General features: G+C 39.1%; 9 protein-coding genes, 1 long non-coding RNA gene, 1 other non-coding gene and 2 pseudogenes across 11 annotated transcripts in view; 4 read left to right on the top strand and 9 right to left on the bottom strand.

Annotated features, from left to right (window-relative positions):
• Positions 1-11,349: 11,349 nt before the first annotated feature.
• Positions 11,350-15,262, bottom strand: LOC103699436 (receptor kinase-like protein Xa21). Its single transcript, XM_008781455.4, has 2 exons — positions 12,318-15,262; positions 11,350-12,041 (listed from the first exon to the last, which is right to left on the bottom strand). Exons 1-2 carry the CDS (start codon positions 15,220-15,222, stop codon positions 11,665-11,667), a joined length of 3,282 nt encoding a protein of 1,093 aa, XP_008779677.2. The 5' UTR covers positions 15,223-15,262; the 3' UTR covers positions 11,350-11,664.
• A 9,805-nt stretch (positions 15,263-25,067) lies between these two features.
• Positions 25,068-33,097, bottom strand: LOC103724158 (receptor kinase-like protein Xa21). Its single transcript, XM_039115277.1, has 4 exons — positions 31,348-33,097; positions 30,769-31,297; positions 25,901-26,391; positions 25,068-25,650 (listed from the first exon to the last, which is right to left on the bottom strand). Exons 1-4 carry the CDS (start codon positions 33,095-33,097, stop codon positions 25,274-25,276), a joined length of 3,147 nt encoding a protein of 1,048 aa, XP_038971205.1. The 3' UTR covers positions 25,068-25,273.
• A 4,996-nt stretch (positions 33,098-38,093) lies between these two features.
• On the bottom strand, positions 38,094-45,879 carry LOC103720863 (actin-2). The gene is made up of 5 exons (XM_008810805.4): positions 45,726-45,879; positions 40,586-40,670; positions 40,079-40,472; positions 38,578-39,191; positions 38,094-38,468 (listed from the first exon to the last, which is right to left on the bottom strand). Exons 2-5 carry the CDS (start codon positions 40,643-40,645, stop codon positions 38,403-38,405), a joined length of 1,134 nt encoding a protein of 377 aa, XP_008809027.1. The 5' UTR covers positions 40,646-40,670; positions 45,726-45,879; the 3' UTR covers positions 38,094-38,402.
• A 4,845-nt stretch (positions 45,880-50,724) lies between these two features.
• Positions 50,725-50,869, bottom strand: LOC113463632. The gene has a single exon (XR_003388254.1). It is a non-coding gene; the product is annotated as a small nucleolar RNA snoR77 (small nucleolar RNA).
• A 6,115-nt stretch (positions 50,870-56,984) lies between these two features.
• LOC103720864 (protein RESPONSE TO LOW SULFUR 3-like) lies at positions 56,985-57,693 on the top strand. Its single transcript, XM_008810806.4, has one exon. It carries the CDS (start codon positions 57,064-57,066, stop codon positions 57,469-57,471), a length of 408 nt encoding a protein of 135 aa, XP_008809028.2. The 5' UTR covers positions 56,985-57,063; the 3' UTR covers positions 57,472-57,693.
• A 3,026-nt stretch (positions 57,694-60,719) lies between these two features.
• Positions 60,720-61,428, top strand: LOC103720865 (protein RESPONSE TO LOW SULFUR 3). Its single transcript, XM_008810808.4, has one exon. The coding sequence runs from the start codon at positions 60,824-60,826 to the stop codon at positions 61,202-61,204; it is 381 nt and encodes a 126-aa protein (XP_008809030.2). The 5' UTR covers positions 60,720-60,823; the 3' UTR covers positions 61,205-61,428.
• Positions 61,429-63,053: 1,625 nt separating this feature from the next.
• Positions 63,054-66,950, bottom strand: LOC103720866 (annotated as a pseudogene).
• Positions 66,951-72,087: 5,137 nt separating this feature from the next.
• LOC103720873 lies at positions 72,088-72,936 on the bottom strand (annotated as a pseudogene).
• A 17,090-nt stretch (positions 72,937-90,026) lies between these two features.
• Positions 90,027-91,160, bottom strand: LOC120104316. The gene is made up of 2 exons (XR_005506765.1): positions 90,988-91,160; positions 90,027-90,435 (listed from the first exon to the last, which is right to left on the bottom strand). It is a non-coding gene; the product is annotated as an uncharacterized LOC120104316 (long non-coding RNA).
• Positions 91,161-91,880: 720 nt separating this feature from the next.
• LOC113463631 (auxin-responsive protein SAUR36-like) lies at positions 91,881-93,463 on the bottom strand. The gene has a single exon (XM_026809913.2). The coding sequence runs from the start codon at positions 93,038-93,040 to the stop codon at positions 92,483-92,485; it is 558 nt and encodes a 185-aa protein (XP_026665714.1). The 5' UTR covers positions 93,041-93,463; the 3' UTR covers positions 91,881-92,482.
• Positions 93,464-101,982: 8,519 nt separating this feature from the next.
• Positions 101,983-109,609, top strand: LOC103720867 (NAC domain-containing protein 7-like). The gene is given in 5 exon segments (XM_039114825.1): positions 101,983-102,653; positions 105,196-105,377; positions 105,471-105,742; positions 107,875-108,051; positions 108,054-109,609. Coding segments are annotated over 4 exon segments (1,002 nt in total). The 5' UTR covers positions 101,983-102,653; positions 105,196-105,217; the 3' UTR covers positions 108,447-109,609.
• Positions 109,610-122,672: 13,063 nt separating this feature from the next.
• LOC103720868 (Golgi SNAP receptor complex member 1-2-like) lies at positions 122,673-132,522 on the top strand. The gene is made up of 6 exons (XM_008810811.4): positions 122,673-123,063; positions 124,430-124,623; positions 130,194-130,283; positions 130,368-130,439; positions 131,903-132,032; positions 132,115-132,522. The coding sequence occupies exons 1-6, from the start codon at positions 122,928-122,930 to the stop codon at positions 132,210-132,212; spliced, it is 720 nt and encodes a 239-aa protein (XP_008809033.1). The 5' UTR covers positions 122,673-122,927; the 3' UTR covers positions 132,213-132,522.
• Positions 132,523-134,551: 2,029 nt separating this feature from the next.
• The window catches only part of LOC103720869 (monocopper oxidase-like protein SKU5), a 13,278-nt gene continuing 3,650 nt past the window's right edge, over positions 134,552-144,179 (bottom strand). The window contains exons 7-9 of the mRNA XM_008810812.3: positions 144,092-144,170; positions 135,030-135,229; positions 134,552-134,924 (exon numbers count right to left, since the gene is read on the bottom strand). Of these exons, the coding sequence (XP_008809034.2) occupies positions 134,813-134,924; positions 135,030-135,229; positions 144,092-144,170 (391 nt within the window). The 3' untranslated portion in view covers positions 134,552-134,812. The remainder of the gene's footprint in view (positions 134,925-135,029; positions 135,230-144,091; positions 144,171-144,179) is intronic.

Consider the following 144,179-nt stretch of genomic DNA (forward strand, 5'->3'; position numbering starts at 1 on the left):
ATACATTCAAGATATAAACTCTACGGTTTCTGATTTAAAAGTTCAAATGTAGGATAGATCTAATCATGGAATATATTGTTTGAACACACGAACTCAATTTCTAAGCATTCATCGTGCCGGTTATGTCTACGACAAATCAAATAATAAAGTAATCCATGCATCAATAGATATAAACCATTAAAGAACTATCTACAACATATGCAAGCAAGAAACCAAAACATATCAAAAGATCTAAATTGAATAGAACAATAGTTTAGAGTTTACTCCAAGAAAGTAACAAGTCAAGGGTTCTCCCATCACCCTAGACCAAAGGGATTAGCCGGCCATCAACATGAAAATTCTCCCCTGTTCCTGTTCTCTTTTTTTTCTTTTTATTTTCGGAAACAGGGCCTCCCCTGTTTCTCTCCTCCTCTATTTTTTTCTTTGTTTTCAAATGAGAGCCCCCCTTTTCTTCCCAGCCGAGAGGTCCCTCCTATATCTCCCGATGGATCCCCTGATCATGCGGGATGCTGACTCCAGAAGGATCGTGATCACGGGAGCTGGGAAATCGGGAGAGCTGGCTCACGGACGCTGGGAGGTGCTTGCGAACGGCTGGATGAACGCGTGGACGGCTGGATGGTATGAATTCGGAAACTGGCTGCAGGATGAGATTCGGACGAGATGTGCGTTCGTGAGGAACATCCTAGCCAGCTGCGAGATACCCGGACGCGGATCACCGGGATGCGGATGCTGGAAAGCTTCGCAATCTCGGAAGGAATCTGAGGATGCTGAAATGTGGAGATGCTTGGGATCGGTTGATATGCCTGGGAGCTGAACCGTGGACGGCTGGATCGCATGGGATGAGACTTGGATGATGCCTCGCAAGATGCTGGGAAAGGCTGGATGAGGCTGTGGATGCGGGATCTTCGCGGGATGCACGCGGATGCTGGGAGCTGATCACAGAAGCTGGGATCTCGGGAGAGCTGGAACGAGGACGCTCGGTGGTAGCTTGGGAGATCTGAACCGTGGATGGCTCGCGGAAGAACGCGTGTGACCTTTGGTGGGAGCTGAGATGCAGATCTGGAAGACGCCCGGATGCTAGCTGATCAAAGATGCGGAAATCACGAGATGCTGGGGCTCGGGAGATTCGCAAACGGATGCTAAATGGACTGGGAGAAGTTGGATCGCACGCGGACGGATCGCTGATGTTGGCTGCACGCGGACGCTTGGAGAAGCTGGATGCGGGAGATTATATCACGCACGCTGGGACGCAGTGCCTGAGATGCGGGTGGACGGCTGGTGATGTGATGTGAACGTAGACGGTGAAGATGGAAAACAACTGATGCCGGCGCTTGGGATGCATCACGGAATATGCAAAGTTGCTCGGGTGCGCGGAAGAAGAATCATGGACTCTGTTCTGCAGTTAGAAAGATGCATTCTTTTAAGATGAATTTATATAAAATACTGATAAAAATTATAATAAGTGCTAAGGATAAAATATTTAATCATGCAAATGTTAACACCTATTATTTATCATTATTTTGCTAGCATTAGGCTAAGTTAATTGGTACTTAGATCGCACTTTTGTGCTCTCATCAGTACTCGGTCGGGAGAGCTCGCCGGTCACTCGGGAGTCAAGAACAGAGGGAGGAGAGGAAGAGGAAGAGGAGAGGGAGGAGAGGGGCTCGACGGTGAACTGGGAAGGGGAAGAGGGGTTTTTTATCATCCCCTCGTAACGACTCTCCGCCATGAAAATCGCGGAGGTCGAGCGTGATCCGTGGCCGTGATTGGCCGCGGTTTGATCGGAGGGGGGGTGCCGCGGGATACCCGCAGTGCCCTTGCCCCATTTGTCCCCGGAGGAGCTAGAGAGGATCGCCATCGCGATCCTCTATTCCGGCTCTTCCCAAAAGAAGAGTCGGGCTGAAGTCGGCTGGGACTGCCGACTTCAGTCCGTATCTCACATTCTCTCCCCCTTAGAAAAATTTCGTCCTCGAAATTTAACATACCTTAGTTTGCAAAAAGGTTCGGATATTTTTCCTTCATCTTGTCCTCCAGTTCCCACGTAGCCTCACGTTCAGAGTGATTGTTCCACTGGATCTTAACATAAGAAATCGTGCGCCTTCTCAACACTTGTTCCCTTCTATCAACCACACGTGCAGGCTGCTCAGGATATGTCAAATCTTCTCTAAGCTGCAAGGGAGCCACTTCTACCACATGGTTTATATCTGGAATATACTTCCTTAACATAGAAACATGAAAAACATTGTGAACTCCGGACAGTGAAGGTGGGAGTGCCAATTTGTATGCCACAGCTCCTACTCTTTCCAGAATCTCAAAGGAGCCCACATAGCGTGGACTGAGTTTTTCGCGTATTCCAAATCGCATCACCTCTTTAGTAGGCGACACTCTCAGAAACACATGATCTCCGATCTGAAATTCCAATTCCCTTCTCCTATTATCTGCATAACTTTTTTGTCTGCTCTGAGCTATCCGGAGGCGTTCCCTGATCAGCTGGATCTTCTCTATTGTTTGTTGCACAATCTCGGGGCCCATAATTTTTCTTTCACCAACATCATCCCAATAGATAGGTGATCTACACTTTCTTCCATATAGAGCCTCATAAGGTGCCATTTGAATACTTGCCTGGTAACTGTTATTATATGCAAACTCAACTAAAGGCAAGTGACGATCCCAAGAACCTTTCATATCCATTACGCAAGCTCTTAGCATATCTTCCAAGGTATGAACGGTTCTTTCTGATTGGCCATCAGTCTGAGGGTGGAAAGCTGTGCTGAAGCTCAGAGTGGTCCCCAAAGCTTTATGCAAACTACCCCAAAAGTGAGATACAAACCGCGAGTCCCTATCGGAAACGATGGATACGGGTACTCCATGCAACCTCACTATTTGTTCAATGTAGAGCTCTGCAAACTTTTTCAAGGTTATTCCTACTTTGAATGCCAAAAAGTGTGCCAATTTTGTCAATCTGTCCACAATCACCCATATAGCATCATAACCTCTAGGAGTGCGAGGCAACCCGGAGACGAAGTCCATAGTGATGTGTTCCCACTTCCATTCAGGAAGTGGTAGGGGCTGCAACAACCCTGCCGGTCTTTGATGCTCTGCTTTAACTTGCTGACATGTCAAACACTGAGCCACAAATTGTGCAATTTCTCTCTTCATATTATTCCACCAAAATATACCTTTCAAATTCTTATACATCTTAGTACCCCCAGGATGCACTGTATATCCAGTATTATGAGCTTCTCTCATAATTTCATTCTTTAAATCGGAGTCATTTGGAATACAAATTCTGCTCCTGTATCTCAATGATCCATCCTCATGAAGTCTGAACTCTGACTGAGAACCTGATTCAATATCACTTCTAAGCTTTTGCAACTGAGGGTCATCTGCTTGAGCAATCCTGATCCTTTCTATCAAGGTAGGTTGGACACGTAGGTTTGCCAATTGTGCATCAGGGTCATGCCAACATACCTCAATTTCTGCTCTCCTCAGATCTTCCAGAATTCTTGTCTGAGAGGTGAGTAAGGCAGCAATACTACCAGTGGATTTTCTGCTCAGTGCATCTGCTACAACATTAGCTTTTCCCGGATGGTAATAAATATACAAATCATAATCCTTCAGTAACTCTAACCATCTTCTCTGTCTCACGTTTAATTCCTTCTGAGTAAAAAGGTATTTCAAATTTTTGTGATTAGTGTACACCTTACAAGATTCACCATATAAATAATGTCTCCAAATTTTTAATGCAAACACAACAGCAGCAAGTTCAAGATCATGAACGGGATAGTTCTCCTCATATGACTTTAATTGTCATGAAGCATAAGCAATCACCTTATCATTCTGCATCAGCACACAACCCAATCCTTTCTTTGAGGCATCACTGTAGATGGTATAACCTTCACCACTAGAAGGGAGGGTAAGGATGGGAGCTGACACCAAACATTGCTTAAGCTCCTGGAAGCTCTGTTCATATTTATCTGACCACTCAAACTTAACTCCTTTACGAGTTAGTCGAGTTAAAGATGCAGCAATAGAGGAAAAATCCTCAACAAATCGTCTGTAATATCCTGCTAGGCCCAAGAAACTGCGAATCTCAGTAACACTATTAGGCCTGCTCCAGTTGACCACTGCCTCGATCTTCTTTGGATCCACATAGATACCTTCTTTAGATATTACATGCCCTAGGAACATTACACTGTCTAGCCAGAATTTACTTTTCTTCAACTTACCATACAACTGCTCTTGTCTTAGGGTTTTCAGTACTAACCTCAAATGCTGCTTGTGCTCGGCCTGACTCCCATAATAGATCAAGATATCATCAATAAAGACCACTACAAATTTATCCAGAAAGGGTCTGAACACCCTGTTCATCAGATCCATAAAAGCTGCAGGGGCATTTGTCAGTCCAAAAAGCATGACCAAAAATTTATAATGTCCATAATGAGTACGAAAAGCAATTTTAGGCACATCTTCAACTTTTATTTTTAACTGATGGTACCCAGAACGAAGATCAATTTTGGAAAATACCTGAGCACCCTTTAACTGATCAAATAAGTTATCAATTCTTGGTAGAGGATACTTGTTCTTTATTGTTACTTTATTTATCTCTCGATAATCAATACATAATCTCATACTACCATCCTTCTTCTTTACAAATAAGACTGGAGCTCTCCAAGGTGAAACACTAGGTCTGATGAAACCCTTATCAAGAAGATCCTGCAACTGCTCCTTTAGTTCTTTCATTTCAGCTGAAGCCATTCTATAGGGAGTCTTAGAGATTGGTGTGGTACCAGGAATCAAATCAATTGTAAATTCAATTTCTCTATCTGGTGGCAAGCCAGGGAGGTCTTCTGGAAAGACATCAGGGTATTCATTTACTACTGAAATATCTTCCAATTTTTGATCTGACTGTCTAGTGTCAACCACTGTGGCAATATATGCCATACTCTCCTTTCTAAGTAGTCGTTTGATTTGCATAGCAGAAACAATTTGAGGGGAGGTATATGCACCACTATCGATAAAGCTGAATTCAGTATCTCCTGGAATCCGAAAGTTTACCCATTTTTCATGGCAGTTAATAGTGGCAAAATGTGATGCTAACCAGTTCATACCGAGGATTATGTCAAAGTCATGCATATCTATAACTATCAAGTCAGCAGGCAAGTCTCTACCTACTATCTGAACTGGACAAGTCTTGCAGACCTGATTACCAATCATCCCGCTCCCGACAGGAGTGCTAACATGCAAATCATACTCTAATTGCACACAAGGCAGGTCATGTTTTTGCACAAATGTAGATGACACAAAGGAATGCGTAGCACCAGAATCAAATAATGTATGAGCATAAACAGAAGCAACTAGCAATGTACCTGACACCATAGTGTTGGATGCCTGAGCATCCTGCTGAGTCAGTGCATAAATAGGACCTTGTGTGCGTGGTCTCCCCCCTTTCTGCTGCTTAGGAGAAGAAGGCTGAGCTGACTGAGCCAAAGCAGGAGAAGGTTCCACTTGCTGGGTTCTTGTAGTTTGAGGCCTCTGAACTGATCGAAGGTCCTGTTGAGGACATTCAGCTATCTTATGACCCTGCTGAACGCATCGGAAACAAGCACCGGATAATCGTCTACAGTGTTCAGTCTTATGCATACCCCACATGCATCACACTTTTGCTTCTCTTGCTGAATAGTTTTTCCATAAGATCCTTGCTTCCCTGATTGCCAAGATTGATTATAAGATTTTGCAGTCTTGCTAGAACTCTGTCCACTGCGAGCATCATAATCTCTGCTTCTCTTCTTTTGTTTCTTATCTTTGGTATCATATGTTTCTTTCCAAACAATTTCCAGATTCTTAGCCCTGTCTACCAGATCATCATAGTTTGTCGAGTGTATTGCGGCCAAACTCTGACGTAAGTGAGGCTTCAATCCTTCTTCAAATCTCCTTATCCGGGACTCTGCATCCATGACGAGGATGGGAGCAAACCGAGATAGCCTGTCAAACTCTGCCTCATACTCATCCACAGTCATAGTTCCTTGATTCAAATTGAGAAATTCCCTCTCTAGCTCCCTCAGACGACTGGAGGAAAAATACTTGGAGTAGAATGTTGTGCGGAATCTCTGCCAGGTAAGTGCCTCCTGCTCGGGTGCCAATATGCGCTCCACAGACATCCACCAATGATGAGCTCGGTCCTGAAGCATATAGGTGGCAAATCTGACCTTCTCTTCATCGGTGCACTCCATTGCCCTGAAGGCTTTCTACATTTCATCTATCCAGATTTCGACCTCTTGAGGACTAGTGGTGCCTTTAAAAGCCGAAGGTGTCATTCTCTTGAATTCTGCTATACTCCTTCTTTGCTCAGGAGGAGCAACATCCTACTGGACTGGTTGCTGAGGTTGTTGCCTCTATTGGCGTACTAACCCGACGACCTCCTCGATCAGTTCGAGCATCCGAGTTTGATTTTCAGCGATAGCTTCCGGAGTCATTGTTGATTGACCCTGGGCCCCTGAGCTTTGCGAAGCCTCGTCCGCTTGGTTAGCAGGGACCCATCCCCGAGAGCCCCTAACCATCCGATTCAGGCTACGGACACGACGAGGCGGCATTCTGATTTAGTAAAAATATAAATGTCATAAAATCATCCAAACAGAATAATACGAAATAGTTAATAAAACAAATGAACATTATCCCCTTATCTAGTTCCTACCCATCTCTCAACCTTTCTGACGAATCCCAGAAATCCTAAAACTTAGGCTCAATATAATTGTTTCAGTTACAATCCCTAGTGATCTTAAACCTGAGCTCTGATACCACCAAATCTGCCACGCCCCAAGCCCGGAGCGTGGCAGACGCCGCACGCCCGCACGGTGGGCCGCACAGGCGTGCAAGGCATCGGATCATATCAAAACAAATACAGATGTTCAAAACTGACATAATTATTTAAATTGTTCAGAAGCAGTCTTACAAAATTTCAAAATAGCATATGCCAACATAATTCAAATGTTCAAACTAATCTAACTAAAATGCCAATAATCGAAAAAATCGTCGGAAAATCTAACGCACTCTCCAATCCCGTGCGATTAAGCCTCTAGATCTGAAAAACAGAGAAAATAAAATAATGAGCTACACTAGCCCAGTAAGCAACAAAATACCCCAAAGTGGGGTCAGAGCATATCAGATCAAAATACAGGATAATATCTAAAATAATCATAAATATCATTGTTTTGCTGTTTTCAAAACTTATTATCATTTTTCCGAAAACTCTGATACCAGAATCTCAACATGATAGGCTACGGCCACGTAACCCAGTGGCATGCGTTGCACAGAGTGCCAGAAACCACTATTGTTAGTCACCGGTGGCAACGGTGTCCAGAAACCACTATTCTAATCACCGGTGGCACGGTGTCCAAACCGGTTCTTCATAAATTACAAGTCGACAGGTCCAACGTATAATCCCCATTGGCGGGGCCAAAACAGAACAGAACAGATCATAGCCATACTGAGAATGTATAAATATAAAAATAGATTTCATAAATTGTACAATCATATTTCACGAATTTTAGAGCATATAATATGATTCTCAAATAAAATTTAACATGCCAGACCCTTTTTACTAAATACAAAACATATTTCAAAATTTAATCTAGTAATAATTACTTTACCAAATAATTTAGAAAAATGCACTTTGAAGCATTAAGTTACTTACATCTTCTCGCTTAATTCCTACTTCAGGTAGACGGATCAGGTTTACCTGTTCAAATTTAATTAATTCCTTGTTAATTTCAGAGCTAAGCAAAATCCAAAAATAATACTATTGGGCACAGCACAACAGGGCCCAGAGTTGGTCCATAGTGGGCATGGCCCGATAGGGCGAATATCAGACACGACCCAATGGGCCCGCATAGACCCGACCAAATAGGGCCCCCAAAGTTGGTCTCTAATGGATTATTTATGTAATAGTCTTTCTTATAGGGACCAAACATAAATTACAGAATACTCTATTGTGAAATAATATATTGTCAAGGGCTTATCTGCAAAATTCTATTTATTGGCCAAATGGATTCGGATTTCGGGTTCTGGATTTCAAGTTTCGGGTTTCAGGTTTCGGATTTTAAGTCTGAACTGAGTTTCGGATTTCGGGTTCTCGGTTTCGGGTTTCGGATTTTCTTTTTCTTTTTTTTTCTTTTTTGTTTCTTCTAACCAGACCCAAGTTGGGCCCATAGTGAACCGGGCCCAGGTTGGGCCCACGATGAACAGGGCCCATGCTTGGCCCTGTTCGGCCCGCAAGGGCCTTCTTCCTCCCCAACCCCCGCCCCACGGTAGGGGAAAACCGAGAGGGAGAGCGGAAGAGGAAGGGGGCGGCGGGGTGGCCGGAGGCCACCCTCGGTCGACGGCCAGCCAGCTGCCATGGCAGCCGGCGGCGTTGGGGTGGCTGACAGGGAAGAAGAGATCGAGAGGGGTCTCGGTTTGGGATCAAAATAGAGAGGGAAAACATGCTATTTGGCATGGAATCAAGGGCAAAAGAGGAGGGAGGCTCACCGACGGTCGAGGGAGGCTCGGTCCGGTGTCAAGTGGCGGCGGCGGCGGTGCTTGAAACCGAGAGGATGGATCTCGGAACAGGGAATGGCCGCGAGGGGGATCCGGACGGTACTCGGTCGGGAGAGCTCGTCGGTCACTCGGGATGCAAGAACAGAGGGAGGAGAGGAAGAGAAGAGGGAGGAGAGGGGCTCGGCGGTGAACTGGGAAGGGGAAGAGGGGTTTTTTATCATCCTCTCGTAACAGCTCTCCGCCGCGAAAATCGCGGCGGTCGAGCATGATCCGCGGCCGTGATTGGCCGCGGTTTGACCGGAGGGGGGGTGCCGCTGGATACCCGCGGCGCCCTTGCCCCATTTGTCCCCGGAGGAGCCGGAGAGGATCACCATCGCGATCCTCTGTTCCGGCTCTTCCCAAAAGAAGAGTCGGACTGAAGTCGGCTGGGACTGCCGACTTCAGTCCATATCTCACACTAAACACACGCCCGCATGAGTTCTTACATACTTCCTCCGTTCAAGCCCTGACGTCCTCGTCAGGTTAAGGGTTCTCATATCTATTGAAATCTAATCACAAACACTACAATTGGCTCGTGGTCAGCCTCAATAGATCCGTGCTGTAGTGTCTCCTAGTCCACATAGGTTATGGGCTGGATCCGCTCTGATACCATTTGTAACAATTCAGGATCTCACCCAAAATAGCTAGCCGGGAGTTACTATTTGTTTGTAACAACCTAGGACCTCACCCAAAATGGCTAGCCAGAAGGTATTGTTTAGATTTCTTGATCCTGTATAAGTACCCAAGATCTACCCAGCGAATAACCGATGTGGGACTAAACACGGCCGCACGGGTCCTCACATACTCCCCCCATTCAAGCCCTGACGTCCTCGTCAGGCTAAGGGTTCAAATCCATTCAAATCTAATCACAAATACCACGATCGGTCCGTGGTCAACCCCAATAGATCCGTGCTGCAGTGTTCCCTAGTCCACATAAGTTATGGGCCGGGTCTGCTCTGATACCATTTGTAACAACCCAGGACCTCACCCAAAATGGCTAGCCGGAAGGTATTATTTGGATTTCTTGATCCTGTATAAGTACCCAAGATCTACCCAGGTAATAAGCGATGTGGGACTAAACACACGCCCGCACGGGTCCTCACAACTACTCTGTTGATGTTTGTTCTCGAAGTCATGGGCATTGGAAAGTCCTCCTGCATAGGAACATCCGTTTTTACAACCATGACAAGTATAATTGCATCATAGTTCAATAGGGACATGCCCATGCCATTCAGAACACATCACAGAGGTAACTACAAGTCTCTTTTCTTTCTTCTATCTTTCTATTTTTTTATTTTATTATGAGTTGGACTCCTACTTAATGACGTAGTCTTACTTAATGTTACCTTTCAGTCTCTCATATTTAATTATACGTGTGCCTTACTTTATATATGCTTATATTGATTTCGTACACAGTTAACAGACTTTTTATTATTGAGAAAGATTAAACAAAAGTAATCACGTTAATTAACACTAAACATTTCCATTAATCACAACACATTTTATACCCACATGTTTCTTTTTATCCACCTAGTCGAAGGATTAAAAGATAGATAGTATCATAATAAGAGGTAGAAATATACAAATGGCAAGCAAGATGAAGGTAGAAAGGGACCTCTCCGATGCGTCAAGGAAAACACAAGACTTGTTCAACCATAACAAGACTCATTTCAAATCCATGGAACATTTCATCCCGATATCTCTTGGCCTTGTGATAGTAGAGCATCCAAAGAGGCCCCCTCAAACAATAGCAGGCAAAGACAAAAGACAAACCGGAAAATTATTTTACCAATCACTTAATATAGTGGTCATGCAGAAGCATAGGGGTTACGCGACGCAAAAGCGGGGAAAAAAGGAATACGAGCGTGAAAAGGAAAAGAAAATGGACATAATCAAGAGAAGTATTTAGGTCTGTGTGCTTAGAGTGGTGCAGAGAACATCGCTTAGTTTCTTTTTTTAGGTGGAAGAAAGCTCCACTTGTTTGAAACCCTCTAGAGTCAAGACTTTGGAAGATCGTTGGTAGCAAAGTGAGAAGATTAATGTGTTGGGACCAGCCAGGAAATTAAGATTCTGGTTAGAGGAAATAAAAAAAATGCCAAAACATATGAACAGAGACCAAATAATTGTATATTAAAATATAGATTATAAATATAAAATTAAATAAAAATATGGATTAGATGTAAAAATTATTGATATATTCACGTATGACATTCTGGGCTGGGGATGGATATTGCAAATAACATACTGAATTTGTAATTCATTGAGATGTTTGAATTAAGAAATAAATAATTTATAAATACATTGTGAAATTAATGAATTTTTAAATCGTATGGAAAAATAATTCAAAGGCATATTTGGCCAATGAAGAAATCGATGTGGATAGAATATTTCATATCCTTTTCATTTACATAATTTTCAAAATGTTGTCATTCTACCCTCATTAATCTTCCGGTCCCACCAAGATGGGAGGTTGGCAAGGTGTCAACGGCAATATCAAATATGCATTAACTTTGAAAGATATTTATACGTTGCCATTAAATATTTCTCCAGAAAGTGCTGAAATCTGCTTGCATGTGGACTTTTATGGTTACATCATTTATAATGGTTATTGGGAGCTTGCGGTTGACTGCCTTCCTAAATTGTAATTTAATTTTGAGGTCACACACAAGAAAAATTGCAATAAATATATTAAATAAAAAGCTATGGTATACAAGTCGGGCAAGAAAATTAGTAACAAAAGCCAACGGTGAGTGAGGTTTGAACCGCCATGAATTAGGTTTCTACCTCAGTATATTAATACAAGACTCATTTCAAATCCAAAAAGTGCCTCCTCAAACAATAGCTGGATGTGTTCAATCTTGATTTATTGAAAATAAAATGCTGTTTTGACCAAAATAATAATAATAATAATAATAATAACGCCCAGACAAATAGCAAAAACCAAAAAATGAAATCAGGTCGAAGGGAATGAGCCCAGGAATCAACAGCAAAAACAAGCGGCCTAGGGATGTAGCAGCAGCTACATATAATGTATGTTTACGTAAGCCTTTATAATATCTTACTACTATTTGTGGGCCATTCTCTCTGACTTTAGACCCTGCCAAGTATCTGCCTCGCTGCAGTCATTTTTTTAACAATATCTCCCGGATGCATTCGTTCTTTGGGTAATTTGCTGGAACATTGTAGCCCAATGTTGATCACTGAAATTAAGCACTCTTGTATCCTGACTTGTTTAGCGCACCTTTGTTGTATGTCATCGATACTTTCATACTCTTCCTCTCGTATCAACTGCGGATCTACGATGTTCATAATTTGAGTAGGAAAAGCCATCTCAACAAATCGATGAAGATCTAGGCTCTCATTGAAGGCTTCATCAGTGGGTCTCCTTCCCGTAAACATCTCCAAGAGAAGTATTCCATAGCTGTACATATCTCCTTGAGTCGATACTTGGCTTCCCAAACCGTACTCTGATATATGTTTGCACAAAGACAGCGGCAAAAACATAGTTAAACATTCAAGATAAATCGCTCCACAAACAAAACAAAATCAAAGAAGTGGATCATTTCTCCATGCCACCGAAACATTATATTAGAAGCATAAATTCAAATCAAAAGGTAGAAATATGTTGTACTATAATGAATGAATCAGATTAGCCTATCTGTCTTTAGCTGTTCATTATTAGTCTATATTAGCCTACATAGGAAGAAAATGAGAAGTAGAAAAATTTGTGCATGGAGTCTCACCTGGAGCGATGTATCCAACCGATCCTTTTATCGCCGCCAAGCTAGCAGATACGGAGAATGAATTAGTAGATTCAGAAAGAAACTTCGCCAGCCCGAAATCACTTACACGGGCAGTCATGTCGCCGTCCAGAAGAATATTGCTCGGCTTGAGATCACAATGCACGATTGGCACTGGGATGTGATGATGAACGTAATCCAGTGCAGAAGCCACGTCGATGGCTATGCTCACTCTCTGTTCTAAATTCAAATTCCTCATCGGGCATTGCTCATTCGCTTCCGGATGCAGCCATCGTTCCAAGCTTCCATTCTCCATAAATTCAAGAACCAATGCTTTGAAATCATTACCTCTAAAATCAACACTAGAGCATGCAGTTATGATTTTGACCAGGTTCCGGTGTCGGATGCTTCTCAAGGCCTCACATTCAGCTATGAAACTCCTTGAAGCCCCCTGCTGCTGAAGGTTCAGTATCTTTACAGCAACCATCTTTATATCATCCCAATCCATGACCCCTTTATATACAGAACCGAAACTCCCAACACCAATCAGATTTGCTGAAGAGAACCCATCAGTTGCTCTGACCAATTCGGCGTATGAGACTCTAACATGTTCTGTTCTTATGGCTGCCATTGATGAACGTCTCATTCTTGTCTTTCGAGTTCGGTAAAGTAACACAAAGAAGAGAATCAAAGTGACACCTAGAACACCACTGGCAACTGCGATGATCACCACCAAGATAGCAGCTTTGTGTTTTTTCCCATGGGGTTGGGTAGAGAGGCAGGGTGACAGGTGCAGTTCATGGATTCCACCACAGATATTTCGATTTCCAATAAGTGAAAATGTGCTCATATTTGCGAAGACCCCACCTAGCGGAACCTCGCCTTCAAGGTTGTTGAAAGAGAGATTCAGAAACTGGAGTGAGTGAAACTTTTGGAGATATTCTGGTATACGCCCGGACAGGTTGTTGCTTGAGAGGTCCAGAAATTGAAGGCCTTTTAGATTGCCCAACGATGTCGGGATGACCCCCTCAAAAAAATTACCGCCCATATTAAGGTTTGCGAGGACCACGCATTCGCCGATGCTATCAGGGATTTTGCCATACAGTCTGTTCTCGGAAACATTGAGGTTATTGACATTTGTCAAGTTGCCAATTTTTGAAGGTAAGAACCCATGTAATACGTTGTGTGATAGGTCTAGGAGTTCAGATAGGGAAGATAGGCCAAGAATCTGTATGGGTATAGGGCCTGTAAGCTGATTGTGGGAGAGATCTAGTGACTGCAAGTTCTTGCAGTTTCCAAGGTGGGTTGGAATGGTTCCATTCAATATGTTTCCTTCCAGATAGAGTTGATTCAACTGACTAATGTTTCCCAGTGAAGGTGGAATTTGGCCGGAGAAAGAGTTTAGAGACATATCGAGCTGATGCAGTGCTTTAAGATATCCAAGAGAGGCAGGAATATTACCTGTGAGAAGGTTTGCATCCATGTAAAGTACAGCCAGGTTTTTCAGATTCCCTATATCTGAAGGCAGGCTTCCAGATATCTGGTTATTCTCAAACAAAAGTAGCCGCATATCTGTGGAGAGGTTGGATATGGAGTTGGGTAAGACACCAGCGAGGTAATTTTCGCCGATATGTAGTACTGTCATTTTGCTGCAGTTGGTTAGAGCAGTGAGGAAGCTCCAATCATCGGCATCCTTGGCTACTAGTTGGTTCCACCAAAGTGCCAGGACTGACAAGTTCTGTAAGGTTCCAAGGTTATGAGGGATTTTTCCATGGAAATTGTTCATTTGGAACTGAATGCTGTACAGTCCAGAAGCATTAGATAATGAAGAAGGGATAATTCCAGTGAGCTGATTGTAGAGCATGTAGAGCTTTTCGAGGTGGGGAAGAGTACTACCTATGTCAGATGGGATGGTCCCACTGAGATTGTTCAACCCCACATCGAAGACACGGATGCTCGAGAGATTGTAGAGACAGGGAGGAATCATGCCTGATAACTGGTTGGCTACTACTTCGAGTATAGAAAGAGAGGATGGACGGCATAATGAAGATGGAATGCCTCCTGACAGAGGGTTGAATCCAAGAAAAAGCATGGTGACAGAGGACAGGTTCCCTAGCCAAGGTGGGATGCCGCCCGTAATACTGTTGTGCGACAAGTCGAGGTTGTCCAAAGAGGAGAGGTTGGCCAAAGATGTTGGCATGGCTCCCGTAAGATTATTCGATCGGAGGATCAAGCCGATGAGCTGAGGAAGTAATCCCAACTCATGGGGCACTTGTCCGTTGAGATTGTTGCCGAGTAAGTCGATCCAACTCAGATGTCTGCAGTAGCCAAGACTGGATGGAATTTGTCCTTCTAGAGAATTCACGCTTAGGTTGAGAAGTCGCAGTCGATGCAAATGGCCAAGCTCTTGAGGGATGGATCCTTCGAGTTTGTTCTCTTGGAGACTCAGTCTTCTGAGGAAGGTGAGGTTGGCTATGGATGGTGATAAGGTGCCGGACAGGCCCAGGGAGGGTAAGTCCAGAGCAATGACCCTTTCAGGGTGATGACCACCACAGGTGACGCCTTGCCACTGGCAGAAATGAAGCGACTTGTTGTCCCAAGAGGACAGAGCCCCATATGGATCATCATATATATTGGACTTGAATGAAATGAGAGCCAAGTGGTCGCTTACGTTTTTGCTGTTGTTCCCCACCAAAGAGGTTGCAGTGCTGGTGGTAATAGCAGGAGATTGGGGAGATGAGAGCACAAAAGGACACAAGAGTAGAAGAGTTGCACGCATGAGAGAGGACCACCAAGAGCATGCCCTCTGTGAGTTGGAGAGATATCCCATGTGCGCAACTTGGAGGTCGAAAGGAAAACAATGAACAATATAGCTTGGTGGAGGCTTTGGATGACCTTCCAAGAGCATGCAGGCTTTATAGCTAGTGGGATTTCTTGGCTGGGTGATATTTGGAGGAGTCTCCATTTAGTGCCGGCTTATCTTGGGTGTTGGGTCTCCAGAGAAGAAACTTAAGATTCATTTGGTTGGGGTACGTCAGACTATGAGATAGTCTGATAATTTTTGAAAATTATTTATCTAGAAAAATAATTACAAAGAAAAGTAAATTTCATCGTATTGGCTTTCAAGGCTTGTTACCGACTCACCTTGTATCAACATCTGGTTGAGCTGTATTGACTGGAAAGTTGCAGCACCCGATCGAAACAAGCGTGTGGAAGGCGTTGCACTTTTTTTTGTTCCGACGATGAACAAGACATGGTATCTGTCTTCCAGGGCACATCGCGCGAAACTTCTTGGACCACTGTTTGCTGACGCCAGTGCAAACAAGTGTGGAAATCTCTAATCTCCTTGACTAATATATGCTTGTCTTCCACGGAAGACTACCTCATAGCAGTGCAACATGAGTGCAAATCTCAGTCATAGCAGAAAAGATAAAAGGAAGACTAAAACAAGTGGAGAATGATCTGAATGCGGACTTGATTAAGCCTGAGAAGGACATTAGCGTTGTCGTCTTGGACACGCGTCGGAGTCAGATATGTCGCTTTCAACAATTTCACCGGCTGATATTTTATTGTTTTAACGTTATATACGCTGTGAACCTCAAAGGACGCTACCCCCTTCCCTACGTTTCAACGATTTGAGCCGTTGATATCGGTCTCCCACAACGACGACTGCCCGCACGAAATTCAAAATGAAGGTAGCATAGCTATTAACACAGCCATCATCATCATGTGGTGTATCTTGATCGAGGATCTAGATCAGCTAAGAGTAGGTTTGCTACAGGTGCAGAAACAATACTCGTAATGCTTTCCCAATATGAATTCTGTAAGTGAATTGTGCATTACAGAGTATAGATATTTCTACACTGCTCACAATTAAACCATGATAGAGGAGCTAGTTATTGGAAGCTAGCACTCGATCTCCCTATCAAGATAATTTGCAAGATCCAAATAATACGAGAATTTCCTATTGGTGCAGCTTTCCAAAAATCAAAAGCAAATTCAACTTCAATCCTACTACTAAAGGCTTTTCTACAGGTGAGATTCCCACTAAAAGGGTTCGCCATTGATATCTAGTGGTACTTTCTTCTACAACTCAAATTGCAATGATCATTTTGGGCAAGAATTTCCTGTCCAGTTATATTACACTTAAAACCATTAGACGCATATCTTGCATTTGAGAACTTTGTATAAGCCTCTAAGTGCGTGGAACAAAGCAACATAATGAATTGCGCAAGTTTCTCTTCTATATGCCTTGTTACGACAAATGCAAGCTTGCCTTCTATGTGCCTTGTTATGAGACACTCCAAACTCTAGTAGATATCATAAAATTGCCTTGGGACCTTGGCTTCAAAGATTCTAACAGCAATTCAATTATATCGGGACATGAATCTACAGGACTGTTTAATATGCTGCAATACTTCCATCCAATACTATATCCTGATGGAAATTTTTGTAGATGGAATAAGCATGGAATTTTCATTGTCAAGGACACATATACTATTTTGATACATGGGGGCAACTGATCTCTTGTTCCATCTTTTGCCTGGAAAACATATCTACCTGAAAGGTTAAAAATTGTGTTATCCTACGGAAAACTATGTACAGTTGATAAACTTTGAAACAAAAAATTGATTGGTCTTTCCATCTGTGTGCGCTGCAAAAAATGATGATGAATCTTTGGATCATTTATTCCTTAATTGCCCTTTTTCAGCCAGCATCTGGAAACAGTTTTAATGTTGGCTCAACCTACCCAGTTTACCATGCAAGGTTTTAGCCTATGGACAACTTGGAGGCAGCAAATTATCAAGAAAAAGATGGGCGAATTAGTTGGGATACCTGAGGATCCCCGGCTAGTGTGGAAGGAGAAAATTGTAGAGAAGTCTCCAAATTAGCTTATCTGAGGATCTCACGGCCACCACTTTCTCTACAGTAGAATACTGATATGTTACCTGATTTGGTGCGACGTGCCTTAACTGTTAAGTAACGGTTGGCAGCACTTTAACAACATGGTAACCGTCCCGCGTGAGCAACATGCGATGGCAATTACGTTGATCATGCATTGGATGCATTATCGCTATAACTGCTAGTATTTATTAGCACGAGCAAAATGGCACATCGTTTTTCTCCGAGGTTGTTCACCTCGGTTAATACTGTGGTCAAGGAGGTTGGTTCAGGTTGAGGTCAAGATGTTCCATATTTTCCCTATTACATTGGATCAAAGCATCCAGCCCAATGATTTTTTTCTCTCCTTTTTCATCTTATCTATGCATGCATTGCTTCCTTTTTCTCTCTCATTTTCTTTTTGTCCATTTCTATTTCTGTGCATGTTGGCTCATGGTTGCATTGATCCATCCGCTCAGTGGTGGATCACATGGCGCTAACACACCGTGTAAATTTTTGGGGGAAAATTTTAAGCCGCCGAGGTATTTTTGATTAAGATATATAAGTTTTACACGGACGACCTCGTAGCAGGGAAGATAAAAGAAGGCTAATAAACAGACAACATCCAGAAATTGACTTAACTTCAACTCTTTCCTTTTTTTTTCCGCTACAGATTAATGATTTAGTCATATTTAATTTAAATATCATCTCTCTCTCTCTCTCTCTCTCTCTCTCACTCACTCAGTCGCTCTCACACACACGTGTGCATATATATATATACATATATGCATACTTTATATATATATATATATATATATATATTTACTCTTACCTTTTCTACTCGAAGAATAATGGTTGTAAGAGGTCGATCCACAGGAAGACGGTTGGAGTTGCATAAAAATTAGAACGTTCACTCGGATTCAAAATCGACTTTTGAATGATGGAAGAAAAACATTATTTTGAGGATGTGGAATGATTCTCTAGTCTATTAGAGAATTATTTTTAATTGAAATTAACTAGAAGACATGTACTTAAATTTAAAGAGCATTTATATTTTTAACTAATCAAAGAAAAGCTTTGGCATAAATTAAACGGGATGAAAAACAGTGCTGAGAAGATCAAAAGCCTAGAACATAAATTTCATAAAGAAAAATTAGATGTATTGCATAAAAAGAAAAATTAAATGATTGCATAAAGAAAACAGAAATTTAACTAAACCTAGAACAAGGATTGCATGAAAGAGAAATGATAGATTTGCTTAAAAGAAAATTCATTACAAATAAAAATGGAGATTGGAAACCTAATGTTTCTTCTCTTTTGCAAATAACATAAAAAAAATAAAACAAAAAGCCTCTTCCTCCCGTTAGAACATAAAATATTTTTTTACTCTTTTCTTTCCCAAAAACAGAGGATTGCTCTGTTCTTCTTTTCCCCACCGAGCTCTCTCCTTCCTTCTTCTTCTTCCTTGGACCCGCCGGCCACCACCTCCTTGGACCCGCCGGCTACCCCTCACCTCCCAAGCTCCCCACCCTCCTCTTATAGATCGCCAAAGAACGATGGATCCCGGGAGAGGAGGAGGGCGCGTTCTGCAGTCGTGTGCGGGATCATGGCTGCATCACGGTGGAAGCAGGGGCGGAGGAGGCTGGATCGGGAGCTGATGCACGCGGGATCGCTGGAAATCTGGGAGGATGACGTGGATCTGCCGTGGAGGAAGGCTTGGAGGTGTCATGGACGGCGAGATGAGGTGTTTCACGGGCGGCTGGGACGTTGATCATGGACTTGGGGCCGCGGGATCGACGGAATGGAGCTGGAACTCGGAAGGATTTGCTGGGATGGATCGCGGAGGCTTGATCCGTGGAGCTGGATACGGATGGGAGAAGAGGCGGATGTTGTGGGACCGCTGGGAAGAGAAACGGGCGTGGAGAGGGCGGACGCCGGATGCTGCGATCACGGGAAGGAGATGGTGCTGCATCACAGGCTGAAGAAAAGGTGCTTGATGGACGGGAGGAAGAAGACGTGGTTGAGGCTGGGATTGGGTCGCAGACGGCTGGAGACGCGTTGGGAGGATGGCAGCTGCTCTCGGGATGTGCTGAGGCGGGGTCGTGATCGACGGGAGGAAGAAGCTGGGGCTCGGGGGCGCTGTGGACTTCCTTCTTTGGCCCAAGTGGGAGACGCGATGCAGGGGGGAACGAGCTGGCCGTACGGGCTGTTGATTGGCTGGGGTGTGTTCTCAACGGATGGAGATGAACCTGATGAAACAGGTTTGGGAAGTGGGATGCTTGGTTTGATTGCGTTGATGGCGTGGACGGCCGGAATTTCATGCATGCATGGCAGCTGGGGAATTTGTTGAGCTCGGGCTGCCGGGCATTGGGCTCAAACCCAATGTTATTGGGTCTCTTGATTCCCTTGCACTCAAACACAAATACAACGTTAATTAATTAATTTTATCATTATAGATTAACTATAATACTAATTACAATGGTACGACGATTGCACTTTTGTGCTCTCATCACACCCCCCAACTAGCTTATTGCTAGTCTCTAGCAATTTCGTGCGAAAATGATAAAATAAAATAAGAGTGCAAAAGTGTTATTTATTATATAAATATACTAAGATAAATACTCACTTTCGTAGAGCATTACGATTGCACTTAGCACGTGCAACAAGCCGTTAAACCCCTAGGTTACCCTAGTGGACGAGTGTTGTCTCGTGAGGGTTTGCAGTGAAGTTACCCACAAACTTCATCAGTCAGGGATTTTCAATTTTTAACTCGAAATTTGAACAAGTATTACTGTATGAACTTAGAATTTCAAGGACAATAAAGACTTATTGCTATCATAATTAAGCAGACTCTAACTCAAGTTCCATTATACCCCATCTATCTGCTAACAAGTCAAGAATGTAGTGAGGTGCAAGATAGTATCATATAAATGAGTGGCTTTCACTTACTTCCAACATGATCACTCCAATTTTCAAGACTTTCTAGAGTTAAATAGTAATGAACACCCCTGATTCTTTTTTTTTTAATTTATATATATATATATTATATTTTTTTTTACTGAATACTAAGAAGAATGACTTGTGCAATATCTAGCCTTATTAAGCTTTCTAGCTAACCCATGTAGCGAGTGTTAGGCCAATGACTCCCGATCCAGATGGCTCAGGGCACTAGGTGTAAAGACACCCTAACAGGCTTAATAACTCAAGTTAACTAGGCTTCAAGGCCAAATTAGCCACTCAGAGTTTAATCTCAATCATCCTCACCTTTTTACGCGAACACTCGCTGCTTGCCAGGCAAGAGGCCCGGTTACTCAGTGAGAAGACTTAAAATAAACTCATTATATTAATTTATTTTATCTTTTTTTTTGATTAGGGTGTTCATCACGCATATAACTTTAAATTATCTCAAAGATTATAAGTATTCATATTAGTTGTAAGTTTACATACCCCACTATTCATGTGCTTACGTGTAGGTGCTAAATCATCTTGTATCATGTTAGCAGAAGATAGGTGGGACGAAAACTCAAGCTAGAACTGCTATCATATTCCTTAACTCAAAGCTATTGTCAAAGCAATTCCTAGTTTGTACAGCCAAAAAGATTAGATCTTGAGTTAAAAATTTGAAATCCCTTCTCTTTTTTTTTAAAAAAAATCTTTTTTTAAAAAAAATCAAAAATATCTCAATTTTAAATCTCTTTTTTTTATTTTAGGTAGAAAAATCAAAAATATTCTCATCACCCCCCAACCTAAATCTAACATTGTCCTCAATGTTAAAAAAAAATTTAAAGCAATAATAGGACAGAGGAGAAGTTACCTGATATAGGTGGGTAAAGTGACAATTGGGGCCAAATATATATATATATATATATATATATATATATATAAAATACTATATGCTTGCTTTTTTTATACTTATACCTATTTTATATGCACTTAAATGCACTTGCTCTTCTTTATTATTAAGAAAGATTAGGCGAAGCCTAGTTAGTTTTGTTAGGCCTAATAATCTTCACTAGTCATACTTTCTCATCTCATATATGCTCGTGTCTTGTTCTCTGCATAGTTCAAGGATTAAAAAAATAAGGTGCATCCCAACAAGAGATCTGAAAATAAGTTTCTATCCCACAAATCTTCAATCCAGACAAAAGTAGGAAGAGATTTTTCCTAGGAAAATAAAGAGTTCAAGTACGCTAGGACCCATTTCAAATATATGGCTGGCTTGTGGCTAGGGTACTGGTCGGTCACTCCAACCTGCAAACTTGATTTCTGAGACAGCCTTGACCCAACCTTGATATGAACGCAACATTGACCCATCGTGAATGGGTTGGTATGGATCTGAAGCCGAATTCATTGAAAATTTCGGGTGAGATCTAGTTTTGAGATTTTTAGACCCAATATGAAACTTAATACTACAGCTCAATAAAGTATAAAGGATCAAACTAATCACATTAAACATGTTATGGTGTTTGTACTTAACTTTGGATTAAGTGTATTTGAATTTTTTTTTGCCAATTTCTGTCATATAATGAACTATCAAGTGCTTCTTATAATTTAATTTTTGAAGTATTGGATGTTTTATTAATAATTTTTTATTAAAGTACAGAATTCAGATCCTCTCCATTCCATTGATGGACTAGAGAGGGCCTATTTACTAATTACAACCGTCCTTGTATGCCACAACAACCGTGAGTGAGGGGGGGACCCACCATAGCAAAAAATGCCACCTCTCCAGTCCAACAGCGAGAATCCCAGCTCAAAGTGCGAATGCTACCGAACTCGACTTGAAAACTTTGATAGGACCCAACATGATCCTTGGGCAGGGTGAGGAAAAAAACCTGGGTCTAGGGTTAGTCCTAGATTTTTCCAAACTTGGACCTCGCCCTACTTGTGACCGAGCAACTTGTGTGGAATGGGTATAATAAAACTATAAGTTGTCCGACTCCCAAATCCTACAGCCTCCACCACTACGCCTGTAAATTGTCCGACCGCACCGACTTTGTTATAGAGGTGTTTTAATAATCAAAATTGCATCCATCACGACACTTGCATTATAGAGGTGTTTAATAATGTATCGAATAACACAAAGTTGGAGAATTAAAACTATGGTGCTTCCAAAGAACCAAACCAAAATAAAGTACTCCAATTTTCTCAAACTCTCTTGTATCATAAAACCAAAATAAAAGCCCTCCAAGTTTCTCAACCTCTCCTGTATCCTAAAAGTATTCCATCTAATCATGTTTTAGATATTTATTGCCACAAAGCCAACTATAGCCCCCATGACAATTGCCAATCCTATGATGGAATTTTCATCCTCTTGCATCACTGCCTCACGATCCATGCTTAATGCGGCTGGAGGGGAGGCAGGACCCTCAATTGAGTTACAGAAGAAGAAATATTGCCCGCATTGTCCAAAGCATGTGATCGGGAAGCTAAAGGACCCGCTTCCTACTGGGATTGGATCTTTTAAGCAATTATGGGCCACGCAGGACGATGAGAAAACTGTTAGCCCAGGCAAGAGCTTGAGGAATTATTCTTGAAGGACTATTGAAAGATAAATCCATCATCACTGAGTTGCACATGCCCCAACAATTCAGCAGGTATAGAAAACAGAGAGGTGATTCATGCTTAGATATTCCCAAACTCATTCCAAATGGATGCATTCGATAAGTTGTTGCTCAAATATTTAAACAAAATGTTCTAGTATATGAGGTTCCCGATACTGTGGAGTAGAAAAGCTGTTCTTGTGTTTTGAATTCCGGACACCCATGTCATAATGGAGCAACATTATAGTTAGCCCAAAACTTACCCACTTATTGCTCCATGTAATGTTGGAAGAAAACTTGGGTACCCAGTGTGCCCAGCCTCAATAGTCTGATTTTTCTTGAAGAACAAACTCATCAGAAAACGTATCACTATTTGGAATTTCAAATGGAAGGCTTTCGAGTTGAGACAATCTTAGGCGAGTCTCCCCAGTGAGTGAATTAATAGACAAGTTTAAGTAGAAGACATTATCCAGCTCACGCATCCACAGTGGAATGACTCCAGTCGATTAATTCCCTGACAAATCTAGCAATTCTAATTCTTTAAATTCCTCAGCCACAAGGGGTTAGAACCTTTGTGAGCACAATTTACAATGGTAAGAACCCATATAGAACTTTGTATTCCATCCTCCGGTATCTTCTCTCCTTGATAGTTCATTGTTAGAATGAGAGTAGTCAAGTTCCAGCACTCCCAAAATGCTACCAATTTTTCTATGATATTGAAAAACTTATATGTAGAAAGTAAGACATGGGAGAGAGCCTGTAGGTTTTTGAAGGAACTCGTTGGAATTTGGCCATAAAGGTGATTTTCAACTGGGTCCAAAGTTTTCATAGCCTTGCACGAGGAAAGAGTCTCCGGAAGACCGCCATGAAGCCTATTCCATGAGGAACCGCGGAATTGGAGATGATCCAATTCTGTGAAATTAATTACTTGGTGGGCCGTTCTTGTAAAGAAGCCGCGAGCATCAATTACTTGTTCTTGGAATCCTTGGGTTGGGTCAATTATCTCCTTGATGGAGCCTTGATCTTTAATTACCTTTTTTTAAAGTCACAATTACAGGGCTTTACAATAAATAGAGCTTCCAACATCTACAGTTAAACATATTTCGCAATAGAATTGATACTTCTCAATCAGATCCCAAATAACTGAACTTGAGTGTCTAGCAATATAGAAGACTATCTAGTTCGCTGCATTGTTCACTTTCTTGTAAATATGGATAGCCTTAAAAGATTGCAGGATACTGATGAGCCTCCTTATGTCCTCCAAGATAGTGCGGAAATTCTCAAGATAAATTTGCTGATCAACTAACTAACTATTAACCATCCTAGGTCCCTCCCAAGAATTACATTGGAGGCCTTTAGTATAATGATTGCATAAGCAAATTCTCCCAGGATCCCCTCATCTCTGCAAGAGGGACCACAACATTAGATGGCATTAAGGTCGACGATATTGTCCCGAATCGTCCGATTTGAGGTGTATCAAGCCGTATCAAAAGCCATCCGAAACGATTCCGACCTTTGGATCAAGAAACCAGCGAAGGTAAGGGAGAGGAAGAAAGAAAGAGAAAAATAGAGAGAGAAAGGAGGAGGAAAAGGGAGAGGAAGGAAGGGAGAGAGTGAGAGGGAGACAGTGGCGGAGACCGAGAGAGACGGAGGGAGGGGGAGATAGAGCTTTCGAAGTCCTCTCTCCTCCGCATTGCCCGAACATGAGCCTTATTGTGAAACGAAATAGAAGCTCGGCTCATATAGAACCTGTCAACTTTACTTATTATTATTATTTTTTAAATGTATTTTTGAAGAGAAGGGTTAGATGTCCTTAAAGAAAGAATTTTGCTTCAAAAGTAAGTTGTAATACTTTTATTATTTAATAAAGTTTTTATATTCTCTCCAGTATAATTTTTCTACTGGCGTTTGTTCTTAAAAGTCATGGGCATTGGAAAGTCCTCCTGCGTAGGATCATCCGGTTTTGCAACCATGACAAGCATAATTGCGTCACAGTTCAATAGGGACATGCCCATGCCAGTACCACATGCCATTCAGAACGCATCACATAGGTAACTACAAGTTTCTTTTCTTTCTTTCTTCTGTTTTTCCATTTTTTTATTTTATTATGAGTTGGACTCCCACTTAATGACGTATCTTACTTAATTTCATCTTTCAGTCTCTCATATTTAATTATACCTGCCTTACTTTATATATACTTATATTGATTTCGTACACAGTTAACACACTTTTTATTATCGAGAAAGATTAAACAAAACTCATTTCAAATCCATGGAGCAGTTCATCCCGATATCCCAGGCCATGTGATTGTAGAGCATCCAAAGATTGTAGAGCATCCAAAGAGAGCCCCCTCAAACAATAGCAGGCACAGACAAAAGGCAAAAACCAAAAAAAATGAAAACAAGTCGAAGGGAATGAGCACAGGAAGCAACAGCAAAAACAAGCGGCTTAGGAAAGTAACAGCAGCTACATAATGTATGTTTATGTAAGCCTTCATAATATCTTACTAATATTTGTGGATCATTCTCTCTAACTTTAGACCCTGCAAAGTATCTGCCTCGCTGCCGTCATTTTTTTAAGAATATCTCCCGTATGCATTCGTTCTTTGAGTAATTTGCTGGAACATTGTAGCCCAATGTTGATCACTGAAATTAAGCACTCTTGTATCCTGTCTTGTTCAGCCCACCTTTGTTGTATTTCATCGATAATTTCATACTCTTCCTCTCGTATCAACTGCGGATCTACGATGTTCAAAATTTGACTAGGAAAAGCCATCTCAGCAAATCGATGAAGATCTAAGCTCTCATTGAAGGTTTCATCTGTGGGTCTCCTTCCCGTAAACATCTCCAAGAGAAGTATTCCATAGCTGTACACATCTCCTTGGGTCGATACTTGGCTTCCCAAACCATACTCTGATATATGTTTGTACAAAGACAACGGCAAAATTAACATAATTAAACAATCAAGATAAATCGCTCCACAAACAAAACAAAGAAGTGGATCATTTCTCTATGCCACCGAAAGATTATATTAGAAGCATAAATTCAAATCAAAAGGTATAAATATGTTGTACCATAATGAATGAACCAGATTAGTCTATCTGTCTTTAGCTGCTCATTATTAGTCTATATTAGCCTACCTAGGAAGAAAATGGAGTCTCACCTGGAGCGATGTATCCAACCGATCCTTTTATTGCCGCCCAGCTAGCAGATATGGAGAATGAGTCAGTAGATTCAGAGAGAAACTTCGCCAGTCCGAAGTCACTCACACGGGCAGTCATGTCGCCGTCCAGAAGAATGTTGCTCGGCTTGAGATCACAATGCACGATTGGCACCGGGCTGTGATGATGAAGGTAATCCAGTGCAGAAGCCACGTCGATGGCTATGCTCACTCTCTGTTCTAAATTCAAATTACTCATCGGGCATTGCTCATTCACTTCCGGATGCAGCCATCGTTCCAAGCTTCCATTCTCCATAAATTCAAGAACCAATGCTTTGAAATCATTACCTCTAAAATCAACACTAGAGCATGCAGTTATGATTTTGACCAGGTTCCGGTGTCGGATGCTTCTCAAGGCCTCACATTCAGCTATGAAACTCCTTGAAGCCCCCTGCTGCTGAAGGTTCAGTATCTTTACAGCCAGGGGCGGCCCAAGCCTTAGGCGACCTAGGCGGTCGCCCAAGGCCCCGGCTTGAAGGAAGGCCCCCGCCAGACCGGCAGATGCCGTCATGCTGCAGACCACGACTCCTAATCCTAGCGTCCCAGGCTCCAGCTCCCACAACCACAGTCCCACTCGGCAGTCTCGGCCACTCCTAGCTACACTGTTACAGAGTACAGCCTATAGTGTACAGTACAGGGCCGCAGGACGGCAGGAGGCAACGGCTACCTCGACGACAAGACGCCTGAGGCCTGAGCTACTGAGGGAGTGAGGGTGTCTCGCCGCGACGCCATTCCGTGAACGGTGACTCCCGTCCCAATCCCATCGGCCATCGCTCATCATTTTTTTTCTTTAAAATCCTCATCATCCTCCTCCACAGCTCCACTCCTCCTCATTCCTCAATCCTCTGCAACATCGGCCCAAGCCTTTAAACTTTAAAATCCTCTTCGCTGCCTCGTCGGCGAGGTCATCTCCTCCGCCTCCCCGCCCCGCCTCCCCGGCATCCCGTGAGGCCGCGACCTCCTCGCCTCCCTCCCGGCTGCCTGGCTGCCTGCAAGTCTTCGCCGCACCAGCGAGCCGACGAGGTCGTCTCCTTTGCGGCTCTGCCTCCCCGTCGTCCCCGCCTCCCTGGCATCCCGCGACCGGCGACCTCCTCGCCTCCCTCCGGGCTCCCGTCCGGCCGTCCCCCGACTCACGTCTGTGAGATTGCGACGGACGACGGTGCGACACTGCGACCCCATCTTTTTGATTTCTTCACGTCAGGTGATCAGCAGATCAGGTCGTCAACCCCGCTCGGCGCTCGCTGCTGCAGCCTGCACTGCATTTGAGTTGTAACTTGTAAGTCTCTCTCTGGCTTAAAGATGTTTGATGAAATGCCTAAACCAGTAAACCATATGTTATTTCTTTCTGTTTTTTAGGCAAAGGATGGGAAAGTCCGAAAGTCCATTGGATTCATCTATCATGTAATCTATCATGTAATTTTAATCATTTTCTCTTTATAAAATTGGTCAACTTGGAGAGCTCATGGGATCCTTCTTATGATCGATATGCCTTGCAGCCTTGGCACCTCGAGCAAATAGGTTATTTGTTAGTAGAACTGTAGAAGCTGTTAATAGTTAGTAGGAGAATTTGATGGAAAACAGCATGAACATTCTTATGCTTTGCAAGTTGCAACTATTGACTTATCATCTCATGTATGGCCTCCACAACTTACATAGTTACATAGAATTATAACTAACGAAAACAATCTTCTGGAGCAGTGAAGGGAGAATTTCTGATTGAATGGGCTCCAGGTGCTGTTAGCCTGTTATACTAGGATAGTTTGATCCCCTTTTTATTCCAATAAAATTTCCTTCACTATTTTTTTGTTTCTAAAGAAACATACTTTTTTAATTTATAACCTCCTGCTTCTAATTCATCTAATTTTGTTACAATTCTTATAATTTTGTTACAATTTTTCTCTTCTAATTTTGATTGTTGGTTTCATCTTACCGTTTTTGAATAGTTTGCATCTTGGGCGTTCTCGAATCTCGACGGTTGCGTCTTCGGTCTCTTCTTCAACTCCACCCGTCGGTCTCCGATACCGCTTGTCGGAGCTTGAGTTCGTTTTTCTTGACATTATCAAATTTTATCATTTTCGACTCTTTTGTATTTTGATTTGTTTATAGTGATTATCTTAATTGCTTTGTTTGATAATATAATTTTTAGATTCAAATATCTATTAAAAAATATGAATGTGGATATGAAAAACTTAAAAAGAAAAGAAAAATCGAAAAACTCGTTCAATCTCAAAAAGGAGCTTTAGATAGATTTGTTGTCACAAACAAGCAAAACACCACATCAAGTTTAACTCAGAAATTAGCAATAGAACAAGCACCTGAAATGGAACTAGAAGATGACATGGAAAGAATGAAACAAAATGAAATTGACAACCATATTCATGGTGAAGAACACAATGAGAAATTAGAAGGAGATAGAATAAATAAGGATAGTGTAGAGCTTAATGAAACTAGTTCTATTTCTACAAATATATACGATCCTGGTCAATAGAAACAAATCGATACAAAGTTGAGAGATCTATTACTGGAAATAGGTCCAATTAGAGATTATGATCTTCATTTTCCTAGGGATGAAAATAATAGACACTTCTCTACGCTACATTATATTCGTAAATTACCTAATGGTGAAAAACATGATAGAAGATGGTTAGTGTATTCAAAGGATTTGGATAGGATATATTGCTTTTGTTGTAAATTATTTGATTCAACACCTAACACGAGTCACTTAGTCAATGAAGGAACTAGGAATTGGAAAAATCTAGGTGTTATACTCAAAAATCATGAAATAACTAGTGAACATATTACTAGCATGAATAAGTGGATTAATTTAGAAGTAAGATTGTTGAAAAATAAGACAATCGACAAAAATCTCCAAGAACAAATAAACCAAGAGAAAGATCATTGGAAAAAAGTATTATTGAGAATTCTTGCTGTCGTAAAAAATCTCGCAAAAAATAATTTAGCATTTCAGGGAAAGAATGAAAAGATCTATCAAAATAATAATGGAAATTTTTTAAGTCTTATTGAAATGATTGCAGAATTTGATCCAGTAATGCAAGAACATGTTCGACGCATTCAACATGGTGAAATTCACAATCATTATTTAGGTCATAAGATTCAAAATGAATTGATTCAAATGTTAGCATTTGAAGTTAAAACTATAATAATTAAAAAGATTAAAGAAGTAAAATACTTTTCTGTAATACTTGATTGCACTCCTGATGCAAGCCATCAAGAACAAATGACTCTAGTTTTAAGATGTGTGGATATTTCAACAAGTCCAATAAAAATAGAAGAATATTTTTTAGAATTTTTAGAAGTAGATGATACCTCTGGAAAAGGCCTTTTTGGTGCACTTATAAATATAATAGAAAAATATAAACTTGAGGTTAATGATATAAGAGGACAAGGATATGACAACGGATCTAATATGAAAGGAAAACATCAAGGTGTACAAAGAAGATTATTAGATATAAATCCTAGAGCGTTTTATACACCATGTGGATGTCATAACTTAAATTTAGTATTATGTGATACTGCTAACTCATGTCCTAAGGCTATATCTTTTTTTGGAGTAATATAACGAATTTATACCTTATTTTCTTCTTCTACAAAACGATGGAAAATTTTACAAGATAATGTATCTACATTAACTCTTAAACCTTTGTCACAGACACGTTGGGAAAGTCGTATTGAAAGTGTCAAAGCAATTAAACATCAAGCTCCTAAAATAAGAGATGCCTTAATTCAATTAGCGGAAACTAGTGAAGATCCTAAAATAAAGAGTGAGGCTATATGTTTAGCTACATATGAGATTGAAAATTTTGAATTCTTGTTAGGCATGAATATATGGTATGATATATTGTTTGCTGTTAATTCAGTTAGTAAGAACTTACAATCTGAAGACATGCATATTGATGTTGCTATAGATCAATTAAAAAATCTTCTTTCTTATTTGAAAAGTTATAGGGAAAATGGATTCATGAATGCTTTGAATTCATCTAAAGAAATTGCAAATGAAATGGAAATAGAACCTATATTTCGTGAAAAACGTGTGATCCGTAGAAAAAAACAATTTGATGAAAATAGTAATGATGAAACAACAAGATCAGCTGAAGAATCTTTTAGAATTGATTACTTTTTATATATAGTAGATCAAGCTATTTCTTCAATTCAAAATAGGTTTGAACAATTCACCATATATGAAGATGTTTTTGGTTTTTTGTTTAATTTTAGAAAGTTAAAATCTTTGAATGAAGAGAATTTGAAAAAGTGTTGTCTTAATCTTGAAAACTTTTTAAAGCACGGTGAATATTCTGATATTGATGGTCTTGATCTGTTTTCGGAGTTAAATGTTTTAAAAGAAGTTTTACAAATAGAAACTAGTACCCCTATTGATACTTTAAGTTTTATTAAAAAAATAGATTCTTTTCCAAATGCATTCATTGCTTATAGGATATTGTTAACAATACCTGTAACAGTTGCTTCTGCTGAAAGAAGTTTTTCAAAATTAAAGTTGATAAAAACTTATTTGCGGTCAACTATGTCACAAGAAAGATTAAATGGATTAGCTATATTATCGATTGAAAATAATATTTTAATGAATCTTGAGTACAAAAGTTTGATTAGTAATTTTGCATCTCAAAAAGCTAGACGGATTATTTTTAAATAAATTTTTAAAGTATTTTATACTTATTAAAAATTTATTATTATTATTATTATTATTATTTTAAAAAAGGCCTCATTTAGTGAGTTCGCCCTAGGCCCCCAAATGCATTGGGCCGCCCCTGTTTACAGCAACCATTTTTATATCATCCCAATCCATGACCCCTTTATATACAGAACCGAAACCCCCAACACCAATCAGATTTGCTGAAGAGAACCCATCAGTTGCACTGACCAATTCGGTGTAAGAGACTCTAACATATTCTGTTCTCATGGCTGCCATGGATGAACGTCTCATTCTTGTCTTTCGAGTCCGGTAATGTAACACGAAGAAGAGAATCAGAGTCACTCCTAGAACTCCACTGGCAACTGCGATGATCACAACCAAGATAGTCGCTTTGTGTTTTTTCCCATGGGGTTGGGTAGAGGGGCAGGGTGACAGGTGCAGTTCATGGATTCCACCACAGATCTTTCGATTTCCAATAAGTGAAAATGCGCTCATATTTGCGAAGACCCCACCTAGCGGAACGTCACCTTCAAGGTTGTTGAAAGAGAGATTCAGAAACTGGAGCGAGTGAAACATCTGGAAATATTCTGGTACATGCCCGGACAGGTTGTTGCTTGAGAGGTCCAGAAATTGAAGGCCTTTTAGATTGCCCACGGTGTCGGGATGATCCCCTCAAAAAAATTACCGCGCATATTAAGGTTTACGAGGACCACGCATTTGCCAATGCTATCAGGGATTTCGCCATACAGTCTGTTCTCGGAAACATCGAGGTCATTGACATTTATCAAGCTGCCAATTTCTGAAGGGAAGAAGCCTTGTAATGCGTTGTGTGATACGTGTAGGAGTTTAGATAGGGAAGAGAGGCCAAGAATCTCTATGGGTATAGGGCCTGTAAGCTGATTGTGGGAGAGATCTAGTGACTGCAAGTTCTTGCAGTTTCCAAGGTGGGTTGGAATGGTTCCATTCAATGTGTTTCCTCCCAGATAGAGTTCATTCAACTGACTAATGTTTCCCAGTGAAGGTGGAATTTGGCCGGAGAAGGAGTTTAGAGACATATCGAGCTGATGCAGTGCTTTAAGATATCCAAGAGAGGCAGGGATATTACCTGTGAGAAGGTTTGCACCCATGTAAAGTACAGCCAGGTTTTTCAGATTCCCTATATCTGAAGGCAGCCTTCCAGATATCTGGTTATTCTCAAACAAAAGGAGACGCGTATCTGTGGAGAGGTTGGATATGGAGTTGGGTAAGACACCAGCGAGGTAATTTTCGCCGATATGTAGTACTGTCATTTTGCTGCAGTTGGTTAGAGCAGTGAGGAAGCTCCAATCATCGGCATCCTTGGCTACTAGTTGGTTCCACCAAAGTGCCAGGACTGACAAGTTCAAGGTTCCAAGATTATGAGGGATTTTTCCATGGAGATTGTTCCTTTGTAACTGAATTGAAACCAGTCCAGAAGCATTGGATAATGAAGAAGGGATAAGTCCGATGAAGTGATTGCCGCCCATCTGGAGATCTATGAGGTTGGGAAGAGTGCTGCCTATGTCAGATGGGATAGTCCCTCCGAGACTGTTAAACGAAAGACCCAAGACACGGATGCTTGAGAGATTGTAGAGACAGGGAGGAATCATGCCTGATAACTGGTTTTCTTGTACACCGAGGGCAGCAAGAGAGGGAAGACGACATAATGAAGATGGAATGCCCCCCGACAGAGCGTTGCTTACAAGACCAAAAGTGATGACGGAGGTCAGGTTCGCTACCCAATGTGGGATGCCGCCCGTAATCATGTTTTGCGACAAGTCGAGGTAGTCCAAAGAGGAGAGGTTGGCCAAAGATGTTGGCATGGCTCCCGTAAGATTATTCGATCGGAGGATCAAGCCGATGAGCTGAGGAAGTGATCCCAACTCATGGGGCACTTGTCCGTTGAGGAGGTTCTTACCTAGGTCAAGCGAAATCAGATGTCTGCAGTTGCCAAGACTGGATGGAATTTGTCCTTCTAGAGAATTCACGCTTAGGTTGAGAAGTCGCAGTCGATGCAAATGGCCGAGCTCTTGAGGGATGGATCCGTCGAGTTTGTTCTCTTGGAGACTCAGTCTTCTGAGGAAGGCGAGGTTGGCTACGGATGGTGATATGGTTCCGGCCAGGCCAAGGGAGGGTAAATCCAGAGCAATGACCCTCTCAGGGTGCCGACTACCACATGTGACGCCTTGCCACTGGCAGAAATGAAGCGACTTGTTGTCCCAGGAGGACAGAGCCCCATATGGATCATCATATATATTGGACTTGAATGAAATGAGAGCTGAGTGGTCGCTTACGCTTTTTCTGTTGTTCCCCGCCGAGGAGGTTGCAGTGCTGGTGGTGATAGCAGGAGATTGGGGAGATGAAAGCACAAAAGGACACAAGAGTAGAAGAGTTGCACACATGAGAGAGGAGCACCAAGAGCATGCCCTCTGCGAGTTGGAGAGATATCCCATGCGCGCTCCTAGGAAGTCGATCGAGAGGAAAACAATAAACCACATAGCTTGGTGGAGGCTTTGGATGAAGCCTTCTAAGAGCAGGCAAACTTTATAGTAGGATTTCTGGGCCGGTGGATATCTGGAGTCGTCTGTCTTTAGACGGACTTGGCTTGGGCGGCGGGTCCACGCGAAATATTTTAGTCCCACGTTGCTTCAAGGAGGAAAAGGCCTCTTATTTGGTTGAATTTTTTTTAAAAAAAAAAATATATCATTTTTTTTGGAATAAGTTTTCATATTTTATAAAGAAGAAAATTTACGAGGAACATGGAAAAGCTAAAAATTTAAATTTTTTTTCCAAAACTACTCTTTTAAGCCATCAAAATTTATGGATAATATTTTTTTATTAAGGATATAATAGATATTTTTCACAATTTTGCTAAGAAATTAGATGCTCAACCAAATATAAGTCATTTTAGATTGTACTGTTTTCTCATTGTCAGCCAAAGATGTCAAAATTATTTTCTTAGATATCATATGTTTTTGAAATCAGTTTTTCAGAAAAAATAATCCAGTAAAAAAATTTTTGTTGCAAACTAAAGTTGTCCTAAGATTTAAACTGGTATTCTATTCATTTAATGAATGGAGGTAAAATTGAAAGTAATGCCGTTTCCGTACCCAGGCCATCATATAGCTTCATTTGGTTTTTTTTTTTTTTTTTTTGGCTAATAAAGTCATCAAGCATGGCAAATTGACTCTCCAGTTTCAAAACTTATGTTCACTGTCCCGGAGGGATGTAGGGAGTTGTCGATCGTGGGGAAAGTTGAATAAGATATTAAAGCTCTTCTCTCTCTGTAGTGGAAAAACGTGCGGAAGACTTCGTTTTTCTTTTGCTTTTTCGGTCGCCCGGTAATTAAGTCCTCGTACTCCTCTTTCCTGGGCACATCGGGCGAAAATTCTTGGACTGTGTGCAGGTGGCAATGCAGCATGAGGTAAACTCTCTGTTGCCTGGATGGGGAACGGATGTTAATCTTGGTGTGACATGCACAAGATTATTTGCCAGCTGGGTTGGTCCTCCAAGAGTACGTAAAATGCCTAAGGTCCTGTTTGGGGCTTTTAGAGGGCCAGAAAGCACTTTTTAGCTTTCCAAAAGTACTTTTAGATGAAAAACTGTGTTTGGTAAATTTTTCAAAAAGCTATTTCAGCTTTTGCGGGAAGCTGAAAACAGCTTTTGGGAGGAAGCTCCAATTTGGAGCTTTTGGAAGGAAGCTGTTTCAGCTTTTTCGGAAAGCTGTATTTTTGACAAAAATGTTCATATTAAAATAATATATTAATGTATTATATTACATTACATTATAATACATTAATATGTTATTTTAAATAATTTAATATTATGTTATATTATGAGAAATTAATTTATACTAATAATTATAATAGTTTATACTTTTATTATTGTATTATACTATAAATATAATATATATTACATTATATCATAATACATTAATATGTTATATTAAATAATTTAATATTATGTTATATTACCAAATATTAATTTACTCTAATAATTATATCACTATTATGCTATATCAACATAATATTATTTTATATTACAATAATATTATACTATATCATATATTTATGTATTAATTTATGTTATGTTTTATTATGTTCTGTTATATAATACTATGCAATGTCCTTTATGGTAATTTTGTCATACAAAAGTACTTTCTCAGTTTGTTTACCAAACACAAAACAAAGTACCACAGCACTTTACGAATGTAGTTACCAAACAGCAAACAGCTTTTTATAACAGCTCTACTTCAGACAGCTCTAATTCCAACAGCTCTACTTCTAACAGCTCTACTACCAACAGCTCCCCCAAACAGGGCCTAAGATATGCTTGTCTTCCATGGAAGACCTCATAGGCGAAGACTAATAAATGTGAACTTGATTAAGGCCCCATTTGGACTCATAGCAGAAAAGGTAAAAGAAGAAGACTAATAAATGTGAACTTGATTAAGGCCCCATCTGGACTCATAGCAGAAAAGATAAAAGAAGAAGACTAATAAATGTGAACTTGATTAAGGCCCCATTTGGACTCATAGCAGAAAACATAAAAAGAAGACTAATAAATGTGAACTTGATTAAGGCCCCGTTTAGAGAGCCGGCAACAGAGCTTTTAAAAATAAAAATTTTGAAAGTAGAAATTTTTTGAAGTAAAACTTTTATAAAAAGTCATTTGCTGTTTGGTAACTATACTTCTAAAGTGCGGTGCCACTTTAATATATATTTGATAAACAAACTGAGAAAATATTTTTGGTATAACAAAATGGCTATAAAGGATATTACATAGAATTATACAATAGAGCATAATAAAATATAATATATATTAATGCATAAATATATGATATAGTATAATATTGTAATATAATATAATATTATTATAATATAGTAATATAATATTGTATACTATAGCATAATAATTTAATATAATATTAAATTATTTAACATAACATGTTAATATATTATGATATAATATAATATAATATTTGATGGGGGGGCAAAATGGATCGTCCTGCTACAGCGTGGGACCATCCCATTCTGGCCAAGCAGACCTCAGCACCGACCAGGCCATACCTCGGTCCCTCTAAGAGCCAGTCCGATCTCGGACCTCGTCGAAGGCCAAGCCGACCTCGGCCAGATCTCTCCGCTGTCGTGACCTGCAGCAACCTCCTTTGATGCTTATAACGACGTCCCATGCCCGAGCTCAGGGCGCCCTGCAGCGCCGACCAAGAGCTGAAGAGGCCCCGTCAGCCGCAGGTTTCTATAATGACGTCCCGGGCCCGAGCTCGGGGCGCCCTGCAGCGTCGACCAAGAGCCGAAAAAACCCTGTCGACCACAGATAATGACGCCCTGACCTGAGCTCGGGGCACCCTGCCGAGCAGACCTCGGCTTTCTGCTGTGGCCTCCAAGTCTACCTGATCTCGCTTGCGATCGCGCCCATGCCCGCACATGCGGTCGGACATGCTAACCTCACCATACCATGCTTTGCTTGCTGGCCACATCAAGACACATCGACCAAAGACTACGCCTTGCTGCCTCAGCCATGCCTACTGACAAGGGCCATACCCTGACGCCATGCCGTGAACAAGAACGGCCCAAATCATGTGCCTCAAGCAAGCCGTGGCCACACGCCACGTGGCTAAAGCCATTTCCTCCCATGATGAGGATACACCAGCTCTCCGCCAACTAGGCACCTTCACGGGGACTATAAATAGCCCCATCAGGTAATGCCTAAGGACTTTTTTGGGCCAACTAAAACTCCATGCTAACTTAAGCATCGGAGAGCCCTCACCGGAATCACCGGTGGGGCTTCGTGCATGTACACCGGGTGCGCAGGAGGTGGCGTCCTTTCTTCGTCCCGGTCAGCAGCTCCTCCGACTCCTCCAGCATGGTCACCCTCGGGCCAAATTTAAACCACAACAATATCATATTTATAGTATAATACAATAATAAAAATATAAAATATTATAATTATTAGTGTAAATTAATTTTTTATAATATAACAAATTTTCTAGCTAGGTAATAAAATTGGTTAAATAATTATTAAAAGAACATTTTGTGTAATTGTTATATTTTATTACAGATATTTTGGTCAAAAAAAAAAAAAAGCTTTCCGACCGGATCTAAAAGTACTTTTTTGGAAATCGCCAAAATGGAGCTTCTTTTAAAAACTGTTTTTAGCTTTCTAAGAAAGCTAAAACAGCTTTCCAACGTTTTTATTAAACATTGCTATTTTATCTAAAAGTACTTTTGAAGGATCAAAAAGGTGCCTTAGCTTGAGAATGCCTTTGACACGCGTCAACTTTTACGACTGCCAGCACAAAATTCACATGTGGTAACGGTCTCGACCGTTGAACCGTCAGCTGGAACCCACTGGCAAACACCCAAAAGTTAGCACCATCCAGGCACGCACATATGAGTTTCTATGCGAGATTAGCCGGCATAAGATGTTAAAAGAAAAAAAAAATTCTATGAACAGCATTTATCCAAAAATTAGTAGAAACACTTGACCACCTCGGAAAGACCTTGCTCGGGACGCCCGCTCTGGATCCGCCCAGAGCGGGCTAGCAGTAACACCGGATAAAGAAAGCCAGTGTGGATCACAGCCCACACTAACAATAAGCAAGACAAACAGAACGAATTGGTCAGGAACGGGGAAAAGAAAAAAAAGGAAATCATGCAAACAATGAAAACCAAAGGATATAGCTAAACGAGTAAAATTGGTTTTACATCAGCCAGTGATCTTATTTTTTGTTCCTAAAATATATCATTATGCTAATACACTACCAAACCTTGACGTTCTTGGCAATCTTTTGCCATTTCTAGCTAAAAAATTGACAGAATCCAAAAAGTCTTTCATATTTCTTACTTGAGATATCCAACTCTTTCTTTTAATCAGTTAGTTTTACAATTTTTTTTCTTGCCAATGATTATGATCATGTAATTCTTTTTTGTTGTTTTTAGTGGAGATTGGATCCTTTTATTCTTCTGTTTAACAAATTCCATTATATTTTTTTTTGTCATGCCTTTGAATCATCTAACTGTGAGAATGGTCTAAATGGGCTGAAGCCGGCTCTAAATGGGCTGAAGCCGGAAGGCCCAGCCGGCTTCAGCCCAAGCTCAAAGAGCCCGAATAGGGGAAAGTTCCGCTCCGTCTTTCTCGGAGCAGAGTTGCTGCCGAGTCGTGGCCACTCCACGGCACCTGAACTCTCCGTGTTGGCGGAGAGTTAGAATGGCCACCGGCTGTTCTGCAGTGCCGTTGCCAACGATCCCTGCAGACGGCACAACCGCCCTCGAGCCCATCCGCTCCGAGGACCAGTCTCACCAACCACCACAGACTAACATGGGTAAATGCGTACTGCTTTGATAGTCAGAATGCGGTAAAAAACAAAACAATTCTTCTAGCAAGAAGACTGAAGAGATCAACAAATAAACCCAACAACAAATCTAAACATGATCAAGGGAGGATGCAGCAGCGTTGTAGAAATTTCAGCAAAGCATTGACCTTCAGAGTAGCTCAATCCAAACTACTTGTACAGGTACATATCTAGCATACTTTGATAACAATATATCCGATATAACAAGGTGGAAAAAGAGTCCACCCCCCACCCCAAAAAAAAGAAAAAACAAAACAAGAAAAAGGGCAAAAAAACAAGAAAAAAACAAACAAACATAAAATTAACCAACCAACAAGACCATACCTCAGATGCATCTACTACCATCAGATACATAAAGATGCAGAACCAATATCCTGAAAGAACATCTAGAAGCACTTCCTGTGAACAATAGCTGGTCCAGATTCATCATATTCTGCCTTGGATATCCACATCTGCAATGCATTCAAAAGGCCAAGCAAATAGAATCATCAGAGGAGAAAGAAAATAGGGCACCAAGGCAGATCCAAAATTGGAGAGAGAGGACAAATGATAATGGTTTACCTGCTGGAATGTGCTTAGAGAAGCCAAAATGGAACCTCCGATCCAGACGCTATACTTCCTTTCAGGTGGTGCCACCACCTTGATCTTCATGCTGCTAGGAGCAAGTGCAGTGATCTCTTTGCTCATACGGTCGGCAATGCCCGGGAACATGGTGGACCCTCCGCTAAGCACAATGTTCCCATACAAGTCTTTCCTGATATCCACGTCGCACTTCATTATAGAATTGTAGGTAGTCTCGTGGATACCAGGGGTTTCCATACCAATGAGAGCAGGCTGGAAGAGCACCTCAGGGCACCTGAAGCGTTCGGCCCCAATGGTGATGACCTGGCCATCAGGTAGCTCATAGCTTTTCTCAACTGCCGAGCTGCTTTTGGCAGTCTCGAGCTCTTGCTCGTAATCAAGCGCTACATAAGCAAGCTTCTCTTTAATGTCACGAACAATTTCCCGCTCGGCTGTGGTAGTGAAGGAGTACCCCCTCTCAGTCAAAATCTTCATCAGAGCATCTGTCAGATCTCTACCAGCAAGATCAAGCCGTAAGATAGCATGTGGAAGTGCATATCCCTCATAGATTGGGACTGTGTGGCTGACACCATCACCAGAGTCCAGCACAATACCTGGGCAGAGTGAACAGATTGAGCTGATATGGACAAGCATTTGGTAATCAATTTTTAACGTGAAAAAATGAGCCTGAAAGCATTGTTGTCAAGTTTTCATGATGTGTTTTTCGTTGCATAATTTAGACTCTGATAGTTTCAACATGAGAAAAAATTGTTTCTGAAAGCCCAGGAATTATGATCACTTCAGGAAAATCATAACCGAACAAAGGCATGGTGCTAAAACTGCATCAGAGAGATTGAGATCCTAATAAGTTGGTACAATTCTGCATGAGAACAATTAAGATAAAAGAAAGCAAACAGATTGCCATTTCACCTAAATTTGATCAAAAATTTAGACACCAAAAAATTACCACAAATCTAATGATCCCTGGAAATGATGGGTGTAAAACAAGGAGAGGGAATCAGAGCTTAAAGAAGCAGCCAGGAGCATGGTTCACCGTACCGGCCCAAACCGGGCAGTACGGGACGTGCCGTACCATACCAGTTTGGTATGGTACATAATATGGGTGGCACTCGGTATGCCGAAAAAGTTTCATACCATACTATACCGACACTGTGCTAGTGTGGCACCGGTATGGGGTCCAGTACCGAGATAATAAACCTTGGCCAGGAGATTAACTCTTGGTGACTAAGGTAGCAACAGCAAAAGAGAGGAAAAAATGTTGATGCTTAGGGCTTTTTTTTTGTTTTGGTAAACAATTTTGACCAGTTCTTGGGTAAAAGCATATACAGATGCTCAAAAGACTTTGATTATCCACATAATCATATAGCACAACTAAACAGAATAAATTAAAATTGGCAGACACAAAAAAATTATGTCCAAGTACCTTAACAGAGGAGATTCAATAACATAACATTCAAATAAAGCATATAACTAAACATACCTGTGGTACGTCCACTGGCATAAAGGGAGAGGACAGCTTGAATGGCAACATACATGGCAGGAACATTAAACGTCTCAAACATTATTTGGGTCATCTTTTCCCTGTTGGCCTTCGGATTCAGAGGGGCTTCTGTGAGAAGAACTGGATGTTCTTCAGGTGCTACACGGAGCTCATTGTAGAAGGTATGATGCCAGATCTTCTCCATATCATCCCAATTACTGACAATTCCATGCTCAATAGGGTATTTCAAAGTCAGAATACCTCTCTTGGACTGGGCCTCATCACCAACATAAGCATCTTTCTGTCCCATCCCAACCATGACACCAGTGTGGCGGGGCCGACCAACGATGCTTGGAAAAACAGCTCGGGGGGCATCATCTCCAGCAAATCCAGCCTATTGCAAAGAAGGATTCAAGGTATTTACACTACGTGAAAACATTAGATGCACCTTCCTCCATTCTTTCCTAAATGTCAGCCCTACAATATGATTTCAAACATATTTCTCACCTTCACCATCCCTGTTCCATTGTCACAGACCAGGGGTTGAATGTCCTCGGCATCAGCCATACTTTACGTTAAACTTGCACACAGCCTATTCATTAGAAGGTTAGAAGTTAAATAATGCTGCAACACTTAGAGCTGGTATATTGGGATGCAAAGAAAGTTCTTGATGCTGGATGACAGGAAATTATGAAGTAGAAGAATATCATAAATTCATATAAATAAAATAAAACTCCAAGAATCATTTCCAGATGTTGTGCACTCATTATCATACTTATCTTTGAGCAACAGTTATTTTATCTGAATCAAGTGAATGAGAATGAACCTTACCTTCACCATTTTCTCAATGTTCCATCTTTGCAAGATAATAGGAATATGATAGAGGAATGCAAAGAACAACAAATAAACATTGCGAGTGACACAAGCTGGATAATATACATTTCACAATTGTGATAAAGCTTTATATTAAGCTGAATTAAGTTTTTCATTTCTTTGATATTCAAATAATGTGCCAGCTCTTATCAAGCATAAAAGGATGCCACTTTGGAACTATGCATGAATAATGATGAATTACATAAAGAAAACAGCTACTGAACTTTTCAAACACCACCCAGAAGCAGATCATGCTCATGCGAACCAAAGGGAAGTTGACAAAACATTCAGAGCTATGTTGTCTTATTTTATTTTTTAGATCAGAACATGCAAAGCTCGAATGACAACAAAAAATGTAAACAGCAACTTCAAAAAAGTGCATCTTTGCACATCTAGATTAAAAATCCAGAATTACTTGGAATAGTGAGGTCATTGTGTTATTTTGGATTAAAAACATGCTCACTGGATGACTCTGTATTTTCCTTTTTGCAACATTTTGCTAATAAAGTGAGGAAATAGGTAGAGATACAAGTACAACCAGAATCCTAATTGAGAACAAAATTGTCAACAAGGTAACATCCTTTTATTAATCTCATGCAGCTTTTATCCATAATTTAACCAAGAGCACCACCTGCTTATCGAAAGAAAAAGGTACAGCAAAACCAGAAGGTAAATTTCCTTTTAACTTTTGCCATCTCGACAATTCAGATTTCTAGGCATGCAATAATGGTAAAGCAAGGAGTAGGAATCCTGATTTTAGTGCTCTTGTAAAGGAAGGACAGCTACACTGACAGGATATCCTATATTCAAATACCATATAGAAACTTCACCAAGGCATTTCATGAGTACCATCTATTCCTTCCTAAAACAGATATTAGCAACTTAGTATGTTATGAGAACATCGTGACATGTTCCTAATTAAGTAATAAGGCTGGTGCAACTAACTCTGGAATAAGATGGCAGCAAATATGGGTGTAAGCCACTGTATGGAAACCATTTGGTTAAATTGAAAGAGAGATCAGGAGTCCTAACTTCACTAGACCTTGAAATCCAGTCTCAACCTAAGATTTGGAAAAATAAAAATTATTGCCCCCTCCCTAATAACAAAAAAACAATACAATTTTGAGAAAATTTCTTGTTAAGGTATGCATGCAAATTGTTAAGAAATCAGAAATGTAAAGAAGGCAAAATAAAATCTAATAACAGTGAATGGAGAATGAAGAAAGTAAAGAAAACAAGGGGAAAAAAGAAAAGACGGAATCCACCTTGAAATAAATTTTATTCTTAACATTTCATAAAATCTATGTAGAGTCAGCACCTATCATTGATAGATATCTATATCGACCAAACAGGCATAAAATGCTTCTTAATCTTAAGAAGACTTCCAACCAACTTATGCTGACCAAGGCTCCTTGAAAACGATATATTTGCTTAAAAAGGAACACTGTTAAAACTGAACTCGTTGCATTTAGAGTTATTAACTTCCCCACGCAGATGACCTTAAACTCCTGTTAGGTCACAAGTACGAGACCAAGGAAAGGGAGAGGGGGGAGTACTTCAACTTATGGAGCATTTTCTTTTAGGTGCTACTTGCATGCTTGACCTCATCTTCATATTGGCATAGAACTTGAATAGACTTATGGTTCAACCTTCTTGGGTAAGGGCTTCAAATTCTGTTTGCACAATGCACCCTCAAAAGGATGTTATGGAATTCTCTACATATTCTAACTTCAATGGATATAACAATATGACATTGTTAACACAACCATCGTGTGTTGTATCTTAATCAAGGATCTAGATCATTTAAGAGTAGGTTTGCTACAGGTACAGAAACAATACTTGTAATGCTTTCCCAATATAAATTCTGTGAGTGACTTGTGCATTATAAAGTATAGATATTTCTACACTGCTCACAATTAAACCATGATAGGAGGAGTTATTGGAAGCTAGCACTCGATCTCCCTATCAAGATAATTTGCAAGATCCAAATAATACAAAAATTTCCTATTGGTGCAGTTTTCCAAAAGTCAAAAGCAAGTTCAACTTCAATCCTACTAAAGGCTTTTCTATAGGTGAGATTACCACTAAAAGAGTTCACCATTTATATCTAGTGGTACTTTCTTCTACAACTCAAATTGCTATGATCATTTTAGGCAAGAATTTCCTGTCCAGTTATATTACACTTAACCCATTAGATGCATATCTTGCATTTGAGAACTTTAAGTATTAGCCTCTAAGTAGAACAAAGACAACATAATGAATTGCACAAGTTTCTCTTCTATATGCCTTGTTATGACAAATGCAAGCTTCTATTCTACGTGCCTTGTTATGAGACACTACAAACTCTAGTAGATATCCTGAAATTTCCTTGGGACCTTGAGTTTTAAGATTCTTTTAACAGCAATTCAATTATAGTGGGACATAATCTACAGGACTGTTTAATATGCTGCAATACTTCCATCCAATACTAAATACTGATGGATTTTTTTGTAGATGGAATAAGCATGGAATTCACTGTCAAGGACACATATACTATTTGATAAATGGTGGCAAATTATCTCCTATTACATCTTTTGCTTGGAAAACATATCTACCCGAAAGGTTAAAACTTGTGTTATCCTATGAAAAACCACGTACAGTTGATAAACTTTGAAACAAAAAATTGATTGGTCCTTCCATCTGTGTGCTTTGCAAAAAATGATGAAGAATCTTTGGATCATTTATTCCTTAATTGTCCTTTCTCAGCCAGCATCTGGAAACAGTTTTAATGTTGGCTCAACCTACCCAGTTTGCCATGCAAGCTTTTAGCCTATGGACAACTTGGAGACAGCAAATTATCAAGACAAAGATGGGAAAATTAGTTGGGATACTCTAGCAGCTACAACTCGCTGGTCCTTATGGACAGGAAATAATATATGTAATTTCTGCAATTTGGAATCTGATGTGCTAGAGATTATCCATTCTATTTCTGTTTTGAATAACTGGACTGGTCTTGTGGCTCTAAAATATAGAAATATTATCTTTCAATAACTTTTGTAATTTCTTCCAACTTCATCTTTCTTCTTCCCCCTCCAGTTCTCTTCTGTAATCTTCACTCTCATTTACCGAACGAAAGCAATGAGGCCTTTGCCTGACCTTTTCTTAATTAAAAAAAAAAGCCTGGTCCAAAAGAATCTTTCAAGTCAATCATTCCCTTCTTGCCTTTAACCATTCTAACAATTAAGGAGACTTATGATTGCTGAAAATGAATTTAAAATCATTAGGTGCAGTGGAAAAAATAAAGACATTATTGACATGTATAAGCATCATATATATCATAATTTATGTCTCATCGCTTTAACTTCCATAAAGATTACAGAATCTAAAAATCAAAGAGAGTAATTCACATCCAAAAATAAATAAACAAAAACATCATGTAAGCAGTACTGGTGTTAAAATAGATATGTATAACAAAAAGACTTCTTCTTTGAATTTTCAAAAGAAAAGTCAAATAGTCACATTCTTTTCAAAATTCAGAATGAAAGATGTATCTTAAAAACCCAAGGTTCTTCCAGGGCAAACAAATGGAGATATGCCTTGATTTATCCTCAAAAAGTGATTAGATTAGCATAGACTTATCACATTTCCATTCTCTTCTCACTTCCCCAGCAAAGCACAACACTAAAACAGTGAAATAAGGTAAATTATAAGGAGTTGCATTCAATAATCCCTCTTGTCTTAGGATATTGAGCTCCATCCAAGGTGATATATGCTTTGACTACAATGAATGGAACAATTTCAATATAAAATAAATGTGTACATATATGTATATACATATAAGTATGCACGCATGCATGCATGCATGTAGGTATATGTATGTATAAATGTATGTATACAGAAATGTATGTATGAATGTGTATGTATACGTGTGTGCGTGTGTGTGTGTTCTTTTGGTTGTTTAAAATCACAACATCTCATACTGACACCAATGACTACAACAGACCAGAAATTCAATATGCATCAGGAACTTATAAGAGGCTTTAAAGCAATTCTTAAGCTAATATTATACTCCAGACAGCAAATCATTGTTCTCATGAATTCAAACGAACCAAATCAACTTTCAAAACCAACCAAGAAAAATCCCAAAAGACTTTCATTTAGTTATTTCCATCTTCAAATTTGTAATATTTAACTAACTCACATCACTGGGAAATGCATTTAGGCATGCTCAGATCATGTTGAATGCGTCCAATCACGCCCAATTAGGAGTACCGCATGCATTCCATGAATTAGTAATCAACTAACGATGCACTCATTGGGATTTAACATAATCTATATATAAATACATGCAAATTATTTTAAAATTATAAAATCCCGAGTCACTTCCAAATCACATTTTCAGGCCCGATCACTTCACTTAATTTCACGACCCTCAATAACATCTCACATATTCCATCCGGCCAAATCTAACCCTAGCCGGAGAGCAGATCAACCTAAATCTATAGCAACAACGTTAAACAATTTTGACATCGATCAACATCATGATCTTAAAAAATTCCAAAATTACCAAAAGAAATTGGGAAAAAAAATCAAAAGTACGTTCCTTCAAGTCATCAATCACAGAGATCCAACAAGACCAACAAAAGATCCGATCCAACCATAAACTAGATCACGCCCGTCAACAGATCCACACAAAAGAACCAGAAAACTCGCCGAAAAATCTGAATCTAAACGATCTACGATTAAAAAACATAAAAACCAAACCCAAGAAGCCGGATCCAGAAAAAGAGTCTACCTTCCGCGACCGCGAAAAGATCGCTGAGGGGTTTCTCCTTCGCTCCGGAATCGGAGGAGAGAGAGAGAGAGAGGAGAGCAGCCGTGTGTTTGAGAGAGAGGACAGCGGAAATGAAACCCACATGAAATGAAATTTTATAATGGGAACCGAGGGAGGCATAAACGGGGGAGGCCATGCGGAGAAATAATCTCGTCATTTATGTTTCCTAAAATGATATTAAACGTTTATTATTGGTATTTTATTATTAATATCGTTTTTCCTTTAAAGGGAAGGAAGGTAGTGGCACTTTATTTTCGTGGCAAGCCTAAGTTTGAAGGGACTACGATATTTCGAACTTCGTTGTCACAAAAGTTGCTTTCAACGTATATATTCAGTCAAATTTCTTGCGTCTAACGACTGTATCATGCTGTCTAAGTACCAAAAGGAACCCAAGTATCATGCCATCAATTTAATTTTGGGTGGATTATCTCTTTGATCGATCCAATCTGCTTAAACTTCACAGCCTAAATAACGTAAATCCTGGCAATTTGACACAGTAATTGGAGTAGTTTTTAGTTGGATTCGTTGTCAACTTAATCAACCTCCTGGTATTGCCCTTAAAAAAATATTTTATAGGTATCTTGTACATAATATATGTGCTAATTATTTTGACTATATATTATTTAAAATTTGTAAATTATCTTGTATTTCTTGCATATTGTATTTTTATTTTTATTTTATATTATTTATGTTATATATTACTTAGGTATTTTGTGTTGATCTGCAAAGTTAACTCAATATATTGCCCGGCTGTAGAAAAAATTATGGTGAATCATGTTCCTATGTTTTAAAACTCTTAGACTTTTATTTTTTAAAAAAATCTTTTCTATAAGGACTAACAAAGTGGTGGTGGTAGACGACAAGATCATTTAGGCAGCTTGGAGAAATACTAAAGTGACCTAGGTTTCAATAATGGGGATATGATATCAGGTTTCAAAATATAATCTAGTTAGCAAAATCTCGCATTTACAAAAAATAGAGTTTGATATCAAATAATTCTTTGTGTATTGATTAGTCATAAGATAGATGATATATTGACCATGTATGATGACATATTGGTTAGAGCTTTATAATTATATATTGAACGGCATGCCATGATATTGGACATCAAATCTTTGTTTACTTGTCATTGTAACTCAAATAATATAATGTAAAAGTTACCATCTTGTATACATATACTTACTATTAAATCTGATAAAAAAAGTTCTTCTCACACATTCATTGCAATTAGGATTTCTAATTGAATAAAGGTCTTTTTTTAGTGATTTGACCTGCCTTTCCAATGTAATATTTAATTTTATATATGTTGTATTCTAGGCTTTAGAATCCGTAATTATATCATTAATTTTACTTTATATCATTACTATTGATATTGGATTGCATATGCTGAATGCGTCCGTATTGTAAGACACCAATCTTTGTTTGAAGTGGAACTACACGTAAGATTCCTCTCCATACAATTTGCTGGCAAGTTTACCATGGATACATTTCCCAATTTCTAAGTAATTTAAAACTTAATGGATGCTTACAATAACACTATCTTCTGCTAACTTCATCATTATTTCAAAACATTGATATGAATTAAGAAAATAATATTTAAATAGATAATATATATTTATAATAAGATTATTCAATCATTATGTGCCATCAAGATTCAGTATATATATCGTACCATATTAATACCAAACCGATATTTGGTAATAGAAATCGAGAGTTGGTACGTAGAACCGATCCCGTTCCAAAAATATCGGCATTATAGCAGCATATATTAGTATGGTATTTGGTACCAATGTAGCAAATCTTGCAAGTCATCATATGTTGCTATGATATCCATTGTGATACTTTCTAGAATCTTCTTGGATAAATAATAAGCCATTAAATTTTCCATGGCCGTTTTATAACAGTCATAATTGAATTAAAACCCCAGTCACATATCCCAATTCTATGATGTGCCATCCTTTTTGGATTGTATGGAATCTCAAAACACAGCCGTCCAACTGAGCCCTGATCTCAAACAATGGCCGGACCAGTGGTTCTGCGGTCCCAGTGACCGTTAAAGTAACGTTATATAATTGGAGACTTGCTTCAAAAGCTAACCACGAGAAGGCCGAGTGGTCCAGGTTGGTGGAGATTTGGGTGATTTAGAGTGGAAGGGGATCAAAGTGGTTTGGGCTGGCAAAAAGGAAGCGTCCAAGCCCCATGCAACCTGAGGAGCACGGAGGGGAAAGATTAAAGTGGACGCCAGGGCGTAGGTGGCACCATGGGCCCACGTCCCCTGCGGAATCCTAGGGCTCGTTTGGTTCGCGGGAAGCATTTTCCTTCCTAGGAATATGATTCCTGGGAAACAAATTCCTAGGAAGAGGATGCCTAGGAAAGTACTTTTGGCATGTTTGGTTGACAATGGGAAAGTGACAAATTTCGAAGGTGCTTATGTTTGGTTGGCCATCTACTTTCCTAGGAAAGTTATATATAATTCCTATTATGCCCTTAATAAAAATTAGGTTTTTAATGCCTCTTTAATGCTTCTTTAATGCTGAAAGGACTTTTTGGGAAAAAGTAAAAATGGAGTGATTCCCGCCTCATGGGAAAGTAACTTTCCCATGTTTCTCATGGGAAAGACTTTCCCATGAAATATGGGAATCACATTCCCATGGGAATATAACTTTCCCTTCTCTCTCCTTTGAAAACTCCAACCAAACAAGAGGCATCTCATTACTTTCCCGTTGACCACACTTTTCCCCCTTCTTTTCCCGCGAACCAAACGAGCCCCTAGTGGCGGACACCAATGATGTTTGCAATTATAACTATGACTTTGTGAGTAAGCTGTCTCAGTTGTTGATGTCATGCTAGATGTTGGATCCAATTGGTACCGAGGTAGGGTAGCAATTTTGGTGGGTTAAGCCAAGTTGTGGTCCGTTTGGCTTAAGGTAGTTTGGATTGAGTTATACTGATTGAAGTCAGATTTCAGATACTTTGAGAGCTGAAAGCTTGGTTACAAAAGTATGGATTAAGTTTTGGCTGGGAGCGCTACCAATAACTTAGGTTAGGCACAAGTTGGATCTGTTAAGGATCCATTATAAAAATTTTGGCAGGGTCAAACAACCCGATTTGTTTGCATAAACCCAAGCTGACTTGAAATCAATTCAAGATTACGAAGTTAAATTTCCATTTCGATCCGGCTTGAGTGAACTTAGCCTGGCACCAATTGAGCCCATGTCAAAGAATTCTGGAAGTACATTTCATGGTCATGTCCTCGGTCCAGTTCTATTTTTCGGTAAATTCAGTCATCTCATCTTCTTTTTGTTGATGATGATTGCATGTCAATATTTGAGCCCATGAGTTAGATTAGAGAGAGTTCAAGGAGGTGGTGCAGGAATATTTCTTGCATTAGCAACTTCAAATACCCCTTCAAAATCCTCACCTGTTTGGAAATCCTTAAATCCTTTGTCCGATTAGGGAAATAAATTGCAGGCCAATTCAGAAGGTCAATTGGTACCATCCGGACATTAATGGTGTACGCCCTGCATTTGTCTCCAGAAATGCCTTGCAACGTTCAACTCCCCAGCAATATGGCCAAGGTTGATAAAGTGATCGCCAGTTCAAGTGAGTAGGATATCAATTTATTGGTAGGTTATTTCCTTAATGTCATGGTACGGATCATTTCGCTAATTCCTATTTATTCAAGTGGCAGTTTGGATCAACATTGTTGAGGTGAAATAGAACCAAAGTCTCCATTTCGAGAAGCACAGTCGGTGGGGCGATTCCTTTGTTCTTCCTTTGATGATTTGCTTGATACAGAAAATAGAAAAAGAAAGTTGGGTGACTTTAAGATTTATCTTAGATAATTAAATGATGAAATTTGATCATATCATACACAAAAAAAATATATAGTATTGATTCATTATTTTATTTTAGCATTTGTAGCATAATTGTTGATACAAGCATCAGCTTAGTATACAAATCACATAAGCCAAGCAGAAATGGCATATTATGTATACTAATATCACTTTGTCTTTAGCCCTACTTATAACCAACTCAACCTATGATATAAATTTATCATCATGCTATAGTCTCAAGTTGTATGTTTGCAATCAAGATTCGCCGTCTTGATACTAGACCCCATACCAATGCCATATTAGCACTATATCAGTACGGCACAGAGTCATCGAATATCGCTTTGCCACCCTTGCCGCATACCAATACCAGTACTGAATCAGTACAGTATGGCATGCTTCATTTCGCCCGAATCAAGCTAATAGGCTAGATATAATGATTTCAATTCTTAAAAAAGAGTAAATTTATAAAAAAAAAGTTCCGAGATAGTTCGAATAACTAAATTAGAAACAAAATAACAAAATTAGAACATATGAGCTATCTAACACAAACAATAGAATTTTCCCGCAAAGTCACTCGGCCATCCTCCTTTATTAAGGAGAGCTAAGAATAATGGTTTGACATGTTAGGGTTTTGGATTACTCTTGGAATCTAATGTCCCGTCCAAGGTCAAAAATTATTGGATCGTTTTAGTGTCTTTGTTCATTGAGACAATCACTCAAACACCAATATGCGCAATGTTTTGCCTCGGGAGTTCAATAACCAAAATGACCACCTCTTGTTTGATGTATTGCTCGCAAGAAAGTGATCCATCGCCAAACCATCCTCCATTGCTTTCACAAGAACTAATTGTTAGCAATAGCTTCCAAGACTCTTCAAGACATACCCTTCCTTCCTATAATTCTAAGGATCTAGTTTTGTCAATACTAGATATGGAGCCCTTTCTCCTTATCTAATTGGAGCAGATAAAATTGGCAAAGGGAGCAAATTTAAATTCTTCCACTGATCAAATATTTATTACTAGAATAACAAAATACGAACAAAAACTAAAGAAAAATAGAAATGATATCAATTGAATGATCGAATTTGAACAAAAAAAATAGCCTAATTGGATCCATGAAAAGGAGATGTACTTAAGCCTACTAGATCAGCCTCAGGGAGAAAGGGAGAAGCCCCCTTCCTCTCAGCCAATCTGAAGAGCAAAAGCTAGACGTTATTCTCCGAGCAAAACAACACCTCCAGTGCCAGTGGATTGGGCAAAGGGGCTGCCTGATTCATTGCTCGACAACGCATGAATCCATAAATACCAAAACAATAACAAAACGAAACAAATCGAGCAAAATTCTTAAAGCTAAGGAGAGAATGATAGCGTAACAAAGACCAAAGAGCAGCCCAAAAGACCTTCAATCTGGAAAAGTTGTGGCTGCGATGATTTTTTTGAAGCTTTGAAACGTTGAAACCCACAGCCATGGGTTGAAATGAGAGCCATCGGAGGTATATATACGAGCGAGTGCCGAAACCCTAATGGCCTACTTGATTGAAATGACCTACGTACCCTCTCCCTGAATCCGCACCAACTGTAAACCTAACCCTCCCTTGGCTGGTTCCGGCCAACGGTTAAGATTGGGCTGGGTTTGGTCAGCATTTTGACCCAAAATTGGAAAGGGTCAGGTCTGGTTTGAAGCTTCCACCTTAGTGGAGCCATGAGAATTAAATTTTATCTAGGTCAGGCCAGATTGGGTCAGATTTGAATGGAGAATGGATTCTAATTCACTGTTATATGGAGAAGAGGTGGGAATAGGTTGGTTTAGGCCGAGCAAGTCCTCACTTGGCGTCGAGTCCAATTGTCAAAGTTGAATTGGTTTATTTGAGCATTTGGCTCGACATGAACCTGAGATGAACCCAACTATTGCTACCCCTGCCTTGAAGTTGTAGCTGGACCACCATGAGTACAATTTGGAAGATTTGAATTAGGTCGATCATCGAAATCTAACATGGCTAAACAAAATACAAACCCTGAGGTGAACCTTATACCAAAAAAAGAGTGAACTTCAACATGGTCCTACTCCAAAAATTTTAACCAGACATATGATTGGATTAGATCAGCTTAAATTGCAACAATAGGAACAAAGCGAGCAAGACTTCTATAAAGTAGTGATATGAAATCGTTCTTGTATTGGATAAGAATCATATCTATTTATTCACAAAACAGAAGAAATTAAGCCAAGTTACAAGTACAGATCCTGCATATAATACCATATAGAAACTGTGCATGGCATGCCTCTAACTTGTGACCTTTCAAGAAAAGGAACAAGACTATAGCAGAGGTTTAGACCAGGTAAGTTATATGCTCTTGTTATTAATTTAGATATGAATACATTTTGACCTAACCACTGGTCCTTACCCGTGTGCAAGCTCTAAATAACATGTTATGCCGTTATGACGGACAACATTTGTTTCAAAAAATATTATCTTTAATTTTTATATCTAAACAATTTTATTCTAATCTGTTATGATATATTATAGTAATAGAAAATGAACAAAAATAATGATATTTTCTTTCCATTTTGTAAATAAAAAAAATATTTTTAGATTATACAATCATTTTTAAAGAAATGGTATATAAAATTTAAATTTTTAAAATTATGTTTTTATATACAAATACATTTTCAACTAATAATAATTATTTATGTTATCATATATTATTACTACTAAATAATATATTACAATGATTACTATTTTTCTTTGCCATACCTATTGCTTAAGGAGACTGTATAATTATTATAGTATTTATTTTTTTGAGATAAAAAATGATTAATATCTACTTTTTATCTTATACTCTTCCCATTATCTCTGTACATTAAAGGATGTGTTTAACCAGAATTGAATCTCTATCAATTATATCAAGGAAATGCTTAGAATCCTGCAATTGAAGTTGCATTGTGACTCAACTAGCATTGACTTATGTTACAATACTTGACTTATAAGAAAGCTTACTTCTTGTGTTTGGAGGAAAGTCTAAGAAAAAGAGAGATCTCGTATATATATTCCATCGAACATCTTGTGTTTGGATGTTGAGTCAGAACACTTACGTACATAGAAATGAGAGTATTCTGAATAAAGAGATCGACGTCAAAACTGCCGATGGCAAAGGCTTGGGCATGTATGTGGGTGCCCTTAAGGAGAGAATGAGTGACGGGTGAGGCTGCAGGCCTTGAGAAGCATGAGGAAGATGAAGGAGAGACGAAGTGGGTGTTAAAGAAGGTGAATAGCGGCTCAGAGATAGAAAGGATCGGCGATAGTGGAGGAGGAGGAGGCGGAATGGAGGAAAGGAAAAGAAAAGAAAGAAAAATTCTTTTTCTAAAATTAAGAAACATACTCGAGCGTTTATCTTATTCCACAACAACGAAAGCACTTTTTCGTTCTTTCATATACTAGGAGATTTCTTCAAGTTAACCTAACACAAGATAGTTTTAACTTGGAATCTAATGAGTAACTCAACCTACTATATAATTTGAGTTGGAGACATCCAACAAGTAGGCTAGCTTGTACTTGCAACTTGAGGTAACAAGCTATTTAAAGCTCTGTAGTTAAAGTTGCACTAGTGGTCAAATTATAAGAAAGTTCACTTCTTGCATTTGAAGGAAAGTTTGGGAAAAGAGGGCTGTCTCTGGTAGTATACAAAAAGATGAGGGTCTTCTGAATAAAGAGGTCGATGTCGAAGCCACTAGTGGCAAGGGCTTGAGCATGGACCTTGGCGCTGATAGGGAGGATCAAATGGTGATGTAGACTTGGAGGATGGTAGTGAAGGTGAAAAGGAGGAGCAGAGGAAGTGGGTAGTGGTGGGGGAGGAAGAGGTGAGGTGAAGGAGAAGGGTGGCATGGTGAAGTATGAGATAGGTAGGGCAATTTATGATGCAACCCATCAACCCAACATGCAAATGACCTATTTTAAGTAGGTTTGGTTTGACATAAATAGGTTTGCGTTATAAATTGATCAACCCTTCCAATCCTGTTTATTAAATAGATTAGGTTCAAGTTTAGACTTTTGACCTCTTAACCCATATAATAATTGGGTCAGGTCATGACCTCACTCATTTAACTCCTTTAAGACCTATTTACCCTATTTAAAACCTTCTTAATCTATTTTTGTCCTGTCTAACTTGACTTGCTTAACATATTTAATCTATTTAAATCCATTTAATTTATTAAAAACCCACTTAATTTGTTTAACTTGACTCGACTTATTTAGTAAACGGATTATATGGGTAGGGTCCTATTACATATGTAATAAGCTACTCATCGTATTGTACAATTTTAGCTGCAGGCATCTAAACTTGCATCTTGAGTTGCATGTGACTCTATTTACAATACTCTAGATCACATTGTTTTTGTTTGCAAAATGTAAGAAATAAAATGAAATAGGGTGAACAATATTTAGAATGAAACCCCTTTATTTTACACCTGGGAACCCCACCCTCTAATTTCATCAAAATTAACTTTGATGGCAGTGTGAAGAACAAGAGTCGGATTGGTGAAGCAGATTTTATTATTAATAATTTCAAGGCAGCTTTTGTTGTAGTAGGAGGCTCTCATCTCCATGATGTTGCAATCTCACTAATTGAATTAAAGGCTGAAGGGTTATATCCTATCATTGTTCTATATGTAGAGCATATTATGTTGGAAGGGGACTCTAGAACAATTATATTCTGGATTATGACAGAAAAACTTCTGCAGGAGCCTATTCATCCATTATTGCTGGGTATTTTTTGATTAAAATCGAGTATTACATTTTATATGGCAAAACATATATTCAAAGATGCTAACAGAGAAGCTAACTAGATGGCTTCTTTTGTTGCTAATCATAGTGGATCCAAATTGTTGAAAATCTCATCTGTGGTTATTTTCGAGATCTATTGGTGGCTGATGCAAGTATGTGGCTATGAAGGCATATGCAAGTAGGTGGCTACGAACACTACAACAAAAATAGGCTAACCTGATACTTTTTAAAGCCTATACCATTGCTTATAAACGTCAGTAATTTTTTCGCCGACATTTTTTAAAGAGTCACAAAAGCGTCGGTTAGGTGGGGGTGGGAAAAAAAAATTGCCGACGCTTTATAAAAGAGTCGCTGACGGCGTGAGCTTTTAGCGATGTTTTTTAGTGTCGCTAAAAACCGACGCTTATAAGCGTCGGGTAGTTAGCGACGGTTCAAAGCGTTGGCTATTAATCTTTTATATTTTTTAAAACAACGCTTTAAAGCATCATTGTAATAATTTTTTAAAAAAAAATAATTTAATTTTTTTCCTCTTTTAGTAAGCTATAAAGGTCATTGAAAAATTTGCAGAGATCATCCTCCCAGTACCGTGGCGCCTTCCCATTTAGCAAACTCAAAATAATATTACATTTCTGGCTTCAGATTAGATCAATAGTTATGCATAGAAATTAAGAGAAAATATAAGAAAATAAATGAAATGGCAATAACCATCGGAAGGAAATCGACAAATGAATTATTTGCCAACTTCATCTGGAAGGAAATCGGCAAATGAATTGCTAATTTGAATTCAAAATCTAAGAAAAAAAATTAAGATGTCCCTAATAGAAGAAGGATGACGGCCATTGGAGAATGCGATGCTCATTGCCGGAGGTTGTGGTGCCTATCATATGTTGCCACGCTCGGGACTCACCATCAGTCGGCTGCCATAGAGAATACAAGAGGAAAAAAAAAGAGGAAAAAAAAGAGACAAAGAGATAAGAGATTAAACCTGAAGGTGATGGCGATGTCGTTCCCAAATTTCTCAAGGGTCTTATCCATGATCTCGAGAGAAGCGTTCTCGAGCTCTCTCGCCAGCTGATCATAATCCACCTTCTCTTCCTCCTCCCTCCCCTTCCCCTTCTCCTCCACCACCACTTCCGCCATCGTAGCCAGCACTACCGCCAGCAGCGCCACGGAGTTGTTCCTCCAGGTAGGCTCCACTACATGGAGCGGCTTCATGGCCCGTCGCCTCCGGAAAGGACAGTTGAGCATCAACGGCATGATTAATGCCTCCAGATGCCTCACGGATCCAATTAGGCCAGCTACGCCAAGAACCATCTATCTCAAAAAACCAAAAGGCGAAGAAAATTGGGAGAAAGAAAATGCATCTCTAGCATCGCAGGAGATGAGCGAATGTGAAGAGATTGAACTGGAAATCGTAGCAGCAGATGCCATTAGAAGAGATTTGGTTTTAAGCATCGTCTGGGTTGGAAGGGGGCAGCTGGAGGAGGGGGGCGGCCTTATCCATCGGTTCGGCCGACCGAACCGCCAACGAGAACCCGGCCTAGGCCGATCCAAAGTCGTAGAGCTTCGGGTCGAGTCGGCCATCGAGGATGACGTTCACCGCCGTGATGTCGCCATGGACGATCGGGAGTTCGCCGGACCCCTCGTGGAGGTACTCCATGGCGCCGGCAACCTCGTGTGTGATCCGCATCCTCTGCGCCCATGCAAGGGCGCCGCCGCCGTAGAGTTTCTCGTGGAGGCTTCCACTTGGTACGTACTCCAACACTAGAATCCCTTCCTCTGCAAATCGAAAAAGGCAAACCCCAATCTGGACTCAGAGGTGGTGAGAGTTGGCTTGAGGGGAGCATCTTAAAAGTGTTAGGGATTTTGTTCGGAAGGGGAGGGGTGGGGATTTTGTTCGGGAGTGGGGTAGTGTCCGACGACCCTTTTAAGCGTCGTCTGGCTCAAGTGGTGTACGACGACGCTTAAAAGCGTCGTCTTAAGTTACTTTTAATATGTTTAGAAAAAAAATTTGTGTTAATTGAAGGATTTAGTATGTTAGTTTCTGAAGTGTCGTCTACTGTTTTACTCTTTGGCGTCCGACGAGCGTCGTCTTATAAATTTAGTTCTATAATGCTAATTAGCTTCGTCTTAGTTTCATCCCGCCCTAGCTACTAAAAAATGTCAGTAAATTTTGGTGCACTTATGAAATTGCTGATACGGCTTTCGTACGTCAACACATAAGAGTCGGAATAGCCTATTTTTGTTGTAGTGGGAGAAATGCCTGCCATATAAAAAAAAAAACTTTTTGTTTACGTCAAATGAAAAAAAATACTTCATAATTTAACGGCAATAGATAAATGCAGACAGGCGTCGTTCTAAAGCGGGCCCCACTTTTCTCAAGTTTGCACAGCCGCCGCATATTCCAGGGGAAATCCAGCCGCCACCGTGGCGAGATAAAAGACCTCCCCCCCCCCCCAAAAACCTACCAAACGGGATACATCGAACCTGGACGCCTTCTAGCCTCCTCGCGCCTCTTACCAAACCCGTTACATCGAACCTGGACGCCTTCTAGCGTTCTCGCCCGTCCTATAAATACGGAGGTCCTAGTTCCGCGTTCGTAAATCGACTCTGTCGGATACTCCGAATTTTTCGTATTTTTCCTGCATTCTTAGAAAACCCAGAGAAAAGAGAAGGGCTCTCGCCGATGGCTCCCGGAATGGCCATCGCCGATCCGGCGTTAGGGAAGCTAGGGTTTGGCTTCGAGCTGAGGCAGGCCGCGGCGGCGGCGGAGGAGGTGGAGGAGCTGCGACGGAGGAACGAGGAGCTGGAGAGGGAGCTTAGGGAGAAGAGGGCCAGGGAGGAGGAGATGACGAGGGAATTGGAGAGGACGAGGGCGCAGTTGAGGGTGGTGGAGGAGGCGGAGGAGCGGCTCTGCGTTCAACTGGGGGAGATCGAGGCGGAGGCCGTGGTAGAGGCGAGGGATTACCACCGCCGGATCAACGCGCTCTCCGACGAGCTCGAGGAAGCCCGCAGGATTCTCTGCTCTTCCTCCTCCTCGTCGCCATCGGCGTCCCACCGCCGGCTTCTCGTCGGCGTGGACGGATGGAACTAAGAGAATAAAGAAACAGAGCAAATGAAAGGAGGAAAGATAAGTTGCTTAAAAATTTAAGACCTAAAAAAATGTTCTGTTCTTTTTATTGTATTATATATATACTGGAAGAAGATACAAGAATTTTTCTTATTTCTTTTTTTTTTTTTTTTGCGCAAATTTGTTTTGTTAGTCAGATGTAACCGAGTGAATTCAAATCCCAAATATATTTCTTTTTCTCTGTTATTGGTGTTTTAGTTTATCAAAAAAAAAAAAAACCGTCTTTTGGCGATGGAAAAGCGTATTACGTGGTGGGGAATTGTTGGTTCTCGTACTTTTGGTTCAAGAAATGATAGATGGACGGTTGCGATTGCTTGGGAGCTGCGTTAAGAGCAGGGAAACCGAAAATGAAATGGATCGGCTGCTGGGATGGTTGGACCCAAGGATGATGTTCATTTGGAAATTGGATTTGCAAAGCTTCATTAATTATTTATTTATTAATTTATTTATGTATTTGATACAAGGATGAGGCTATCCTCGTAGCAAAAACTTTACCGTCTTAGGCATCATAATATAAGGCCGGTGGAAATAAGGTAGATGACACCCTGTAAGCATATTTCGCAATTGAATCTACTCTTGGTTTCCTTTTTTAATTTTATTTTTTATTGATAAAAATGGTAATTTATAAAGCTCTAACATGAGTACATCCTGCCAAATCACGAGAAAGTAAAGAATATAGAAAGGAGGGAGCGTCTATTACTGAAGTTCAAAGGACCTCCCCGGCATGCCGGGCAACAAAAGAGGCGATGCAGTTTGCAGGCCGGTTCGCCTCGAACATATGTGCTGTCTGAAAATCGTCCATCTCCTGAGCCAGTCTACGGATCTCGCGGATAAGGGGATGACCATTACCATACCTGTCCACTCTCCAAATCCAGTCGATCACTACTGATGAATCCCCCTCCAGATGCACCCGTTCAGCACCAAGTACCTGCCTCGCATAAGATAAGCCCTCCCACGCTGCCCAGATCTCTGTCCCAACAACGGTAAATCCTGACGTATGGCGACCACCAGCTGCTACTAGTGTGCGAAAGGAATCTCTAATCACAAATCCTACATCTCCAGACACACCATCCACCGATATGCAGTCGTCAAAGTTCATTTTGAGATGACTAAAGGGTAGGAGCACCCAAAAAACTAGGGCAAACCTCGTTTGCCTCGTGGTAGATATGGGTCGTCTGAAACGCAAACAAAATTTACTGCCAATTAAAAATATCTCTGATCGAAAGATGGTCTGCATGCCTGCAAGTGTGAGAAAATTTTATTCAATTAATCACTATTGCCGGGTCTCCTTCAATCCAAATTTTTTGTGCTTGAAACAATAGTAATACTGTGCCAATTCCCAGCCAAGCTACTACTAGCTCTGCATGTGGAACTGTAACTTTATTAAGTCTTTTGCCATAAGCAAATAACATACTGCTTTGTTTGTTCCTTATTACAAATCCTGCTGCAGCATAATTATTGGAAACTGATTGTTCAAAATATTTTGCAAAGCTTCATTCAAAAGTCAATCCATCCATACATTACATATCAATCGATCAGCTTAATGGACCAACTTAGGGAGCAAATTTCTCATGAACATTTGACCAGAAATTTATGATAACCCTGGTGGTGAAGGGAGACAAGAAGCTGCACTTGAACCTTAAGTATGAGAGGTTTGGTCCATATCACACATCATGTCCATCTCATAACAATGATAATTCGACAGATTCAAAGCACGTGTTACATATTATTATAGTGGAGCCTCCAATGATTTCTTAAAGGGCTTGTTTGGTTCGTGGGAAAAGAATGAGAAAAAAGTATGATCAATGGAAAGGTAATAGGATGCCTCTTATTTGGTTGAAGTTTTCAAAAGAGAGAGATAGAAAAGTTGTATTTACATGAAAATATGATTCTCACGTTTCATAAAAAACTCTTTCTCATAAAAAAAATATAGAAAAATTATTTTTTCATAAGGCAGGAATCACTTTTTTTTATTTTTTCCTAAAAAGATCCTTCAGTATTAAAGACGCATTAAAGACCTAATTTTTATTAACGGTATAATAGGAATTACACATAACTTTTCTAAAAAAGTGAATGGTCAACCAAACATAAACACTCTAAAAATCTATCACTTTTACATGTTTAACCAAACATGCTAAAAATACAGTTTTAGATTTTTTTTTGGAAAATTTTTTTAAAAAATTATATTTATAGAAGAAAAAATATTTTCTGCGGAACAAACGAGCCTAAAGTAGGAAACCTAATCTTTGTACCTTCACTAGTCTACTTCTGGGCCCTTGGGTAGCAAGGGCAGCCCCCTTCTGAGCACCCATCTTCATTGCTTTCGGCTCATAAGGCTGCAACAGCTATGCGTGCGAGACTTTTAACAAGCGGAGCGTCATCCCTGACGTGGATTTATTCCCATCCTTACGGTTAGCAGCCCCCGTTTGCGACTGTCCTAGCGCTTGCAGCTTACTTCACCCTTACGCTAGTTTTCACAAGCTTATTATTTTCAGTTTTCATTCTATATATTTCTACTATAATCAAGTACAATACTATTATAATAGAATATAAAGAAAAAAATAACAATATTATCCTTTCAGTCAGTTTTATAAATGAAAATTGTTGTTTCTAGATCATACTTTTTAAAATTTTGGAAAAAAACAAATATTTTATAATAAAAGTACAAATTAAAATAATATTCATTATTTATGTTATAACATATTATTACTAAATAATATATCATAATAATTATTATCTTTTTTCTTTGACGTGTGATAATTATATTATATTTTTTTTTTGAGATAAGAAGGGATTAATTTTCACCTTTTATCATGTAATAACCATGTTTTGAAGCAATGTTGAACTCCATCAACTATATTATTCTAATGTTGGCTAACTGCCCGTATTGCTTTTCTTTTATTTTTTGTTGTTGTTTTTATTTGCGATCTAAGTAATAAAATCAACTAAAATTGACATTATTTATGATGGAAATCTTTTGTTTTACGTGCAACTCCGTCAAAAAAAAAAGTACGATGAGGAAAACTTAACGGCACCTTAGACGGACGCCGTTCTAAGGCGGGCCCCACTTCGCTCCAGTTTCCGAAGACGCCTCCTTGGATGGCAGCGTGCTTCGTGGCGAGATAAAGACCCCTCCTTGAATCCTTCAACGACCAGATACATCGAACCTGGACGCCTTCTCGCCTCCTCTCACCTATCAATAAATCCGGAGGCTGGAGCTCCGTGTTCTCTAACCAAGTCGATCGAATCCCCCGGAATTCTTCGTGTTTTTCCCGCATTCTTAGAAAAACCAGAGAGCAGCGAAGGACGCTCGCCGATGGCTCCCGGAATGGCAATCACCTATCCGGCCTTCGGGAAGCTAGGTCTTGGCCTCGGGCTGAGGCCGGCGGCAGCGGCGGCGGAGGAAGAGGTGGAGGGGCTGCGGCGGAGGAACGAGGAGCTGGAGAGGGAGGTGAGAGAGAGGAGGACGGGAGAGGAGGAGATGAGGAGGGAGTTGGAGAGGTCGAGGGCACGGTTGAGGGCGGTGGAGGAGGCGGAGGAGCGGCTCTGCGTTCAATTGGGGGAGATCGAGGCGGAGGCCGTGGCCCAGGCGAGGGATTACCACCGCCGGATCAAGGCGCTCTCCGACGAGCTCGAGGAAGCCCGCAGGATTATTGGCTCGTCCTCCTCGCTGTTGCCGTCGGCGTCCCACCGCTGACTCCTCGTCGGCTTAAAGAATAAAGAGCAGAGCAATTGAATGGAGAGATCAACAAATAAAAAAGTTCTGTTCTTTTTGTTGTACTCTTTAATGGAAGCGGTGACCCGAATTTTTCTTCTGTTTTTTTTTTTTTTGTTGGTGCGAATTTGTTTTCTTACTGAGATAAGATTGAATCAATAGAACAGAGTGAATTATAAATCTCAATCTATTCCTTTTCTCTGTTTTATTGGTGTTTTTTTTTTTTAAAAAAAAGAAAATCCGTTTCCTAGCAATGGAGAAGCGTATTATTTGGTGGGAATTGTTGGTTTTTTTCGGTTGAACAACATGAGAGATGGACGGTTGCGATTGCTTGCGAGCTGCGTTATGATCAGGGGAAGCTAAAAACGAAATGGAGCTGATGCTGGGATAGACGGACCCAAGGATGATGTGGCTTTGGACTTGCAAATCTTCGTTTAAACGTCAATCCATTATTATATTACATATCAATTTAGCTGAGTAGATTTTAGATGGACAAGGTCTTAAATTATTACAGCTGGTATCAGAATCGCACGGATTTATTAAAACTGACTATGGATCAATCATGATACTTATGATTAGATTTGAATGAATTTGACCTTTTACACTGACGAGGACGCCAGAAAAAACAATACGAACATGTGTTTAGCCTATTTGAACTAAGTTTCATATAAAAATTTTAAAAAAACAAACACAAACAAAATTAAGCTCCTCAAATTATAGTCTAGAATTAATTGTTTTATTAGAGTCTTGATGCTCGGGATATTGTGGGGGAGAAGGAGAAATCAAAGCAGTCATCTTCCTTTCAATTTCAAACTGAATAAGGAGATAAACTACTACATAAAGCAGGTTTCTCATGGAACTACTTTGTATCATGTACCTTACCATGGAAGAGAAACACCAAGCTGCAAAACAGTTTACCATAATTGATAAAGGATTATATAATCAATTTCCTAAAATCACAAGCTAAAAATAGCCTATTCATCCTTTTATTTATCAAAGGCGTACGTGACAGAAGTTCATTGAAAAATGGAAGGGGAAACAGACCGGTCATCTCACTCTCAACTCTGAATTGGAAAAAGGAGGGGAAAACCTCTCTATTGGAGAAGGATATGAAGACCAACTACTTGGAATTCTACTCTTCTCGTTGTGACACAGTTTTTGCCCTACTTTAAGAAACGAAATGAGTGATGCACCAACCAATAAGGAACTTGTTTAGATAAAAGAGAGCAATTTTGAAATTACGCACAGTAGCTATCATACACGAAATAATAAAACGTTATTTTTACTGCTTTAGTACGTCAACATTACTTCTAACATTAATATTAAGTATTGTCAACATGTGCATACAATAGCTTTTTCTTTTTTAACTGACATAAAAGACCTTCTAAGCTGCTACATCACTGTCAAATTATTTGCTAAGTTGATAACACAAAAACAATTATGTCAACATACTTATACTAGTTGAATTCTTAAATCTGGGTTGGCCCAAACCAATCGTTCCAGTGTAACATTCAGCAACTACAACCCATTTCACACGAGGGCGCAGGAAGCAAGACACCAGTATCAGAATTTCATAATCTATAAAACAATGATAATAGTTCACAAAGAAAAAACAGAGCACAATGTTCCCGTAATGGTTTATTTTCCCCTGACACAATACAAATTACTGCAATAGTAGGCATCCAGAGGATTAACAGGTAAAGAAGAGATCGACTCCCAGAAAGATTACATAAAGTAATCTTAGGGGCTTAAAAAACAATTGCATGTTAATAGTCAACAAAAAACAATGAAATTTAGAATGGAAGATTATAAAGGAAAATTTCAAAGGATATAAATAAAAAAGTTCTTGTATCAACAAAGTCAAAACAAAACATGCTCAGTCACCAACATACCAAGAAACAATGGTGAGAAGAGTTTGAAAACAGCATGGCAGCTTCAAGAGCCAATATATTATATAAAAAAAGGAGTGACCTAATACACGAGACCCTCACCATACAGCAACACAACAAGGCTCACCCACCCCTGGAGCAAGTCATTGAGTTCATATTTGCAATGTGGAAAGAAAGTGAAAGGTCAAAAGCATATAGAGAACTATCTGTAGCACAGCCGAGCACCTACTCATGCATAGCGGCCACTTCGAATTGGCAGGTCGAAAGACTTCGTGGATCCCTCCAAAATTGCACTACCTTTGAAAGGACTGCTCCAACAATCAAATAATGCAGTTGAAATGATCAGTGGCTGAGGAGCAATGCTAAACAGCTGCTACACTTGCTTCATGTAATACTGCACTCGGGCTGCAAAAGTCATTAATGCAACAGTGAAGGTTTCTGACGAATGGGAGAGATGTCCTACAAAATACAAAGCAAAACATTAGTCACTTGTATTATGTGAAACAAAATAAAGCAAAGCAGTATTTGTGAGTTCTGATGGGTACGTGATGAGGGAAAGCTCTGCAAAATAACTTGAAAGTTTAAGACTAGATATCCAATATAAAGAGCAGATAAAGAAGGAAGTGAAGAAATTCCACCACAAATTCCTAAGAAAAAAGCGAATATGACATGATAAACATCTACTAATACAAACCATGAAACACCCTTCAATAGGCCCACGACGACCTGCCATTTGGAAACAAAGACACAACACATTTGATCTTGTAGTACAACTTGCTTTATATTCTCATACACATCTTTTGAGTACAAAACTCCAATTGAATTGTATGCAAAAATGATGGAGTGAATACAAACATTAAACAGTCACTAATAATTACAATCATCACTAATAATCACTGATAATGATGAAGTGAATATATCATTTGAGCAGTATCACAATCACTAATAATCATTTCACAAGAATGGAAGAGATAAGCAGTCTAACATACCTGATGACACAGACAAAATAAAAGAATACAATGTAATGCAATCAAGAAGAAATAGCAAGAATTAGAAACTTTAAACAACTCCACATATTACACTACATCAATGCAGAATTGTAAAGACTCAAAAATCCTTCAGCCATGTTATAGCTCAGACTATGTTAGAATATATAATTCCCATCCACTTTCCAAAGAAATCCCCTAAGGAAATATCCCACACCAATTGGTTCTAGAAATCTGAAGAGTTTAATCAGTTAAATATTACATAAGTACTGTTCCTATAAGGCTGCTCGATAGAGCTATAAAGATAATCCCTACATGTCTGAAACATATTCAGTTCCTTTTCAAGTCCCACCATAGTACGAAAGTTCTCGAGTTCCAAGGAAAGATAAATGGGGAAGAAGAAAAGCAAAAGCAAATGGAATTAATGATCTCTAACTCATGTCCATGCCATCTCCAACTTGACTGCAGATTGGGAGCAACCGTTGAAAAAGACATCTCAAAAGGAGAAGGATGCAGCTGAGCATCACGTCTGCGCTTAAAAGCACAGCCATCAGAGTTCTCCATTTCAAACTTCCTCCGAACTCCTCTCACAGCCTGCTCTTCCTCTGGTGAAAGAGGGAACAACTGCCCACTCACCCTGCAAAGCGAGCTATGGTTATCGTACAGTATTCTCTGGTTACAATTCTTATCGCATATGTGTGTGAATCCTGTTAGTTTGCAGCGATAAACATTCCCAAACACATGTTCGTTTTGGCATCTCATGTCACATTTGTGACTAGGGATCGGCCCATCCTGGTTGAGAATACTGGACAAATAAATGACATTGCTCGGCTCAGCAATCATAGGTTTTCCATATACCTCCATTGCTCGTATTGAATGTCTCTACCAGCTTTTAGCACACCAAATCCTCTCTGCAGTTCAAGAAAAAAAAGGGAAGGATGAGAAAAGTAGAAAGGATATTTTGCTCTGTTTCAAAAACATTGAAGTGGCAAATGCATCCAAAGCTAATGGAGTCACCCCAGATTCCTAGAATCAAACTGCAGATGATGAGAAATATAACTGTGAGGAAGAACTGTATAAACTGAAACTTTTGCAATATTAATAATCATATATAAGAAACCAAACACACGATCATTCATCAAATTTCCTTCCCTTGATCCTTTAGTTAAGCTTGGGAAGGTACTTGCCTCATCCATTTTGCTTTCCCAATTTTTTCATATGTTACACTGAGAGGTCGACAAATCAATTATGCTGGAAGGACAAAAAGTATTTTCACAAGAAAATACTTGTTTACAAGGTAAACAAACTATATGCAAAATGGATGGCATACTATTTCTTACACAAGTTTAACTTTTATGCTCTCTCTTCTATTAACTCAAACATAAATTTTAGATCATCATCAAACACTAATATTATGACAAAGACAATGTATTGCTGGCTTTACTGTGCAACCAACCAGCGTTCATGGATAGATCTACGTGGGAAACCTTTTACCCTATGACTAACGGTATTGGTTACAAAAGTCGAAAAAATTACAACTTTCTTGACCTATAAAATTATGAACTGTTTTCTTTTTTTTTTTTTGGTTAGGGAGGTGGGGGGGGAGGGGGGGGGGGGGGGGGGGGGGGGGGGGGGGGGGGGGGGGGGGGGGGGGGGGGGGGGGGGGGGGGGGGGGGGGGGGGGGGGGGGGGGGGGGGGGGGGGGGGGGGGGGGGGGGGGGGGGGGGGGGGGGGGGGGGGGGGGGGAGGAAAACCGTCACACCCTCGTAGCAGCCCCCACTAGCCCCCTTCCCGCAGAAAATGTTCAAGTGCGGGTAAAAATTTTTGCTCATGCCCTCCTCTGACCCATAGGTCACCCCATGTGTGAGTACGTACCCCAGTGCCAGCTGGACCAGACAGCATTCCCACCAAGCATATCTAGACAGGGGGCATCCAGTCCCCAACATTTAATCGACGCCCGCGCGTTTCGAACCTGAACCGCACCGGTGGAAGCAAAGCTCCGTTCCAACTGCGCTACCACTTTGGTGCGCCATCTGCAATATCAGCTGTAGCTAGATGGATTAAAATTTACAACTTTCTTGTCGATCACTACATATCCATCACATGTTTAATGTTTCTAGTCAATTCACAATCCATAAGAACCGGAGATCTTTTTTTTTTTTTTTTGGTGAAAACGGCAATTCATATAGCTCTAACCTGAGTACATCCTGCCAAGTCAAAAGAAAGTAAAAGGAGTACAAAAAGGGCGGAAGCTCTGCTATGGACGTCCACAAGAACTCCCCGGAATGATCGTGCAACATTCCGGCAATTCATATAGCTCTAACCGGAGATCCCTTTTACCGCGTTTTGGTTGATAAGATAACAATTATATATATAGCCACAAACTATATCACAAGTAGGCAGCAAAACACACTCTCTAATACCAAATCCAAATATATTAAACGAAAACACCACATTAAAGACAACATCATGACTAGTTGCTTCGTGTACTGCCCATATAAGACATCACCAATCAACAGAAAAACACGGTCTAAAAACCTCAAAACAAATAAATATTGAGATCATAACAGATCAGCCCGAACAGATTGTACCATTTTCCTTTCTAAAAACTAACCCTAATCTTAACCCCTAACCCTAGTTATATTCCTCAAATCGAGAAAGGAAAGGGAGACTTACGGGCAAACCAAATGGCAGCAGGAGGAGAGAGACCGTGAAAGCTGAGGAGCAACCCCAATAAGCGATCCAAAAGGGGAAACAGAAGCGGATAACAAGCCAAGCACTCTCTCCCTCTCTCGGGCGAGCCTTTCCCTCAGAGCTCCTCCCTCGCCCAACGCGTGCGAAGCCAAAGCCAACCCTAAGGGTCTTCTATTTATAGGCGTCCACGAGGGTCGGACGAAATGGAAGTGAATATGCACACGAAAATTGCGGGCCATAATGCGAGTGCATTTCGCTCCCGTCGTGTTGCTCGCTCTCGCTCCGTCGAGGACGACTCCGCTGTTCGTCTCATAACACCTCAACAGCTTTTCCATCCATTAGAAAATAGATACATAAGGATTCACTCGCAGCGGAAGAGAGAAGCACGGGAGATCCCATAAGCAAACGAGAGGTGGGGCCCGCTCCAACCTCTCCTATCAACGCGCTTGACTTGGTAGATTTTTCGTTCTTTTATTAAGAAAAACAATAATAGGCAGAGCGGAGTTGATTACCATCCAATCCGACGGTTGTTTTTGAATCATTGGAATTCTATGGATGGAGGATTCAGCCGTTTTAGATACACCTCCTTGCTCCGCACACTTGATTGAGGTGGCGCCTGTCTATGGGTATATTAAAAGTTCGATTGTGCGGGAGAAAACTTGAGTAAACATGATTATTAAATAGGTCTAAATATATTCAGGGTTAGAACTCCAAACTTGAAGCCAATGTATTTAACAAATCGGATAGCTGAAGAAATCTATTTATGACCCAAACTTATTTGCATCAAATCCAAACCTACTTATCATGAATCAACTTATGTGGGGTTGGCGGGTCAAGTCATGAGCTGCCAACCCATGATTAAAGGCAAACTTTCTTTCATGCTGCAACCCACATCTAAGACTTCTTCTCTTGTATTAATGCTATCCGCCAAGTTTTTCTTTGGGGAAATTAATTCCCACCCTCCGAAGACTTCAGCATAACAATAAATTCCTCATAAGTTTCCAGTTTCTTCTTCCCAAACCAAAACTCATCTCTTCTTCCCCATTACGCCTTCCTATCCCCACCACCACGGCCGGACAGCCGCTCCCTCGTCCACCACCTGGCACCCTCCAGTCCGCCGTCACACTCCAATCTTCCTCTTTCTCGCTGCCACCACCCTCTCCTTCCGCACCCCTCACTCCCGACCTCCTCTTCCTCCTCGCTTCCCTTGCCTTTGCCCTCCTCTCCGCAGCCTCGCGCACTTAGCCGCCAACTACCAGACCTCCGACCTCCAAGCCAAGTGCGACTCCCTCTTCCGCCGTTACCTCCTTTCCCTCGCCCTCCACTCGTGCTTCTTCCACCGTCGTCACCGTGAGAGGATTCTGGGAGGAGAAAGGTCTCGGCCACGCTCCACCGGCCACGTCGCCGAGCTGCTGCCGGCCTTGGCACTCTTCCGGTGCTGCCGGCCTCGCGGGAGAAGAAGACAGGAGGGAAGAGAAAAAAAAAAAAAAAAAGTAGAAGAAGAAGCTTCAGAAAAAAGAAAAGAAAAGAAAAGAAATTAAAAAAAAGAAAAGAAAAGGAAAGAAAATAAAGAATATATATATATGAATGAATGTATAAAAGAAAAGAAAAAAAGAAAAGAAAAGAAAAGAAAAGAAAAAAGAAAAGAAAAGAAAAGTAAAAGGAAGAAAAAAAGAAAAGAAAAACAAAGTTAATTCACTATTGCAATAATATAGCATGGTATATATTTAAGTAAGTTTGGCACGCAGTTAATCAATATTTGAACAATTAATCTAGCCTGACACATGGTTAAGTAAGCTTGGAACACACTTAATCTAATCTGGCATACAATTAAATCATCTTGAAATACAGTTAAATCTTCTCTGCAATTAGGTTAGTAAGCTTGGTACAGACGTAATATAGTATGGCACACATTTAAGTAAGCTCGGCACGCAATTAATCAATGTTTAAACACTTAATCTAGCCTGACACACAGTTAAATCTTCTCGCACACAGTTAAGTAAGCTTGGAACATACTTAATCTAGCATGGCACAAAGTTAAGAAATCTCCCTCCTTCGGTGGGAATGGGAAAGCAGGGGCATTTTCGTCTCATGTTGGAATGTTGAAATATACTTGGATCAGTTGTCAAACAACCAGTCAATAGGAATTAAACGTTAGAGACCGGTCAAAAAATAGACCAGTCATTAGTTCCCCTTTTCTTTTGGTCCTACTCTTAAAAGAAGTAGAAGATTAACCTTATGAGCCATAATCATTGTTCCATCTTGTAAAACGAGCACATCAAAGGAAGATGCTTTTGAAATTTTGGCTGGTTATAGACTATGTAATAAATTAGTCTTGGACTTTAGAGCAAGCTAGGATGGAGGCTAATATAAACTTAATCTTTGAACTTGCTAAACCATTTTGTTAACTTAGAGTTGGTCTATTAGGTTGGTCATACACCTATAGGAGCTAGTCTATTATCCACTTGCAAAACCGTGTCTTCTTCACCAATCTAATGTTGGCAACAACGACCACCCCTTTTCAATCACCCATTGGGATCGCAAGACGGAAGCCACTTCCTTTCTTCTCCCATGCTGAAGGAGTGCAAGGAACTCAAGCATTGCAATTTGAGCTGCAGTGCAACTCTCTAGATTTAGGTTGCAACACCCTTTTCTTACCTCATAACTCAAAATATGTGAATTCGGTTTGCAGTAAACTAAATCAACCTAAATTAGACTCGAGACTTCAGATACACCTTGTAGCTTGTTAGCATGCTCCAAGATGTGTAACATGGATATTAAGAAGCTTAAAGTAAAGCTTCATATTGTAACATGGCTTCATTCTGTAAACTTTGAAGCCAACCACTTCTACAAAATGTGCTTCGCAGATTTGGATCATTGGTAGAATGCATTATAGTGAATAAGCCTTGAGTGGTTGTTTTTCTAAGTCGTCCATTAGTCCTAAGTGCACAAACAAAATTTGATTGCATTAGTAATATTTGGAGCCAAAATCTTGACCGGTAACTTAGGCATAATGATGGTGAATTATTGTATTAAAAAGCTTTTATTGTCCACTGTAGCATGGATCTAGAGATCTATGAATTTGAATGTTTAAAACTCATCTCATTTTATATGAAACCAAGGGTTTAGCAGGCATATTTGCCTATATAAATATTGGATTTTGGTCTTCACAAATGTAAATCACACCTTATCCATGCCACCATAAACATGTGCTTGCATAAGAGCATGTTTGGTTACGGTGAAGTGGATGAAAATCACTTTGGCACTAAGTGACATTAATTTTAAGGGTTCGTTTGGTTCGCGGGAAGTATTTTTCCTCCTAGAAATATGGTTTCTGGGAAGAAGATTCCTAAGAAGAGAATGTCTGGAAATATACTTTTGGCATGTTTGGTTAAATATGGAAAAGTGACAGATTTTCAGAGTACTTATATTTGGTTGACCATCCACTTTCCTGAAAAAGTTATGTGTAATTCCTATTATACCCTTAATAAAAATTAGGTTTTTAATGTCTCTTTAATGCTGAAGGGCCTTTTGGGGAAAAAATAAAGATGAAGTGATTTCCGCCTCATGGAAAAGTAACTTTCCCATGTTTCTCATGGGAAAGACTTTTCCATGAAATGTCTGTCAGTTGATGTTATGTTACGCAGAGCCAGAAGGCATGAAACAAGAAAGCTTAGCGGAAAATCATATTTTTATGGGAATACAACTTTTCCATCTCTCTCCTTTGAAAACTCCAACCAAACAAGAGGTATCTCATTACTTTTCTGTTGACCAAACTTTTTCTCCTTCTTTTTCCGCAAACCAGACAGGGCCCTAAGATAGATGGAGAGGGGTAGAGTGACTTTAGACCACATAGATCCCGAAATTACTTGAAAACACGAAATTTTGAAAAAAAAGGAAGATCTTTAACTTGCACCAACTTTTCCTAATATCCATTATAGTCATAATTCAATAATAAATAATATAAATAATCAAATTTTAACATTATTTTAATGTTAAAAATAATATTAAGATTATCTTATTCAATCATAATTACCAAAATCAATAATTAAATATTATGTAAGATTTATTTATTCTTAATAATACTACTATTTATTATTTAAATATTAATACAGAATAATACTGTATAAATTAATAATACAATGGTATTATATTAATAATCAATGGTTAATAACAAATAATATTAAAATAGCTTTTTATTAGTTAACAAATATGATATATATAGAGTTATATTCAAATTTGATAGAAATAATAAAATGTTTTTCCTTTACATAAGAAGTAAATAATCAATAATAAAATAATAGTATTTTATTTAATACATACATGCTTTATGAGGGAGTGAATGTGCATATGATGGTCATATTCATATTTTTAGTAATAAATACTAATATTTAAATTTCATGAAATAATTAATAATTAAATAAGATTATTGATTCAACTAATGCATATTTCAAAGTATGTATTAATTGGGATAGAGTATGCTCGTCCTGAGCGGAGTTTAAAATAAACAATAGAGGATTCAAATAAAAATCCACATAATCGTCCACGATCTATACTACTAAAAGGATTTAGAAACCAAATATCATATATTTGGTTTCAATTATTCTGGTATATTAAAATATATAATAAAATATTTACATTATGAATCTACCTTATTATTTATGATCTAATATATTAAAACATATATAGATTTAAAATTAATAGATTTTAATGCTTAGTTAATAACAAAATATGTTATGACATCATATTTATTGTTATTTTTGCACCTACTTAATGCATAGATTGGAGACTACCTAAATAACTGATTTGTGATTTCTGAGCATATTTAGTGGTATAGATCACAATCAATTGTATAGGTCTTCAATAATCGAGAGGGTAGATAAACTATTCTTCTCATAGGAGCAAAGTTCATCATATATTAATTTGTAATACACACACATACAGATGTAACAGATATCAAAGTATAAAGGATTGGACTTTTTTAAAGGTAAAAATCTATTTTTAACAAAGTTATTTATCAAAAGTAATTTTTTAAAATTTTCTGCAATCGCAAGTCCAGAATCAAACTTCAACTCAGAATGACAGCTTCACAAAGTCCATGTATTTACAGCCCCCCGTCGCACCAAACCCCTCTGCTTTGATAAGTGGTTTAGCAAGATTACGCACTACAATGCTTCACCCCGATCACGTTTCCATCAAATTGACCAGGGGATGCAAACGAGAGGAAGAACCCTAGGGATCCAACAAGCGTTGAATCCGGATCTTTACCTCGACCTGCCTCTTGTCCTCACCACCGCTCATGCACCACCTCGTCCTCCTCCTCTGGCCTCCTCCCCATTCTCTCCCCAACCCGAGTCCACATCAAGAAAATATAGCACGAAGACCAAAACCAAGCAGCTAACAAACGTGGGCACAGGCCCGAAGATGCAAAGAAACAAAGGGATGGAGAAGTAGAAAGCTCTGAGGCCAAGGGACCAGAAACAGCTCCCCCGGTTCAAAGCCCGGGCGACGTACTCCGCCGCGAGGTCCGGGCTCAACCCGGCGACTCCTCGCCGGCACGGTGATGAGAATGCCGGCATGGCTGTAGTACCGGATCGACTGCACGTTCAGAAGGAAAGCAAGCAAGAAGCAGACCAAGATGGCCAAGAATTGACGGAGAGTGCGAGATCGCCCGTGTCGCCGAGCACGAAACCCTCCCATCGGAGGACGCGGTAGCCGCCGCCGTCGCTTTTCGTCATCAACACCACCATCGACGAGCACAGCGTGATCGCCATCGTTGCCAGGAGGGTCGACGCCATGATGTTGTTTTCTTAGCGTTTGCACCGCAAGAATCCCGTTGTTGAGAGGATCCTACATCACCAAATTTATAATAAAAGGAAATTAAAATTATCAGAGACGTTTCTTTTCGTAGAACAAAAGAATTCTATAAAAAACATAAATTAAATAAAACAAATCATCGTAGGTTGAATTGAAGGGTATGCAAACCTCCATGATGGTACGGACCCAATTGCGGCGATTTATGGCGTTGATTCCAATGACGGTGGTGGTGGGGTATTTGATGATCCGGGTGGAGAGCCATAGATGTAGAGGACCATCACGGCGAGGCCAACGGGTACCAACACGAAATCAAGCTCTTCCACCGTCATGGCTTCTTTCCGATTAGCGTGCTCGTGGAAATGGGATGGGTTGGGGTGTTCCTTCTTCACTTCTTGGTTTCTTTAACGGTGGTAATGGGCTTAAATCTATGGAAATGGATGGGTTGGGGTTTTAACGTGCTAATGGGCCTAAATCTAAGGGCTATGGATGGCACATGGAATCGATTCTTGTAACCATGGATATCTGAAATTCTTATCAGTAGGCGATTATAGTGATATCCAATGTCTCTGGTTACTTGGAGAGTACTAGTAATAGACTAATTTTGCTGTCCCGGGAACTGATGTTAGAGTGGAGGATCTAATTCTTCCGGATTGCTAAGAAATCCGGTGGGAGTGGAGGGGAGGTGAAGTGTTTTCTTTGATCTTCTTGCTAAGGATGGAGTATTATGTTGATTTCAGTGGCTTAGGAGAGTCTTTCGATATGATGAGACCCCAATGACAATGATACATACTGTTGCTCGAAACTGGACCCGGGGATGACCGTGGACCGAGGAGGAGGAGCTCGGGTAGGGGGTGCGGCGGTGGACAGCTTTCTCCATGGGACCTGTAAGAAGCCGGTGGCCGGAACTTGGTGCGCGTGCCGAGAGGCGTTAAAGGCTCCTTTACTCCTTAGCGTCATGGTCACGAGTCGATCCCTTCCTCTAGTGCCAACTGTTGCTGGAAACTGGACCCGGGGGTGACCGCGGACCGAGGAGGAGGAGCTCCGACAGGGGGTGCGGCGGTAGACAGCTGATGAGAGCACAAAAGTACGACCTACATGTTACTAAAATTAGTGTTATTGTTAACCGATAATAATAAATTCACTAGATTAATATTATATTTGGATTTAACATAGATTAGTATAAATTATAGATAAAATGCACATTGACTACAAATTTGACTTCAAATCGGGTCCGAGTCGGATTCGGGTCCGAATCGGATCCATTTCTTTTGAGCCTTTGGAAAATAATTCCGGGCAAATCTAAATTTGCCATAAGGTGCTGGGTGACCCATGACTTGAAAGAATTGCACTTGACCTCCAGCCAGAATAGATGACCCATCCGTCTACAAGCAAAATTTCATATCATACTATATGACTAATCGGATGGAACTTGATGTCTCCCATATCCTCCCAGCCGTCCGCACGCATCACAAAGCTCCCGGCTCCTCCCTCCTTCCGTGTTCAAGATCCACCGCATCCGTGACACGCCTCTGCACCCACGGATCCATCTCATCCCGTGATCCCGTTCTTCTCGCGATCAGCCCAGAAGCAACCTTCCAGCATGCCAGCCCAGCTGCAAGGCGTCTCCAAATCCTTCACGCCATCAACGCGTTCACAGCCAGCCGTCCGTCCTCAGCGGAATCACAGCACAAAGCATCCAGATCAGCCTCTCCCGTGATCTAAGCCGGATTCCCAGCGAGCCCGTGATCCTTCCTTCCGCATCAGGCCGCCATCTTCAAGCATCCCACGGCACCCTCCTACGATCCCACGGAAATCAGCAATGATTCCGGAGCCAGCCCATCCTCCCAGCGGCATCGCGTGGCTGAAGAAGGAAGTCCACGTCCCCAAACCGTGATCGGCTCCTCCCAGCAATCACGGAAGATCCCAGCATCCGAAGAAGGAAGCCCCAAACAAGATCGCTCCTCCTCCGCCTCGCAGCCGTCCATCTCACCGCATCCAGCTCCTCCCAGCAGCCGTCCACGAAGCTTCCGCCCGTGATCACCGCATCCAGCTCCTCACAGCGCCCGGATCACGCCAAGATCGACTCCTCCCCGCGTCCTCACCGCGTCAGCCATCTCCCTTCCGCATCAGGCATCCGTCCGCGGCTATAAGAGGAGAAGGAGGAAGAGGGAAAGGGGGGTGCTCGGTTGGGGCTGGTCCAAGGAAGAAGAAGGTGCTCCGTTGCTTTGGTTGATCCAAGGAAGAAGAAGAAACAGGGGAACGGAACCTTTTGTTTGTGAGAGAAGAAAGAGGGGAAGAGAATGCTCTGTTTTCAGATTTGAAAACAGAGCATCACGCTTCCTTAGTTTTTTTTTTTTTATTATTATTGTTTTTGTTGTTTATTTTTTAGAAGTTATGTTTTGTATTAGTGATTTTGGGTATTATGTGTTCCTATTTCTTTAGTTTAATTGAGAGCAATGTTTTAATTTTTTAACTTTAGAGAATTTTATTTTGGTGGAGTGTTTTACTTTTAAGATCTTATTTCTGCTGAAATTTTAATTTCTTTTATGCAATACATTAAATCTTCTTTTATGAAATTTATGTTTGCTTCAATCCTCTTAGTTTCATCCATTTTAATTTTATGCCAGCTTTATTTTTCATTAAAAATATTTTTTGAATCTAAGTACATGTCTTCTAGTTAATTTCAATTAAAAATCATTCTCCGGTAGACTAGAGAATCCATCAACATCCCCGACGTAATGTTTTTCTTTTGTTATTCAAAAATCGATTTTGAATCCGAGTGAACGTTCTAATTTTTATGCAACTCCAATCGCCTCCCTGTGGATCGACCTCTTACAACCACTATTCTTCGAGTTAGAACAGGTAAGAGTAAAATTTAAATTAACTTTTGTTCGTCGGTTCTAACAATGATCTGTCTAGCATATTTTTAGTTAGACAGAAATCGGACGAACAGAATTTTGGCGTTGTTGTCGGGGAGGCAAATCGAGAAGCAAGAACGATCACGAAGATCAAATCGGATTTTGGATGCCCGGAGTGAACGCACTCCGGTAGTAAGTTTTTATTTTTATTAATTTTTCTTATTTTGATTATTTTTAGTTAGTAATTTCGTAGTTATTATTAGTTATTATAAGTTTTTTATTAGTTATTCTGAAATTTGAAATTCGAAATTTAAAGTTTTCTAAAAAAGTAAAAAAAAATTGAAAAAATTTTCAAAATTCAAAAAATTTAAATTCAAAATTTGAATTCTGTGATTCGAAATTTGAAATTTTAAAAAAAAATTTAAAAAAAAGTTAATTAAATTAAAAAAAATTTCAAAAAAAATATTATTTTTGCTAGTAATTGATAGGGTGCAATCCTCCGAGGTGATCATACCTCTATTGGGACTCCTCACGGAGTAATCTCCAAAGCTTATTCAATGGGCATTCGGAGATTGACTGACGCATAAGGATTAGTTTTAGTTTACATTCAAGTTATTCCTATATTAGAAATTAAAAAAAAAACAACATAAAATTAAAAAAATTTAAGAAAAATAAAAAAATTGTTTGCTCATTTAATCAGTACAACCTAATGACATTGCATAAACTTTAAAAAAAACCATTGATTATTTGTTGCATTTAGTATTAAGCATTTGCATAAAGTAATTAAGGGCAAAACCCATTAAAAAGATAAGGTCGGAAAGTCATTACCTGTCCTTAGCCCAAAATCACCATCTTGCATACTTATCCTAAGCCAAATTAAATTAAAATCAAATTAGACGTTGGCCTTAGGGTTTTCGAGCTCAATTAGGCTCTTGGAAAGAAGCGGCTGAAAGCCACTCCAGTGAGAATTTAGTAATTGGTGATGTCTAGGAAAGTTTTACAACAGTGAGAACTGTTACGGGTATTGTGGTATCGGTGTATCCCTTCTGGCACCACCACACACCCCGGGACTTTCCTGGTCACTGATTACTGGATTGCTTAACTGGTAAGCTCAAGCTTAATCTGAAAGAGAGATTAGGAGCTGTCTAATCTAGGAGAGAATTTCAGGAACTTTTTAACCTGATACATCTCTGTGCAACTAGATTTAAGAAGCTGCTAAACCTCACTTAGTTCTAAGACTAATAGGGTCAAATTGTTGTGTGGTGTTGGTTGTGGTCATCTGTGTCTAGCCCTTCTCTTCTCTTAGGATTTCGTTCATTTTAGGAGTCAAATATAATGAAGTGTTGATAATGTATGCATGGTAGAAGGTCATTAAGGGATAAGCTAACCCCATTTGATCCTGAGATTGACAGAACTTTCATCATAACCTGCGAACTGTAAACCAACCGTCGATCTCTACAATGGGTGAACATATTAGAACCCTGAATGAATTGTTTGCACCCGCATCCGCTAGTTCCCCTACTTGCATAGTATTACCAATTAATAATGCAACCCAATTTGAAATTCGGGCTGCAACAATAAACATGTTACCCAAGTTTCATGGGTTCGAGAGTGAACAACCCTATATTCATCTAAACAAATTTTTGACAATATGTCAAACGTTTAGAAATCAAAACTTAGATGAAGAGGGTATTAAATTAAGGTTATTTCCCATGACTTTAGAAGATCGTGCTGCTGCATGGCTGTATTCCCTAGCTTCAAATTCCATCACATCATGGAATAACTATCTAGGAAGTTCATGGCTAAGTTCTATCCTATGGTAAAGACTGAAAAAATTAAAGATGCCATCAGAACTTTTAGAGAAAAATCTGAGGAGGAATTTTCCCCAAACTTGGGAACGATTCCATGACTTGTTGGTCAAATGCCCACACCATGGGCTTGATAAGGCTGATCTAGTACATTTCTTTTACAAAGGACTACCTCCGGCACATAGAAACATGATTGAGTCCATGCACAAGGGTAGGTTCATGGACCAAACCCCGGATCAGGCCTATGAATTTCTTGTTGACTTAGCCGAGAACGCCCAAAATTGGAGTAGCTATGGTGAGGAAGTAAATAGAGATGAGTTTGGGTCTAGAAAACTAAGTAATTATGAAATGAAAGCAGACCCAGAACTCAAAAATGTCATGTCCAATCTGGTGACTGGAATGAACAACTTAAGCAAAAAGTTTGATGCTTTCACTGTTTCCACTAGCTCAAGTTCATATAAAGAGTTAAATCCCATCATGAAAGTGGATCATGAGTTACAAAGTTTATGTATCTTGTGTAACAGTTCTGAGCATCTAGTGGAGAGTTGTCCTAGTTTACCCACCATTAAGGCCGAGCAAGCAAATGTTCTAAATTCATATAGTGCCTTCAAAAAGCCCACTCCCAATTCATTCAGTCCAGTCTACCACCCTGATAATAGGTTCCATCCAAATTTCTCATACAAGCAAAATGAACCTATTCAGCATCAAAGTGGTCCGCCAGATTTTCAGAACAACTTCCCCAGGATAGGTCCACCACAAATGAACCAACCTTTGGTTCCATCTGTACCGCCTTATAATGCCCCTATCCCACAGCAACCTTCACAATTAGAAACCATGATGGCTAATATGATGAAACAACAACAAGATTTTATCAAGCAACAACAACAGACCAATACAGCCCAAGCCCAGACTAACCAATTCCATGCGCAAGCAATTGCAAAACTTGAGGTTAGTCTGAGCCAAATAGCTAACTCTCTAGGGGATAGGAAGAAAGGTGAACTACCTAGTCAACCAGTGCCTAACCCTAGTAGACAACAAAATCAAGGTCAGATAGGTCAGTATCAAATCAATTCTAATGGAAATTCGACCTATGAAGTCCAGGCAATTACCACTTTAAGGTCTGGCAAGCAAGTGGACAATAAAGTCCAACTTCCTGAACATGAAAAAGAAAATAAAACTGAATCCGATAAGAACCCTATTCAGAAGAGGGGTCAAGAACAGGACAAACCGGAAAAGAGGGAAGAACCCATAGAAACATACAAACCCAAGGTTCCCTTTTCCAGTAGACTTCAGGACTCCAAGAAACAATCTAACTTGATGAAATCATGGAAGTCTTTAAAACTGTTCAAATAAATATACCTTTTCTCGATGCCATAAGACAAATTCCCTCCTTTACAAAATTCTTGAAAGACCTCACCACGGTCAAAAGAAAAACCAATATTCCTAGGCAAGCTGTTATGGCTGCACAAGCCTCATCTCTCATTCAACAACAGATTGCCCCGAAATTCAAAGACCCTGGTTGCCCAACTATTGAAATAAAAATAGGAGAGACGATCATCCAGAGAGCTCTATTAGATTTAGGAGCCAGTGTAAACCTACTTCCCTACTATGTGTACCAAAAATTAGGTTTGGGGGAATTAAAGCCTACAAATATTACCCTTTCCTTAGCAGATAGGACAGTGAAGTACCCCAAGGGGATTGTAGAGGATGTAATAGTGAAAGTAAATGAGTTTTACTATCCTGTGGACTTCGTTATCCTTGAGACTGAACCTGCAATACATCCAGACAGTCACACACCTATAATTTTAGGTAGACCTTTCTTAGCCACAGCAAATGCTGTGATCAACTGTCGAAATGGGATGCTGAAGTTATCTTTTGGCAACATGAAAGTCGAGCTTAATGTCTTTAATATAAGTAAACAACCACCAGACGACAAAAAAATCAATGAAGTTGACATGATTGAAAGTCTGGTTCAGGAGACTTTCTTACAAACTTATAATAAGGACCCTTTAGAAGCTTACCTTGCCCATTCTGAGGAAGTGGTCGAGCATGCACCCCCTAGTCCTGTTCCTCTTATAAGCATAGATCGTCACCAGCCAACTGTTCTTCCTTGGACTCTTCCAAAACCATTCTTAGATAATGGTTGAAAAAATGGAGATTTACATTTTGTCTGGCTGAAGACATAAAACTTAGCGCTCTTGGGAGGCAACCCAATATGTAAATATTTTCAAAAAAAAAAAAAATTTGCAGGTTTGTGATTTTTGCCCCTATTGTCACTTTACCTACCCATATCAGGTAACTTCTCCTCTATCCTATTACTGTTTTAAAATTTTCTTTCACATTGAGGACAATGTTAGATTTAGGTGTGGGGGAGAGAATATTTTTGATGCAATTAAAAAAATATATATTAAAATTAAAAAATAATAAAAAAAGAGGGGGATTTCAAATTTTTAACTCAAAATCTAATCTTTTTGGCTGTATAAAGTAGGAATTGCTTTGACAATAGCTTTGAGTTAAGAAATATGATAGCAGTTTTAGCTTGAGTTGTCATCCCACTTATCTTCTGCTAACATAATACAAGATGAGTTAGCACCTACACATAAGCACATGAATAGTGGGGTATGTAAACTTACGACTAATATGAATACTTTTAATCTTCGGGATTATATTTGTGATGAACACCCTAACCTAACCAAAAAAAAAAAGAAAAAGAAAAAAAAGAAGAGATAAAATAAAATAATGAGTTTAATTTAAGTCTCCTCACTGAGTAACCGGGCCTCTTGCCTGGCAAGCAGCGAGTGTTCGCGTGAAAAGGTGAGGACATTGAGATTAAACTCTGAGTGACTAATTTGGCCTTGAAGCCTAGTTAACTTGAGTTATTAAGCCTGTTAGGGTGTCTCTACACCTAGTGCCCTGAGCTATCTGGATCGGGAGTCATTGGCCTAACACTCGCTACATGGGTTAGCTAGAAAACTTAATAAGGCTAGATATTGCACAAGTCATTCTTCTTAGCATTCAGTCTGAGTAAAAAAAAAAAAAGAATAAATAAATCCGGGGTGTTCATTACCATTTAACTCTAGAAAGTCTTGAAAATTGGAGTGATCATGTTGGAAGTAAGTGAAAGCCACTCATTTATATGATACTATCTTGCACCTCACTACATTCTTGACTTGTTAGCAGATAGATGGGGTGTAATGAAACTTGAGTTAGAGTTTGTTTAAATATAATAACAACAAGTCTCTATTGTCCTTGCAATTCTAGTTTCATACAGTAATACTTGTTCAAATTTCGAGTTAAAATTTGGAAATTCCTGACTGATGAAGTTTGTGGGTAACTTCACTGCAAACCCACACAAGACAACACTCGTCCGCTAGGGTAACCTAGGGGTTTAACGGCTTATTACACGTGCTAAGTGCAATCGTAATGCTCTACGAAAGTGAGTATTTATCTTAGGATATTTATATAATAAATAACGCTTTTGCTCTCTCATTTTATCATTTTCGCACTGAATTGCTAGAGACTAGCAATAAGCTAGTTGGGGGGTGTGATGAGAGCACAAAAGTGCGACCTACATATTACTAAAATTAGTGTTATTGTTAACCGATAATAATAAATTCACTAGATTAATATTATATTTGGATTTAACATAGATTAGTATAAATTATAGATAAAATGCACATTGACTACAAATTTGACTTCAAATCGGGTCCGAGTCGGGTTCGGGTCCGAATCGGATCCATTTCTTTTGAGCCTTTGGAAAATAATTCCGGGCAAATTTAAATTTGCCATAAGGTGCTGGGTGACCCATGACTTGAAAGAATTGCACTTGACCTCCAGCCAGAATAGATGACCCATCCGTCTACAAGCAAAATTTCATATCATACTATATGACTAATCGGATGGAACTTGATGTCTCCCATATCCTCCCAGCCGTCCGCACGCATCACAAAGCTCCCGGCTCCTCCCTCCTTCTGCGTTCAAGATCCACCGCATCCGTGACACGCCTCTGCACCCACGGATCCATCTCATCCCGTGATCCCGTTCTTCTCGCGATCAGCCCAGAAGCAACCTTCCAGCATGCCAGCCCAGCTGCAAGGCGTCTCCAAATCCTCCACGCCATCAACGCGTTCACAGCCAGCCGTCCGTCCTCAGCGGAATCACAGCACAAAGCATCCAGATCAGCCTCTCCCGTGATCTAAGCCGGATTCCCAGCGAGCCCGTGATCCTTCCTTCCGCATCAGGCCGCCATCTTCAAGCATCCCACGGCACCCTCCTGCAATCCCACGGAAATCAGCAATGATTCCGGAGCCAGCCCATCCTCCCAGCGGCATCGCGTGGCTGAAGAAGGAAGTCCACGTCCCCAAACCGTGATCGGCTCCTCCCAGCAATCACGGAAGATCCCAGCATCCGAAGAAGGAAGCCCCAAACAAGATCGCTCCTCCTCCGCCTCGCAGCCGTCCATCTCACCGCATCCAGCTCCTCCCAGCAGCCGTCCACGAAGCTTCCGCCCGTGATCACCGCATCCAGCTCCTCACAGCGCCCGGATCACGCCAAGATCGACTCCTCCCCGCGTCCTCACCGCGTCAGCCATCTCCCTTCCGCATCAGGCATCCGTCCGCGGCTATAAGAGGAGAAGGAGGAAGAGGGAAAGGGGGGTGCTCGGTTGGGGCTGGTCCAAGGAAGAAGAAGGTGCTCCGTTGCTTCGGTTGATCCAAGGAAGAAGAAGAAACAGGGGAACGTAACCTTTTGTTTGTGAGAGAAGAAAGAAGGGAAGAGAATGCTCTGTTTTCAGATTTGAAAACAGAGCATCACGCTTCCTTAGTTTTTTTTTTTAATTATTATTGTTTTTGTTGTTTATTTTTTAGAAGTTATGTTTTGTATTAGTGATTTTGGGTATTATGTGTTCCTATTTCTTTAGTTTAATTGAGAGCAATGTTTTTAATTTTTTAACTTTAGAGAATTTTATTTTGGTGGAGTGTTTTACTTTTAAGATTTTATTTCTGCTGAAATTTTAATTTCTTTTATGCAATACATTAAATCTTCTTTTATGAAATTTATGTTTGCTTCAATCCTCTTAGTTTCATCCATTTTAATTTTATGCCAGCTTTATTTTTCATTAAAAATATTTTTTGAATCTAAGTACATGTCTTCTAGTTAATTTCAATTAAAAATCATTCTCCGGTAGACTAGAGAATCCATCAACATCCCCGACGTAATGTTTTTCTTTTGTTATTCAAAAATCGATTTTGAATCCGAGTGAACGTTCTAATTTTTATGCAACTCCAATCGCCTCCCTGTGGATCGACCTCTTACAACCACTATTCTTCGAGTAGAACAGGTAAGAGTAAAATTTAAATTAACTTTTGTTCGTCGGTTCTAACAACGATCTGTCTAGCATATTTTTAGTTAGACAGGAATCGGACGAACAATAGCTTTCTCCGAGGGACTTGCAAGAAGTCGGTGGTCGGAAGTTCCGGCGCCGGCCTTCCAATGCTTAAGTCAGAAGGGATTTTTTGGTGGAGCCAGTAGAGAGGTTACGTAAAATAAAGATCTCTCTCCAGATGGAAAAAAGTCCCCCCATTTTATAAGAGGGGTGTATAGGTTACCTGCGACATGATTGTGCAAATTAATGAGTTCACGTGGATGGCCCGAGATTTTGGGCTGGCTGGAGGTCCGTTGAGATCGTGCGCATTTAATCGTTGACAGTCGCTGGGGCGGAGATCGCGGGATTGGACCCCGGATGAGGAGGAGGGGGACTTGATTTTCGGTGGAGTGGAGGGGTCTGCTTCTTCCTTTGACGGGGTCTCCTTTGGGCTTGAGGTCGATCGGGATCAACTTAACCGAGATTAAGGCTGCAAGCTCTGAGGCCGGGCATGCTGAGGTTGGGCGTCTTGAGGTCAGGCGCCTTGAGGTCGAGCGCCATGAGGGTTGCCGCCGTCGCGCTCGCCATCAAGTGCCAGCGATATATCCACGTGTTTTGAGCAATCCATTTTTTCCCCAACACATACTAAGAAGCATCATTTTCTAAGTTCTCCATCATTTTCTAAGAAGGTCGGAAACGAAATTTGCAACAACTTAGGACCTCCGCCAAAATAGCTAGCCAAAAGTTATTATTTGAATTTCTTGATCCTATATAAGTACCCAAGATCTACCCAACGAATAACCGATGTGGGACTAAACACATGCCTGCATGGATCCTCACAAAACTTCTCTGCATTCTCCATCACACATTAGAAGTTTTTGGAGATTCCTATGTGACATCAAGATAGTTGATTAGAATGCAGCTTCTTTGTAGTTGGGAGATTGATAATCTGGCGGGAGAATAGTTTTAGGAGAAGCCAAAGACTCTTGGCTTGACGTGGTAATCATGTCGGGTCGGGTTAGATATGGGTTGGATTAAAATCAGGTCGGGTCGAAATTTCAATCCGAATCCGACATATTTATTAAATAGGTTAAAATTTCAGATCTAAATCAGACATGTTTATTAAACAAGTAACATAATCCAACCCATATAATCTGTTTATTAAACATATCGAGTCAGGTTAAACAAATTTTTAACGAATTAAATGGATTTAAATAGATTAAATAAGTTAAGTGGGTCGGATTAAATAGATCAGAAACAGGTTAAGCAGATTTTAAACAAGCTAAATAGGTTAAACGTGGGGGTGCAAATAGGTCAGGTAGGACCAGGTCATGAGTGATCCCTGACTTAATCCGGTTCCTTATTAGATCAGGTCAGGTCTGGTCGGGTCGGGTCTATGGCTACAATTTTTGACCCAACGAGTCATTTGAGTTGGGTCAGGTCTATGTATAATCCGGTTCCAATCCAAAAAATTTTCAGATCGTATCTGATTCGGATCCGGATAATAATATAAGCCAATACTCTAGTGACTTTGTTTACATCACAAATAACTGTATTTAAGAAATTTTCACTTCCTCAAAATAAGATTGACAGAGATTTAAAAATCAAATGTTGTTGTATAAAAATAAAGAATATATATTTATTTTACTTAAAAATGGGTTAATGTTTATCATATTTAATATGTAGAATATGCTTGAGATATTATTACCACAAGCTGGCACTACTAAGTTCAGGTATAAACTGAGTTAAGATATTATTAGTCATTTATCGCCCCACTTTTAGTTCATTAAACCAAAGCAGCAAGTTGCAAAGAACAAAGACTCATGAGGCTCAAGCTACCTGCAAAAGCCCTACTACCACTGAACCTAACACCAAACAAAGCCTCGACCCAATAATACTAAAAGGTTGGGTCTACATTGCCAGACATGCACAATAAACTTATGGACCCTCACCTGTTTTTGGCATCAGTGACATTTGCTATGTTTTTTAAAGTTGATTTGATCTGCAACACTAATTCCTCTACATGTTGCTGCATCTGTTGCTTCTTCTTCTTTTTAAGAAAATAAATTTTTCCATGCATATTTTTTCCTTTTCTTTTGATTTCAATCAGTCAAAGTATTCATACTCCTAACGAGCATCAATCTCTTACCTAACCCATCTACCTTAATTAAAAAAATGCAACCCCATAGTTTGAGACCACCACGAAGCTCGATATCATTATATTATTATATATTTTTACTCACTGTCAACTTCAGAAGAGCGATTAGGAACAAAGAGTTAAGACTCTAGGCCGAGCCTTAAGCACTAGCTTGGCGGCTGGGCCTGCACCCCGACAGCCCACAAGCCCAAATGGTTTAGCTAGGCTCTAATCCGGTCGGGTTGTAGAGTTGGGAACCTAAAATTGTCCAACTTTCAAACAGATTGGGTCAGGTCGGGTCGGGTCGGGTCGGGTCCGAATTCAGAAAATCCAGACTCGACCCCCAAAAAGAAACGGGTCCAATTTTAGAACCCAACCCGACCCCATGGGTCCTGTAAAATGGGTTGGATCGGGTCTAATGGGGTTGGGTCGAATCACGGGTCAACCCAACCCATTTGTAGGCTTAGTTAAATGGGTCGGGTTATGATCCGACCCAATTATTCAATCGGTGAAAATGGGTTAAACGGATCAAAAGTCTAAATTTGAACTGAACCCATTTAATAAACAGATCTAGATGGGCTGACCCAAAATTTATGAACCAAATTCGTTTATGTCAAATCCAAACCTACTTAAAGCAGATTGTTCACATGTTAGATTGATCGGTCAGATCATAAATTGCCACCCGCACTCTTGACCATGCATAGAGACATCCATGAGGAAGCCAATTAGTGGAAAAGCCGCGGCGTTTTTGTAGTCCAAATCAAACGTGTGGAAACCTTACTTTGGGCTTGGAATATCACCTCCCCATAACGCCAGTCGCCAGTTCTAGGTTATCTTCTCTAGCAGGTCTACACTTCCTCAGTAGAAGTGGAACTGGAGGCTAAATCCACGTGTCCTAGATATAACTTCAACTGCAAGACAGCATTGGCATCAGAAGCATGGATAGAAAAGAATAAAGACAGCCACTTATCTGTGCAGTTTTATTGCTCTCTGCTTGCTTCCTCTCATCCACCTCAATGTCCACGGTAACCACTTCAATGGCACACTTAACTTGAGCTGCTTCTCTCCAGACCTCAGATATCTCGACCTCAGCTCACACATCGGTGACAGTCTTTCCCACCTTACATACCTTGATGTTTCTGGGAACATGACTGGTGAGTTGGACTCTCTCCTGCTCAACAACTGAGGAAATCTTTTCAGTTTAGGCCTTGATGGAAGCAGACTCACCGGTTCGATCCCCCGAGAACTGAGGAGCCTGACAAATCTTGTTGCTCTAAACCTGAGCTTTAACAGAATTTCTGGTTCAATCACCCCAAGAATTGGGGAACCTAATGCTTCATTGTCAGAATAACTATTTGACAGGTGCTGTGCCTTCATCACTCAGTTATCTGACTCAGCTACATGGTCTGTACCTCAATCGAACTCAGCTTTCTGGTCCAATTCCACCAGTTATTGGATATCCCCAACAAATTTCTATCCTAAATCTGTCGGACAATGGACTGATCAATTGGATCCCTTCATCACTGAGTTTACTAGGCCTTCTAAAATATCTCTACCTCAGTAGAAATGGACTCTGGAGACCAGTCCCCCCAGGGCTTGGACGCTTGACCTGCCTTGTTATCCTTGACCTATCCATGAACCATCTGAGTGGGCCAATACCACCAGAGCTGGGGACAGGAGCGGCTCAATAGATTTAGAAGCTTAAAGCGAACTCACTAATAATAATAATAAATGCATTTAGAAATTATTTAGGAGCCTCAATGTATTTATAGCTAGGAGTCTTTTGGGGGCCTCAATGCATTTATAGCTAAGAGCCTTTATGCTTGAGGGCCTCAATGCTGCAATTTATAGCTAAGAATCTTTAGGCTTGAGGACCTCAATACATTTAGAATTAAGAGTCTTTTGGGGGCATGTATTTATAGCTAAGAGTTTTTAGGCCGGAGCCTTAGGTGACCGCCTCAGTCACCTGCGGATTGAGCCGGCCCTGGCTAGGGAACTGTTCGGCAGTCCAGCCACCGGATCTTAGTAGGAGTGAACTGACTGCAGAGACACCTCAAATCCTTATGAGCCTGCAGAACTTGACAAGCTTGGATCTCTCCAACAGCAAGCTAGCTCTCAGGTCATGTCACTCAGTGATTACATGCCCCAACTAAACACTATCAATTTATCCTACAACCATCTGGCCATAACTCTTCCCGACAGTGTTTTCTTCCCATGTGAGGATTTCATTGGGGACATTGGTCATTCTTCTGGTTAAAGCTCACAAAGATCATTTCATGGAGGAGTTTGAAGAAGGGAGACAGAGCTGATGAGACGAAAACACCATTGATGTAAAGACCCATTTATGGTGGGCCTGGTCCGACTGCTCAGCGTCTGACACGTAGGAAGAATACTCCGGAGAGAAGTGAGAATTCAGAAGGTAGGTTTCTTGACTAAAGCATTTATGATATCACTGAATACTTTTTTTTATAAGCATTTTTTTGGTTTAAAATTTTCAAAAGTACTCTTAAGCAACACCCAACTCGCCTTTAACATTTCATATAGCATGATTTCCGGAAACACAGCTTTAACTTTTACGGTCAACTAGCATATTCCATATCTTCCAGCTTTGCTTATCATAAATATGGAGCCCTTTAAGTCCTAACTTGCTTAAAATATGCTTTGTAGAGAGGTAGATCCCATCCCACATGGTTAATAACATCCCAACATGGTTAAAAGGTACGCTTTCAAAGATGGAACTGCCTCACGGATAGATCTACTCATGACCACCCTTGCGAAGTTATAAGCTTCGGTAAAGTGCATGTCTAAAAGCTTGGCTTCTCAAGTATGTTGATATGTTATTAACTATGTGGAACTGCTAAAGCTCTCACCATCTACTTTCTAGCCCATGCACTTATTTTTCCAGAAGTTTTAGTTGACAAAGTTCAGCCATATCAATCATTACCAACTTTCTTCTGGGATGGTAGACGTCTTCCATTCAAGATAGTTCAGCCATATTAGTTGACTCAAAACACATGGGATACTAAGAGAACAAACAATCTCCATGCCCTCACTGGGCCGAATCATACAATGGCTCTCTCTCTTGAGGAGAAAGCGATGGTGCTACAACATCAGACCACCAGTTAAATGATGTGAAAAACGATATCAGCACTGATTTATCCTATGAGAAAAATAGATTGGCAGAGGTTTATGATATTAGAGAACTTTTTAGGGTTAGAACTCTAAACATTTCCTATGATGTGTTTGAGATTCTCTAGATAGATAGGTTTATCTGACATCTATGATTATTCCGGACCCTTTTTTCTTTTGATTATGGGAAACATGTTTAATCATCCTTTTTGTTTTCCTTTTGAGAGAGAAAATTCCCTATAGAAAATTTAGCTACATCTATGTATATTAACAAAAAAGAAGTTCAATAATGAAAGGCTCTCTCAGTATATAGCAGAAATAATATTGAAATCACAAGGAAAATCCACTTGGCTATTTTAACGTGCCAATTTTCATCCTTTAACTTGTCCCCTTTCTGTCATCAAATGTTTCATGAAGTAAATACCCTCAACTGGATGGAGATTTCATTTAATCTGATCATTTGATCAAATAAAAATTTTATTATTAGTAGGCCCACTCTTGAGTTTGCATTATGAAAGGCATGCAAGCCAAGAAGCAAACTATGTATATGTTAGCTATAAGAATTTAAATTTTATAAATTTGAAAGAAATATAATGAAGCTATACACTAGCTGGTGCAAATAGAACCAATTGATCCCAAAAGTTTAAGCTAATAATGAAAAGGCCAATAATGTACATTAGGATTAATAATTGAACACGAGATTCAAAATTGTAACCTCTAACAAACTTGGTTTTGGTAGCATGCTAATTAACTAATTAATCCAAGAAGCTTAACTAATAGAGAAGATTCGACAAAATATATCAGGCTTAAAATCTTTCCAATTATCATAGTTTAAAAATGAAGTATTTTTCCCCGATATGGGATCACAAGCTAGTGGTGGGCGTTGGATTAGCCGAAATTAGGATGATCGAAGAAAGATGATGAGGGTAGCATGGGTCTAGGTGCTTTGACTTTCAAGGACTTTCGCTCCGTCATACTGCTCATTCGAAAGAAGATGGATAGAGTAAGATAGAATGTAGCCCGGGCTACGATTGAGGTGGTCTACTGTTACTGCTAACTAATAAAGGTAGAGTCCTACTAGTAAAGTATGAGTGAGAAAAAATAAATCTAAACTAAAGATAATTAAAAATAAACTACATTTATTGATGTATTGAAAGGGTCCTCAATTTATAGTACATCCACTTATTTATATACATAACAACAATTGTAAAATAATCGCTAACTCTTATAACTTACCATATCATCACAATCTTCAACGGTTCTAGAAGATTGCCCCCATGAGTCCACATGCTTCATATATAGCATAACCACAAGGCAAATCCTTTTCAAATAAAACTAACATCCTTTGACCTATGCCTGCATAAGCCCTAGCCGAGTCCTACTCTTTCAGCCTATTCTTCGATGCTATTATCATGGCCGAATCCTGTTAAGTCCGACTTAGGTCATGTGATTCCATCTGCTATGATCTTTTAATCTTGTCCATGTGGTGCTTACTCACCACTGTTGTTTAAGTTGTTGAGATGGGGTGTAAGCAACTATAGATTCAAATTTCGCTCTCTCTAACCTATGCATGTATAAGACTTAAAAAAAGGAAAAAAATGATTGCATGATACTTATAAAATGCTACTAGAAAAACATATACACACATACCCATAAATAACCTTCTTATAAGACAAGGCCACATATTCATATACATGTTTATCTGTATTGCCATATTTCTGCATCTTATCCATATTTCATTCTAAAGTTATTTTTTAACTATAATTCATTTTCCATACATGATGCATTACATGATTATAAAGGTCAAAGTTTTAATGGTCAAAAGGCGAGTAGTAGCTAGGAAAAATCAAATTACATGTGGCTAAAGATGGCACCAAGTCAGGTATGCCATTACCCATCCCTATCCCATTCTCGCTTCGGGGTAGAGGTGATCAAAACCCGGGCCGGGCCGGGCTCTCCAGCAGAATTTAGGCCCGATGGCTATGCCCAGACCCGGCCCGGCCCGACTGTCGAGCTTAAATTTTTGTCCAGGCCCGACCCAACCTTATAAATCTAGTCCCAGGCCCGACCCGATAGTCCCGACCCTACAGGCCCCGACCCGACAGGCCCGATTTTTTTTTTTTTTTTTGGAATCTAGAAATGGGCAAAAATGGCCCAACAGCTTAATGGGCTCTCTAAATTGGTTAATTGGTTAATGTTAAGGATATAACTAGCCTATTTTAAATAGATAGTGTTGGTGGTGGTTTCAAACTTTGGAATTTGGATATATCTACAAGCATTAAAAAAGAAAAAATTTGCAGCTTCAAGCCAATAGAAAGAAAATAAAATGTATGAAACACTGTTGTCCAGCTGAAAATTACAATCCAATAATAAAAACTGCAAACTTAAACAAAATATAAATTATATTGTCCCATTAACATTATAACAAACATGCATCTTTGTGCATTCAAAAGTTCATAAAAGTTCATAATTCTTGAAGCCACTTCCATAATAGAAAACTGTAGAACATCCTTGCATCTTCTAACTCTCAAAACCTACAAACACAAAATTGAAACATTAGCAATTGTTGATTGAACATGAATAATTACTAGAGTTATTAATAGAATATCTAAATGACTACAATTGTTAGCCTATCAAAACATTATACAACTAATTATAAAAAAATTCAGTTCATAAGAATTATCATAATACAAAGCACCATCCAACTGGAAAAAAAAAAATCAGGGGAGAAGAAACTGAGAGGAGAAAATTCAGAGAATCTCCACCCTCCAAGAAGTCCATCTCCAATCCCCCGATCTTTCTTCCTGATGGCCCAGCTCGAACTGGGTTACTGCAGCACTGTGATTGTGAGGGAAGGAAAACCAAGACCAAAACCAAAAAAGAGGAGGGTTGAAAGATCCCTCCTCTCTTTCTCTGTCTCCCGTCTCCACCCAAAACAAAACCACTATCCCCACTCCCCACTCTCCCACTGTTCCGAGCTCTCTCGCTGCCCCCCCACCTCTCTCTCTCTCTTTCTCTCTCTGGGCTTGGGCAAAATCTACCGGGATCGAGCTCGAAGAGGAGGAGGAGGAGGAGAAAACTCTTACCGGTGACTGTGAGTCGGTGACCGGAGCCGCGGAGGTTGCCGTCCGGGGGAGAAGGACGCGAAGAGCCGTCGGCCGGTCGTTGAAGAGGCGACGACACCGAGAGGAGGCGGCTATCAGGCTCTCAGCGAGGGAAAAGGGGGGGCGGGGGTGGCGGCGGCGGCGGCTCTCAGCGAGGGAGGGCGGCGGCGGCTCTCAGCGAGGGAGGGGGGGCGGCGGCGGCTCTCAGCGAGGGAGGGCGGCGGCGGCTCTCAGCGAGGGAGGGGGGGCGGCGGCGGCTCTCAGTCTCAGCGAGGGAGGGGGGGCGGCGGCGGCTCTCAGTCTCAGCGAGGGAGGGCGGCGGCGGCTCTCAGCGAGGGAGGGGGGGGCGAGGGAGGGGGGGCCGGCGGCGGCTTTCAGTCTCAGCGAGGGAGGGGAAGGGAAGGGGAGGGAAGGGAAAGCCCAAAGGTTAGGGTTTTTGTTAAATTTTTTTAATATATTATAATTTATAACAGGATTTTATAGCCGGCCGGGCCGAACCGGGCTATTTTTAACGTTTCCAGGCCCGGCCCGATTTTTTTGGTCGGGCCGCTTTTCCTGCCCAGGCCCGACCAATGGGCCCTTTGTCAATGCCCAAGCCCGAAAAATTTCAGGCCGGGCCCGAAGGCCCGTGATCACCTCTACTTCGGGGTGAGGCAAGGCAGGGTGGATAGAGTTAAACGTGGTAGGTTGGATAGATCGGATTAGGTGAAAATGCAAAAATTAATTTTTTATATAAATAAAATAAATAAGGAAGAGGATAAATGTAATTCTTAGTACTTCACAATATTAAATAAATAAGAGCAGAAGATATAGAAAAAATTAATTTTCATTAAAATAGAAACATAATAAATAAAAATATTGTTCTTTAAGAATTTAAATACCTCTTAAACTAAAAAAAGAAATCAACTAAAAAAAGAAAAACAAAACATCATGATATAGAACCTTTCATATGTTCAATCTTTCTCGCAAGTGGAGCAACTAGGATAAAAGATGAGGAAGAAATTTGTGAAGGGTTATATATATATATATATATCCGAGTTAGATTTGGGACGATTTTACTATTGCTTGCACCTATGCTGAAACTACTACAGGTCAGATAATGTTGCTCCACGAGGATCGGGGTAGGTTAAATACTTGAGGGAGTGGATTAACTTGCCACCCCTACATGTATGTGGTAATTTTTATTGGCATTATAATAACATGTAGAAAGTTTTTTTTCCCTTTTCTAGTGACATAATAATTTTCCAAGAGTCTCTCATATTTTCATTATAAAATGATTTTTTCATAAATTGGAACATAAATTTTTCAACAGCTAAAATCTAAAGGCACACCAACGAGGAGATCCGTTCTTGGAAATGTCACTAATCATCACATCTACGTGAGCAAAGTAGTTTATTTTATGGGGAAATAAAAGAGAAAAAGTAGCCCATCAAAATGGCATCAGCAAGGTCGCCATATCCAAGATCTATGTGGCGGCTCAGGACGGCTCTCCCCTTATCCCCTTCCGGGCGGGCTCGGCAGCGATACGGTTCCGGACGCGCTCGAACCGGGAGACGGGACAGGGGATGGTGATGCCACCGGGGTGGTGGAACCCGAACTCCTCCTCCGCCTCCCTCAACAACTCCACGAAGAGCGGGTGGTTGAAGTCGATCACGGGCACCACGAATCGCCGCGGCGAAACTGCCTCCTCCCCCTTCCTCCCGCCGCTCACGTACACGGCTAGGTGCCCTTTCGGCGTCGATGGCGGTGGAGACTCCCTTCCTCCGCCGCCCTCTAGCAGCTGCATCGCCGCCGCTTCCCGTTCCGTCCGGGCAACATCTCCTCCGCTGCCGAGCCCGCGGGCAAGGCAGCGGCCCCACTGGCGGAGCTTCGTCGTCAAAGGTGCGGCCTTTATGCGGTGAAGTTGGAGTTGGGATGACGGAGGAGGAGTGGTGGGGGCGAGGCGAAGGTAACCTTTGCAAGAGCGTCTCCTAAAGGCCCATCTCCAAATTCGCACTAGCCTTCTTCGCAGCCTAAAACCTCTAAATTTCTTCATGGTTGGAGGAAAGAAGGTGTCTTCTTATGGATAGATCGGTAGCAGGGAAAGGGGAGAGAGAGTGGGGTTTAGGAGAAGGGCCGGGTGTCAGCGATGGATATGGTGAGGCCGGACAAGGTCGGGCCGACGTCGGACAAGTTCGATCTTTTTAGGAGAGAAGGGAAGAACAAGGGAGCCTCCCCTGTTGAGAGAGCGAGCGAGCGAGGCGGGAGGAGATATAGGAGTTGGGGAGCATAGGCGAAGGGCCGAGAGCTGTGAGAGTGTTATGGAACGGAAGGAGTCCTCTGTGTTTCCGTGTGGCCAGGCGGGGTGGGTTTGGGTTGATGTCTTGTGTCTGATATCCTCTGTTTTAAAGGCGTTTGATGTTGGATGCTCCTCTGTTTCTCGCTGATATTTATCTGAACTGTGGATATGGGAAGGAGAATAGCCTTGCCGCAAGGGCACCGGTTTGGTTTAGGAACCACTAGCTTCCTCTTCTAGTTCTATAAATATCTTCTGTTTCTTGATTTATCATTCTAAAAAAAAATTATATCTCGCACCGCATGCACCGAGTAGCCGTGCACCACGCCAATCACTGAGATATGCGCCCGTCTTGGTGATGGACTTGCAAGAGTACATCTCAGTGATCGGCGTGCATGCAGAGCTTAATATAATTTCTCCATTGGAGGGGTGTCATGAGAGCAACCATTTAGACCATCCAATCATACTTTAAGATGTGCAATCATGTCCTATCACTTGATCTTGCATGATCATCCGAGATCATGCATCTCAAAGCATCTCCAATGCATCATTGGGCAGTCGCACATATGAAAGCCCCTGACGGCCATCCGCATGAAATACCTAGGTCCTCCTCCGCTGATCTTGTTGGATTATAGGGAGCAATTTGGCTGAAAGGGCTAGGTTGGTGTTTCAATTTTTTTTTTTTTTTTTGGATCAAGTGTTCTACCACGAAAAATCTTTGAGAGTTGTAATTTCTATCATATGTTTTTGAACATAAGGAGGATCACACAGCTACTATGCCTTCTTCTTTGTGGCAAGATGTACCATATAACAAAAAGCTGAGAGTGTTTTTACATTGATAACAAGGTAGATAACTTAGTCTTTATGAGTCCGGACTGGGATCATCTCTCCTTATTGCATATGCATGGAAGGTGGACTAAAGTCCCGTTAGCACAAAGCAAAGAATTTTTTTGTTAATAAATAACTAAACACGCGACCTATTAGATGTTTTGATAAGTATATATATGAAACACTTAGGTTATGTTTTGTTATAACGAAATCTATGAAAAAGAAAAAGAAAAAAAAATTATATATTCTTTTGAAATATGGTAGCATTTTTTTTAAAAAAAATCTGCTTTGAGAACAAAAGTTTCTAAATTTCTTAGTTTTTCCAAAAAAAAAATAAAAAATAAAACAAGTTTTGAGCATACCCTTAAATAGAGATTCAAGGAGAAACTATGTGAAGAAACCCTCCAACGTATGTACCAAGACATATTTAGAGAAAAGTAACTTTCTTTGTGACAAGATGTGCTGATACTATTTTTAATTTTTTTTTTCCGTTAATGTCTAGTGTTGTGGCAAGATAGGTATTTGATTCTAAATCTATCTAAGTTGACTAGTTAGTGAGTCCATCTGTTCTCTCCTCAATGCTTGTATTAGAAAAAGGTTGCAAACTCAAACAAGAAAAGATAGATGCTTCCATCACTACTTCACAAAATAAAATCACCTGGCAACTTGTTCATCAATTCTCTTCTATTATAAATCTATGGTGTCATGATCAAAAGGGCAATGTTGACAGTTCCTATAAAATCATGCACAATCAAATGTAGCCCTGGGCTCTGGCCAATTTAATGCGATCTAGCTGTTTCCTTGCCTTTGGTTAGAAGTGCATCACTTATACTCTGTAGTTATCCTGACATGTAACCATCCCTGTACTCTAGGTGACGAGCAGCATCACTGAAACTTTTTCACTTCAAGTTGGGCATCATTGGTGCACAGGAAAGCAAAAGTTCAGGGTAGCTTTGAATGTTCTTCCAGCCTTCTCTGTCCATATCTCGAGAGCTTCCACCGCCGAATGCCTGCATGCCATACACATTGAATTTTGAGATCTGTGTTCGTAATCATGTGTATACTATTGCATTGGAAAAGTTATCAAGAACTGCAATGCTAATCTAAAAGTCCAATGTGTATAGCAAGAGAGCTTATGAAGGAAAATAACCAGCTTGGATTTTTCAGCATGGAAAGATGTTTCTTTAGGATCAGATGAACATTGCTTTCAAAGGCTAGCGACTAATTTATCAGACTTCAATTATTGAAGCATTTGTCACTCTCTGTATTAAAAGCAATAAATTGCACTAACTAGATAAACTTGCAACAGTTAATTTCCAAGTCATATATCATCATCTCACATATCTCCAAAAATGAAGAGCATCCATATCATCGGTCAAAAGATACTGATCTTCCCAGTATCTTGAAACCACAGTTCATATCAAATCTAGTGCGTGTATATCGGGCTATAGGTTCATAAAAGTGCTAAAAAAACACTACTTAGTTACCATTGGTACCAAACAGATGAGAACCACTGGCTAATCTTCTTCTAGGAGAAAAATATAGCAAACAATTGCATTAACAATTGAATCAGTTCTTTGCCCTGATGTAATGTCTGAACTAAATACTGTTCATGATCACGCAGTTTCAACTTGTTAGGTTTTAGGCTAGCCCAGTTCTCCAGGGTCTTCTTTTATCATAGAAGCAAATATTTCTTAATAATAGAAGCAAATATTTCGTTTAAAATGATTTCAAATGCCTTGGCCTTAATCCATATATGAACAAGATCCAACTATTCCACCTTGTTAGAAATGCATGTTCGCAAACTCTGAGGCAAGCAGTGGTGGAACCATCATTTCTTCAGAAGAATGAATTGCCAGGCTATATTGGAAAACTTTCTTGTATTCAAGCACTAACTTTACAAATAAGCAACTTGAGCGTTCTTCAACTATTTTAAATATCAGATTCTGGACAGTTGAAAGAATCTGCCTCCGAAATTAGGTATAAGAAGCCTGTCAAAAATGCGAATTATGCAGCGCAATGTTAATGGCACATAACCAAGGTTTTATCTCCAGCATCAAGTGTTCTGCCATCCCCTTAGCATGAGCTCAGCTGTGATTTGCTCCCTTTAGCCTCACCTGTAAAATAAATGGTTGTCCTGCGGTGTTTCTTCAAGGTTCACACATTGAAAGGGTATTAGTCTTAGCCATCATCTGGCTGTTCATCAACTATTGGATGAGAACAGAATATCTCTTGATTGTAACCACTGGATCAGAATAAAGCACCTGTTGACTGTTCTATGGTGGTGACCACCTAGGAATGGAATGACTTTGCAGCTGTATGGAACAGAATGCTCCTATGGTTGTAACTACATGATGCTGCACCCTGTATCTATATTTGTTATTAGAAATGATAATGCAATGCAGTCTAGCTATTGATTCTACTCTTTACAACTGGAGCTTCCTTTTATGCAGATTCTGGTCCTTTACAATCTTGCTCCAAAATTTGCAAGATGCCTTCAGTACAGTGATATTTGAGAATTTGAAGCAATTTAGTGGTGCTACCGAACCCATGACAGCTTCATTAAAACCATGAACATTGTTATGTAAAAGGAGGAATCCAAATTAACTAACATCTTCAGTTCTCCATGGAAAACTGTGGAGAGTAAAACTAAAGAGTCGGTTGAAACTTGTAGTAATAATTCATATTCCACTGGAAAAATGTTTCGACTGCCTTTCACTTTGAAAAGAAAGATGTGAAGCAATGTTTCTTAAGAAATTTAGAAACCCTACCCCAATTCAAGTTCTTGAAAGAGGCATCCACAGGTTCATCTAAGATTCAATGATTATGTGCAGTGAACACCAGTAGAAATTAATCTCATGAAGTTCTGCAGGCAAGGTACAAAAATATAGCTTATTCCTGTAAGTGGAGTATTGGATAATTCAGCAGTGCTAATGCTATGTCGCTTAGAATACTTTCTTTTTTGAAGGAAAGGGGAGGCAGAGCCACCCAATTTATCAGAAGAAAGAAAGATGTTGAAACGAAAAGAAGAAGGACTATTATCAGGAGCCTAGGATGTTTAAGAACTGCCTTCTTTTCTCCCCTCTTGTTTAACTATTAAATGTAATCGCATGATGAATTGGGATGTTCTCAATCTGTCTCTAACTATTAGTGGGCTTGGTAGGCTCAACCTTAGCAGGGGAAGCTCTTCTGATGAATACAGCTTACTGGACCTGATAACAATCTTAGAAATCAAGTCATTTAGGCTAAATATTACAAGTATGATCATGTGAGGCCCGAAATCAAATGCATACTAGTTAATTTCTACTTCAAAATGAAAAACTAGATCGATCATTATTCAATATGAAAAAGTAAAAAAGAAAAAGAAAAAATCTAAATCGAAAGATGATGTCGTTGTTCATGGATGGAAGCACTCACTTGAATAGGTAAAACTGATTTGGCACTAGAGACAATAGATACGTGCTTCGAACACTGGAGCAACTATATTTGAAGCTACATCGATATAATTATCTTAGTGTGAAATTTAAAGCAAGAGCAATGAAGAGAACTTGATCAGCTTTCAGCATATATTGTTGTTCTAAGTTGTGTTGTCCTGAATCTCCCTTGATCCAAATATAACTCTGGTTGAGGTTGCCATGGTCAAAGCAGTAGCATAATCTAATAAGCAGCTTTCTGATGATCTTAGTCAATGTAACAGCAAATTATGTTATTATCCTCAGTTGATGTCCTGTCCTAAGTTCTCTACTCTCTTGAGAAAGAACCTTTAGCTGCAAAAGTAATGGCTGAACTTGGCAAGGACCTATACTTCCTTTCTTGAGTGGATAGTAAATAACCCATCAACTTAGAATGCTCTAATAATTTATCTATTCTTCTTTTCTCGAGCAGAACCTGCTGCTGGCTTCTATTAAAGTCCAAGGGTGTTATCTGTTAGAAAATGGCACCTGCTCTCCAACTGGACTAAAAGCATGCTAAAATGTACATCAATCTTTCTAAACAACATTTCTCCATCCTAATACTAGTCTTAATCCTCCTTCCATTAATGGTATGAACTGCATGTGTCTGCTTTTCTTTCCATCCCATACACTACCTTTTGAGAGCATGATCCTAATCATTCCATATTCCGCTCATAAATGATCTTTATCGCTGTGTTCTACTGATATGACGATAACAGATGTTATTATGTTGAATGGGACAGATGAACAAAATGCAATCATATGTTTTCCTACTATTATTATCATTATTTTTAGGTGAGATCTCATATATTTCACAACCCCCCGCAACAAAGTGGCATCAATACTAAGACAGTAGTACGCCATTATGAAACCCATTAAGGTGGGCCAACTCTCTAGAACATGAGGAGCCAGTCAAGAGAAGAGGACAAGCTTTTGAAGTCAAAAGGCTTGGCCTCAGGAGTCAATACTCGTGATGTTATATACAAGAAGAAACATGATAAATTCTGATGTAGCATAAAAAGCTATATAAACCGATCTTTTTGGTATGGTCTCTCACACGTGCACCTCTGACTCGGAGCGTACACTTGCATACATAAACAGAACACTTTTTTTCTGCCGGACTCCCACGTAAATATGATTACAAAGTGAGTGATGAGAGAGGTAAGCAATGAAATATTTTGCATAGATTTTTTTTTCGTTTGAATGAAAGTTAACAAGAAGATAACTCTTGAAACATTAATTAGCATTTGAAACTGATGATAGACAATAATGACAAGGGATTTGACGACAATCCTTGTCCTGAAACATATGTTAGTGGAAAACATTACTTCAGGAATATTCATAATCACATCTTTAATACTTGTTTCCATGGCGTCCGTTAAGTTGGTCATGAATGGTCCCCTTCCGGTCATAAGCATAAGCGTTTTGCTAGGGCTCACGTTAACCTTTTTGTGGAGCTAAATTATTTCCATATGCATATTATGATCAATATAGAAGTATTTGAAAGGTTGACTGAAATAAGGTGCTCACCTGACCTCAAAAGGGCCTACTTGGACTTTCAAGCACACTCCCTTTTTCTATTGTTTGAGGAACCGTTAAGCGTCTTTCCTTGTTTTTATCATCTTCTTACAAGGATTAAAGGATATTCACCTCTCATAGGGAGTTGAAGGGCAAAAATGAATAAGGTTGTCCGAAACTTCAGTCTATCGTTGGTTTTTTTTGTTAAAGCAACTCCTCATTTACAATTAAGTAAAATATGAAAGTCTTCCATATGCTCCAAGCTTCTTGCTTGCTACGGGATCATCTCTATAAAGATGTTTATTCTATTTGATTTTTGGCACATCATATTTTTGAAAGAAAAATAAAAAGAAAGAGCCAGAAGCTAGGTTCCACCGACTACATTAAGACAAAGTTTGCTGCATCTCATATTTATCCTAACAAAAAAATTACGTCTAATTTGCATGTCATGTTGTGCTGCTAGAGTTCCCTTGACGATAGCTGTACCACAGGAATGTTTCCAGTGTTTCCAAAGCTAGATTTGGTTCAAAACTACATCATAGTCATGTTGACTGCAACCATTAGATTGGTGCAACGTCAACTTAGTCTCCCTTGAGGGTCTCATCAATAGCTATATATCAAAGCGTCGATGAGGAATAATTACATTAATCCAGGTCTCTGATCATTTTAGAAAAGGAATAATATTATCCTCATTCAAGGTGTTTGCTACTCTCATAACAATGTTGACTAAAGATGAGAGAACTTCTGCCAAGAAAAGTTCTTGATCCGTCCTGTTTCGTTTGACAAATTTGGAGAAAAAGACTAATGATTTTTTTTTTTTGTGAGGTCTATGAAGGTAACAAAGGGTTTGAGCTGATAGGTCTAAACCGAAGCTCACCACTGACCTCTTCTGGGTGCAAGGGCAGAGCCCCTGCAGTATGGACCTGACATGTTTTTAACATATATGGTGCCTGGTTTTAGAAATAAATGCTGAAATATGTGTATTAGATGTTAGGGTTTGTTGAGAGACAATTCTATGCATGTACTCCATCCTTTTTTGCTTATAATTGAATCTCTGCTTTATCCTTGCTCAAGGACATAGGTCTGTATCTAAACCATATAAAATTGTGCATGTATGCTATATTTTTTTCTTCTTTCTTTGTTCTCGAGTCTTTTTAGTTTTACTTGTTTTGTGCCCTGAGTACCTTGTTCCTTTTAAATCCATTTCAACAGCTTCTTTGCTATGTTAGCTGGTGTATTTGGATTGCTAGGAGCTGCTATTTGTCAATCGCATACTTCGGCAGTTTCAAGATGCTTAATTCTAGCGAGTGGCTACGTTTTGACTACTTCCATATTAACTACCTTATTATGACACTAGGATACCTTTAGCCATCCAAGCCCCTTAACTTCTCCTTCCATTGTTTGTTGGATTTTCCCTCTTTATGATGTGGCTAAAATCAATATTGATGGATCCGTTAGGTACTTAAAGGCGGGATACTTCATCGCTAGAAATAAACATGGGCATGTTACCTATGCTGGATAGATCTTCCATACTTCTTCAGTATAGTTAGGCTGAATTATGAGTTGCCTGCGAGGGATTGACAGTTGCACGCACAAGCTTCATCTTAACTATATCTAGCTAGAAAGTGATTTTGCGACAATAATCCATTGAATGATACATAACTAAAACATAATAATAACCACTGGTTATTGATAACTGATAAGTATTCTTGTTGGCTAGACTTTTGATTTAAACTAATATATGGGCTATTTGAAAATGGGCTGGTACGATGCTCCTGCATCGCAGGTGACACTTATTGCTTCATATTTTTATATATATAAACAAGATGAGACATAAAGAAAAGATGCTACTTGCTTCATTTTTCTACATGACCTAAAACACATGCACAAACATTACCTCCATCCATAAGACTTGATTTAAACGTTGGATTGCCTGCAACACATATCTCTCCATTAGCATTCATCTGATAAATGCCCAAACAAAATGGCAGGCCAAAATTAAGCCATGCATGGATGAAATGCAGAAAAATTCTTAGATTTTGAGATTTTGAAGGCAAAATAAGTATAAGGGAAACTAGGGGTGGCCATCCGCGATGAACCAGCCAGCCAGCGCAGTCCTCGTCAGACCCAGCAAACGCAGACTGTACCCCCCACGGCACGTGCCAACCTTCGGGAGCGCGGTCCCACGTGCGTGATGCGGGGCCCATGGAGGACAACAGGCCAGCACCCAAATTGCGAGCCTAATGATCAGGGCCAGCCCACGCCGGACACCGAGCCGCTCCCCCACACCACCCCCATCCCCCATCATTTCCGTCCCCCTATGGGTCCCACCCCCACTCACTCTGGCCCCGTTGCCGCTTCCCTCTCGTCCCCAAGTGCCTCAGAACGGAGCAGGCCTAGCTCTCTCTCTCTCCCCCTCTCTGTCTCTCTGCGTGTGGAGTTCTATTGGAGGGCTGTCCTTATCGTAGGTCGGTTGGTGGGGTCCGTGACCCAAAAGCGACTGCAAGGGAAGCTCGACAAAAGCGTAGAGAGAAATAGGAGTCACTGGCCAACCAACCATGGAGAGATACATATCTACGGTGGGGGTGAACACTTTTGAAAGCTTAGAACGGTCCCTGGACTGCTAGGGGAGATTGAAGGTTGTACTCTCTTTGGATCACATTCCTTTTGTCCCTTAAAAACTTTTACCATGAGCTATTAGTGAAAAGCACGGTGTGAGATGGCTAGGAGCCAGGGGTGGGGGAAAAAGAGGGGTATAATGGAAAGGTAATGGAAGGTTGGGGTGGGGGCCACAAGGGTGGAGTGGCCGAGGTGGCCGTTCTATCACGTCTTCTCTATATCTTCCTTTCTTTCTCCGTTCCCCCGTTCCAGAGAACGTTTTTGTGTTTCTTTACATATATTTTACCAGCATTCTTTAGGTTCTTGGCTTTGGTTCTGTGAGAGTGGGAAGGTGGTGTTCCGAAGTTTACAAGCTTTTAACTAAGCTTGAGTTCTGGTTCTCCCTGTTTTGCTTTCTCTCCCGTTCCGTTTGCTGCCACTTCCCCTCTCTCTCTCTCTCCCTCCCCCTCCAGAGAGGCAATCGGATCTGGTCGTTGTCGGAGGCGGGTGGGTAGCGGTTGCGGCGAAGGCTTTCTCCCCGCCATTTTTCACGCCAGGAAGTCTCTATATACGAGCAATTAATCCTTTCTCGCCATATTCATTTCCTTAGATATAGGTACGAAACGGCATCTAGCCTTCTTTCTTCTCTCTCTCTCTCTCTCTGGGGTTTGTTTGCCTTGGGATCAGGTTCTCTCTCTGGGTTTTGTTTGCTTTGGGATCAGATTCCTCTCAGTGCTCGTGAACTGTAACTGCTGGGGAAAGGGAGACGAGGTTCAGGGGTTCAAGTCCCAAGGTTGGTTGATGTTGCTCCCGGACAAAAAGAGCTAGGCTAAAAGCGCTCTCTCTCCTTCCCTCTCTCCCCTTCTCTCCCGAGAAGTACTCGATCTTGCTGAGTTGGATCAAAGAAGCGGCAACAATCGCTCAGAAGCACAGCAAATACTTGGGCTGACAGCAAGGGAATCCGAGTGCTGCAACCGGTGAGCTCTTTCGCTCTCTCTCTCTCTCTCTCCTCGCCCCACCCCTCCAACCCTAAACGCGAGTGGATAGGTTTATGCATTTTAGCCAAGGATTTATAGTTGAGTAGATCTACAACCTTTCTATGGTTTTATTTATGTTTTTGTTTTTGGCTGCAGAGATTTTTAGCAAGGCTAGCTCAAGAGGATCTATCCTCTAGTTTTTGGTTTGAAACAATAGAAGATCTCTGAGTTTGATGGTTGAGTGGTTCGATGTCCAAAGCCTATAACCGATCGATCATTTGACACGTTAGGACGTTTCCCATCCTCAATAAGTTGTTTTAGCAGAGATTTCAATAGAATGCCAGTATCTCATCCTTATATTTGCTAGCTGAAGATAAACCATCTTGCTCATAGTCATTGTCATCTTGTTTACATCTGATGGAGTTGGCTCCAAGCATTGATCGAACCAATTAGTGGTAGAAGATTGTTAATGGAGGGTTATAAAGAGAATTGTTTGTGGTCTTATTTCCTTTGGTTGAAGAAAATATAGAAGGAAGAGCATTCTTTATCTTATCCATGAAGGCCAATGTAATGCTTCATTAATTAAAAAGGGCTTATGATTACTTTCAGAGAATGTGTTTTTATATTTTACTATGGGGTAAAATATCCAAGACAAATTATCCAAAAGGCAAGAAAATAATGAAAAAAGTGACTAGATGACATCAAAATTCGTCATAGGTTGGTTCTGAAATACTTCCTTGAACAAATTAAAGGAATACTGTTATACTCAATGATGATCCACAGGGATACATTTATATGCCTTCTTTGCTCTATCTAGTGCGTGCAACGACGTTAATTGCATCACATGTTGTAGTCTAGCTGATGGAAAACACTTATACATTTATACCCATGGAATTCGTTTATAGAGCCATGCACTGATTTGCCACGTACAATGGCTAAAGCAAAATGTACATATGAAATATGTCCTTCATGCTTTAAATCCTCTAGTAAACGTTATATACAATTACAATATCAACATACTCTTTACAAGCAATATTGATCTGTTTTTGCCAATTAAGATTTGCAACATATGACAGAAAGTAAATTTTTGTGCTAGTTGTTGGTGTCAACATCTTAACAATATATTACAAAAAAATATTTAGAGAATCAAACTTTTGAACCAGATATCTTCTCTATATTTTCATATAAGACATATCAGTACATTCTAAAGAATTATATAATACAGCTGATGGGAGGGGATTTCCTACCTTATTTCCTAAGGCTTACATGTGCAAGGAAAAACTCCTATAAACAATAAAGAAGAGGAATTTTTGTTATACTATATACGTAGATGACCTAAACAAAAATTCAAATTCTTGCAGTTAAGTAGAAAAACTAGAAGAATGCAAAGTTACTTTCAAGTATTATAAAAAAAATAAATGGTAAATAATCGAATCAAAGCCTTCCTCTTCCTCTTGTTGATGGTCCTAACTTACTATTAGTTCCCTAATGCTATTGTTTGGAGCTTATCATTTTCCTTAGTGTTCCCCCCCATATGACTAGCCGATTCTTTAGTAACTGTTAGAAACTTAATAGGCAATCCATGTTCAGTAAATCTGTTTCTAAGTACTTATATAATTTCTTATGTTTCAATATTTGAGTCTGGTTTATGGATTTGTATTCACTATGTTGTTCTTAAAGGACCTTTTAATTTAAAAGTTTTCAAATATCGCTCTCTATTTATAATATTAGGTTTTCGTACGTCTTCCATTTCTCCTTTCTTACCCTAGCTATATAGGATCCAAGGCCCATTTTCTTGTATCAAAGTTAGTCTAGATTTGGTTCAACATGCACATATTTTCTCAATCTTAGTTTTTCAAACCACGGCAAATTCAGATAGATTAATCTTTCATCCATGAATTTCCCTAGTCCATTAAAATTTCAAGTTAAAAAGAAACATAAATGAGAGAAGAAACAATTCAGGGCTGTGACTAAGGTCTTGTTATACCTATAAGAGGATGACATGTGTGTTCATAAAAAAGCTTATATTCCAGAAGTTTGCAAAATGTAATTAGGTGAGCAAATTGATTTGAAGATCCAAAGTTTGCAAATATTTTCCACACTTATATTCCAGAAATGCCAAAAGTTAAGTAGGAAACAGAATTTTTTTGAGATCATACAGGAAAAACCTTTGCCTACTTGAAATATGTGAAATTTATAACATCTTCATGTCAAATAGTTTTTATTTCTTTTGTTAACTTTCTCGTTGAAGGTGGGCAATGTGTGTTTGAAGTGATATTTTTAGAATTTTGTATTTTATTCAGGCCCTAAATTAAAATCAAAACCCTAAATTTCTAGCTAGCTTTGCAATGTAATATTTTAGGAGGCTGTTACCTCAATGGCAGCCTTTCAAAAATGTCGATATATTTTATATCATTTGTGTTGTTTAATATTAGATGTCATGATTAAGGTAGAAGGATAACACAAACGCCATCACATAAATTGACATTATGGGATTGTTAATTAATCTCCATGCTGATGATACTTTTTTCATTAGTTACAGGACTTGATACATCGACGAGAATATGGATGCTTTCTCACGTGTTCCTCCAGGTTTTCGATTCCATCCTTCTGATGAAGAACTTGTGGATTACTATCTTAGAAAAAAAGTTGCTTCAAAAAAGATTGACCTAGATGTAATAAAGGATGTTGATTTGTACAAAATTGAGCCATGGGATCTTCAAGGTACCATTTACAACTAGAAGTTGTTAATGATGATGAAATGCAAGTTGATTTCATAGACATTTCTATTTTCAGCTGACATGTTCCTTTAAACAGAAAAATGTAGGATAGGAGCAGAAGAACAGCTTGAATGGTACCTTTTTAGTCACAAAGATAAGAAGTATCCAACTGGCACTCGCACTAATAGAGCAACAGCAGCAGGATTTTGGAAAGCCACTGGAAGAGACAAGCCAATTTACTCAAAGCATAACCTCATTGGCATGAGGAAGACTTTAGTATTTTATAAAGGAAGAGCACCTAATGGGCAAAAGTCAGATTGGATCATGCATGAGTATCGGCTTGAAACTCATGAAAACGGGCCTCCCCAGGCAAGTATTCTTAAACTCGAACTTCAATTTTACTGATGAGTCATTTGACAATAACCAAGTTAAAAGTTTCGATTCAATACGACAAGCAATTATATCGCATTGTTATGTTTTTATGATTAATCTGCCTCTTTCAATTTCTAGGATTTTATTCCAGAAAACGAAAATCAATTTGTAAGGTAAAATTTGTAAGTTTAGAGGAATGGACCAAGATGGTGGTAAAAGATCAATGTTTAGAACAAGCAAATGACATAATTCTTATATTAAATAATTCTATCAGAAATAAAATTAAGAGAATAAAGAAGGAAATTATTTTTTTTCTTTTGTCAAAAAAGAAATATATTTTTTCTCGATGAAAGGGAAGAAATGTATACTTGTTGCATGTTTTAAAACATTAGGTGAATAAATCCATTAATCATTACTATTAGATCATAGGCTTCATATAATTTGGATGTTAAGAAGAGTTTTTACTAAAACACAGCATATTTTGGTTTCTTTTTTTCACTATATCTTATTATATTACTTTGAAATGTAATGACATAAATACTCATCCTAGTGCAGCTCAGTTAAAGATCTGGACAAACATGCATAGATCTGACGCAAACTTAAATTGCTTTAAAACATGTATAATCTGGATGCTGATCAGATCCATCTTGTGGCATGTCAAGTCAGATCAAACATATTTCTGTGCAGCTTTTGGTTGCTTTGTCTTGATATAGGCTAGCTTTGCTTTTTTTTTTTGAATTAATTAACAAACATTTTGATTCTTTTTCTTCATTTTTTTTAGAACAATTAAATCAGAATGTGCCATGTCCAATGCTACCAAATCTACACTTTAACCTGATGGAGTTCAGGTATCTGTTCGAACTGATCGACCACAGTTGCACCACTGTAGATATAAAGTGGTTAACAGTGAATCACATATAAATTTTCATGCAAGTGATTTCCACAATGTTAGTATAATGTCCAATTGCAGGCTTCCTAGTGGTTTTAAATAGAATTGATATGCATCTTGTTGCTAAAATAATAAAATCTCTATGAGCCAAAAATGAAATGAACCATATGCAAGGGCAATTCCTACTTTGGAAACCTGCAAGAGGTTTTCATTTATGACTTATGCTCTGAGTCCAATGACATTTTTAATTTCTAAGTGATTTGTCATTTTGGTATTTGGGATGCAAACTTGTTGCTGAATCTAACGTTTTTCTTCTCAAGTCTTATATATGTAAACACCTTATATTTCTTAGCTATTTTTTAAATTTGATATATCATATCCTTAGAATTCCATTTCTCGGGAAAAAAAAGAAGAAAAGAAACGAAACAAATCTGACCAAGGAACTTATGATTTGAAGCCTGAATAAAATTTCCCAAGAACAGATGAATGTGCATTATTGATGAAGTTACATGAATGCAGGAAAAAATTCAATTGGTTGACAAGTATGTGAGAACTATGCAGGCATATATTTAGTCCCACATCAGTTTTTTTTTTCGAGAGATCTTGAGTATTTATACAGAACTAAGAAATCTAAATAATATGTTCGGCCAGTCTTTTTGGGTGAGGTCATAAATTGTAACAAAGTGCAATCTCAAAATCTTGCATTGCAGCACAACATTGGATATTCATCCAGCAACTCCCATATGAAGAAGCAAAAAGCGAGTAAGCGTAGCCAACATAATGATCTGAATTGGTCCCAGGAAAGCATGGGATTCTGGTCTTCCTAGAAGTGAAAGAAGGAAACGATAAATTAATGACATCTTGAGACTAAGTCTTAGGAAAGACCAGAATCACATGCTTTTCAACTTCCTTTGGACTCTCGATCTCTTTGATGAGCTAATCTTGACTCATTCAAATTCACGAGGAAATTTAATTAATAATGAGCCAGCGATTTGCTGTCATTATTCTTACACATAATTAAGAAGTCCTCTCTCAATTTTTCTCGCAAATGGCACGTCTTTCTTTTGGGCAAAGATGTTCTTGCAACTGCAATATATTGTTTTGCACCAAAGTCAATCTTTCACACTGAACTGCAGCAGATTTTTCAGTTATAATTTTTTGCTGTGCTACTTCAGTTATTTAAAGATCAAAGAGCCTCAAACTGTGATTCCATGACCAATTGTTCAATTTCATGTTACAGGAAGAAGGTTGGGTTGTCTGCAGAGTGTTCAAGAAACGAGTGCCTACAGTAAGAAAACCAAGTGAGCTTGAGTCTCCTTGTTGGTATGACGAACAATCATCCGTCATGCAAGACTGCCTTGATTCCCCAAATAGTATTTCGATGCAGCCTAACATGGCGTACCACCAGCATCTTCAATCCTACAAAGAGAGACAAAAATGCACTGCCACTTGCCATATGAACCTTTCTACCAGCTCCCTCAACTAGAGAGCCGTAAACTTCCTAACTACATCAACCATGGAAACTCCCTCCAATCCTTTACTTCTTCGGAGGACAAAACAGTGCAGCCTAGCCACCAACTTCAGATGGTCACGTTTTATAATACCAGTGGAGATATAGAGCAAGCAGTTGAGCAAGTTACAGATTGGAGAGTTCTTGACAGGTTTGTTGCTTCTCAGCTTAGCCATGACGTAACAAAAGGACCTGAGTATTCAGATACAGCTGATATTCTTCAAGTTTCCGGTAAACAAGAAGTGGCAGTGGAGTATGCTTCAACATCCACCTCAAGCTGCCAAATTGATCCATGGAAGTGAAACAGTATAATGATGGAATTAGACGTATATATAATTAGTGATCTTAGGTAATATGATATCAATCAGATGGACAAGGCATGATTATGGCTTTTGTACATAAGCGACTGAAAATTGTAGCATCAGTTGTGCTTCAGACATTTGTAGTAGTAGCTGATGAGGAATAACTGATATGAATAAGGTGATGGTTGATGCAGTTGAGGGTTTTGATGAACAAATCAGCTTTGTTGTTCAATGCATATATATGTCTTGTGGGCAGAATTTAAAAACAGCAAATAAGTAATGATAGAATTCAAGAAAACTTTAAATGTTTCAAAAAAAAAAGACCATAATTAGCAAAAAGGAAAGAAAGAAAAAAAAGAAAAAGATTAGGAGGCTGCTTGCTCTGGAAAGAGGTATAAAAGTCAGAAACGGGAAATCTTTGTATATAAGAAAATAGTGTCCTAAGTAATAAAACTAAATCAGCAATAATAATATAATTGTGTTGTTTATAATTGCAGCTTTTAACAGGTTATTTCAAATCCAAGTAGATGCATTCTTCAGTAAGGTCCAACAAGTGCAGGTGCATGACATGCTTGCCTATTGATTGAGCTCGAGCTCTACTGTTGAAATTTAAGCTCTGATTACAGAATACATTAAGGTTATTCTAAACTGCTGCACATTATATGCCTAAAAGTCAAAAATTAATGTAGTAGGATTTTTTTTTGCATAAAGAATGATGCAATTTTGTATTTTTCTAATGAAAATCGTAGCATTCTTCCAGAAGCAAAAAGATCATCTTCAAATAAAACAATTATTAACATCCTCAGATGTGACAAGTTGTTCTACTACTTTGTAATGCATATATATTTATTATTTGGACATCAAGTTATATCTTGACATAATATTCTAGTTGTATATCATGAATTCAAACCATGAGCAATGTTTGCAAATTCATATAATTTTTTGGGGGAAAAATGAACTAATGCAGAATAATTATTTTTACAAACAATACAATAAAGTTACACCTTGTGAAGTTTTTGTTTGTTAATTAATTTTTAAAAGAAGTAAGTAGTAACACTCCATCTTCGACTACCAGAAAAGAGCAAGTATAATCAAGAGAAATTAAGAGGCTCCCTACCTTACTTCCTAAAGAAAATGATTCCATCCTTAGCAAAAAAAAAAAAGAAAAAGATACCTGGATAGGACATACATATTAGCTAGCCTGATGAATCTTATCTCAAAACTATTTTGGGAACGGATAAAGTAAGGATCATTTTCTTTAGAGTAAGCACTAAGCACACATTAAAGTAGCAGAAAAACATATGGAGAAAAAAGAATGGGACTTCGAACTTTGTTGCACTCCAGGTAATGAATAACTTATATTTGATTCATATCAAGAAATTTCTACAAATTAACATAATTTTTTTTTTTTTTTGATTGAAGAAAAGTAACATCGTATCTCCAGCTTAAGAAAAATAAAAACAACAATAGCAGCAGTAACAGCATGTACATAATATCAAGAACAACTACATAAAATCATTACTGCTACTGCTACTACTGCAATAGTCATAACACAACCATAACCATATTAAAATCATAATAGCTTAGTTCTTCCTATCAGCAGCTAAGATGCTCTCTTACAAAAAAAGTTCAGCACTATTTTTCCTTTTTTTAGCAACATGCATGATGGTACAATAGCCCCACCAATTTATGGTTTGCTTGTTTCAATTTCTAGATGTCAACAACAACCACTAACCTTTATATGTAATTAAGCTAGGGAATAGTAACAAAAAGAGTAAGACAACCATCTAGCCTTTGTTCATTCAGAAAGGATGAAATTATTGAGCATGACTCAATGCAGAAGTGGCACAAATTAATGGATCACATATTTAGATTCAAAAGTATAGCCACTAGATCATGCTAACATACCAGAACCTGAAATTGTTTTCAGAAACTGTTTTTCATGTCATCCATATATGTGGGTGAGGCATGACTAGGAAGCCTCGTTGACACAAGCACAGAACCCTAACATCTCTCTAATTACAATGAGCGGCATGCCTAGATCCCGACCATCACGGTTCTGTTCACCCAAAACACAACAACGCATGTCCCTGTGGAACTGTCCCTCATGCATTCATCAAATTATCCTCTATGGTGCACAAACCTATCAGGTGAGGTTTGGGTTTTATTGAGGTTGAAATGAGCGAAAATAAATCATTTTTGATCTTTGGTACCGTTGAAGCCCCTTGGTATAACTATAAACTGGTGAAGTGAAACTGTTAAGAGAGCCTAAGGTAGCCTTATGCAAAAGAGCTCAGCTTCAATAAGTTATTAGGAGAAGCTATATATACCTAAACTGCATATCATCCACGAAGAATAAGTATTGTTAGAAATGGCGGGAGGGGGAGGGAGGAGCTACTGCAAACAAAGAACCCATTAGATCTGTGAAGAACGCAAATGAAAACGCAACCTACCCTGAGGAGTGGCGAACGATGACATAAAGCTGCAATGCAAAAGGGAAGCTATCAAAAAATAATTAAGGGAAAAATGCATTCAATCCCTAAAGACAATCTAGTTGAAAACTTGTGGCAAGAAAAGAAGCAGTAAAGCTTAATCCCTTTTGAGAAGCAAGCATAAACCAATATTGCTTCCCACCTACTTGGCTTGTGGTTTATATAGGTGAAGGAAAGAAACCACATGAAAGCCATGCAAGCAAGCAAGCCAACTCCCTCGTCTCTTTAAAGCAACCCAATTTTCTATACCACACAGACGGAGAGAGAGAGAGAGTCCAAGGTCAAAAAAGGGTGGGTTGCTGGGAATTAAGTGGACATACATGCATGCACACTAACGCATGGGATAGGAATGGGGAAGAGGAATGATTAAGAGTGGTGTCGTAAGTGCATAATGTTTGTGGAGGAAGATAGCATGATGCCTGCGTGAAAGCTCTCATGTGACCCTCCATCATTCTACCACCTCTACGCCAATCCTTCCATCCTGCTTTCTTTCCACGCTTGTTGTCAGACCCACCTTAATATTTCTTTAGTGGCTTCACTAATCATCTCTTCCTTCCAGACACCTGTTTTTTATCTCTTTTTGGCTGGACAACTTGGAGTTCGGCAATGTCCATACCATTTTATTATGACTTCCAAACATTATAATGATTCATCAAGTCTCATACCCAGTACAATGCACCTTATACTTGTTTTTATTAATTAGAATATGTATTGATTAAGGTACATAAAATAATTTCAAGCGAATCACTTATACATGCGTACAAAGTGCAGGTGTCTTTGTACATTATGTGATACTACATGTTTGAGCAGCGGAGTGGATGGAAATGACCTCCGGAGATCTAATACCAAACGGATAGAGCTATAGCTCCGGGCGTTTGTCATGTTCATGAATCATTTAGGGTGGGTCTCCCAGAAAGTTTTGGTTTCATATTAGGATACATACATACATATACACATTCACACATTCGCATACCTGCATACGTACATATATTGAATTGGGTATGTGACAAGTCTTGATTTATTACTTAAGAGGAATTTTCACATTTGCACTAAGTGACCCCCGCTTTTTGGTTAGAAATTAGTGAAACGCTACCTCATTTACATTACTTGACTTGCTTAGAAGGGTCTCTAACTCTTTGGTTGGTGTGGCATTGTGGGATCGTAACCCAGAAAGAGATCACTTGATGCCTTGTGCAGTTGTCATTCTAGGATCACCTGTTTGCATTGTCTTCAGATCGGTGCAGTTGCATTGATTTTAGAAATAGGATCAGAATGCTGCTACCAGAATTCAGACCTTCAACTTCTGGCAAATGGAAAGGGATGTATCTATATTAGCTGCGAAGATCAACTGTAATTATTGGGCCCAGACGGGCCAACTTGGATCGTAGTCGGTGGCCTATCTGGAGGTCCAACAGTGGGAGCTTCGGGGAGAAAGTTATTGAGGCGGTTATAACCACTCAACAGTGGCCGTTCTCCCTCCCCCTACCTTCCGATGAGGCTATAAATGCCATGGCTCCTCTGTGAGATTCCATCGACCATCCTTCACTGTCTCTTACCCTCTTTCTCCTGCTACAAGGAATTGGATTGAGAGCGGCGGCGCCGGAGGAGGAGGCACCCCAACTCGACATCGTCGCTCACAACCCCTTTCTGGAGCTAGGTGAATCTTCTGATCACTCTATCCTTTCCATCTCATATTCCGACCTGTCCGGATAAATGATTAGAACAAAAAAAAAAAATTAGAGAAATAAAAAAAAAAAGAAAAAAAAAACGGGCGTTGGCCGGGGCGGCCGCGAACAGCGTCGGCCACAGGTCACGGTGGCCGCAGACCGTCGGCCGCGAGCACCACTTGCAGCTGCGGGCGCGGCCGCAAGGGCGGCCGGTGCCACTGATTGGCCGGAGAGCGCCACCGGCTGTGGGTCAAGCCTCTTCGGGTCCGATCTCCCCTCCACGGGAGAAGAAAGAAGGGGAGGAAGAAAAAGAAGAAGAGAGGAAGAAGAAGAAAAATAAAATAAAATAGAAATACTTACCGGTGGTCGATCCGCGGGCGCCGACCTCCGCCGCGGGTCGTCGGCCGTGGGATGCGGGACGCCGATGCGGCCACGGGCACGACCGCAAGCACAGCTGCGAGCGCGACCGTGGGCGCCGCAGGCCGGGCGCCGGACGCCGTCGGCCGTTGCTCGTCCCTCCCGAGCCTCCTTGCCTCGTGGGAGGAGAGGACAAGAAGAGGGGGAGGAGATCGCGGTGGAAATGGAAGAAGAAAGGGAGAAGCTTCGGAAAGGAAGATTCGGGAAGAGTGGAGAAGAAAGAAAAGAAAAAAAAAAAAAGGGAAAGAAAAGAAAAGAAAAAAAAATGGCTGTGGGCCGAAATGGGCCTGATTCCGAAATGAGCCTGATTCCGGAGTGGGCTTCAAATAAACTTGGCTTTAGAAGCCTGAAGCCGGGCTGGGCCCTGATTCAAGCCTAGTGTTCTTAAAACTAAAACTAACTGGGCTTGAAGAGCTCAAATTTTAATATAGGGACTAAATTGAATATAGTTTGAGACTAGGCTCCCTTTTAAATTAATTAGAACTGATAAGGATTAATTATAAATTAACTAATTGTGTTTCTGGGCCTGAATACAAATGGGCCCAATAATTGAATCAGGCCACGGGCCTGATCCAGAAACCAATTAAACTTTGGGCCTGAATGCAAATGGGCCCTGACCTGAACCAGAGAGCAATTGGGTCAAACCCGAACCAGAAGGTGAACCAGACCTGAATCAGGAATTTAATCAAATCCGAACCAGGAAGTAGATTAGACCAGAACCAGAAATTGAATTGGGCCATGGGCCTGAACCGGAAATTAAATTGGGCTATGGACCCGAAAATGAAATTGAGTCCTATGGATGGGTTGTAAATGACTTTAAGATTATAAATAAATAGAAATTAAATATGTCAGTGACATGTAATTTAATGATCTTGCTAGGTATTGAAGAATTGGCATTTGATGGGCAAATTAAAGTAAGTAACATGTCTTAATCTTATTATGGATCATGTATCACGTTTTATATGGTGAAAAAGTATTATTTATAGAATTGGAATTGTGTATATGAATTGTGAAAAATATAAGTAACCCGGATATAATCTTATGTTTTATCAAATACTTGTGACTATTTGATTATGAAATTGTATATGATTATTTATATTTTCACAAAATTAGGATCCAACATATGTTAGCAAATGATTGCATGATTTTGGATAAATAGCATCCATAATGATTATTATATTATTTACACATTATTATGATGAGGTAGAAAGATGCATGGAAAGAAAAATAAAGTTTTCAGCATGATCATGAATTTTATTCAGCATAATGCCATTACTCACTTTCCAATGTACCGATGAGAAAAGATTTATGAAAAGCATGATATGTTTTTAAGAACTCTCAGATCGCTATGTACGGCCCTCGCCAGCGGGTTATAGTAGCTTGGTTTAGACCCTGCCAACGGGGAATAATAGTTGGCAAAGATTATGGCCCTCGCCAGCAGGTTACAGTAGCTCGGCATACGGCCCTCGCCAGCGGGTTATAGTAGCTTGGTTTAGACCCTGCCAACGGGGAACAATAGTTGGCAAAGATTATGGCCCTCGCCAGCGGGTTACAGTAGCTTAGCATACGGCCCTCGCCAGCGGGTTATAGTAGCTTGGCTTAGACCCTGCCAACGGGAAATAATAGTTGGTAAAGATTATGGCCCTGTCACGGGTAATAATAGTGACCATAGCTGCACTATCATCTGAGAGCACGAATTTCAAAGTATGAATAATGATAAGTACGGATTTCAAAGCATGAATAATGATGAGTACGGCTTTCAAAGCATGAATAATGATGAGTACGGATTTCAAAGCATGAATAATGATGAGGACGGATTTCAAAGCATGAATAATGATGAGGACGGATTTCAAAGCATGAATAATGATGAGCACGAATTTCAAAGTATGAATAATGATGAGCACGGATTTCAAAGCATGAATAATGATGAGTACGGATTTCAAAGCATGAATAATGATGAGCACGGATTTCAAAGCATGAATAATGATGAGCACGGATTTCAAAGCATGAAATAATGATGAGCGCGGATTTCAAAGCATGGGATAATGACAAAAGTTTTATGATGCATAGCCATGTTTATGAAGTTGCATAAATGGACATGCATAGTTTATATGACTGGTTTGTTATATGAAATGCTTACTTTGTTATAACTATTAGTTTCTTAAATTAATGCACTAGTATGAGAAAATATTATGATTGATCAGATAAGATTATGCATGGTTACTTACTGAGCTTTATAGCTCATACCCATTTATTTATGTTCTTACAGATGAATAGGAGATGCTAGGAACGAGGAGCGTGACATGCTTCAGGGTTATGGGGAAAAGAAAATGACACATTAAATGTTGCTATTTTTAGATGCTTTGTAATCAATCTTTTATTGATGAAACATTTGATAGCATTCAAGAAAGAAATTGTTCATAATTGATTTAAAGTTTTAAAGTGGCTGCATGTTATTGTGGGCAAGGGTTCGCAATAGCACGGCCGTGTCATGAACCAAATTCGGGGCATGACATTCAGTGGTATCAGAGCAATAGGTTTAACCATGATTTAAAACTTTAAAATTAATCATGGGAATGGGTAGCTAAGTTAGCTTTCACATAATTAGAATCACAGTAAGAACAATAACAATATTTTAATTATATATATATATATAGTGATGAAATGAATAATGATTAATACTATATTTTGATAGGTAACAATGAGTGATAGCGAGAATGAACTACTGGCTAACTATAAAAGAAAAGGAGTGAAAGCATCATCCCAAGAAGCTACCAACATGCCAGCTGGGCCAACTCCAAACACCATAGCCACTCAGGCAGATCTTGCTGGTGTATGCCAAGTGGTGGCACAACTTCTTCAGCAGCAGCAGCAGACGCAGCTCACCTTCCAACCTGTATCGTCCACAGATACCTATTATGAGAAGTTTCGGAGGCTGCATCCTCCAATGTTTGAGGGAGGGGCTGATTACTTGGCTGCTGAGACCTGGATTCGGGAGATAGAGGAGATGTTTGATACCCTACAATTTTCCGAGGAGGTCAAGGTCAACTTGGCGGTTCCTATGCTCAGAGGAAACGCCAAGTTCTGGTGGATAGCTATGAAAGCTGCTGTTCAAGGAAATGGTAAACAATTGACATGGGAGGAATTCAAAGATAAATTCTACAATCAGTACTTCCCTCAATCAATGAGATTGGTGAAGCAAAATGAATTTTTGGCCCTGAAACAAACTGAGAGTATGACAGTATTGGAATATGCTAGCAAGTTCAATGAATTGGGCAGGTTTTATCCTCAGTTTATGGAGGAAGAGATAAGTAAAGCTAATAGGTTTGAACAGGGTTTGAGATATAAGATCAGATCCAGATTGGCCATTCTGATTTTCACAAGTTACCAAGATGTATTGGAAAGGGCTCTCAGGGTTATGGGGAAAAGAAAATGACACATTAAATGTTGCTATTTTTAGATGCTTTGTAATCAATCTTTTATTGATGAAACATTTGATAACATTCAAGAAAGAAATTGTTCATAATTGATTTAAAGTTTTAAAGTGGCTGCGTGTTATTGTGGGCAAGGGTTCGCAATAGCACGGCCGTGTCATGAGCCAAATTCGGGGCGTGACATCAACTAAGTGCAAAAATCATCAAACATGACCTCTGAAGCACAAAAAATTATATAAAAACTAATATAATTAATACATCACCATAAATTCCTACCAAGTGTAAAAAAAAGGTATTACTATAGATAGTTTTTATCGAAAATTTGATGAGGGAATTTGTATATATGTAAAATCTTTCTTTGATGATCATTTAACCATAGCCCTTGCACACTCATAGCATTTTATGTTTAATCCTGCACACAATCGACTAGCGTTTTACACGTAGTGACATCTTTTTCGTGTATACCTACACCTTAATCCACATAGAATTATATCACTTCTGCACACAGTCATGTTTGAGTATGTATGAGGTCCATGCCTCAAGTACTTATAATAGCCATTAAGAACAAGGTTATAATTAAAGTTTTAACCAGTGGGAACTAAATGAAAAATGACAGTTAATTCATGAAGCGGACCTCAAATATATTGAATTAATAAGACTATCTAGGAGTTTATATAAGAAGCAACTCATATGGTATGACAATTGGGTCTCTTGCTTGAATCGCCCTCTCCTTAATGCATGGGCCATGAAGAGGATGCGGGTTGAATTTAAAAATAACATTTTCAGTTGTTCACCGTATTTTTAATATATAATTGATAAAAATTATAGAAGAAGACAAGAAATGCTACAGTGATTTGCCGACTTCAGGTTCTCAATCCTGTGAAGAAGCTGAAATAAAAAATATCAACATCAGGTCTCTGAGCTACAACCAATTATTTTCGTATGCAGTACGTTATGTTGTATTGTTGTACCAGTAGTTACTACGTCTGATGTCTTTGACTGTGAAGAACAATGGGAACTTGTCATCTTGGTTCGCAAAAGAACTCTTGAAAGGCTGAGGGGACAATGCTTTTGTGCTCAGCGATTGATGCTTACTCCTCCGTGGGCCAGCGTCTAAATTAAGCTAGGATAAAGACGTAGAAAGATTGCTTTTGAGATCGGACTCTTCTTGTGAAAAGCTACAGCTCCCACTTGTCCTCTCCGAGCCCTAGGCCTTTTCTTCACTCGGAGTTCAGGGGCTCCTCTCCAACTTGCATGGTACTCTCTCGCTTTTTACAATCACTTCCTGTTTGCAGATTAGAATTGAGTAATTTATTCTCTTCACATATTAAAATCTATGTTTTGCAGAGAGAGAGAGAGAGAGAGAGAGAGAGAGAGAGAGAGAGTGTGTGTGTGTTTATCTTATCCCGGTTTGAATGAGTATCAAGTATTCTTCAAATATAACATATATGTATATATGGTATGTATACAAAAAAAAACCTTGACTCCACTCAAATGGAACTCCATCAAATCTTGTCAAGTTTAGATCGGCAACGAATTTCCTGCACCGATAATATAAGTTGTTGCATAAATTGCTTATACATAAAAAATCATATATTTTTGAAACTTCAAGCCTATCCATCAAGTGGTCGAAAATTTAGATAGATTAAATAACATAAAAAATTTATATTTTTTTACCGGTATAAGCCAAGGATCTCCAAATTATGTAATTTTTGGTGTAAGCTATGTAAATACAGCAAATCATATCCAACAACTTGACTTATCGGCGTAGGATTTATCTATCCATCCATCTATCTACCCACACCTTGATTCTATTATCTCGACCGATATAAGCCAACAAAAATTCGAGATATCGAACCAACATGAAATTTTTTATGATATTTTTAATTATTTTATTTTTAAATAAGTTTTCTTAATTATAAATCTTGAAACCGATATTTGTATATATATTTCTCAAAAATTCTTGGCATTTTCAAAATTCCCTACCTACATTTTGGCCAAGACAGATCTCGGTTCATCTCAATGCTGCCATCAGATCACAACTAAACCGGGCCCTCATAGGTAATAGAATCCTTAATGCTACTTTAATACTTCATATGTCAGCTAGGCATGGGCTTCCTAATTAGGTCTTGCAAACTTTTCAATGGGCCTAGTCCAAGACAATGTACAATTGGGCCCATTGGCACATTAACAGTGCTGTCTCGGGTCATGCAAGGGCTGCTGAGAGATTATCCTAGGTTTACTTAGGATCTATCAATGAGTGTGCAAATACAATCTTTTCGACATTCGAGATTTGGTTCCTACGTTGACCTCATTATATTAGTAGCCATAACAAGTACTGCAAGTCCCATATATTTATTAATCAGAAGTCAAACCCTTCTTTCCAGCTTGTATTAGTGGCCTCTCATGGACCACAGTTCCAAGGCGAACTCTTTGCCTCATATGGGGTTTGGTGAGCCAAGTTTTAGCTCGACTAGTTTAAATTGGCACTCTCTCTCTCTCTCTCTCTGTCTATTATATATATATATATATATATATATATATATATATATATATATATATATATATATATATATATATATATATATTTGTCAATCAATATGCGGGATTTGTTAGCTTTAATTAGCTTTGGGACTCTTCTAACATTAAACGAGCATTGCCAAGAAAAATCTTATGAACAGAGGCATCTTTCAGCTTTAATAGTTCAGATGAGAAGCCTGGCTGGGCCCAAAAGTCTACGGAGTCCTACTTGAAGGCCTTCTGAGCATAGGTGGGCCGTTTTTAGCCTTGGCTACTGTAGAAGTGTAGAGTACAGCTCCCTTCGGGCTTTGCTGGGCAAAAACGTTCTTCTTTAAGGACATTTGGGCTTTTTGGTGTCAACAGGCTGGGCTAGAATTCAGAGAGTATAAGCGGGGCTTTGACTATAAGTTGTGACTTACTTAATAAAACAAACTATCCTGTGGTAAACTATTAAATCCAATGGGCCATAAAAATTTATAACTTGTTGGGATATATGACCGTAGCTTGACAAGACAATTAATCAAGTAAGACATATGTATTTTAATTACTATTACAGTGCGATCTAACTTTATTAACTGAAAAATCTCATGGCCCCTTGGATATATTTTACTACTCATAGTCATATTGGAGGTACTAAATTGTCTTTGTGGAGAAATTTCTTTAGTATTTACTTACGTAGAACAAGAAAAACATGCTCATGTATAATATTAGTCATCCAAAAATCACTATCATCTTCTGCATTACCACCAACATCAAATATATTTACTGTGAATCAGGAGACACAGGCTATAAAGTTTTGCATATAACTAATGCTCAATTCAATATCTCACTAACCAAATAGCATGGCATCCATTATTTTATTGTTAGATCAACTAAACAAAATCAGTAGTATTGTTTATCAAAGAAAAGGAAAAAAAGAAAAGCCCTATGTAACTGAAATCCTCAAGTCAATGAAGTTTTTTTTTAAAAAAAAATTCTAATAATAGCCAAAAGTTGTTTAAAGGCATGACATCACTTTTGTTGAAGACCTTAATAAAAACAAACACTCATGATCTCGTCCATATATTATGGGTATTAGAGAATGGTAGGCACCTTCTTCATTCTATGTTTCTCATATTATGAGTGCAAATCCCCCGTCTTGCATTACTTGCTTGGTGAATAATTTCTAACTTTGAATGACCATCTTCCCTATGGGTACTGCTAATTACTTGGTGAGTATCCATGGAAGAGGATGTGGCTTCTTAATATGTAATAACTAAGGAGTAGTTTAAAGTTCGAATATTTTGTAGTGGGCTTCATCCTTGTTCCTTATCAAACCAAAAAAATCACCTACTATGCATACGGACATATAGTAAATCCAAGTCATAATCTGTCCTTTAATTCCAGAATAGACCCTATGTCATCCTTTTAGATCCACACCAACATTCTATATGCATCAGATAACCCACAAATGCATAAGTAGATGGCAAATCAGGTTTGGTTAGATTTAGAACCAGCACGACATAGTTATAAGTCATGATAATTCCACCTACTTGAATCTAGATCTTTTTTTCCTAATCTGCATTTCTTAATCTTTAGATAGAATTTGATTGTTCATTAAAAACTAATACCTTATATTTTTTTTATGCGAACTCTTAATGTAATGAAAACTCAATAATCATAATATGCCCTCTATCTCCTTTGTAAATGCATCACTTTTTTTTTCGAGTTAATACGTGTGCTTGGAAATTCTTGAAAATTGAATAAACCGGGATAGAAGAAAAAATAGAAGCATATTTGCAAGATAGCAATATCTCTATGATTATAATGCAAATATTACAACCCTAATCAACCCACTATTCAAAGATTCCCACTATCTATTAAGATGCCCTACCCTATATATACCTTGTTTTAAATAAATATTACCCTAATTACCTCACCTTTTCTTTTCAAGTAATAGAAATAAAAGGAGTTTGCAAACTAAAGTGAAAGTACATTTATCATATAAGACTTAAAAATATGCTTACTTTTGGTAATCACAGCTATTACTACTTTACATGCCCAAGTCTTAGTTGGTACAATTGGCTTATGCCTTAGATATGGGCAAAGACCCAATTAGTTTATAGCTTTTTAATAAGGTATGTGGCCCACATTTTGATAAATGGAATGGGTGGAAAGAAAATGCTAGTTTATTAAGTTGGTAAAGTCCCTAGGACCAAATGTTATCTTCATTGAGATTTGGAGGCAAGGATGGAAAAGTTATCATGCGATAAGAAGTTAAAAAAAATAGAGAATATGGAAGAAATTATGGAGGATTCAGATTACTTCATGGATTCCAATTAGGTTATTTGAAAAGATTAATCCTATTTATAATATGCAGACTAAAATCCTCTAGTATCTTTTCTTCAAATATCGTGATGCTTCTAATATCCTAAGAAATTTGAACGGATGCTGGAAGTTATCTTTTTCCTTTTCTGAGAGTATGGAAGAATAAGATTTGGATACTTTATCATGCTCAAGATAAGATAGATTTTCTTTTCTTCTATGTTGTGACAAATATGGAAGAATACAAATTCATACATCTTTGATTTCAAGTATGATAATCCTTGAGTGTTTCTTGGAGGAGCTAATCAAAAGATTATGAAATATATAAAACCTAAAAGGATTAATCAAGAGATGCTCGAGCATTGCGCGTTAAATGGGAATCTCCCCCAAGTGGCTAGGCTGAGGCCACCATTGATGGATTTTATCAGTTGACTGATCACTGCAGAAACTGATTTTATTATTTAATAGTTATGTTATTCATGCAAGGCCCATCTATTGTCGATTAAGTAAATAAGAGGTGCCCCGGATGGCAACTATATATGATATTAAGCATCATTGTTTCTTTCATCATGGATCGTAATTCTAAGAAAGAATTTTTTACATACATTATTAGAAAAAGATAAGAAGCCTTTTAGATGATTACACTTGTAGTGCATAATATTTTCTCAGAATAATTTTTTGGATTACTAAATAGCCTAACAATCAAGGAAATGAATAGTACAAAAGGATGAAAAAAAAAAACCTTTTGTCACCCTTACCTTTTTGAATTAGAATATTCTCGGTAAACACTGTTAATTGTGCTGCAGTAATTGTTTATTAAATCTCAATATTTAACTTTGCAAGTGTTTTTCTTCCATAAATGCCAAATTTCAGATAAGTAGTGACCAATATTAAAAGAGTTTTTTTTGCATAGATACCCTTCTAAATATAGGATTTTGCTTGAATACCCTTCTAAAATTGATATTTTCATGTATACCCTCATAAATTTGGCAGGGTAGAGAAAGGATAATAATGTTATTTTAAATTTTTATTTTATTTTTAATTAATATAAATATAATTTTTTTTAACATCGTTAGAACAATCGTTATATTAAAAATATTTGTAAAATAACAGAGTTTGACGAGGGTATATATGCAAATATCAATTTTGAAAGGATATTCACGTAAAATTATATATTTAGAAAGATATTTATGCAAAAAAATTTAATTTAAAATAAAACGTGTTCTCCAATGAACATCTAAAATTTCTCCAAATTTTTTATTATATATAAAAAACAATTTTTTTAAAAAAAATCTAATTAAATAAAAGGGCAAAAAAGAAAAAAGAGTGAGAAAGAAATAAACATTTCCCCCTTCCACTGTCAAAGCCAACAAAAATAATAAAGGAGACCTCAACCAATCTTGCCCATCATAAACCAGGCAGCAAATTGCAACAACCGAAAGGGAAAACTTCCCTGTTCCAGTAAATCCCAGCCTGCTCAACTACATCGCTGCCGTCGCCGCGGCGATCAGAAGGACAAGACAGGAAAAAGAAAAAGAAGTCTCTGCCGCGGCCGCCGCCGCCGCCGGATGGCAAATCCCATCCCTCGCGATCGCCGCCGCCATTAGAAGAAGCAGAAGAGGAGGAGGAGGAGGAGAGAAGAAGGGGATGGGGGATTCGAGTTTGGAGCTCCAGGAATCGGGGTGGGAGGAGCTTCGCAAGGAGGCGAGAAAGATCGAGGGCGATATCGACGTCAAGCTCTCCTCCTATGCCAAGCTTGGCGCCCGATTCTCTCACTCTTCGGGTACTCTTTTTTTGTCTTCGCTCTCTCCTCTCCTTTCCTAAATTCTTTCAGATCTGATCTGAATTATCAAAATCCGCTGCCTCTTGGATGGATCTCGAACAAGATTGACGAAACAAAATCAAATCTACGAGGCATTGATTCCGTGATAGAATTTTGGTCTTGTTCTTTGGTAATCTATTGACCGAAGTCTTCAGGACTGGTAATGTGGGATTTGTCTTGAATTACGGGAAACAACTGAGCTAATCTATTTCATTTTAATTTTTATGATCTGCATGCTTATGGCCAAGTCTAATGTTGGTGTTATGGTTAAAGTTTTGGTAATATGACGGTTTGTTTCAATAGTTTTCCAATTATTTGCTTAAATGAGGATCTTGCACCATCTTAAGGAATATTAATATAAGTTTCCTTAGTTCTAGCCACAATTAACTCTGGTTTTAATTGCTATAGTTATTTAACACTTAATACTCGTGATGAAATATTTGTTATGTACCAAGCTCAATAAAATAGTTATTGATTCTAACCAGAACTAAGTTTTGCTACAATGAAATATTTGTTATTAGTTATTTAACAATGCACAACATGTTGGGGGCAAGAACTGTTGGTAATTATTGTCTTTCTGATCATTAGTAGAGCAAAAAAAAGAATGATGTAAGCTATTGTCGGTACTTGTTTTGTCGGTTTAGGTCTCTTAGCGTTGCTCCTTCTATTCTTCTGCTTATTGCAGCAGTGAAATCCTTGTATATATGTTATATATGCACTTCCAGCAATAAGGTTAGGCTCTTATATCAGGGAGTTCGAGGTATGGCTAGATGTCTCCCTTTGATGTCAGGCTCAGGCATGACTTTTATTTTATGTTAGGATAAAATCTACAATGAAACCATAAATTTTTCCTTAGTTCAAAGAGGTCTCCATTATTCAGCTTATAGCTAGAATCATCTACAGAGTCTTGTTTGCACGCTTGTCTTGAGCAGGGATTGAAAGTCTATCTCGCTCATCTTAGTAATGTTTTTTTCTCATAACTTTTTGAGAGAAGGGGAGAGAGACCTACTCGTGTTATAACAACTTAGGCCCATATTCTTGGGGATGCACCACCAAGGCAACCCTCCATTTGTAGCCTTTTTTCTCAAAATGGAGCCATATGTTTTGATGATGATTTTTCTAGTTTAAATTTCTTAAATTACGAGATGAGAAAGATTTTGTTTTAAGCAGTGTTTTAGTTTCACAAGAGAACTTTTTTTCAGTTTTTTTTTGTTGTATGATAAATACTATCTTAGCAAGGTGTAGATTGCTGAAGCTCACAAATATAAATTGCCAGAGATGTTCAATAAAGGTAATCTTCTTATTCAGAAACCATTTAATGTTTCAGGTTATGCAGACAGTAGTTCACCTGTTGCATCCAGCAGATCATGGAAGTCTATGGAAATTGAAATCCAGTCTTTACTAGAGAAGCTACTGGATATTAATGATGCACTGAGTCGATGTGCTGCATCAGCAGTACCTACCACTTCTGTAACCCAAAAGCTTGCAAGACACAGAGACATACTTCATGAATTCACACAGGTGAGAACTGTAATCACTTTTAACTTTCCTTCACTCCTTGTCATACCAGCTTCATCAGATTAACTTAAGCAAGTAACACTAAGTTAACTTTAGTCAGCAAGCCAAATCCTACCATTTTGGTATCATCCAAGAGGATCAGTGCATGACCTATTGAGGTTCGGGAATGTACTGCTAGCAGACCTCAGCCTAACAAAAATCTCCTATCAAATTTTGGCAAGTATTTGCTGCGTGTAAATATATATCTGCATGTGTATTTATGCATGTTTTGCCTACACACATGCACGCCCACACACACATATATCCATTCATATATACATAAACATAATCTAATTATTGAAACCTTTTGTTGAAGAGAAGTAAATGAAAGGTAAGAAAATATAGAGCCCAAGAACATATTGGTCACAAGGACAAGGTACATGTCTTGCTTGATATTTGTTAGCGCATATGTTATTCCATTTTTCATTTTGTTGTTAAATTTGTGTTCTCAATCAGTTATCTGTCCATTCGTTTATGCTTTGTCCAGCTGTCAAAAGTTTAGGCCTATCAGAATTTTCCTTTTCTACCATTACTCATAGTAGCAGCCTACTATATATAATTCTTTCCTGCAAAAGGACCTGCCTAAAATGGCCATTGTTATTTCATTTTAATAGATTTCAGTGCATTGGCCTAGTATTTACATCATATATATCTTGTTATGTTTGCTGGATACTCATATTGGTACCAGCTGTAGAAATTAAATATTTCAATTATCAGGAAGATGTACCATCACCGTGCTTTTGTAGATAATGTAATGTCAATTGATAAGGAAAGAACAATATCAGATGCTAAATTGGATATTCCAAGAAAGCCTTAGAGGATAAGGGCTTAAAAATCATTAAAATAGAATATGCAAAATACAATTTTTAGCAAAAATAGAAATGAAGATTAGGTTCTGATAAGATGGATGAGCAAGAGATATCATGTATTGTTTGACCTTGTTATCTGTGATCTGTTATACAAAATAATGGCTGAAGATACACATAATAGAGTCAAATCTGGTTGGATGATATTATTTGATTATTGCTTGCTGTGTGATTAGTGAATATGTTGTCAACTTAAAGGAAAATCTTATAGAACAACAGTCAGGTTTGCTGTGTTGCATGGCTCATGATGTTGCGTAATAAATAGGGTCCAAGAAAACAAGTTTAATGCAAAAAATGAGAAATTTGAGGTGAATGTGTGGTAAAAGTAGAAAGATAGTGTGAGAAATAAATATATTAGAGGTGTTGTATGAATTACATAAATTCAAATTTTGTAATAGAGAGTCAACTAAGATAACATAGGAATGTATAAAGATTGGAAGACGCGTAAGGAGGGGTAACATAATTTGTTGAAGGATGCAGGAAGAGGAGGGGAAGACCTAATGTGACAGCTAGAAGTTGTAAGAATATTATTGTTAGCTCTAAATAAGAATCTCGGTGAATGTGAATTGATAAAGCCAACCCCATATATTTTGGATAAGGCTGAATTGCTTTGGTTACTGTTACATGACACATATCATCAGTTATACCCCGAAAAAAAAGTACATAGTTATCACGTAAAAGAATCCTGACTACCAATAGAAGATCAAGTCCAACAATGTCTTCTAACCATATTCTAGTGTTTCATTAATATGTCATATGTTTTGGAAACATGTGTTGGTAACTTAGAGGTTTCTTTGAGGACTTGTTCTTGTCATAATCAATTTCATTTACAAAACTCAAAGAATGTTGCAAGAACCAAAACCCCAATACCCAATATAATGTTGATAATTTTCAGCACTGTCACATGCCTTAGTCACCTAGGTAGTGGAATCAAGGTAACATATCACTTAATCTGTCGTTTCTCTTGAAATAGTGCTATACACATCAAGCATAACTCTTGTTATCATGTTCATATAAATTTCTAAACTAGCATTTAGATATTGTACTGGATAATATGTTCTTCTATTCATATCAAAACAATTTTATTTTGGTAGAAGGCCCAAAAGGCAATTCTATTTCTGGTTTCAAGAAGTCTTCCATCATTATCCTCAGAAGACATCTTATCTATCTGACACATTTTGAGCAATATGTGGCCTAATTCTTTCCTACAATCCTTCAGATCTAATTCAATTTGCTACACCTTTGGCCTCTCTATATCCTCAATTTTATTAACCATCTTTAAAGAACTGATGATCTACTCTCCAAGAATCCTCTGTTTGTCCCTTCAAATAACTTTACCACTCTGTTAGATTTTATAAATTCCTGGACTTCCTGGTGCTTCTATCCCAGGTTCGAGTGCTCTAGTTTCTACTTCCATCTCTATTTTCAGGCTTTTTTTTAACATAGCATAAATCTGTTGACAGACCAATGTAGAAACGTTGAACCAAAAATATTTCAGGGTTGGGGCTTCTAGGACTACCTGCCAATTTAAAACGGCAAGGAGAATCTATGTGATAATGCTGAGGGACAAATGAGCAGAGAACAGGGAGGAAATGCTGGTGAAATGGGGATTTTAGTTTTGTAAAATTTGCCCTTGGGGCAAAAATAATTAATTTTCATGGAAAACTTTATTAGAAAATATTTGCTAAAAGTAATTAATCAGAGTTTTGGAAAGAAACATTTGCTTTCATGTAATCTCTATTCATGTTTTGGACTTTTTAATTCTCACTTAAAATCCATGTCTTGTCCATGGTTGTTAGTAGCATATGTTGAGTTTCTGGAGTCGCATTTTAACATTTAGATGTGTATGTACAGGCATTTAGATTGAATGGAGAAACTTTATTTGAGGGTAAATGCTTAATGATTTAGTTTGTTGGGACTGATATTCTGGTGTTTTTAATGTGTTGGACTTCCACTAAGGATTATAATTTGGTTTGGAGCGGGAGAACAACAAACGATTGAGAAAGTTACAAATATCCTCTTCTGCTACTAGAGATTTCAATTTTACATATTGGGTGTTTGAGAAAAATTTTAAGAGAAGATGCACTTTCTTGGAAAGCTATGATCATTTCTTTTGCATAAGCAAGTTCGTGTGTTGAGGCATTGGAATTGTTTCAATGGACAATATCGAGAATAACAAGCTCAGGTGTTTGTCTGTGGTAGGCACAGGCTTCCTCCTTAAGAGAAAAGCATGGACCTAGAGTATGGACAGAGAAGCATCTATAGTAGAAATAAATAATTGGCTATTAATCAAAGATTATCTATGGAAGTTTATTCATTGTGTCCTAGTATAGTGACAACCATGTGATAAGTTATATGTTTCGATGTCACTGTGTGAGTTTTCACTGGTAACCATAACCTCCTCCCAATCCCATATTCACACTTCTCTACCCTCCCTCCCACTTGTCCACTTAACAATGCTTTTTTTCTTTTTTTGGTATAAATGTTTATCAAATTTACTTTCTATAAAAATCATGTACACATCACACTTTTAATTACCTATTTCTTTGTTTCTTTATAATTCTTTATACATAATATGTATGTATGAATGTATCTGGAGAGGGGTCAAAGATGATCTGATTCTAAGAGGAGTGCTGATTGGAACCAAGGAGGAGTTTTTTTTTTGTGTGTGTGTTGAGCCCCAATCCTCTGCAGTGTGGAGTTTGGAAGGACAGAGTAGAGGGGAGGGCAAATAGAAGGGGGAATAAGTGTTTTGAGAGAAAGAGAATGGTGATAATATCTGCCCCTTCACTCCCCATGCAAACTAGTATTTCAGTCAAACTTGGAGGAAGAACAACAGGAGAGGGATCCTGTAAAGTACTGGATTCTGGAGAGGGGACCAAAGATGATCTGATTCTAAGAGGAGTGCCAATTAGAACCAAGGAGGAGATTTGTTTTTCCTTTTTTGTGTGTGTGTTGAGCCCCAATCCTCCAGCGTGGAGTTTGGAAGGAGAGAGTGGAGGAGGAGAGGGAAAATAGAAAAGGGACTGACTATTCGAGAGAAAGAGAATGGTGATAGTATCAGCCCCTTCACTCCCCCCTCCATCCCAAATTCAGAGCAGTCCAAAATGAATGAAATGAGAACTTCACTTCCTACACTTTGGCGTGCCCTTAATAACCTAATTGGACAGTTCCAATTGAACTGCAATTATGGGCATCCACTTACGAGCAAGCAAAACATTCATACGTTATTAGCTTAGAGATTTGGACACTATATTTCATTTTACCTTATTGTGTTGCTATCCAATTCTATACCATCTTAGAATCAAACTCAATGAATTGCAGCAGTAAATTAGTAAACCAAGCTGTTTAAGGGCTCTCCTGTATTTTTTTAGTTCAAGAATCTGAATGAGACCGCCATCCTATTTTATAAAAGCTAATAGTATCTTTCCAACATCTTCTCTTATCTGGCTTACAATTCAATATATTATTCCAATCAAGCATTGGGGTGGTCACTTCCACTTCTGGTACCATTTAGTAGTTTAACATCATAGCCACCTACTAAGTTAGACAAGCTTTTCTCTTGCCATCAATTATATAGTTGATCATCTGCATATGTAAAATCATGCGGTCTGCATCTCACTTGGGTAGAGAGAATGGCAGGTGCTTGGTTGTAAGCGGGATTTTCCATGCATCCTTCACACTAGACTTTTTCAGCTGCATACCCTAATCGTAATTTTTTAAGCCTTGTGCTGAGATATCCATATTTTGCGACTTTATTTTCAGAAAGCCTCTAATTCTTTTTCTAAACAAGTAGGACATGCCAGATATTTCTGTAATTTCCAATTCCAATAGTTTGGACTTTGGACAGAATTTACTGGTTGTTATTGTCTATTTTACACGGGCTCTTGATGCATTTCAAGTAACCATTTTGGCAATACGTGGTTGTCAGTCAGTTTGCTTGGTACACCTCTGCTGATCTTCAGGTCAAATTTAGATATTAAATTGTGTCTTGACGGGAAACAATGGCATGTTCCCGCTTATGGTTGTCACTGTATTTAATGGAACTTTTTGTTAGGCAGGAAACAATGACATGCTCCTGCCTATAGTTGTCATTGTATTTAATGGAACTTTTTATTAGGAAACATATGTACTCTCTCTCTCTCTCTCTCTCGTGCTCGTGTTGCACACACTTCTCATTGGACAAGGAATGTCCTTTCAAAATTTCCTTTAGTATATTACATGGACAGTTTCATATTGCAATGTTTTACTTACATAAACATGTTGGGGAGGTTTTCTTCTGATATTAGTAGCAAATCACAAACTTAGATTTCTACTATCTTTTTGGCTCCTTTACAGTGACGAATTATTCTTAATAAATGTAGGAAATGCATTCTCTTTTTTTTGTTTGAAATGAAAAATATGTGTGTTTAAACCTGTGTTTGTTGCAGTGTGTCATTATTGTCATATAATCAACTTGCTGAAAGTAAAACTCTAATGCAATTCAATTTCTATACTTGTACATCAACAACAAAATTTAGTTACAAGTAAACTAAATAGGTGACAACAGAAATGTCTATTATATGGTTTTTAGATTTTTTGTGTTGTTTTGATCGTTATCCAGAGGAATATACAATGCTTAAATTGCAACTTAATGTAATTTCTTCTATGTTGAAATCATCTGCTTAGGAATTTAAAAGAACAAGGGGAAACTTGAACTCCATGATGGAGCATGCTGAGCTTCTGAACTCTGTTAAAAATGATATCAGTGAATCAAAGGTGAGCAGAAATTGTGATTTCGGCTATTTATTATATAGTTAGCTCTTATTTGATATTTGATTTAATTCTAGTGACTTCAAACAGGCATCTGGGAGCATGTCACCCAGGATAAATTTGTTAAGGGAGAGAGCTTCAATTCATGGAAGCATAAATCAAGTAAGAGTCTTTAAAAATGAAATAGATAGTACTTGTACGCTTTCCTTAATGAACAGCCTTTTCTTTTGCTAGTATAGCATATAAGTTGCATATTTGTTATAAAATAGATTTGTAAAGCTATTAATTCCATTCCTTTTTTGGCACTTTTTTTATTTTTTTTGAGGTTTGAATACTTGTGGTTTAAATATGTTTCCATCAAGTATGTTGTGTCAGCTGTTTTCTTGTTATAATTGAAGCCTGCAGTGTCATATAAATCGGATGATCAATTTTTAGATCAACCTGACCTGAATCCAACCCATTTATAGGCCTGGATAAATTATCTGTCCTTATTTAAAGCGAGTATGTTATCAAGTAACTTGCGTGGATAAAGTTCTAGCACCTCTGGTCCAGCACTTACATTCAGATATAAGGATTTCTCCAACTAAGGACAAGCTTTGATGTGGTTTCCACTATTTTTGTGTGGGATATTAGCCTTTCTATCGGTTTGACCTTTTTTTGTTGGGGGGGGGGGGGGGGTTGGGGGGTTCACCTATGTGTACAACTGTGTGCTTCTCCTTAAGGATGAGGAATGGCTGAGCTATAGATGGACTTGGAGTTTGATGGCCAAGCAGAACTGGTTCTGAGCTCCAGGTGTGAAGCCAATTGGAGGCCTAATTCAATACTTTCTCTGATGGAAGAGACCGCAAACATCTACCTTCAGGATACTGATGTGTGTAGGTACATAAGTCAATGTTTATGCTTCTGATCAGCATTTTCTAAAGTAAGAGTGGCTTGTATAAACGTGTAATTCCCTGATGCTCTGTCACTGGGCTCATGAGCATGAAATGCCCAAGTACTTGGCTCATGGCTCCAAGGTGTTGCATTGGGGCTAGTTTCTTGTGTGCCTTTTTGGACATAATCTTAAATTTTGCATTTGATAAAATCCAGCTAGTTTGAGGGAAAACTTTTTCCTAAAGATAGATTTTCTTGTATGAAATCTGCATTTGTTGCTTGGTGGGGATTTCATTTGATTACTTAAAAAAAAAAAATTAAGGTGCTAGTTTGCTTGATGATAGTCTCTCAGTGGTCTCCAGAAACTTCGGTCTGATTCCCACCATGACCGGCATTTATTTGGACAAGTAAAATTCACAGAATTGAGGAATGTTAGAGAAATTTAGTAAATAATTGTGATAATAAAGAAAATTTATTCTGTTATTGTGTTTTAGATCTTTATTTGTTGCAATAATATGCGCTGATGGTTTTGCATATATGTATGACCTCAGCCATTCTTGTTCTTAATATTTGCATTCATACCATTCATTGCACCTTTCAACAGCAACTTTGTAGTGGATTGAAAATGTTACATTGGTTTTCTTTGTATGGACGAGCAAAGCTAATCTTCTCAGATGATGGACTTTCTCCCTAGACCAACCTCTCCTGTTAGTAAGGCTGCTTCATGTATTCTAACTAATTACTTCTACCAGATTGATGAGGTTATTGGTCAAGCACAGGCCACAAGATCAGTTCTAGGCACACAGAGGGCTTTGTTTGGTGATGTTCAGGGAAAGGTCAAGCAGCTGGGTGACAAATTTCCTATAATTCGAGGCCTTCTTGGTATTCAGGCATCCTGTTCTAAAATACTCTTTTCTTTTGGTGCTAATTATAATGGTCCTTACTGCTGCTTCTCTACTTGCAGGTGCCATCAGAAGGAAGCGCTCAAAGGACACACTTATTCTCTCTGCAGTCATAGCAGCTTGCACTCTGTTCCTAATTATTTATTGGCTTTCAAAATGATGAATGTTCTGAAAGGCAACAGGGTGATGGAGATGCTGCACCAAGTCTCACGGTATTCCAATGCGCATGAAATAAAAGAATCGGCAGTCAGATAACTGTTTTATGTCAATCAAGTCAGCAGATATTGGATTGCATGACATGGAGAGTATTAGTTCCATGGAATTATGTCAGAAAAGGGGGTGACAATTTTTAGCTTTTGCTGTTTTTCCATATTTGTTTCTCACTTTTATGTACAGTTTTTGATGGATCTTTGCATCATGAAGATCTTAATTTACTTCGCATTGCAAAAGCCAGTGCTTTGATCATGAAACCACAAAGTTCTGCAAAATTGGAGGTGGAATGCTTGAGAAGAGGGTAGGACATTCGCAATATAGACGCAGGTTCCTGACCTCAATCCTGTAATGTCTTTGGAATAAGTGAAGAATATAAATAGCATGGAGACCAAAGGAGCTTATAAATTATGTCCTTCTTTTATTCTTGTGCTGTTTAAGGATCTGGGATGGCACAATGTAACTGTTCTTTACATGGGCTGGAAACAGATTTGATTTAGCGGACGTATCCATCAGCACAGGGTGAAAGTTCCATCTGGATTTGTTCCCATATTCTAATCTATTTGGATAAGCTGACACCATATTTCTTGATGAGAGATGAAATATAGAGCTTGCTACTGTTAGGACTGCAACTCAATTCAGAAAACCCAAAACCCTGTCAAATCTAGATGGTTGCAATCTAGAACTATATGGCTGGTTTTTGCGCAAAAAGAGTCGGGTTGAGTTGGGATGATACATTCAGTTTGAACGCGGTCCTAAATTTCCAAGTCAATCCAACCCCCGTATCTGCCGTTATTTTTGTAGGCTTTTGGCAGAACCAACCCGATCCAACCAAGTTGTGTTCGGATTGAAACCTGTAAGATCTTTTAAGTTGGTCTGGGTGGATTTGTGCGGTTGGTTACCTTGGCAGGTTGGGTCTGGTTCTGGCTGTCTCTTTTTTTTTTTTTTTTTTTTTTTTTTGCTAAACCTGGCTGTCTCTTTTCCTGACTGGATTTGGCTAGGGTTTGCTCTTAACCCAACCCAATGAGAATTGTGTATAAAATCTGTCAAGTTGGGTCTAGATAGACCTGTAACCTGACCAAACCCACCCAGTTGCAACCCCCGCAGCTCAGGCTCCGTAAAGTACAGTGTGCACTCTGGCTCGAGCACGGTTGACGAAGTCATAGTAAAAATATAATGTTGCTGCTAATATAATTCATGTGCTCCATGCAGCAACCATGATAGCATATAAACAGCAAGATCACTGTCACGTATAGCATTGCATCATGTAACTATTATGTAACTTGGAAAGGCACAAGAAAGATTTAACATGCAAGCCATATAAACCAAGCTGGAGCCAGAAACAAATATAATTCAAGCACCAAGGCTAGATTTTTTGTTGGGTTGATCTCCGTTTCATGCCACGTCCAAATAAGCCCCACAACTTTTGAACCTAGGTCCTTCGGTATCTAATTCACTACAGATGTATTTGGTTCGCAATTGAAATCGGAATGGATCGGAATGAAAATCGGAATAGTCATATTCTCTAACGTATGTTAGTTCGTGATTGAAATCGGAATCTAAATAAAATTTAAATACTATGGGAGAGTCCGAATTAAATTTTAGGAGACTGGAATATTCTCATTCCTCTCTAAAAGTGAAATAGGACTCCCTTAACCAAACAGCTAGAATGGGAGTCACTTGTTCCTATTTCCATCCCAGAGCCCAACACCCTCCAACTAAGCATGCCCAAAATTGCTAGATTTAACGGGTCCAACAACCAAGTGTCTGGTTCTCAGAGCCTCACAACACTTTGACATTTCTTTTTTCCTGAATTAAAGTGCTGTTTGAGAAGCTGATTAATCCCATATAAGACAGCTAAAATGCTAAATGATAGTTTCAAATAGATGGTCACAAAATAGACAAGTTTTCCAGCTTTTAAATTGCACCAAAACGTAATGCTTATGGCATAGATTGCAGCCTTCAATGTGCACCCAAGCAGTACAGCAGATAGCTACTGTCGTTACGTGTTCAGAAACATCAACCCCATGTCGCTGTCACCTTCCAATAAACTTCTATTTGACTTCAGAAAATGAAAAGCATTAAGGAACCAAGTAGATAACACACTCATAGCAATTGCAACGATTCAAACAAAGGACGACAAACGGAAGATCAAGCAGATAAAACTCTTCTGGCCTTGTAACAGATAAAACTTAGCAAATGGCAAAGAGTAAAAGAATTGAGCAAGCACCCCCTTATGCCCCTGTAGTGGCTGGAAATAATTGAGTTTCACCCCTCGACAAGAAAAACTTTTGCACGCTTTCAGATAAGTTGGATTTCATAAATGATCAGTACACAATTTTTAGATTGAATGAATGGTCAAAGCTGAAGAGTATGAAGACAACAAAATGAGATGCATCCCGAAAGCATGTCACGAACACTAGAAAATTCATATTGACAAGAAAATATCTGCACACCTAAAATCCTACACTCAAGGCTTTAAATCATGTCCTGTTCCTCAAAGGGGAGAAAAGAGCACCTGAACAATCATAATGTTTTCTACTGAAATAATCATGCAAAAATGGCAATTGAAGCCAGGAGTAGCATCAAGGTGAGCAGCTTGCTTCCAACACCTAGAATTGAAGAAGATGAAGCTTCACTTGAGCCATGAGGTTTCTGAGGCCTGAAATTATTAAAATTGAAACAAATATCAATTGTAAAGAAGAGAGAGAGAAAAAAGGGCTTAGTTTGGCCAAAAGAAAACGTAACAAAGCTTTCAGTAACATACTTCTGCAAATTTTCAAGGACACCACAATAGAGAGCATTATCAGGTTTAGGCGACTCAGTCTTGTCATTACTTTCAGGGTTGACAACCTTTATGTACACTTCCTGCCCAAGGTACCACGTATCAAGATTTTCGGCACGCACATTCCAAAAGCCCACATTATCCAGTGAGACCAAGACAGCAGTCCATGCTCCTGGGAAAACCTGAAATCAAAGTGCATAGAAATGTAACTAGGTAAATAACGTGGCTTGGCTAGAATCTGACATCAAGTGTCTGTTAGCAATATATCTCCTAACTAAATAAATAAATCTATAAATTCAATTAATAAAAAAAAAAATCTTAAAGGAAATAATATACATGCATATCATTCGGCATCCAAATAATTCTATTTTAATACAAAATAAATCTATTCTAGCACAAAGTAAATCTATGCATTTAATAAGTTTATATCATAGAATTTCAAATCCTACCAATCTACTAATATTAAATTAAAAATAAAGGTAGAATAAAATAGCCTGATTGAAAGCAGGTCGAAGCGCGTAGACGCTGTCCCAAAGAAGTATTTGCCCCCACGTACGGGTCACCCGGCAATCCTTCTCGGAGATACGACGACCCTACAACCTCTTCTTCGGCACGTCTCGGAAGAAGTCAAAGCGAACCCGATCGGACTTGCAGATCCAGCAAAGAACGGAATGAAAAAAAACTAAATAAACTTAATAAAAATGTAAAAACAGAATTTGGAAGTGGCTAAGAGGGAGAAGTATTTTTCCAGAATTTTTCTACTGTTTTTCTCAATTTTTTTCGTGTCAAAAGAGATGAAATAGGGGGTATATATAGGGGTTTTACGCAGGGGCAAAAAGGTCTTTTTGGCGGACGCGTCCGCGCCTTCCGCGGACGCGTCCGCGCTCTTCACGCGAACGCTGGCGTGTTCCCATTTAAACCAAAAACGCCCGTTGGGCGTTTCCAATTCAAACGGTATTTCTCAAACGCGCACGCGGCCCGAGACCAGCCGCGTGCGCATTTAATTCCTTCTTTTGTTTCCGAAACCAAACGCGTAACGCCCGCTGGGCGTTACCTTTTTGTTTTCCCTCTCAAACGCGCACGCGGCCAAATTTCGGGCCGCGTGCGCATTTAAATTTTTCCTAACAATCCCCCACAAAAATTTAAATAATTTTAAAATCAAAATAAAATGCTGGATATCTTATATTATGTAATAGGTGTAGGTACCTTTCGGTTTGAACCTTCACTTAGTGACAATTGATTACATCTGTGGAGCCAAGGTGGTCTTAACCTTGAACCTCGGTCCATGGCTCAGATTAAATCAACAGCACACATAATATAGCCCGATCTGGGTTCTAAGCGGGTTGCGCTATTATGGCCATGCGCAGGTATCTATCATGTGCTTTTTAGGGAATCGCCCATTTCCCATAATCGCGGCCTCACGATTGCACATATAGGTGAGTCCTAATAAGGAAGCTAGCAAGGAAGCTCCTGCCTCTTGGGTCTCGGACTCATTAAGAGTTATACAAACGAACTCATCCTACCGCTTGCTTTTATGAGCACTAGCGCCATAGGGATGAGGAAAACATGAAATAGTGCTCCTCTTAGTCACACTCCGGTTTGTTTCTACCCATTGAACCTTTTAAGGTTGGGTTCCCACCGTGGTGATCTATCTTTATGGGCTAAGCCCCATCCCCCTCGACGACTCTAGAACTACTGTTCTAGACAAACCTTTTGTAAGCTGATCAGCCAAATTATTTTCTGATTTTACAAAATTCAAGGCAATAACATTATTTTTCAATTTATATCTCAATGATTTATGACGTACTTTTAAGTGCCTGTTCATTTTTACATTGGCATTTTCTTGGTTGCACTTATCTATTGCAGATTTACAGTCACAATGTAAGGAGACAGGTGGTAAAGGTGACTCATCTACAGGAAGGTCTATAAGTAGATCTCTGAGCCACTCAGCCTCAGTGCTAGTAGTGTCTAAAGCTATCAGTTCAGACTCCATGGTACTCCTAGATATTAAGGTTTGTTTGGTGGATTTCCAAGACACAGTAGCACCTCCTAGGAGAAAGACGTATCCTGTGGTGGATTTAACATCTAAGGTATCGCTGATCCAGTTGGCATCACTATAGCCTTCTAAAACAGCAGGAAACCCACTAAAGTGCAAACTATAGGACTTGGTACCCTTAAGATACCTAAGAATTCTCTCTAATGCTGTCCAATGATCTCTATTTGGATTAACAGTATATCTACTAAGTCTATTTACAGCATATGCTATGTCTGGCCTAGTGTAGTTTGTTAGGAATCCTAGTGAGCCTATGATTTGAGCATATAGGCTTTGAAGGATAGGAGTTCCTAAGTTCTTCTTAAGATGTGTAGAGGGATCAAAGGGAGTAGAGACACGCTGACAATCCGAATAATTAAATTTATTGAGTATCTTGTCAACATAATGACTTTGGGATAACTCAATTCCATTTGCACTTCTAATTATTTTGGTATTTAAAATTAAGTCAGCTTGTCCCAAGTCTTTCATATCAAACTTATGACTTAAAAATTGTTTTACTTCATCAATTATCTGAAGATCTGTCCCAAAGATCAGTATATCATCTACATAAAGGCACAAGATCACAAATTTGTGTCCAACTCTCTTATGATATACACATTCGTCTGTGCTATTGATTTCAAATCCAAATGTCATTATGGTTTCATCAAATTTCAAATGCCATTGCTTAGGTGCTTGTTTAAGACCATAAAGAGATCTGACTAGTCTGCAAACTTTATTTTCTTGGCCTGGGGTTTTAAATCCCTCTGGTTGGTCCATATAAATTTCTTCATTTAAGTCTCCATTTAGAAAAGCTGTCTTAACATCCATCTGATGAATCACTAATCTATGAATGGAGGCTAATGCTATAAGGACCCTAATAGTAGTTATCCTAGCTACAGGTGCATAAACATCAAAGAAATCTACCCCAGGTCTCTGAGTAAAGCCCTTGGCAACTAATCTAGCCTTAAATTTATCTACAGAGCCATCAGGCCTAAGTTTCTTCTTAAAGATCCATTTGCATCCTATTGTTTTACAACCAGGAGGAAGATCAGTCAATTCCCAAGTATGGTTTTGGATAATTGATTGCATCTCATTGTCCACAGCTTCTCTCCAAAAAGGTGAATCCAAAGATTTCATTGCGTCCTCAAAGGTAGTTGGAGAGTCTTCTATTAGGAAGGTATAAAAATCATCTCCAAATGTTTTCTCTATCCTGGATCTTTTACTCCTCCTAGGTTCTGCTTCTACTTCTATTGTTCTTGTCCTTATTCTACTAGAGCTACTAGCTATACCGCTATCTACTCTAGTCTTAAGTGGAAAGGTGTCTTCAAAATATGTTGCATCTCTGGCTTCTATGATAGTGTTGTTACTAATATCATTTATTTCTGAACTTATTACCAGAAATCTATTGGCATTACTATTGGCTGCATAACCTATGAATATGGCATCCACTGTTTTAGGGCCTATTTTCTTTCTCTTAAAATCAGGTATTTTTACTTTTGCCAAGCACCCCCACACTTTTAAATAGCTAAGATTAGGTTTTCTATGTTTCCAAACTTCATATGGGGTTAGATCATTATTTTTAGAGGGAATTCTATTAAGGATATAACAGGCTGAAACAAGAGCTTCCCCCCACAAATTTTCTGGTACTCCTGAGCTTATAAGCATGGAGTTCACCATATCCATTAAAGTCCTATTCTTCCTTTCTGCTACTCCATTTGATTGGGGAGAATAGGGTGCAGTCACTTCATGAATGATTCCATGATCTTCACAGAATTGAGTTATGTCATTTGATGTATATTCACCTCCCCGATCTGATCTAAGGATTTTAATTTTCTTTTCCTGTTGGTTCTCAGCTTCAATCTTAAAAATTTTAAATTTGCTGAGCACCTCATCCTTGGTTTTAATTAGGTAGATGTAACAGAACTTCGATAGATCATCTATAAATGTTACAAAGTATCTGTTACCTCCCCTAGAAGTTCTACCAGAGTCACAAACATCACTATGAATCAACTCTAATAGATCAGAATCCCTATTAACAGATTTAAAAGGTTTTCTAGGGAGTTTGGCTTCTACACAAGTTTGACATTTCTCATGGTTCTTGAGATCACTTTTTGGTATTAGATTTAGGTTCATAAGTTGCTTAATTGAATTATAATTTATATGACCTAATCTACCATGCCAAATAGAAGGAGACTCTATATTCATAATCAAAGGATTTTCATTTATTGAAGGAGCTATTACATTCAATTTGAACAATCCTTCACTAAGGAATCCTTTTCCAATAAACATAACACCATGAGAAATTACAACCTTATTGGACTCAAAGACAAGACGAAAGCCTTGCTGGACAAGCAAGGAACCACTAATGAGGTTTCTTCTGACAACTGGAACATGTTGGACTCCGTGCAGTGACAGGACTTTTCCAGATGTAAGCTTTAAGTCCACACGTCCTACTCCTAACACACGTGCCTCTGAGCTGTTTGCCATGATCACAGCTCCTCCACTTGAGATCTGGTAAGAAGAAAACCAGGAACGATCCGAACAAATATGAATACCAGCTCCGGTATCAATCCACCAATCTAGTGCTTGTAAAGTCATGTTAACTTCAGGAGTGAAGAAAACAGACCTGAAAGCTGTCTCAGAGGAGCCAGCGCCGGAAGTCACCATGTTGACTTGAGCACTGGATGTGTGTGGACCCTTCTTCTTAGATTGAAGAGGTGCAGTCTTCTTATAGAAGCACTGTGGAGACAAATGGTTGGTCCGACCACACACATAACAGAAACGAGCACCACCTTCCTCTTTCTTCTTCTTCTGCTCCTGGGATTGAATAGGCTTCCCATTATAGTGGTGGTTAGGGTTTCTAGGGTTGTAGGGTTTCTTCTTGAAATTCTTACGGAATGGTCGGTTTTGATTTTTCTTAGGAGGGGCCTCTACATTATATGCATTATTCTTGGGTCCAGTAGAGGTATTATTTCTGAGCCTATGCTGCTCTTCAATCCTAATGGAGTTTAAGACTTGGGTTAGGGTGAGAACTCCTTGGGTATGGCTCAGGGTCTTAGCAAAATCAGACCAGGAAGTAGGTAGTTTATCTATCAGACAGGCTACCTGGAATGATTCATCCAAATTGGTTCCATTAGCCCTAAGCTGGTGGATCAGGGTTTCAAATTCATGAATTTGGTCATTCATAGGCTTTGAGTCTACCATCCTAAACTTATTGAAGTCGGAGGCCTTGAACCTCTTTACCCCAGCATCATCAAGACCATATTTGCTATCTAGGGTGTCCCATAGTTCTTTGGCACTCTTGGCTGTGTAATAGATATCATACAGCCTCTCAGAAAGAGCACCTAGGATTCTATGGATACAATGATAATCTATCTCATCAGGTGTCCTAGAGGGTGTGCTAGTGGAGACAGAATGTTCAGTGTTGGAAGAGGTAGTTGGGTTGGACCCGTTATCAACTTCGGTCGTACTTTCACCTATGGCTGAGATTAACCCTAATGTGGTGAGCCAGAATCGCATTTGGTTCTGCCACCTCCTAAAGTTATGGCCATCAAATTTTTCAGGTTTGGCACTAAGATGGTCACTAGTGTTTGAGGCCATAGGATCAGGGTTACAGAATAGTGACAGAAACCTGATTGAAAGCAAAAAAAAAAAAAAAATCTATGTCAAAAGATTGCACTAATATTTATATTGAACTTTGGATGTCTAATTGATATATCCAAAAAAATAATAGCCAGATCAGCTCCAGATCGGTGGTGGAGCACTAGGCTCACTTAAGTACCAGCCTTTCTTAGGCACGTATGCCTTTTTGACAAGCTTTTCTTAGACACTATTAGTTAGTGGATATAATCACTAGAAATCACACAAATTCAATATTTAAAATAACCTAAATGCAAATTTAAACGAATTAACTAATTTTTGAATTTTTCGTTTGACCTTTCCAAATTAGCAATGATTGATTACTAATTTAGTAGTAGCAAATCAATTATTTTAATTGAGATCTAAAATGTCAATTTAATGAATTATATGTTAGATTTGAATTATTGCTTTATTGAAATAATTGATTACTAATTTTATGGCAAATCAATTATTGTAATTAAGATCTAAAATGTCAATTCAGCGAATTAAAATATTTATTCCTTTATTAGAATAATTTATTGAGATCTAATAAGTCAATTCAATAGATTAACTATTATGTATCAACCAATTTCCGAATTTTCCGTTTGAATGGGATCTGGAAATTACTCCTTGAAGAGTCCAAATGGAGGTATAATAAACCTCTTGGAGGTTAACCAAATTATTAACTCTTTAGAATAATTTATTATTAATGATATGCTAGCAAAAAAAACAATTATTGCAATTAAAATCTAATATGCCACAATTGTAATAAAGAATTTAATTAATTATATATTACTAACAAAAATAAATACTTCTTTGGATTGTTAGCAATATATCTCCTAACTAAATAAATAAATCTATAAATTCAATTAATAAAAAAAAAAATCTTAAAGGAAATAATATACATGCATATCATTCGGCATCCAAATAATTCTATTTTAATACAAAATAAATCTATTCTAGCACAAAGTAAATCTATGCATTTAATAAGTTTATATCATAGAATTTCAAATCCTACCAATCTACTAATATTAAATTAAAAATAAAGGTAGAATAAAATAGCCTGATTGAAAGCAGGTCGAAGCGCGTAGACGCTGTCCCAAAGAAGTATTTGCCCCCACGTACGGGTCACCCGGCAATCCTTCTCGGAGATACGACGACCCTACAACCTCTTCTTCGGCACGTCTCGGAAGAAGTCAAAGCGAACCCGATCGGACTTGCAGATCCAGCAAAGAACGGAATGAAAAAAAACTAAATAAACTTAATAAAAATGTAAAAACAGAATTTGGAAGTGGCTAAGAGGGAGAAGAATTTTTCCAGAATTTTTCTACTGTTTTTCTCAATTTTTTTCGTGTCAAAAGAGATGAAATAGGGGGTATATATAGGGGTTTTACGCAGGGGCAAAAAGGTCTTTTTGGCGGACGCGTCTGCGCCTTCCGCGGACGCGTCCGCGCTCTTCACGCGAACGCTGGCGTGTTCCCATTTAAACCAAAAACGCCCGTTGGGCGTTTCCAATTCAAACGGTATTTCTCAAACGCGCACGCGGCCCGAGACCAGCCGCGTGCGCATTTAATTCCTTCTTTTGTTTCCGAAACCAAACGCGTAACGCCCGCTGGGCGTTACCTTTTTGTTTTCCCTCTCAAACGCGCACGCGGCCAAATTTCGGGCCGCGTGCGCATTTAAATTTTTCCTAACAGTGTCAACTCAGCATGGTCTTCTATCCAGGTATTGGGAGAAGAAACGAGCAAAAGCTAACATGGACATGCAAAGGAGAACATTTTAGACAATCAAATAAGAATATTCATAAATAAGACAAGACAAATGCATCACTTTGTGTTCTTTTTGAGGGTCCACTAACAATCATTTGTTTTTAATCAATAAATGGCAGGATTTTTTCACTTTAGGTCTAATCACAACATATCATGCAGCCAGAGCAACATCATCCATTTGTACAAAAGATTGGAAGCTAAATTTTCAAATGTCACAGTTGAAGCAGTTCTAGTTCTGGGGGGAAAAGATATGACAATTATTTTGGACAAGGTTGTTTTGATTTGCAGCATATAGCTACATAATATTGCCCAAATGTTTGACAGTATACTCAACAGAACACTGCAATGCAGATTTCTCAAGGCCATTTCAATCTGGATCATGGATTGTAAGATCCAGACAATAAAGCTTTAACACATTGCGTATGACTAAAAGAATTTATAAATATAAAAGGAAAGGTGGAAATGTAAACTTCACAATAGTTGACCAGAATTTAAGGTCCACAGGAATTTAGATAAGAGAAAGTTATCTTCCTTGGTGATTTTATTTCCACCTGCTGCTCTCCTCTCTCTCTCTCTCTCTCTCTCTCTCTCTCTCTATCTCTCTATCTCTCACGCATGTGCGCATATGCAATTGTAATATTATTTTGTATGCATATAGGTTGACACACACACATACATGAATATGTAACTTAGTGATTTCTAATACAAGTCTGGCATCATTTTAAGATTTTGCAAACTAGTACCATGATTTCAGTATACTGTTTTAGAGGAGCCAAATTGAACTGCACTGCTTTCTACAGTACGTTAGAAACTGAATATTCTGTAAAAAAGCACATGGATAGAAGTTGCGCATAGGTACAGAATTCAAGAAACAAATAAAAACAAGATAAATATGGTTTTAGTGGTCAAGAATACAACTGGTGGACATGGTTTTAATAATCAAGAATACAGCTGGTGCACATGGTTTTAATAATCAAAAATATAACTGGAAAAGGTTAAAGAATCACAGAGGAAAAGAGAGAATGACTTCAGAATAGCAATGGAATAACGCTTGGATTGGAAAGGAAAAAAGAAGCTAGAAAGTGACTGAAGTGGCATGCATTAGATGAAAAGTGATGAAGCACAATGTTTGTTAAGATATTAGATGTAAACTAATCAAATGGTAAGCAGTACATAAAAGAAAATATCTTGAAGAAAGATGTTTGTTGGACTGTAAATGAAGCTTATCCAAAACGCTTTACATTGAAAAATAGAACTTCTTTTGGCTGTTGGATACAGTTATCACCATGCTAATTCAATGGCTGCTTAAAAAATAATCTAAAATTTTCTACTTATGTTACATTAGAGCATTAAAAAAAGGAAAAAGAAAAAAGAAAATGGCATCATTCACAAGTCAGATTGTGACAGTAATTTTTCATGAGTATTTGTGCCTATGATGTGAATAGAGGAAAATCAGAATTAAAAGTAAGGGAAAAAACGAAAAAACTATTCAAACATATCCACTGATTAAGGATGAAACAGATAAGACATTTAATTTCGGCAGTGCAAAATAATTATCAAGAATACCAAACTCAAATACTTTATCTTTAGATAAAAAAACATGAAGGACTGGCATATAGGCAGACCTGTGTGGTACAGCGAGAGACACCATCCCACTTATTATACTGACTTCTGCTATCCTCAGTCCACTCCCCATAAGCCATTCTGTAATTA

The sequence above is a fragment of the Phoenix dactylifera genome, chromosome 17 (assembly GCF_009389715.1).
Source record: "Phoenix dactylifera cultivar Barhee BC4 chromosome 17, palm_55x_up_171113_PBpolish2nd_filt_p, whole genome shotgun sequence".
NCBI lineage: Eukaryota > Viridiplantae > Streptophyta > Magnoliopsida > Arecales > Arecaceae > Phoenix > Phoenix dactylifera.

Bases quoted from the DNA above. Each gene is read 5' to 3' on its own strand.
- LOC103699436 (XM_008781455.4), bottom strand. From the start codon at position 15,222: ATGCTCTTGGAAGGTCATCCAAAGCCTCCACCAAGCTATATTGTTCAT. The intron at 12,042-12,317 runs GTGAGACTCCAT...AACATATATCAG, and splicing joins GGTTGGATACATCGCTCCAG to AGTACGGTTTGGGAAGCCAA.
- LOC103724158 (XM_039115277.1), bottom strand. From the start codon at position 33,097: ATGGGATATCTCTCCAACTCGCAGAGGGCATGCTCTTGGTGCTCCTCT. The intron at 26,392-30,768 runs TGATATAAAAAT...TCGCCTAAGGCT, and splicing joins AAAGGGGTCATGGATTGGGA to TGGGCCGCCCCTGGCTGTAA. The intron at 25,651-25,900 runs GTGAGACTCCAT...AACATATATCAG, and splicing joins GGTTGGATACATCGCTCCAG to AGTATGGTTTGGGAAGCCAA.
- LOC103720863 (XM_008810805.4), bottom strand. From the start codon at position 40,645: ATGGCTGATGCCGAGGACATTCAACCCCTGGTCTGTGACAATGGAACA. The intron at 40,473-40,585 runs GTGAGAAATATG...TCTTTGCAATAG, and splicing joins ATGGAACAGGGATGGTGAAG to GCTGGATTTGCTGGAGATGA. The intron at 39,192-40,078 runs GTATGTTTAGTT...CACTCTGCCCAG, and splicing joins TGCCAGTGGACGTACCACAG to GTATTGTGCTGGACTCTGGT.
- LOC103720864 (XM_008810806.4), top strand. From the start codon at position 57,064: ATGGCTCCCGGAATGGCCATCGCCGATCCGGCGTTAGGGAAGCTAGGG.
- LOC103720865 (XM_008810808.4), top strand. From the start codon at position 60,824: ATGGCTCCCGGAATGGCAATCACCTATCCGGCCTTCGGGAAGCTAGGT.
- LOC113463631 (XM_026809913.2), bottom strand. From the start codon at position 93,040: ATGAAGAAATTTAGAGGTTTTAGGCTGCGAAGAAGGCTAGTGCGAATT.
- LOC103720868 (XM_008810811.4), top strand. From the start codon at position 122,928: ATGGGGGATTCGAGTTTGGAGCTCCAGGAATCGGGGTGGGAGGAGCTT. The intron at 124,624-130,193 runs GTGAGAACTGTA...TCATCTGCTTAG, and splicing joins TACTTCATGAATTCACACAG to GAATTTAAAAGAACAAGGGG. The intron at 130,440-131,902 runs GTAAGAGTCTTT...TACTTCTACCAG, and splicing joins TTCATGGAAGCATAAATCAA to ATTGATGAGGTTATTGGTCA.